Genomic DNA, 121,896 nt, shown 5'->3' on the forward strand with positions numbered 1-121,896 from the left:
AATTAAAGTATATTAATGATGATATTATTACAAAATTTCATGGGATTGGGGTTGGGGGGTGAGTGGAGAAGGGAAGTAGTCTTCTAGGTATATCAGCATACGAGTCCAGAGAGAATGTAGGGTAAAAAAATAATAAATAGCAAGTAGAGTTACTCAAAAAAGATTACTTGGAGGAAGGAGTTTAGAGCGGAGTTTGAATGATATAATGATATAATGAATTGTGAATGATATAATGAATTGTGAGAGATCTTTTGTGGGATGAATTATATGACCTATAAAAGCAATAATGAAGAATCTTGTTAAGGGACTCACAAGAAGATTAGATAGATTTGGAGTTAGAAAATGTTGGGTCCAAACTCTGTCTTCATCACTTACCAGTGATATGATTTATGTGAAATTAACTTAACTTCTCTGACCCTCAGTTTCCTCATCTATAAAATTAAGGTAATGATGCCTACAATACTTATTTTATAGGGTTATAGTGAGGTTAACACAAGATAATATATGCAAATATTTCGCAAGCCTTAAAGTCCTACATAAATATCAGGTATAATTATTGTTGATTTGAGGAAATGCTTTGAATAAGCTTGTGAGACATCACACAAGATTAGGAAAAAAGAGGCAGTTTTTCAGTTAGTCAACAAGCATTTATTAAATGACTTCTGTATTACAAGTACTGTGCTAAGTGCAAGAGATACAAAGAAAGGAAAAAATAATACCTATTCTTAAGTGGCAGTACTAGAGTCAAAAAGACAGTACAAACCCAGCTTCAGACACTTATTAGCTATATGAGCCTCTGCAAGTCACTTAACTGTTTATCTGATTTTCCTCATTTGTAAATTGAGGAAATGACAAACCACTCCAGTATCTTTTCCAAGAAATATAGATTTGGACATGGTTGAAATGATTAAGTAGCAGCAATCCTCTCAAGTGAAGAGTCTTGTGACAAAAGTTATCATAGACTGAAGGAAGAAGAGAATGCCAGGATTTACCACTTGTTACGTAGAACAGCAGAAAGAAGCAGCAAAAGCTTTTACTTAGGGTATGCAGGAAGGAAAGATGAGGAATAATATTCAGTGTCAGTTTTTGTAAAAATACATAAATTTAATGCCAGAATATTTCTTTTTTTTTTTGAGATTCTTAATTTAATTTAATTTTTTTATTCTCATTTTGTACAAATGTTTTTTACATTAATAAAATATTCTTATTTAAGGGTAAACAAAATACCCCTCCCCCCATGATTATAGACTTGCTTGGGCGATAAAGTAAAGGGGAGAGAAAAAAATTTTAAATTAAAAAAATAATAGTAATAATTGTAGGTATGGCCAGGTGGCGCAATGGACAAAGCACCAGCCCTGGAGCCATGAGCACCCGAGCCCACATCCAGCCCCATAGACCCAACAATCACCCAGCCGTGTGACATGCAAGCCACCTGATCCCCACTGCCCTGCAAAAAACCTAAAAGAAGAAAAAAAAAAAGACCCAAAATAAAATAAAATAGTAATAATAGTAGGGGTGGCTGGGTTGCAGATAGAGCATTGGCCCTTGAGCCAGGAACACTCGGGTCCAAATCCGGCCTCAGACACCCAAAGATCACCCTGCTATGTGGCCCCAGGCAGGCCACCCAGCCCCATTTGCCCTGCACCCTCCCCCAAATAATAATAACAAAAAAATGTGCTTCAGTCATTGTTCCAACACCAACAACTCTGTCATGGGTGGATCACATTCTTTATGGTAAGTCCATCGCAAAAGTTACTTCCATATTTTTCCAGCATCACCATTGCTGATTGCAACTACCTCCTTTCTTATTTCTTCACTACCATGTACTATATTTTCTCTCTCCTTTCACTCTGACTCTGCTGTAGGGTCACTGAGTGGTGCAGCAGACAAATCCCTGGTCCCGGGGCCAAGAAGCCCTGAGCCCCCATACCACCCCTTAGGCCCAGAATCCACCTGGCCCTATGGTCCTGGGCAGGCCATCCAATCCCAGCCCCTTGCAAGAAATAAAGAAAAAAATGTGTTATATCTGACCACTCTTCCCCCATGGTCCATCGTCTCCTCCTTTATTCACATCTCCACCCCTTCCCCCTGTTCACCCCTTCTTCTTATTCCAGATGCCTATACCCCATTGAGTATATATGCTGTTTCCTCTCCTAGCCACCTCTGATGAGAGCAAAGGTTCCCTCATTCCCCCTTGCCTCTCCCCCTTCCATATCATTGCAATAGCTCATTGTAATAAAAAAAAAATCTTATTGTATGAAATATCTGGGCCTATTCCCCCTCTCCTTTTTCTTTCTTCCATTACATTTCCCTTTTTTTTCTATTGACTCCATTTTTACACCATATTTTATCTTCGAATTCAGCTTTCTCCTGTGCTTCAACTACAAAAGCTCCCTCTACCTGCTCTATTAACTGAGAAGGTTCATATGAGTATTATCAGTGTCATTTTTCTATGCAGGAATACATGCAGTTCATCCTCATTAAGTCCCTCATATTTCCCCCCTCTCCTCCAATCTCCATGCTTCACCTGAGTCCTGTATCTGAAGATCAAACCTTCTGTTCAGCTCTGGCCATTCCAAAAGGAACATTTGAAATTCCCCTGGTTCATTGAAAGTCCATCTTTCTCCCTGGAAGAGGACATTCAGCCTTGCTGGGTAGTTCATTCTTGGCTGCATTCTGAGCTCTTTTGCTTTCTGGTATATTGTATTCCAAGCCCTACAAGCTTCCAATGTAGTTGCTGCTAAATCCTGTGTGATCCTGATTGCAGCTCCATGATATTTGAACTGTGTCCTTCTGGCTGCTTGTAATAATTTTCTCTTTGACTTGGGAGTTCTGGAACTTGGCTATAATATTCCTAGGAGTTGGTTTTTTGGGATCTCTTTCTTGGGGGGATCAGTGGATTCTCTCCATTTCTATTTTGCCCTCTGCTTCTAGAATATCAGGGCAATTTTCCTGTAGTAATTCTTTGAAAATGATGTGAAGGCTCTTTTCCTGATCATGACTTTCAGGCATTTCAATAATTTTTAAATTATCTTTCCTAAATCTGTTTTCCATAGCAGTTGTTTGTTCAATGAGATATTTCACATTTTCTTCTAATTTTTCATTTTTTTTTTTTGGTTTTGAAGTATTGATTCCTGATTTCTCATAAATTCATCAATCTCTCTGAATTCTATTCTTTGTCTGAAGGATTTGTTCTCCTCAGAGAGTTTTCTTATCTCTTTTTCCATCTGGCCAATTTTGCTTTTTAAGGCATTCTTCTCCTCGATAACTTTTTTAACTGTTTTATCCATTTGACCTAAACTGGTTTTTAGCATGCTATTTTCTTCAGCATTTTTTTTTGATTTCCTTGACTAAGCTGCTGACTTCATTTTCATGTTTTTCCTGCATCTCTCTCCTTTCTTTTCCCAGTTTTTCTTCCAACTCCCTCATTTGATTTTCAGAGTCTTTTTTGAGCTCTGTTATAGCCTGAACCCAATTTCTGTTTTTCTTGGAGTCTTTAGATGCAGGAGCTTGTGCTTCCTCATCTTCAGACTGAGTATTTTGATTCTTCTTGGGCTCATATGCAAAATATTTCTCAATGGTCTTCCTCTTGTTTCTCTGCTTGCTCATTTTCCCAGCCTGGGCCTGGTTTTGGGGTGCTTCCTGAGCTTTTGGGACACTTCCACAAGGGTCTCAGTGTGTGTGAAGCTCTGTCCTCCCTCCTGGTCTGTGAATGACCATAAGCACCCCCCTCTGCCATGGGGCTGAGGTGGGGGGGGGCTCTGCTGTTCTATGGGGGGGGCCTAGACTGCTATCAGGATCTGAATGTGGTCAGAGCCCCAGAGTCCTGTTCCAGGGGCAGAGGACAGAGCTCAGCAGTCTCTAACCCTCCCTCAGCTCAAAGGGCTCATGCCCTGGGGGCTCTTGCTTACCAGCTCCGTCTGCTTCTGTTTCCGGGTCTGGACTGCCCAAAAGACCAAGCTGTTTGCTGTGTGCCCTGAGGGCTGGGCTCCACATGCTTGTTCTGGCAGAGGTCCCTCGCTGTTCCCCCACTTTGTGCCTGGTTCTCCCCGGGGTGCAGCTCAGGAGACTCCCCCGCTGCTGTGAGCCGGGGCTCCCAGAGCCCTGGGTCTGTCTCCGGGAGGCTGAAGTTCTTTCGCTCTGGCAGGCCACCCCTCTGGCGGGCCACCCCTCTGACCCCGAGGAGCAGAACTTTTCTGCTCTTTTCCAGGTTACCTTGAGTAGGAGAACTGCCTCACTGGGTCCCTTTATAGGTTCTGTCTCTCAAAAGTTTAGTTAGAGTCCTTAGTTTCAAGTTTTATCAGAGAGCCCCTAAGACTCGATCCCTTCTTGTCACCATCTTCCAGAATATTTCACCAGCTGTGGCACATCGGTATTTATTTTGTGATAGCTCAGGTCTTGTAAATAAAGTTCTAGTACCTCTAGTAGAAAAGCAATATGCAGAACATTCAAATTTTTTGTGTAAGGGAAGAAGGAGAAGGACATAATTTTCGAACTCTACCCAGAGCATATGTTCTAGCAACAGTAGAAAAAAAGTCAGGACTCACTCATGGATAATGGTCACTCCACCTGTGTAACTAAGAGAAAGCAGGGTCATATAGCTTCCTGATACTGCTAATGAGATGCTAAGTTTCTTTAAGACCACCAATATATACAACTTGCTGCTGGTGTTAAGGAAGGTAGTTAGAGAAGCTCATTATTGTGTGTGTATAGTTAGTATAGTTAGTGCATGGAGTAGTTGGTAAATTGGCACAGATGGAAGGATTGAATGTGATACATTTGAGATTGAGTTAGAAGCTTGGGAATCCCATTTGCTTTTATGTGATTCTGAAGTAAGGGTAAGTGAACCTGGGTACAGAACAGAACATTGATCTGAAGGACTAGGGAATATGTGGAACGTATGGCAGGTATGGAGCCCAAATTCACCCTATCTGCACTGAACCCTGAGAAATTGCACATGTTTATAATGTAATAGCATAAGACCATAAAATATTAGATTTAGAATTGGAAGGGTCCTTAGAAGCCATCAAGTACAACACCCTCATTTTAGAAATGAAGAAACTGAGGCATAAAAATGTTATAATATAACCATAGTCATACAACTAGGGTCTAAGGTGAATTTTTGACCTAGATCTTTCTAACTCTGAGTCTGGGGCTCTATCAACCATGCCATGAACAAAGAGTAAACAACTATTTATCAGATTTCTTCTTATAACATTTCTCTAAATTGACATTTTAATTTAAATTGGCACTGCAATCTTTTTATAGGAAAATATAATGCCTAAGGGTGGAATTAATCACAAGCTGACTCAGAGGTCAGGGAATGACTACATATATAACCTGTGGCCAAGGACCAACAAAGGGCTCATTAGGACTGAATCTTATCCTGGAGTCTTATCCTTAATCAATTGATAGATTGATAAATTCCTCCTTTATGTAGGCATTGATCTAGTTGAAGCTTACATTATAATATAAGAGGTATATAACATGGTCCCAGTGTTGATATTCAATAAATACAGTGGTTAAAGTGAAAAAAACAAACACATCTAGGAAATTTGAAGCCCCAAATGGCCATTTTCTCTCATTGGAGCATTGTCTTAGTAAAGTTTCTCCAGGAAAATCTCTGAATATACTGCTGATAGAGTTCACATCTACATTTTTGTGAAAATGGGTAACAGGGCTCCCAAACTCCAACTGAGGCATTCAAGGTACTGCATAAGTATTGGTGATGGAATAATATTTATTTTACCTAATGAGAGAAAATGCAGAAGATGTATAAAAGCTGACAAAACTCAGGAACAGATGAAGAAACACATAAAGTATTCAAATAACTCATTTGACTCTTCCCCTAAACATGAATATGCTCTATAGGATTGCAGGAGCTAATACAATCTGAGTAATTCAGAGAAATAGTCAAGAGAGCTGGCAAGGCTCCAGTCTTCTTGCTTTGGGGGCCATGCTAGAGATATTCTTCCTTCTCTAATGAGTATATTTGAATTTGATATTACCCATAAAGTAATCTCTACAGCTGGTAAAGTTCACTCTCAGGGCATCCCTTTTGAAAAGTGGACAATCATATCTACTTCTGACCTTTACCTTTACTTCTGTAGGAACTCTTATTAATGCCTTGACTGTTTAACAGGAGAATGTCTATCTTCAGGAATTTTAGTCTCTGACCTAAACTTATAAAAAGAAACAAAAAGGAAGAAAGGACCAGAAATTTCAGGTCCAGAAACCTTGGGCAAGTACTTTTGGTTCACTATATACTTTTCTTGAAAGTCTCCATTAACTATTCTAGGATTTCCCTACCTTCCTTCACCCCAATCCACATAAAGGTCGCCTCTTCTGCACTCTAGAAATTCAAGGAAAATAGAGAAGTCTAGAAGTTCAAGGAAAATAGAGAAAAAACAAAAAACATGACCAACTCACTTTTATAGCCCAAGTGGAGGGCCCTTTTCCTACTTCTGGCCCCCAACTTTCAATGAACAATCTTCTTAGCAATATCCCCAACCTCTAGGAACCACTCAGAGGACTTCTATATTTCTTCTCAACAAGATGACTTTGTCAATGAGAGGACCTGTACAGGTTGTTACAAAGGCCAGTGCCCTATAATCTCATCAAGTTAATTGCAGAATTTATCAAGTAACCTGGGGAGATGGCTTCCCCAGAGTTGATCCCCTGATTAACTAACCATTCTATATACAAAAGGTCTTTGAATAGAGGCTTCATATAGTATAGGGAGAACATTTTTAACTTTTCTTCTTGATGGACATTTATTGAACAAGGATAACTATAAATAACATTGAATTTAGTTCTATAGGTTTATTTCAATTAATTTTTCATTCTCCTTTTTAAAATTTACCTATCTATATATAGGCTAATGTGAATGGGTAAGAGAGTCAAGACTAAGGAAAACAATATTTATGACTATTAGGCCTTTGAATTAACCACATTACTATATTCCCTCCAAACAGAGAATTTTAAAGTTCATGCTTAGTTCTAAAGGAACAATTCAGCACAAACCAAATGCTGTTTTTCCCCAATGAGCAGAAGTATCATGGTTCAACAACTAAAACAATACACCAGAGGTTTATGCTTTATTTCTCACTCATGTTTGTGTCTTAGAGGAGAAAAGGCCTTTCATTTTACAATGCTTCTGTGTTCCCACTTGCAAAACAGGGATGCTCAGGGATGCTTGTCCCGAAAGAGTCAGGTTAAAAGACTTGGTCTCTGCCCTTAAGTAGCATTCAATCTATCTTTCTTTTTTAAAAATAACCATGAGTAGAAATAACAATGGCATTTGGTCTGGGGTGACACTAAGGTAACTTAGTAATGAAGTTTCTGTAGCTACAACACTTACTCCCCAAAAATTATATCCTGAAAGTTACAAACACTTATGAAGTACCCACTCTTTGTCAGCACTAGGCAAAATACTGAAACTACAAAGTGTGAGAGGAAACAGTTCCTGCCCTCAAGAATCTAACATTGTATCAGAGTAGATAAGATATGCATAACAAGAATATTTAAAATGTGAATACTAAATAAATATAATGATTTTGGGAAAGGGGCATTAGTAGCCAATGGAACTATGCAGGGGTAAAGCCCTTTCTTGCTGCCACTCTGATGCATTTGAATTCACTGCTAATGCTATATTTCAGGCATTAGTACCATCCAATTTTAGAGACCTTAGAGATCATCTTGACCATAACTGCTCAAGAAAAGTTGAAAAAAAAAATCATCTTGCTGCCTGCACCCACTACAAATTTATATATTACATAATCTCAACAGGGCTCAGACAATGTAAGGCAACCCTTTTATCTCACCCCCCCTTCTATTGACTGTCTGTCCCATTCACTACAGAGGTTCTTCCAAACCTTTTCATACTTCTTCAAAACTCCCATGACTCTCCATCCCCCAGCCATCTCAGGTTTAGAATCTTGCTTCATATTCCACTGCCGGAAAAAAAATGAGCCATTTGTGGAGAGCTCCCTCTTACCTCCTACTCATCTCAAATCATTCAGATGCCTTCTGCCACTGTCCCCCTTTACACTTGTTTCATTTAATGAGGTGGTCCTTTTCTTTGTGAAAGCAAACCCCTCTCTCTCTGCCCTAAAATCCCATTTCATCTCATCTTCTCCTGCAGATTTTCCCCTCTGTCATTTCTACTCTTCTATTTATCTTCAACCTCTTCCTGCCCACTGACTACTTCACAGTAGTCTACAAATATGCTTATATATTCCAAGTTCTCAAAAAAATCTACATTTGGTCTATTCATTTCAAATAGCTATTGTTCCTTATCTTCCTTACTTTTTGGAACTAAATTTCTAGAGAAAACGATTTTCTTCAATCAATGCATCTGATTTTTTTTCTTTTTAACTACAGTGTAACTTCATACTTCATCATTCAGCCAGAATTGTTCTTTCCTGAAGTTATCAGTGATCTTAACTATAAAACCCAATGGCCTTTCTTAATCTTCATCTTCCTTGACCTTTCTTCAGACGTTAACACTGTCAATCACCATTTTTTACTTGATTCTGTCTTTTCTCCAGGTTTCTGTGATACAACTTTAATTCTGGTTATTCTCCCACCCAGCTGACCTCTCCTGAGTTTCCTTTGCTGGTCCTTCATTCAAGTCATCCCTATTCGTGTTGGTTGTCCCCAAGGAATCTATCCTGGGTTTTGTCGCTCTGTACTGGATTTCATCAGTTTTCACACATTCAAATTCTTATCTTCAAATGACAGATCAGAGCAAAACTAAATTTTTTTTAAATCCTTGGTTTAGGAGTTCTTAACCTGAAATCCATGAGTTTAGATAGATAGAGAGAGAGAGAGAGAGAGAGAGAGAGAGAGAGAGAGAGAGATAAACAAATTGTCAGTATAATTGGTTTCCTTTATGATCCTATGTAGTTTATTTTGTGAAATAAAAAAACTGAGAAGGGATTTATAGATTTCCAAAAGAGTCTATAACACACGCAAAAAAAAGGTTAATTATCTTTAAAAGTTCATCTCCCTCTGACATTACACATTCAAAAAAAAAAGGACCAGGATGGAGAACATGCAAAAGGAAGATTGAACATTTCTTGTGAAATTCTATTGAAATCATGAAGTCATCTTTTAAAACCTAGTATTACAATGAAAATGTATTCTCAATAAAAGGAAGTTAGTTTTAAGAACCTATTGACGGTTGTTTATATAGGAACCTCAAAGGCAAGAACTAAAAAATTTAAAAATGATCCAATTTAAAATCAAATAAGAATTCTAGAAATCCAGAACAGATATTTTTGAAATGGGTTATTTTTGGACTGGACACTTTTCAGAGACTAAATTTAATGATTTTTTATTTCTTTTTAAAGTATCCTTCTATTGAAACTTTAAAAAATGTTTCATTTTAAAAATGGAATACAATGCCTTCTGTTCTAAGTCACTGTAAGAACTCCTTTGAGGATTAGTGCTCTTGGCACATGAAGATACAATATATTTATTTCAAGTAGAAGGGACTGGAAGCATATTGACATCTAGATGACATCTAGTCACTCCTAGTGGCTTGAAAATTCCATGTTGAAAATGAACAATGAGGATACCAGCTTCCTATTTCACAATAATATTAAAGCAAAAATAAAGATCATGAAAATGAAGAGTATGGAAAAATTTGAGGGATAGAACTTATAAGAATAAAAAAAAGAAGCATTAGGGGGCACTTAGGTGACAGTAGATAGAGCACTGGTCCTGGAGTTAAAAGGACCCGAGTTCAAATCCAGTCTCAGATACTTAATAATTACCTAGCTGTGTGACCTTAGGCAAATCACTTAACCCCATTGCCCCGCAAAAGCCAAAAATAAATTAAAAAATAAAAGACAAGCATTTAAGTATTCGAGACAAATGTTTTAAAGTGAGGGAAAAAATATGGTGGAATTTTTCAATAACAACAACTAAGGCTAACACAAAGATAACTATAAAGATCTTAATTTATGATATAATCACAGAATAATCACATGGAAGATTATTTTTTAATATACAGAATAATCTACTGAAACCAATTATTTTATTACTGTTTGATAGGATAGAGATGTTTTGGAATTGTTCTTAATAAATGTTCTATATGTATGCTGAAGAAACAACTACTTTGCTATGTATGCTTTCTTTAAAAATTGAAATTTTTATTTTAAGCATGATTTGAGAAGGGAAGCATTAGGACAGAGTGCAATAACTCAGTTCTCTCTTTAGAGGAATTCAGCAGGGGAAAGAAGTAGATGTAAACAAAGTATTTAAGTGTCTAGAAGGATCAACCTCATCATTCATGACATTTATGAAAAGTATGAATATAAACCTGCATGAATAGGGGAATTCTCTTTATTCAGGAGTTCCCTATAACAGCTAAACCACACATCCTGTTCCTATTCCTATCTGTATTTCTTATAAGATAATTTTGATTTTGGTCCCAGAAAATTGTATAAATTTTAAACCACATATTCACTCATTATTTTAAAATGTCTAAATGCTATTTCCAGGGCACCTGGAAACAAACATATTAATAGGTTCATAAATTATTTTGGAAGAAATCAAAGCATCATGAACAAAGTTGGGAATAGTGAAAGTAATCTTTAAAAAGCAAAAACTTTTATTTTGTAAGCAAATTAAGGATTCATCAACAAGGAATAGAATCATAAGAGTTAGATCTAGAAAGTGTCTAATGTTCTAGTTATAAATGCAATAATTTATTTGGTAATATCTTTTGTAATACAAACATTCTCTTTCAACTTACCCAAAGTTTAAATCTTCAATATCCAAAAAATGGCATCTTTTTCCATCATTAGACTTCTACCAGATAGACTTCGTTTTTGAAGCTAGGCAATTCCTCAAAAAACATCTTCAACAAATATTTTCTAAAAAATTTGACTTTTTTCATGTACTGCCTTGTGAAATCCATAAACAGATATTTAAGCTAACAATGCGAAGTGAATAAATTAATAAATTATTAAACTCATGATATAGTGCTGAATTCTTCAAATCTTGAATCATCACTCAATCATGCCTAAGGGATATTATACCAGAAATTTCTCTCTGAAAGCATTTGATCAATTGTGTCTTGATACATAATTTAAAAAAAACTATCCACTCCTATACATTCTATTTCTTTCAAGTATAAATCCAGAAATATCTATTATCATTTAGACCAAGCACAAAGAAAGTATTTCACAAACATTTGTTCAATGAATGAATGATAAATTCAGTTTGAAAATAAGTGCCAAAGATTTGACTTGGAATTTTCTCCATAAATACTCACTTGGAAAATTCATATGCACAACTTTTGTTCTATAACCCCAAGATGAAAAACAATAAACATTTATTTAAGAAACTCAAGACGTGGCCGAATGTGATTACTCAATATCTCTAAGGTATAACTGATTAAGAGTTAACTTCCCTGCCCAGTGCCTTGACCTGTTTGGTATATATTTACTGGTAAAACTGTAAAATATTGTTCCCAATGCCCAAAATGATGAATCATAGCTGGGGTTTTTTTTCAACTGCAGTCAATGAACTACTATGATATTTCCATTTCTGAAAATCAGCAAACATTAAATGATGAAATATGATTTTGAAAAATCTGAAATCAGAATACTCACCAGTCAAATAAATGGATGGTTTAAAACTACAGAAATAGAACAGAATACCTCAACTCAATTTAGGGTAACAAGTGTTTATTGGGTACCTACTATGTACTTAGTACAAAGACATTTCTTTGAGATTACCATGTTTACCTTTAAAAAATATTTCACTATATACAAAAGTAGCAAGTACTCTAATAATTTTTAAGTTAAAAAATAACTTTAGCTTGAGAGTTGGCTGATCAATAGTCTGACTTTGAAAATCACTTATTTTGGGATAAAATATTTTAATATAAAAATGTGATATTCTTCTTTCTCTCCTACACTTTAGATCAGTTCAGACCTAAGATGGAAGAAAAAAAAAAACTTGAAGCAATAAAATACCACAATGACATACATTTATGTCAACTGGGGATTTCATTAAAATTCAAATTTTATAAAATTAAAATGTACCTATTGAGAGGAACACATTAAAAGAAATAGCAGAGAAAGTGAGGAAACTAGATTACAACTGCTCCAAAATTTAATTTTAGAGAGTTCTCCAGAGATGGTGAGAGGTTTTGATGATTTGCATAGCGTCACATAGACAGTACATGTCAGAGGCAGGACTTGAACCCAGGCCTTCATGACTCTGAAGCTGACTACCCACTCTGCCTTGTTGTGTCATATGCATGCTAGTTCTAGCAGAATTGCATTAATAATTGTACAAGGTATATAAGGGAATTTTGGAAGAATTGAATGTTCAACCACTTCAAAGACTGACTTTTAAGACTAACCTGAGAAAATCATTTTCTAATATAAGAATTTTCATTTCAAACACTTATTTACTTTCAATATTTGAAGCATTAATCCCTTTTCTTCTTGAGTTTTCCTTTCATTTTAGAACAAAATGTAAATTTGTAAAATGGTAGATTAAATCATCTAAAAAATATTATCTTCATGTTCATAGACACAGAGAAAGATGAAGGAAAGGAAATGAAAGGGAAGATACTGTTTACAAAGACAAAGAAGGACCTACTAGGTAGTTTTGACTTTATAATAAATAGCTATTTCTTTGCATTGCATATTCTTGATAAGTCATGTGAAATGAAGTGATATGTTTTAGAGGACAGTCATTGGACAGCCATTTTCTCTCCTTTACACAATTCCCCCAACCCAGATGTACTTGAGCACCTAGAATTCCATTAGCCTGCTAGTCATGTCCCCAGATGTGGAGTATAAAGTATCCTAATTTGTTCTCTACCAAGTAATGAAGAAGTCACACCATCAAAAAAGGAAATGGTATATACACACTCTACAATTACTCTTAAAGCCAAAGCTGTGACTCACCACAGCCGCCTGCACAAGACAATTTGGCTACTGGAAAATCCTGATTAATGACATTTTCCTTTAAGCAGAGTAACAACCTGACCTGCCCAAACTCCCCATCTTTTCATCTCACCCAATCCTGTTTACATTACCTATTACTCTTTCCAGGAGCACCTGGAGAGAAGTTAAAAGAAAAAAAAATGTTTCATAATCCTTTATTAACCTCATATCCAAGTAGTCTTCATACAAATGGAGCTCAGCTTTCTTTCTGTCTGCTGCAAGATGAGTGAGGTAGGGGGGCGAGAAATAGCTTCAGATGGAGATAGGACTCCCTCAGAGTACACTAAGGATTTCAAGTTTTTCTCTAATCTCAGTTATGATTAATCTCTGTCTACAAATAAGGTCATGCAGATCACATATCACTTCTAGAATTGTGGGAGTCACAATTAACCATGCTGTGTTCAGTACACAAAGAAGCAATAATTCCAAGAGAGCTGTTTAGTGCAAGCACAAATTCAAGGCCACCAAGATGTATTTCCTAATACATAAGGGGAAGTCAATTACTTGAGTGCCCCTGTACCAAATCAAAGAGCTCTCCTCCCCTACCATAAGTCTTGAGATGACAGGGAAAAGAAAGCTCTGGTGTGCCCCACGCTGCCCCCCCCCCCATCTTTTAGAGCTTTCAAAACCACCCACAGTACAAGCTTGCAGAGGTAATAAACACGGAAAATAAATTCACTGCCAAACGCTTTATTTTTAATCAATACAAGAGGCAGCCTCCACGGATAAGTCACAGAATCCAAATTCGAAGCCCTTCCGGGAAGTCACCACCTCACCTCAGAGAAGCCACATATATACGGGAGCTGGGCTACAAAGACCTAAGGAGTGTAGGAAAAGCCAAAAGGAACAGAAGATGATTTTTTAGTAACAAATGTTTTTTAAATCAAATTAAATTAAGTATATAAACCCGCTCTTTCATTTTTATGCTTGCAGTTTGCTTTTCTTCTTTATCTCCAAACCTTCTCTAATGCTCAATTTCCCCCCCACCCCTTCCTCTTCTCTTCAAACTCTTTAATCTCCTGGTGAATGCTCTCTCCACTCTGACTTGCCCAGCTCTCTCCCTCTGTGTGGAAGAGCTCCCATTTCCAAAGAAGCCCATCTACTTTGCTCATAGCATCCCAAACAGGTGCAGCAGCCCAGACTCTTTATCCCCATCCTCCGCACCCCCTCCCCGCCCCCTCCCAGGCTGAGTGCTGGACCACACCTGGGATGCGCTCAGCCAGGACAGTCACTTCCCCACCTCTCCCTCTCCTGGAGCACACACACACGTACATACACGCACCACCCCCTCAGTATGCCAGGACTGTAATAATTATCATCATCATTATATCGCCTGTAATCGTTGGAGAACAAATCCGGAGAACAGCAACAGCCGCCACCGGGGGAGGCTTAGTTACAAAATCTTGTACTGGGTTCTGCCTCGCATAGCAACCACCCTTTAAAAAGCCCCAGTGCTCCCCACTCACATTTGGAAAGCGGGGGACACTCACCCCTTCTGCTAACAACCTCCTTCTCCACCCCCATCCCCCCATTTGTCAAGTGTGCTTCCCACTTCGCAGAAATCCATCCCCAACCCTATAGGTAGTAAAGCCTCTTTCCTCCCAGACCCTCATCCATCCACATCTTGGGCACTCTTGCTACATTTAACAGCAGTCTTTCCAAAAAACACGTTGGCGTCTTTCTGCCACTCTTGGGCTCCTGCTGTGGGGTCCCTCAAAAGCTCGTCGGGGAAAGTATTCTCCAACCTCCGTCCCCCTACCCAAAAGAACTGCGGGTTGCCCCTTCACTTCGCTCTCAAGCTTCATGATAGCCGACACTCAACTCACCACCTCTATCCTCCAGCTGGAGAAGAACCGCAACTGGTCATGTCACATCTCGGCTTGCTGGCCCATACCCCAGGGGCTCGGGACCCCCGGAGACCCAGCATAGTTGGATAGCATCCCTCCCCAGCCCGCCTCCGCAACCAGAAACCAAACTCGGCTCTGCGATCCTCTCCGAGGCTGAACCTGCCGCGACCCTATTGCGGAAGAGAAGCTCGCCCCTACTGACCCCCAAATTCCGAAATCCACCTAAGGGGCTAGTTTGGGGTGAAGTCTTTGACATCAAGTGCTCTTCATTCAGTAACATTGAGTTCCCTACTCCCAATATTGACTTCTCCCATCTCTTCGCTGTAACACCCCCCCCCCATTACTGGGACCCCATGTAGAAGAGAAAGCAGGATATAGCGAAATCAAAGGCAGATGCTGTCAGTTTACACACAAGACATGCTGCCGGTCCATGGCTAGCCCCCTCCCCCGGCCAAACTCCATCCACCAGTGGGTCCCTGCATCTGTGAGGAGCAAGGAGCACGTCCCAATGGCAGCTGCTGCACCCCACCATCGCTCCCCTTGAGAGTGGTCGCTGTGTGTGGCTGCCCTGCCATCCCCTTCTCTCCCCCAGCTACACTCCGCTAGCAGCCAGCCTCCTCTGTCCGTGGCTTTTCTAACAGAGTCCATCGTTCCAGACTTTGCAGCACCAAAGCCACACCGGTTGCCAACTCCCAAATCGGACCCAAACCAGTCCCCTGGGTGCCAACTGGACGTTAGAGGAGCCACTACCCTCCCCCCGCACACAGACAGACAGACAGACAGACCCCTTCCTCACCGCTTCTCCCCATTGCACCCTCTGTCCAGTGCTCTGGGTGCCCCCCCCCCCCGGTTCTGTGCAATTCGGGGGAGGGGGGTGGCTTTCTTACCTTTTTCAGCGCTGACATTCTCATGCATTACTATTTCAGCAGGTTCGGAGTGACATGATGAGGTGGCCAACTCCTCCTAGGTCGGGCTCAGAGAGAAAGTGGGCAGGGAAGCGAGCTCCCCACGCCAGGCTGCGAGGCTGAGCTGGTGCTGGACATTCCGTGCGCTAAGGCTCCTGCTTCTGGCTCCAGCCGAGGCTGCTTCTGTGAACCCCCCTCCCCCTCCCTCCCTCCCTCCCTCCCTCCCTCCCTCCCCCCCTCCACACACACACACCCCCGCCCCGCGCGCGCACACACACACTCACACATACACACACACACACAGACACACACACATACACACACACAGATCACACACACATACACACACACACACACACACACACACACACACACACACACACACATACAGATACTCTCTCCAGACTCTCGAACTGGTTCTCACGGTCTGCACCTGCGCAGTCCCCAAGACTGGGAGGCACCGGCGCACTTGGGGGGCTGTCCCGCTCCAGGCTCCATCTACAGAAGGTCCGAGGTGCTTCCTTTTCTCCGTGATTTGAAAAAGAGTAGTGCCAAAGATGCCTCTTTGCAACCCAAACCAGCCTTGGCTACTGAGCATGCCCGGTCCTAGTGCGGAAAGACATTCGGCCCTGGAGAAAGCTTCAGGGCCCTGCTCTGTCCAGGAGGTAGGTGCTGAGGACCAGGGAGGCTAAAGAAGCACAGCTTCCAGTTGGAGCCAACTGTTGAATGAGAAAATGACTGCCCCCCCCCCCCCCATGCGGGGACACAGAGTGACTGGGGAAGCTCTCCAGAGAAGCTGTCTGTGAAGCTGGCCAGGGGATCTTCTTTCTGTGGCCAGTGGCTTTAAGAGCAGTTAGCAAGTTAAATCCCCCATGAAAAGGTAGAAAGTAGAGTCCGGGAGTGGAAAAAACACAGGATTTGTAGTCCTTGAGAATGGTTTAAATTCTTGTGCTAGTACTGTGTGGACCTGGTTGAACTACCAACCTCTCTCTCAGTTTCTTCATCTTAAAATGAGTGGATTTGCAATCGATCAATACTAAATTAGTGTTGTACTGTCACACAAGGGAACTCTGATGTTCTAACCCCATTATGGACAAGAAAAATGATTGTATCAGTGCAGAGAAAAAAGAAATCACAAAGTCTCTCAATGTGATTGTATCGCTGCAGAGAAAAAAGAAATCACAAAGTCTTTCAAATGTTCCTGACCCCCTAAAACCCATACTCTGCAGAAGGGCTGAAATGACCTCTTTTGGGGAAATCCCTTATTCTCCCACTGATGTGGTTTCTCCCTTCTTCTCCCAAAATTCTATGTCTTTCTTACATAGCTATCATATAAGCTATTACATTGATTGATGATGGATGATGATGATGATGTTTGTCTTTCATTCTGCACATGAAATGAATTTGAGTGAGTGGGTGCTATGCTGTCACCAATCTCATTTTCCACTCTGGAGTTATCTGGGCCCAGTGATCAGATATGGATCGGGATGAACAGAGATGGCCTTGGATACAAGACAATCACAGTTAAGACAAGCAGTAAGTGTCAAGTGTGTGAGGTCACATTTGAATTCAGATCCTCCTGACTCTGGAACTGGTTATTACAGAGCTCTATCCACATCTTAATCTATTCTATATCCTAACATATGCACATAATCTATTATATATTCTAACATGGAAGGTAGAGGCAACAACTCTGTCACAGAGGTTCAAGGTTTTCATTCCTCCCTTCTTTGTACTGCCCATTTGGTCTTTTACAAAGATCAGTACTTTAAAAGCCTTACTTACCAATATGGGAGGTAGGTTCCCTAATTCTCACATTCTTATGATTCTATTTGACACTATAGTCTAAAGTTTCTCCAAAAGATAAAAGTTTTTTAAAAGTCACCTAAAGTACAAACATGAATTGGAGTTGGAATCAAGTAGTTAAACCTATTTGGGAAAAGGAATGATAAGTATCAAAGCATCAAAGCATGCATTACAGAATAATTAAAATCAAATTTGTGGGTTCAGATTGCTATTGCCTGCCAGAGTTTATTAATTAGGTATTTCACAGTTGCCATTGCAGTAGGTATTTGTCAGATCAAACTGCCAAGTTTGGTCTTCAAGCTACCCCCTCCACTGCCAATGCTTTCCTTTTCCTAAGTATGATCTTGCTACAGATACTGTCATTCTGGTACACAATACCCTTAGCCCCCAACATTTGAGGACTTTCCAGGATCTTTCCAGTTTCACAAGGTCAATTACTGAAGAAAAAAAAAGAAGCACAAAAGGAGAGGCAAATGGAATGGGCTACAAAGCCCTTCCTATTATACATAGGATAGAAAAGGATCTTTCCCTTCTGACTAGAGTAATATCTTTTCATCTCCTTAGCTGCATCTCAAATTCCATCAACTGGAAATGGACTCTCTCTCTCTCTCTCTCTCTCTCTCTCTCTCTCTCTCTCTCTCTCTCTCTCTCTCTCTCTCTCTCTTTCTTTCTTTCTTTCTTTTTTGCAAGGCAATAGGGTTTAGTGACTTGCCCAAGCTAGGTAATTACCACAGCTAGGTAACTGTTACCTTCTAAGGACAGATTTGAACTCAAGTCCTCCTAACTTCAGGGCTGGTGTTGTCCCAAGATGACTCTTTTCTACCTTATTATAATCTGACTCAGCAATCAGTGAAGGGAGTCTCATAGATGAGTCATACATGACCAATAGGAAACATGCTGACCCAAAGTCTTTATATGGTTGGGTTGAAAGCAGTCAGAAAATATCTCTTGATGTTATGGATTGTACACTGAACAAGTTTATTATTACTGAGCATTACAGTTTGAGAGTCCTTCATATTCTCAAGGACCCACTGGAGTGAATCTTCATATAGGACTCTTATTAGATATTTTAGGAAAAATTAGCATCCTTCCAGCTTTGTTTTAAACTATAACTGGATGGTCTATTTTCCAAAATATTTCTCTAAAAGTTATCTGTTGTTTTACTTATGAGCATGAAAACTAAAATGAACAGTGAATTTTGTATACCAAATTGCAAAAATTACTTAGTTCTCCTAGAAAACACTATGATAATTTAGTTGTTGTTTTTAAGCAAATCTAGGTTTTTTTAATTATGATATGAGTGCAGACAGCTTGCCTGAGATCCTTATGAACCACAGATCCATGGGATGAGGTTTGCCTCGCTAGCCTATAAACCTTAGATAATCAACACCAAGTACTTAATCCCTTCTGAAAGCTTCATGTCTCCCAGGGACTTTTCTGTGTATATTTTCTTTTTAAGTTAGTCTTCTTATCTTTGTGAGGGATGAGTTTGATCTTCCAGTTGGAGTCTCTATTTTTAAGGATTCCTGAAGAAATTTTGGGTGACTATTTTGCAGGGACCCAGAGGAATTTCCCCATGATCAAACCCAGCTTGTGCATGTTAGTTCAGAGAAGACAGGTAAAAGATGAATGTTCAGTGTCACCTGGACCCAACACTGCTTTTTGTAGTATTTGGATCCCTTTATTGTAATATTTGGAACTGGGCCCAGAGGAAAGAGCTTAAGTGTTTACAGACTGATTTTAACAATCACTTGGGAACAGCAAGGATCAGGGTCCACTCGTGATGAAGTCATGCCCCAATTATGAACTCTAGAAAAATACCAAATCCTGGTGTTAATAGACAATTATCATTAAAGAAAAATTCATAAGATTGAAAGATTAAAGGAGAAAATTACTTCCAGCGTCAGTCATGGGATGTGCCCCTTTGTCACTTATTCTTCACATTTGTCTCATTAATTTAATAGTTTAAATCTTGGCCCAATCTCCCCAGGGACATTGAGTTTGCAAGGGAAGAGTATGCATCCAGTTTGGAGGGAACACTTTGTACCAATTGTTCCTAGAAAATCACTTTTCTATAACCTAATGGAATTTGATTGACTTTTAATATTGTAAAATATATTTTGGACCTTATGGATGGTGATATTAGAAACCATTAGAACCCTAAGAGGAGTAAATACTAGCTGATTTCTATGAACTCATTCAACTAATATGAGCATGAGTTGAGAAGTGCTTCAGCTTTATAATGTTTTTGTGTGTTTACCTCATCTCTCCGTAGTAATTATAAGTCTCTTGATGGCAAGAATACTACCTTATTTATGTTTATATCTCTCTAAGGCAACTAGAAAATAATAACTGTTTAATGAATACTGAATAAATAAAAGAATATGAATGATAGATTGGAATAGATAGGACAAAAGGGGAAAACGGGAGTAAAAACCCAAGATGAATAAAGCATTAAGAAAATATTTAGCTGCCCATATAAAGTTAAAGTCTTAAGGTCCAGAAGAACTATATCCCTAAATACATAACATTTCATATTCTACCTATATGCTCTAACACAAGTTGTCTATCATGAAGTAGAATATCTTCCTCTTAGTCTCTTAGAAAGTATAGCTTCAGGGCAGCTAGGTTGAGCAGTGGTTAGAGTATGAGCCCTGGAGTCAGGAGTACCTGAGTTCAAATCCAGCCACAGACACTTAATAGTTGCCTAACTGTGTGACCTTGGTCAAGTCATTTAATTCCGTTGTCTTAAATAAATAAATGAATGAAAGAAAACAAGAAAGTATAGCTCCCTTCAGGTTCTACTTAATTTCTATCTCCTTCTGGAGACCTCTCCTGATTCCCCCCCAAGGAGGATGGCCTCACCTTAATTTTCTCTTAATTTTGCATATACCTATAAACAGAAGCATCTACCAACAATACATAAACACTGCCTTGAGGATAAGGACTGTATCACTTTTGTATTTTTGCCTCTAACTCCAGGGTCTTACACATTTTTTTTGTTTTGTTTTGTTTTGTTTTACTTTTGCAAGGCAAATGGGGGTTAAGTGGCTTGCCCAAGGCCACAGCTAGGTAATTATTATTAAGTTTCTGAGGCTGGATTTGAACTCAGGTACTCCTGACTCCAGGGCCAATGCTCTATCCTCTGCTCCACCTAACCGCCCCCCTTGTTTCTTGATTAGTAGGAAAATTATTATTAGTGAGGTAATATCAGTTATCCTTCAAAGATTCCAGAAAATGGCAGAGATGCCGCAGGATTAAAGAAAGGTCAAGTCCCAGTTTTCAAGAAAAGAATGAATTCTACGCACTACAGGTCAGTGAGTTGACTTTGATCATTGCAATTATTCTATAGAATTCTATAATTCTATAGAATGTATTATTCAAGGGATGACTAGCAAAACAGAAGCAATGATCATTAAAAAGTCAGCATGATGTTATCAATACTATGTTCTGCACAATTAACATTCCTTTAAGAACAAAATTCCTAGAAGAACAAATTGAAGGAATACTGTGAATATAGTTTACCTAGATTTTAGGAATGCATTTGACAAAATCTTTAATGTTATTTTTGTGGAGTAGGTAGGGAATCTGTGGGATAGATAATCATACAATTTTGTTGTTTCGGATCTGCCTGAATAACTACACCCAAAGAGTAATCCATAATAACTCAAAGTCAACTTGGAATGAGGAATCTTTTATTTTTATCAAACATTAGGAGAAAAAAAAGAATAGAAGTCATGTTTATCAAATTGCATTATCTTTTATATAGCTGACACACTGGATAACAGAATCAGGATTCAAAAAATCTCAGCAGGTTAGAATATTGGGTCAAATTTAATGATATTAAGTATCCATCAGAATAAGTATAAAGACATGCTTGAATTCAAAAATCAAATATAAGAATGTGAAATAGAAAGAGAAGAGTTTGTCCCCAAAACATTGAAGTTTAGTGGACTACGAACTCAATCTGAATTAATAGTGATATCGCATCTGTAAAAACTAAATTTCACTCTGGTTAGATCAAGTACTGGGTGCATTTCTGAGAATCACATTTTTTTTTGTTTTTTTGCAAGGCAAGGTAATTATTAAGTGTCTGAGACCAGATTTGAACCCAGGTACTCCTGACTCCAGGGCCGGTGCTCTATCCACTGCACCACCTAGCCGCCCCTTGAGAATCACATTTTGAAAACAATATTGATAAGATGAACTGCATTCACATGACAGTTATCAGGATGGTGAAGACCTTAAGAATATATATATGTAGGTTATTTAGGGATATATTTAGCCTGGAGAAGGAAAGACTGAGGAAGGAAACATGATAACTGTCTACAAATACTTGAGAGGAAAAAGGAGGGATTACACATATCTTGGATTTAGAGGGAAGTTATGGAGAAGCAGTATTAAACCATAAAGAAAATAGTCCTGACATAGTCATTTAAAAGTATGTGGGGTTACTGCCATAATTGGATTCTTCATCAAAAAGGTCTGAAAGCAAAGACTGGATAACTACATACTAGGTTACGTGGTAGAAAGAATTTTTGATTAGACATGTTTTAGAATAAATTATGAAGCACTGTGATTCTGTGAATGAATTATTAAATGAATGAATGAATAAATAAACAAATAAATGATAGATTTTATATTTATTTGCAGAGGTCATACAATCATACATTGGATGCCACAAAGAACCTTAGAGACAGTCTTTTCCAATTACCTCATTTTCATAGGGGAGAATAAGACTCAGAGAGGGAAAGTGACTTACCTGCCCTAGGCTACATAGCTAGTAAGTAGCACAGCAGTAGTAGAAATTTATTGTGGTAGTTTTGCTCTGTTATATAACATTCCTTTATTAAAAGTGTAGAGCATTGAGCATCCCACTGTGTCTAAACTGCTGCTTCCTGATAAATGAAATTTTCCTATAGTATCATCCCTGGGAAGAATAAAATCCCACAGCTCTGTCCCTAGGCTACTGTTCCCACCATTCTTGTTCATAAAAGGCCTGCATTGAGAGAAAATGCATTCTGAAGGATTAAATGGAGTTGGCTCAGTGGGTTCACAGTCTAAGGCAAACTAACACAAACCAAGGAAAAAAGATGAGGAAATTCACAAGATGTGGTGATCTTGAAGATTTAGTAGGATAGAGCCTGTATTGATGACCCCTCAAGCTTCCAAGACAAATTCTGAGAGGAAGAAAGTAGGCTAATAAAAGCACATTATGTTGCCAATCAAGGCACAAGTTCTAGTTTTTTGCCACTTTATTCATATATATATATATATATATATATATATGTATATATACATATACATATATGTATATATACATATATATATGTATATATACATATGTCATTGGGGCAAACCACAAATTCTATTACAAAATGGAAAAAAAAGTGACAACTCAACTTACCTAAGAAATTGTCTTGAGGAAAAGCAGGTTAAACAAATGCAAAATCAATTAGAAAATAGAAAAAATGGATTTATTCATTCACCAAACATTTCCCTATATATAGTAGGGAAAATACAAATTTAGTTAAGAAACAGTTCCACCCTCATTGGGGCTAATAATCCAGTAAGAGGATAGCTGAAATCAAAATTATATAGCATTTCCAAACAAAGTACCCAAAAGGGAAAATCATTTCTGAGAGAGAAGATAAGGAAAATCATTTCTGAGAGAGAAGATCAGGAAGACTACATGACAGAGGTAGAATTTAAAGAGGAAGTAGAAGGTTCAATTTGCCAAGAGACAGTTTCTTATAGGACTAAGAAAAAATCTTGGGATTTAAAACTGAAAGGGATATTAGAAGTCATTAGTTCATTGCCCTCATTTTACAAGGTTGTTCAAAAAGGTAAAGCGACTTGACCAAAGTCACATAGCTATTAAATAAGAGAGTTGGGATGTGAACCCAGATCTGGTGACTCTAAATTCAGTCCTTCAAATTGCAACTCCACCATACTGTTTCTGAAGAGAAAGGAACCTTTGAATCCATTTAGTTTCCTTATGAGGTAATTGAGATTCAGAGCAGTTATTTAATCAGTCTAAAGTCACAGAGAATTTTAATTTAATTCTAGTCTTCTGATTTCAAATCCATCAGTCTTTCCATTGAACCAAACTGTTTCTTTAGCAAAAGTAATTCAAGGAGTGAGCACAGTGGATATTGGAGTAGCAGGTGAGAAACCATATCATAATCTAGTTTGGGTTGAAATTTAATATGGGAGGGAAAGAGGGAATAGCATTTAAGTTCCTTCTCTGTACTAATATTTACAGATTTTACCTTATTTGATCCTCATAATAATCCTGTGGGAAGGAACTATTGTAATCTTTATTTTCAGTTGAAGAAACTGAGGCACAAAATTATTAAGTGACTTGCCCAGATCACATAGCTAGTCACACAGCTAGTAAATGTCTGAGGCAAGATTTGAACTCGGGTCTTCTTTACTCCAGGTCCAATATTTTATCCACTGTTCCACCTAAGTAACATGAAATTCTCCAGAAAGTAAATTGGATTAGTTCTATGTCTCTAAATTCCCTTATTTTGCAGATGTGGAAAATAAGCCTCCAGGGAAAGGAAGTGATTTGTATAAGGGCTTATGAAGAATAAATGGCAGAGTCAGGTTTTGATTACAAATATTGGAAGCAAATCCTGTCTCCTTTCTATTGTATTATGACAAACATGAAAGTAATTATCCTGAATGTCAATTTGACTTCACTATACTACCCAATATCTTGAACACTTTTCCCTTCTACGGCCTTTTTCCATTCCCTCCCCAAACTTTGCTTAACTAATGCTTTCCCCTTGTTCTTCTTTGACCCTACATGCCTAGTTCTCAGGCCTCCAAACATCCTACTTTTCCCCTGGGGTTCTTAATGCTCTGTTTTCATTCTTGGAAGCTTAATATGTGGTATAGTGCCTAGTGCATAATAAGTCATCAATAAACATTCTAACTTAGGAGTTAGATGGTACAGTGGGTTGGGTTCTAGACTTAATAAGAAAGATTTAATTCATATCCTGTCCTAGATACTCACTATATTTGTGATCCTGGGCAAATCACAAAACCTCTCTCATCCTCAGTTTGTCTAGCTGTAATATGGGGTTGTTGCGAGGATCAAATGAGAAAACATATGTACAGTAATTTAAAAGTCCTAAAGACCCATATAATGTTATTGAGAATGATTACTAACATTTCTTTAGCATTAGATACCAGTCACTTTACAATTATTTCTTGATTTGATTGTCATAACCACCCTGGGAGATAAAGAACTATTGTTATCTCCATTTTACTGATGAGGAAACTGAGGCAAAATGAGGTTAAGTGACTTGCCAAGGGGTCACATAGTTAGTGAGTATCTGAGTTCACATTCGAACTCAAGACTGGAGTCTTGGCATACAACCCACTTCATTCTGTTGTTTAACTGTTTCAGTAGTTTACAACTCTTCTTGACTCCATTTGAAGTTTTATTGGCAAAGATTTTGAAGTGGTTCTGCCCTTTCCTTCTCCAGTTCGTTTTATAGATGAGGAAACTGAGGCAAATAGGATTAAAAGACTTGCCCAGGATCCCACTGCTAGTAAGTGTCCTGAGGCCACATTTCAACTCAGATGTCTCTGACTCCAGGTCAGAAACACCACCCACTAAGCCTCCTAGTTGCCTCTCCACCCCCCCCCTTCACCATTTAGCCCTTCATTATTTTCAATATAGTTATCATGTAATATTCAGGAAGCCTAGGTTCAGACTCTTCTTGGGCTCTCATTTATAAACCAATCAATAACATTTATTAAGCACTTACTATAAATTTAATTCAAAAAAAAGAGATAAAAGGAATACTAGCTTACAATCTAATCAGGAAGCCAGTGGAAGCTATTACTATCTCTATAACTTCTCTAAGCCGTCGCACATCCATCATACACGTACTGCTACCACTAGCCTGTGCTCAACCTTAAGCTTGGTGGTGGAAAACCACGCATGCTCAGTAGTCAACTTCTGGCAGTAAAGCTTTACAGTTAAGTTGCCCTTTCGCTTCGAGCTAGCCAATCAAAGTCGAGAATGACAGTGATTGGCAGCAAAATAAACGACAGCCTGGATTTGGATTGGACCAAAAGACTTCGTGGGCGGGGTTGAAGGGGCCAGCTCCCCGGAAAGGTGCGGACTCCAGGCGCGGCGGCTCCCGGGTCTGCCCCGGAGCTATGTCCGGCGGCAAGCGGCAAGGTGAGGACGCGGCGAGTCGGCCGGACGGCCTCGGGAGAGGCGCCCCGTGCCCGGGCTGAGCGAGGCCGGCACTGCCCGCGCGGCTCCCCGGGAGGCCCCGGAGCGGGCCGGCTGCCTTTCCCGGCCCCCGGGCGAGGCTAGCGCGCGTCCTGGGCGCGGGTCGGGCCGGTGCGCAGCCCTCCTCACGCCTCATCCCGGCCCTCCCCTCCTTCTCCCGCATCGCTCCCCGCCACACCGTGACGTGAGTTATAGAACCAAGCCGTGGCAGCTGGGCCCCTCGGGTGGCAGCAGCCCCGAGGAGTGCCTTAGCCAGTCACCCCGGGCCGGCAGGGGCACGGGACCTGAGCTTGGCCCCTGCCCGCCGCCGCCCGCCGTCCTCCCTCCTCCGCGCCCAAGGCTCGGGTAACAAGCCTGTCAGCTGGACTGTGCCAGAGCCAAGCGGGCCGACTTAGAGGTTCTGACCTCCCCACCCGTCCAGGTCTCTAGGTGGGGGGTAAGAACGCTTGTCAGGTATGGGACGGCTTATTCCCGCGCAGACGCCCCCCAGGACTGCCTCCAAACTTCAAGATTCCGGGCTTCGGTCAGGACTTTCCTGAAGATAGCTTAGAGTGTCTGCATTCATTTGGAAATCAGGCTTTGCTTTGTATCACTAACAAAAATGTAAGAGGTCTCTTTTTTTTTTCACCCTCCCTTGGTTAAGGTTCAAACAACATATTCTATTTTTTGGTCATATGATCACTTTTTTAATATAGACAATTTCTGCCTTTTCTCTACCTTCCTAAGTATTTTGAGGAGCAGCTGCAGGTTAGGAACCTAATAAAACTTAAACCCAAGAAAGGAGGAGTATGTTTTTATTTAAAAATTACTTTGTCTTTCTGACCATGAAAAATAATAGCTATGAAATCCTGTTTCAAAAGTAGAAAGGAATCAATGAATGTGCTCTGCTCTGTTGAAATTGAAATGAGATCTTTTTGGGGGTGGAGTCACTCCCAAAATACTATTCCCTTTTTGACCCTTTTCATTTCATTGCTTTCCAATTCTGAGGAATTTTACAACTGAGTAAAGGATACTTTACTCATGCCAATAGTGATTATTCAGAAAAAGACCTGTGCATTCAACAAACTTTATTGGCCAGTGATGTAAAAGACATAAAATGGTTTCTTTCTTTGATAAAAATTACATTCTAATGGGAGAGCAGCTATGGGGTACAGTAGATAGAACACTGGCCTTGGAGTCAGGAGGATGGGAGTTTAAAACCAGCATCAGACATTTGACACTTAATAGCTGTGTGACCATGGGCAGGTCACTTAATCCTGATTTCCTCACTTTCAACTTGATTCTTATCTGGCCACTGGATCCAGATGACTCTGGAGCAGGAACTGAGACGGGTGACTTAGCACAGCATCCCCCTCATTCAAATCCTATTCATATAGTCTTCGAAAATGAAGGACAAACAGTATATTCTGTTGGGAAAAGGGAAGATAAAGGTTATTAGGATGGTAGAAGGTTGGAAGAGATGCAACTAATAAACAAAAAAGTAAATACAAAATAACTGAATGGAAAAAATAGAAGTGAAAAAAATTTCTCAAAAAAGAAATGACACAGCCCTATGTTGATCCTTAACAAAAAATAAGAATTCTGTGAGGTAGAGGTGAATATAAGGACAATAGAGAATATTACAGGCTTAGGGGGCAACCATGTGCAAAACTATGGAGATGAGTGATAAAATATTGAATTTAGAAATTAGAAAGTAAGCCATTTCATCTAGAAGTTAGAGTGCATAAAAGGCAATTATGTGAAATAAATCCAGTAAGGTAGGTGGGAGCCAAATTACAAATTGCTTTAAATGCCAAGCACAAGGAGTTATGTTTTAATATAAAAGGAGAAACTAAAAATACAGAATTCAATTCAGAGATTGCTGTAATAATTCAGACAAAAGGTGATGAGAATCTGAACTAAGATGGTGGCCATATGAGTTGGAGAAGAAAAATGTGAGATATGTTGTGGTGGTAAAACAGAATTTGCAGCTATTTTGAACACATGAAGGAGAAGGAAAGAGTCAAGATTGATTTCAAGTTTAGGAATCTGGGTGACTGGCCCACATAAAGCACAGTACTCCATCATTATTAGCATATTTTTGTCTTTATTTAGTTCTCTCAAAAAAAAAGAAACCTTTGATGAAAACTTGCTGGCTCTTGCAATCACCAAGCATCCTTTTGATAATATATTGTAAAGTTTTGCTTCATTTCTCACTAGCTGCTGTGCTTTCTTTTGCCCTTTCAAAGATTATGCTTCTTCCCTGGATGGACTCGTCATCAGAAATATCATGGATATTGCTTCAGCTTTCAACACCCTCTCAATACATTTAGTTGGCTTTGTTCTTTGATTGGAGGGAAATGAGGAAGGGGAAGGGAACAAGCTTTTACAAAGCAGCAGTACCAGGTTTTTACAGATATTATCTCTGTTTATTTTTCTAAAGTTTATACAGGTTTTCCCAATTTTTGCTGAAAGTGAAACCATTCCCCATTAGGAGGATATCGCCTTCATTTCCAAATTTTGACTATGAAAAGTCTATACAAATATAAGTATAGTTATAGAGCCTTTTCCTCTTTCTTTGATTTATTTGTAGTGTAGACCTAGTGATGGAATAGTGGCTGAGAGGATATGTACAGTTTAGTAACTTTCTAGACATTGTTTCAAATTGCTTTCCGAAAATGATAGTACAAATTCATAGTTCCTTCAACAGTGTAAGAGTGTGACCGATTTCCCTCTATGAGCCTTTTACAAAGTAATCAGTCAGAGGGTGGCTAGGTGTTGCAGTGGATAAAGCACCAGCCCTAGAGTCAGGAATACCTGGGTTCAAATCCGGTCTCAGACACTAGCTGTGTGGCCTTGGGCAAACCACTTAACCCCATTTGCCTTGCAAAACAAAAAAAAAAACCCAAAGTAATCAGCCAAATATTTGAGAATCTGCCATTTTAGATTAGAGGGCAGTTCGGAAAAGAGCTTCAGTCCTCTCCTTCTTGCCCCTTCCCCTCTCCACTCCCAAGCTCAACCTGAACAGAGGAGGATGTTTTGAACTTTGGTGAGTGAGTTGGAAGATTTGGTCTTTCATAGGGTTCCTAGCAGAGTCCCTGGAGTGTAGAGACTGATAACAAACAAACCACCAAGGAAAGGCAGTTCTGGAATCTACAATGAGCCCAGCAGACAGCAACTCCACACCAAAGGGGAGCTTCGTGGGGGCTTCTTGAAGGGGAGACAAGGACTTGGAGGGGCATTTTACCTCCTTTGCCAACTCATGTGTGGTAAGCTTGAGCTCCCTTTCCCTTGAAAGATTGTGTGTTTTTGGAAGAGTGCTCTGGTTTAGGCAGATGTTTTCTACCTAAACTCCCTTTGTTGGATATCAGCTGATAATTGCAGAGATCTATAAGCATTAACCATGTCCCCTGGACCCTCAGGGTCCCCTAAAAAGGTGAATGATAAGTCAAGCCTATCTAAGTGAGTGGGCTTAGGAGACTGATTCCAGAGTATGTGACAGAAGGACATCCTAAGCAAATTAAAAGGGTACCTCTTAGATCTGTGGCTAGGGAAGATCCTTCTTGACCAACCAAGATAGAGAGATTCACAGGAGGTAAAAGGGAAATTTTTTTTTGTTAGGTTTTACAAGACAAATGGGGTTAAGTGGCTTTCCCAAGGCCACACAGCTAGGTAATTTTAAGTGTCTGAGACCAGATTTGAACTCAGGTACTCCTGTCTCCAGGGCCGGTGCTCTATCTACTGCTCCACCTAGCCGCCCCCCAAAAGGGACAATTTTGATGTTGTAAATTTACAAAAAAAATTTTTGTATGAGCAAAAGCAATGCAACTAAAATTGGAAGAGAATCATGAAATTGGTGCGGTGTTGGGTTGGGGAACCTTTGTTGTAAGCTTCTATGATCATGATCTCTTCTAAGATATAAAGGTAATTGAGTCAAATATAAATTAAAGGATATAATAGGCAATTTTCAGAAGATTAAGTCCAAGATATCAAGTCATATGGAAAAATGTTCTAAATCGCTAATAATTAGGGAAATATAAATGAAAACATTTCTTAAATGGTGTAGAGCTCAGAACTGTGTTTTGACGAAGTTCATATCACAAAAAGGGCTCACTGTATTTTGCTCCTTGATTTCCTCCCAGTTCAAGACTTGGGACTGAGAATTCAAAGCTTGGGCAGAGTGCGGTAGACAGAACAGAAACAAAAAAGTTTATAACCTAATCAAACATATCCTTTGCAACATGGTTTCAAATTTTGCTTCTGCTGACCTTAAGGACTCTTAATTTGGCTATGGAAAGCAAAGTCATCATTCTAACTCAATTTCTTGCTTCTCATCCTCCTGACATTTGAATGTGATTATTAAGGCAGTTAGATGGCACAGTGGATAGAGCACCAGCCCTGGAGTCAGGAGGCTCTGAGTTCAAATGTGACTTTAGACACTTATTATAAAAAAAAAAATGACTATTGCCCCAAAGGATGAGTTCTTAGTCCTCTTCTTAATCTGTCTACTCTGACAATCTCATTCACTCCTTTTTTGTATATTTATTGGTCTTTTCTGTTTCATCACTATGGTATCCTATGACCTACCTCTCCCTGAGAGCCCTCCCATATGACAAATAATAATATTTTAGAGAAGAAAAATGAAAAAAGTGAGCTCAAATGATCACTATTTTGAGAAAGTTGAGAAATAAGTTCAGAGTGTAATACTTGTGTACCTCCTATCTTCATGAAGAGGCACATTGCAGTTATCTTCTTGTACTTCTTCATTTGAGTCCCATTTTATTTTTTTTTATAGTTTTATTACATTTACTTTTAATTATTTTGGTGGAGTTTTTTCTATTTAAATTGTAGTTATGGTATATATTGTATTCTTGGTTCTGCTTTGCATCAGTTCTGTCATAGATATTTTCATGAATCATCTCTGTATCTATCACATATGTCATTTTTTTACAGCACAGTAGTATTTCATTGCATTTATATATAGCAGTTTGTTCAGCCATTCCTAAATGATAGTAGTTTACTTTGTTTCCAGGTTTTAGCTATCACAAAAACTACTGCTATATGAGAACTTTTTTCCTTATTGATGACTTCATTGGAATACAAGCCCAGTAATGGAATCTCATGGTCAAAGGATATGAACATTTTAGTCACTTCATTTATTTAATTACAAATTGCTTCCCAAAATGGTTGAACCACTTTATAGCTCCATCAATAATGTATTGATGTGCCATTCTTCCCACATTCCTTCCAACATGAACCTTTGTCATTTTTTTAATTAACTTTTAACAAATTACAGGGAGTAAAATGAAACCTTTGGGTTGTTTTGATTTGCAGATCTCATATTAATAATTTAGAACATTTTCTCATTTGAGTATTTAGTAGTTCTTTAGGCAACTGTTTATATCATTTGTTCATTTATCTATTGGGAAATTGCTATTAATCTTACATATATTTATTAATTGTTTATATATCTAGAATGCCAAAACCCTTATCAGGGAAATTTGATAAAAAGATATCTTTTCCTATTTGATCACTTCCTTTCTTATCGTAGATGAATTAATGTTGTCTGTGCAGAGGCTCTTTATTTTCAAGTCATAGGAGAGCTCTTACTTAAGTTAATTTTGTTAATTGCCTCTGCCTCTTGTTTTTGTTAAGATTACATTTCTTACCCATAATTTTGTGATCTATTTTTATTTTAATGTTTTTGATAATATGATCTTCTTTAAAGTCATGATAGCATTTAGAATGGATTGTGATATGAGGTATTTTCTTAAGTTTAATTCCTGTAACATTGCTTTCCAGTTTTCTCAGTTATTTTTATCAAATACGGAGGTTTTCCCTATGTAACATATAGTTTCCATTTTGTCAAACACTAGGTTGTTGAATTCTATTAATTAATTCTATTAATTCTATTAATTCTGAATTTCCCTTGTCCTTTTTATTCTTTAACTGATACCAGATGAATTTAATGACTGCTTACAATAGTTTGAGGTCTGGAAGTGCTATTTTTCCTTTGTCCTTACTGTCTTTCATATTTTGCTTGATATTCTACATCTTTTATTTTTCCAAATAAATTTTATTATTTTATCAAGTTCTGTAGATTATCCTCTTTGTAATTGATGGTATGGCATTGACCTAACCATGAGTAATAAATAGTCCCTCAGCTGTTTAGGTTGTGCTTTCATTTTTTAAGGAGCACTTTGTAATTGAACTAATATGTCTATTGTGTGCTTTGGAAGATTAACCTCCAGATAGTTTATGTATTTTATGGTTATTTGGAATGAAAATTTTTTACATTATTGCTTTTAGTGTTTTATTATTGTATAGAAATGCTATTGATTTTGGAGAATTGATTTTGAAGCCTGCAACTTTGCTGAAGCTATTATCTCACTATCTTTGTTGATTCCCCAAGGTTTTCCCAGTAAATTATTATATCTTCAACATACCAGGATAGTTTTGTCTCCTCTTTATCTATATTTATTCATTTAATTCCTATCTCTTATCATGTTGCTATTGTTAGCATTTCTAGCACTCTTATGAAGTAATGGTGGGAAGAGTGGGTATCCTGCTTCACTCCTGTATTTATTGGGAAAGGTTCTATATTATTCCCATGCATATGATACTTGCTTTTGGTTTTAGATAGATATTTAAATGACATTAATAAAAAGTTCCTCTTTTTCTATACTTTTTAGGGTTTTTAGCATAAAAAGTGTTAGATTTTGTCAAAGCCTCTTCTCTATCTCTTGACATGATCACATGGTTTTAGATGTTAATTATATTGATTGTTTTCCTAATTTTGAACCATTCTTGCATCCCTGATATAAATCCCATTTGATCTTAGTGAATAATTAATTTCTTAGCTAAATTGCTACAATCTGTTTGTAAGATTTTGTTTAAATTTTTGAGTCAATGTTCATCACTGATATTGCCTATAATTCTTTTTTGTGTATTTTATCTTTCCCTTATCTTAGGACCATATGTGTCTCCTAAAAGGATTCTGGTATAGTTGTTTCTGAATTTTAAAAAATAATTTGTGAACTACCAAAATTAATGTAATAGGTTACTAGCTGTTCTTTAAAAATCTGATAGAAGTCTACCTTGAATCCATCAAATCGAGGAACTTTTTTCTTTGGTCTTTCCTTTACAACTATATCTATTTCCTTTTCTGATACTGGGCTTTTTAAAGATCTTTATCTATCTTATGTTATTATAGGTTGGGTATTTTATCTCCAACTCTAATATTTCTTTTGACCTCCAGACTCTAATCTCTTTCTTGATACAGGGCATTTTGACTTTGATATATTTAACATAACTTAAACCTTCTGTCTTTCTTAGTACCTACTCCAAATATCTACATAAATTAGGCAAATAAGATTTTGTTGTAATATTTTGTGATTATGAAGCAACATTATTGTTTTTTATTTATAATAATCACCTTGTAAATGAGCTATGAAGTATTTCCAATTTTAAAATGATACACTTTTGGTGTGTGTAAAATTTTATTTATTCTTATTTATGGTTGTTTTTCTCACATAATACAATTTAAATCCCAGGGAGACTGAGGAAAGATGTGCACACACATATCTGGAGTAGCAGACTTTTATCAAACACAATTGATTTTCTCCTTGAACAGCTTTTCTTATTGACTTTGTTATTTAAATATTTTTTAATCAAAATTATTTTAAAATTCTCTACCAGAATTAAAATAAAAAAAATAGGGGCGCCTAGGTGGCACAGTGGATAAAGCACCATCCTGGAGTCAGGAGTACCTGGGTTCAAATCTGGTCTCAAACACTTAATAATTTCCTAGCTGTGTGGCCTTGGGCAAGCCACTTAACCCCATTTGCCTTGCAAAAAAAAAAAAAAAAGAAAAGAAAAAAATGGAAATTTAGGAGGTGGTCTTAAATTGGGGAATGACTAAACAAATGATAGGATCTTTTATAATTTGGTCATATTTTTCTTTTTGGAGTTCATTGTGGTATATAATATTGGATGTTGTTCAAAATTAATTTTTTTTTTAAAAATTACTTCCCCAATTTTTTGGCAATCTTATGAATTAGGAAGAACTTTGCCTGGTTCATTATGGGTTTGGGTTTTTTGAACAGTGATGATCTTCTGAGACAGTTGTTTCCAAATTTTGTTTCCCCAGTCTGTTCCACTGTTTCACTTTCATGGTTTTTTTTTCTTAACCAGTAGCACATAGCTTTAAAGATTATTAGTTTATTACATAGTTTGAGATCTCATAATTTTAATGATAATAGCTAGTATCTGTATAATACTTTGAAGGACACCAAGCACTTTGTAAATATAATTTTAATTTATCATCATCTTAACCCTATTTAATGGGTACTATTTTTATCTTCATTTTACAGATGGGAAAACTGAGGCTGAAAGAGGTTAGGGGATATCTCACCATGGTCATACAGTTAGTAAGTATCTAAGTAGATTTTGAACTCAGGTCCTGAAGTCTATGGATTGGCCCGCCTAATTGCCTCTAATGTTAGCCTCCCTTGATTTCTTTTTTTACCTTATGTCTCTTGACTCTTTGCTCCTCAAAATTAATTTATTATTGTTTCATCTAGTTTTTCTATGGAATTTTCTATGAAACTAAATCTGGAAATTAATTGAGGTAGTATCATCATTTCCCATCCAATGACCTACCCAGTTATTTTCAGTCTTCCTTTATTTCTGTAGTATTTTGTAGTTGAAATTATACAGCTACCAATTATGTCATGTTCGATTGACATCCCAAATTTTTTATGCATTTTGTAGGTATTTTGAATAGAGTTTCTCTTTGTATGTCTTCCTGCTGAATTTTCTGAAAAAAAAATTTAGCAAGATTGACTTTTCTGAATTTATTTCTTATTTTACTACTCTACTAATTATTAACTCTTTCAATTATTTTTCCATCCTTTTATTTTCTTAGCAAAATGCTAAATCCTACAAGTACAAAATACCATTCCCCTCTTTTTCCCTATGTATATTTCCTCTGTTTTTTTTAATACCTGGTATTTTTGAACACCACCAGAAACAGTGGGCAGCTTTGCTTTTCTGTGATCTTATTAGAAAAACTTTTAGGGTGTGTGTTGTGTAGAATTGTATTTATTTTTATTTATTGTTGTTTTTCCTCACATAAACTTTCTCACGAAAACTTTACATCATATTTAGGAAAGATGCTTCTACTCATTCCTGTGCTTTTACGAAGGGCTATAAAACATCACTTAGTACAATGTTTTGTCAAAGGATTTTTCTTTCTTGATATCATCATGATAAGCACTTTACTAAGTAATGGAGATAAGATAGAAAACTAAGAAAATTCTTGTTTTTAAGCAGCTCACATTCTAATTAAAGAGATGATATATATTAGAGGGTTAAATTAAAGAACAGCTATGACTATAGCAGGGTAGATGACAAGGCTTACTTATGGTAGTAGAGCAGGTCATATAGCAGTGCATAGGGGTCTGGAGGCAGAGTAGCAAGACAAATATAAATAAATTTGTGGTTAGGTTGTGCAGAACCCAGAAATTGTGCCCTTCTTTACTCTTAATTTGGGGAAAAGAAGTCCTAAGGAATTTGAATTCTTTTCTCCATGCATTATTATTGCCAGACCCAAACAAGTCTAAACCAAAACAAGAAAATAATCTACTATTTCTCTTAATGTTGCAACATTCTTGTATTCTTGTTATGAATCCTACCTGGTCATAATAGATAATTTTTAAAATATATATTACTGTGGCTTCTGGATCTCTATGACCCCCCAAACCACTTCACAACAGAAATTACTCAACAAAGATAAAAAACTTAAACTGCTCCATAGTCCAGGATACCCAAAATCCAAAAGAAGGTATTTAAAAAAAAACAAACCTCTAAACTTACACTGTCCTTGAGCTCATTCAGCACACTTCCCCTTTCTACTACACTAATAGCAGGGAAACTGCACTACCATTCTTACAACACATGCAGACTTGCATTTAAATCCCTATCCCTTTTTCTAGTGTTTTGGAGACACCAGCTCCAGGCTATGGACATTTCCTTGGGATTCAATAGCCAGTTTTGCCACAGCTCTTCAGGACCAAATAATGTTTTTTGTCCTTTTTCAAAGAAGACTATCCCATTACAGACAAGCACATTAATTTGAATTTGAGCAAGAGGGATGCTGTGCTAAGTCAGCAACCTCACTTTCTCCTCCAAAACCATCTGGATCAAGTGGCCAGATATGAATCAGGATGACTGGAGATGGCCCTGGATGCAAGGCAGTCAGGGTTGAGTGACTTGTCCAAGGTCACACAGCTAGTAAGTGCCAAGTGCCTGAGACCAGATTTGAACTCTAGTCCTCTAGCCTTTATCTACTACTGCAACCCAGAAACACAGTTCTCATCTTACAGATCTGCAGGTAGAGAACTGAGGAAGAAAGAGAGTAGGACAGGTCACTAGGACAGGAAATAAAGTGGATGCCCATCAATTAGAGAATGATTAAACAAATCATTGTAAATTAATGTAATATTCCTGTGCTATAAGAAATGATGTGTGTGATATACAGAGATGTATGGAAAGATCCATATGAGCTAATGCACTATGAAGTAAGAAGAGCCAAGAAAATAATACACATCATAACAGCAATGTTATGTACATGGAAAGAATGAAACACAATTATAAAGATCAAATGGTACTCAAATGAAGAAATATGAGAAAATAATCCCAATCTACCCCTTTGTCAAGGTGAGATGTCTATAAGTATTGCATATCGTATGTAATCTTAGATGTTTTCAATTTATCAATCAGTTGGACTGACTTTTTTTCTCTTTTTTAAAAAATTCTGTTTGTCACATAAGGTGGAAAGGAATGCAAGAATTAGTATGGTAATGTAAGAAACAGAAAATATCAATAAAATATATTTTAAAACAGTAGCAATATTATAAAAAACAATCTTGAAAGTTGCAAGGACTCTAAGTATAATTACCGTTTATAATTCCAGAGGACCACTAATGAAAAATCTGCTATTCATTACAAAAGGTGATGTATTTAGTATAGAGAATGAGACATGTATGTGTGTATGTGTACACATGTGTATGTGCAGAGAGAGAGAGAGAGATACAAATACACATGGTCAGCTAATGGCTCAGTGAATAGATTCCTCTTCTTTTGTTCAAATCTAGCCTCAGATGCTAGCTGTAGGACCCTGGGCAAATCACTTAACTTTATTTACTTCAATTTCCTCATCTGTAAAATGAACTGGAGAAGGAAAAAGCAAACCACTCCAGTATCTTTGCCAAGAAAACCTCAAATGGGTTCACAAAGATTTGACAGTTGAAATTACTGAACAACAACATACAGATAAAAATTATATGTACACACACATACATATCATATACAGCCTTTGAGGGAATTTCTTTTGATTGACCATGCCTTTTGTTCCAAAGCATATGTTTTCCTCCCCCCCCCCCCCAAAGAGGGTAAGAGGAAGAGAAAAAATGTATTTCTGTTCATTTCGAGAAAAAAAAGAGATTGAAGGGTCCTCCAGATATGGAGTATTGCATCTACTTTCAGACAGGGTAATTGTATTATTGGTTTCAAGTGTTCTTTCCTGAAGTAGAGGCAATTATAAGGGTTTTCAGTGTGAAAACAAAGCATTACAATAAAATTTAAATCCATAGAGAGAGCAGTTAATTTAATATTTTATATCAATATTCATAAATGTACATATATACTTATAAATATACATAAAGATGCATATTTTCAAATATACATAAGTTTTCTGTTCTCTTGTTTGAGTAGTAGGGTCAGATTTGCCTCATTAAGTTGAGTTTGGTAAGGTTTTTTTCCCCCTCAATAGAAGATGAACTGACCAAGTAACAGAGTGGTTAATTAAAATATTTGATACAATTCACTTATAAATTCATCTGAAACCTGAGGATTTTAACTTTGGGAATTCATTTGTGGTTGTTTAATTTCTCATTTTGACATCAGGTTGTTCAATTTCTTTATTTACTATGCTATTAACTTAGTTGATTTAAATTTTTGTAAATATTTATCAGTTTCATCTAGTTTTCTTAGGTTTGTTGCCTTATAGTCAGGTATAATTTCATTTTTTCCTGCAGTTTTATTTACTCTCTGTGATGAATTCATCTTCTCAATTAGAAAGTTATAGCTTAATTTTCTTCTCTTCCTGTCTGTTTTTCTCACTTAATTAGCTTTTAGTTGTCTATTGCTCCTTAAAAACATTTTTTTATTTGCTATCTCAGTATCATTTTTCTATTTGATTTTTGTTTACCTATGTGACAGGATATAGTAGAAAGAATCAGAATCTGGGTTTAAGTCCTGCCTTTGATACTGAGACCTGTATGACTTTGAGCTAGTCACTTACCTTCATCTGTGAATTTAGAGGATTAGATTAGATGGTCTCTGAGGTGTCATCCAATTTAAGATCAGTATTTTTCAACATCTGCCATTTTCATCTTTTGTTATCTTTACCAATCTGATGGATGTAAAGTCAAAACTAAGTTGTTTTAATAAGCCTACATTTTAAAAATCATTAAATTATCTGTTCATATGCTTTGGACACTAATTTTCTGGGGAATGACTCCTGTTTATAGCAATATTTGTAGCTATCAGACTTTTGTCAGAGAAATTGCCTGTAAAGATTTTTTGCTCTTGCTAGAAGCCTTTTAGTTTTTTTGCATTCAAAATTGTTCCTTCTCTGTTATATTATCCCTCTATCCCTTTAAAGATTCTGGTCCTAGTGATTATCAATCTTGATGAACTTGCTCACTCCATCAGTGTAATAATCGGGGACAATTTTAGTGTATTTGTGATAGAGAATACCATCTTTATCCACAGAAGGATCTGTGGAGTTTAAAGGAAGACCAAAGTTTATTATTTTCAGTTTGTAAAAGTTGTCTTCCTGTATTTGTAATTTTGCTATTTATAATGTTTTTTTTTTTCCTTTTGGATCTAATTCTTCTCTCACAACAAGTTCAATTTCAATCTTCGCTTATCATGGATGCAAATGTAAAGTCTATAATCAGATTGCTTTCTTTGGGGGCAGAGGGAAGGGAAAAAAAAGTATAAAACTCAAAACTCACAAAAATAAAGGATTGGTAAAAACTACCAAAACCTTGGCTCAGTGTTCACATTAAAAATGGCATGTTCTTTAAAAATAAAAAATTCTGCCCCTAGCTATAGTTGGAAAATATATCTACTTCCCTTTCTCTAGATAAGTTTTGTTAGTAATTAACAGAAAGACTGATGACTTTTGTGGGTTCATTTAGATTCTATTTCCTTGACTCCCAATCACTTCCAGCATCAAATGCAAATCCTGTTTGGTGTTCAAAGTCCTTAACTTGGGCCCCTCCTACCATTCCAACACTCTTATACTTTTACTCCTTAATCCATTGTTGAATCATGGTTTCCTTGTTGCTAGGACAAAACTCTTCATTTCTCCATTGTGGGCATTTTCCTCTGACTGTTCCCCATGCCTATAATGCTTTCCCTCTTCATCCCTGCCTCCTGCATTCCTCTGGCTTTCTTTAAGTTCCATTAAAAACTCAACACTGAATTCCTACAGGAAATTTTTCCTGTCTTCTTTTAATTCTAGTATTTTCTTTCTCTTAATTATTTACCATTTATCATATATATATATATATATATGCATATATATATATATATATATATATGCCACTTTTCTTAATACTTAACACAGTGAGTGGGTGCTTAATAATTGTTTACTTTTTGATTAACTTTATTAGTTATTTTTATATTAATTTTGATCAAATCTCTAGTGTCTCTTAAAGCATCATATCATGTTCAAATGGTGATGATTTTGCTTTTTCTTTGACTATTCTCATATATGTATGTCTTATTACTTTAACTTGAATTTCTAGAATTATGTCAAATAATAGGGATAACAATGAACCTCATCACTCTAATATTGGATCTTATTGGAAAAGCACCTAGTGTTTTTTCCTTACAGGTAAATCTTGAACTTAGTTATATGGTTGATAGCATAATAAGAAAAAATTGCTTATTCCTATACCTTTTTTAGATATAAATGAGTTGTCAAAAGCTTTTTTTGTAAAGGTTTGTGGTGCACTCATGAGATGTTCATTTTTTGTTATCAGTATGTCCTATTATGTTTATAATTTTGCTTATATTAAGCTGATGTGTATACGTCCAACCTAATCACCACTAATCTTTTGATCTAATTGTTTTTGGTATAACTCAAACCTAACTGTTGTTAGTCTTTTTGAATATTATGTTATAGTTTCTTTACTAATTTGATATGTTTGCATAAATATCCATTAACAATATCAGTTAATTTATCCTATAAAACTATATAATAGTAGAAGATAAAATAACATGTTCAATTTCTTTTTCTGATAATGATTTGAGTCCAATGCTAAATAAATTATTTCCAAGGTCTTTTCTTTTGCCTTTTAGTATATAAAAGGTCAAACTTTCTTTTTATTATAATTGCTGCATAATCTTGAGAAACTGATTTTGTGTTACTTGGTCTCATTCTTCCTACTGCTTATAATACTAGTTGATTTTTTTTTGTTTTTGTTTTCATAATCAACTTTTCAAAGAGGGATTTTTAAGGTACAAAGGATATAAGGAGTCAGAAAAAGGAAAAAAAGCAGTACAGAATCCCATATGGCCTTATAAATAAATTGATATCTGTCATAATAAAATAGAGCTGAATGGAAAATCCTTTGATTCTTGAGGTAAAATAAGAGCTAAAGGAGAGCAAGGAAGTGACAGTTTTTCTGTTCTCAATAAGTGGGACCTCTGAGAGAATAGAGAAAGAGCCATAGCAGGAAGGGTCTGAGATGGTGGTAAAGAGGGAAGGATGGTGTGTTTTAGTTTAGTGGGTAAAATTAAGTCTCAAAGAATTTCCATGTTATGGGGGTATGAAAAGCAAGTTTTATGCATTTAGTAAGAAACATAGATTTTTTTTTTCCTGGGGTGGGATCAAGACACAACATTTGCTTCCCAGGCAAATGTCTCCAAAGGGATGGCCAGAACCCAAAGTTACCAGTAGTATATAAATACAAAAATAAAATGCACTAGTTTTAGGAGTCTTCAATCCCTGCCTCTAGGACCTTTCCCTCCCTCTGATTGGAGAAGTTAGAAGATGCACATTGTAGAGATCCTTGACCATTTAAGAATAATACCCAAGGAATTTTACTTACCATTTCTCACTTAGTAACATTTCTGGACTTCGTGATCTCTAAAAACATATCATTTTGCAAGATGAAACAAACTTGGAAACTCCCCTGGAATCCCATCCCATCTCTAATTGGAGAAGTTGGGAAGTAGACATCTAGGAGCTGTCCATTGATATTCTAGCATTTAAGGAGGGCTCTCAGGGAATTCTCTTGTCTCTTGGACTTGGTAATCTCCAAATCTCAACATTTGGTAATATGAAATCAGCCCAAAAATTCATACCTCTTCAGATTTCCCACCCCAGCGGCATGAATTTAGCATGTTACACAATAAATCAAGTAGTCATGTATAAGCTATACCAAATTGCTTTCTCGGGGCGGGGAGAGACAAGGAGGAAGAGAATTTGGAACTCATTATGAATTGGGGAAAATATTAATATATTATTTTAAAAACTAAGTAGCCTCCCCCAGTTCATTTGCAACTTCTTTTTATGTCCTGTTTCTTCCATTATTTTGGGAACTTCTTGAGGGCAGGTATTGTTTTATGCCTTTCTTTGTATCTTCACCACTTAGCACAGTATCTGGTATGTAAAATAAGCATTTAATAAACATTTGTGGAATCTGACTGAGAAATGGTAAATGGTTGTGGTAAATGTATTGTTTGGGCTATGTAGTTAATAATTTAACTATTTTCTTCTAGGAGGAAGGTAGTGCAGAAGTTTTCAATATAAATAAAAAGAAGGAAGAATGGGACAAAATCTCTAAATGTGCTAAAACATAAAAATGTAAAAGAGGTCAAAACTAGGAGTCCAAGTTCCACCTTCAATGATCATTATAAAATAAACAAAGAAATCTATAAATGGGAGAATAATTCAGAAAAGACTAGAAGGGAATAGAAATGGGAGGCAAATTCAATCACATTGTTGTTAATAGTGTCCTTACAGTACTGGTCTGATGGGCACTGGGTCAGACTCTAGTCAAAAGGCTACAGCAGATCCTTGAACATTCTACTAATGTTTCATCAGTGGAGATCCTATTCACTGATGATTTGCCTGCATTTATTCTCCATTAGCAAGTTCTCACGTCTCTTACACTATATTCTTTATCCCTGTGATGAAGAATTTCCTTCTTTCTGCTCTCTTATCCCCCCACCCCAATCCTTCCACAATATCTTACCAAAGTTTATCTGTCTCTATTATGGACCCTCTGGCAAATTAACAGAGTTCTTTTAATTTTAGACCTTTGTTTCTCATGTTTTGTTATGGGTTTTCTGGATTTTACTGAGACAGGCATTATTCCAGTATTGATTGTACCTTCTCCATCTCATTGGTTCTAGAGGTGGAGTTCTTTGACACTTTTAAATTTTGTACCATTAGTACCCCACAATCTTTCTTTAAGATTCAATGTATTCATATTTTTCATGCAATCTAGATCCTGGTGGCTACCTACCTTTCCCTACCCCCCAAGTTATCTTTCCATCTTTTTCAATAAATGTCTGATTCTCCATCTCCCTCTTTTTGCCTTCCTACTAGAGGTGTTCAGAAGGTAAGTTGATGTTTCCCCAGATACTCCAGTCTTCTAGTTCCTCAGTCCACTTAGGTCCTATGTCTTATTCATGTGCTCCATTTCAGCTACATACATCTTAGAGGCTCTTAGCTACCACACCTTAGCTACATCTTAGCTCCTCAAGTTATTATACATACACAAAACAAAAACAAAAAAAACTTTCTTTTTTCCCCATGTACCTTCCCATGTAGGTCCAAAAGAAGTTTTCCATGATTATAACAGAATATGCTCATCATGAGATGCAACTAGGGAATAGTGGGGAAAAAATAATTTTAGAGTAAAAGGACTTGGCACAGGACCACCCAATATGGTGTGCCCTCATTAGAGAAGTACTGGGCTCTATGAGAAAAGTAGAATTGAAGTAACTCATAGGAAACATGAGATGAGCAAGCTTAGAGAACCTCCCCCCACCCCCAGGTGTTCACATGGACTATTCGTGCCCTACCTGTGGTAGAGCATTCACAACTCTATTGGTCTGATCAGCCATAGTCTGACACACTATGACTTATCTCTAACATAATGATGTCATTTTGGTCTTCTTTGATAATGAAGGACAAGAACCACTCAACTCCCCTCCACATACTATGTATTCTAGCCATACTGCTCTACTTAGTTCCCTATAAATGTCACTCTATCCTCTGTCTCCATGGATTTGTCCTGATTGGTCCTTATAATTGCAATAATCTCCTCATCTCTGTCTCTAGGAATCTCTGATTTTCAAAATGAAAACCAAACACCACTACATGAAGCCTTTCCTGATGCCATTTTCACCTTCTATTTCAGCTAGTATGCCCCCCCAATATTTTCTTGTATTCATTGTGTATATGGTTTACAAATACTTTTATGTTTACATTTTGTCTTCCTTCCAGAATATAATTTACTTGGGGGCAGAGATTGTTTCACTTTTGTCATTTTATCCCTAATACTTTGAATAGAACCCAGCACAATGTTGACAATAAATCTTTTTCATTTACTAATTGAAAAGTCACAACATAAACAATTGGAGGAAAATGCAAAGCAGTAACTACAGCTATGAGATTTCTTAACAGGCAAAGGTAAAAGTAGCTCTTTTCAGTTTCATGATGTTGAAAAGTTTTTGCCTGAACAAAATATCACTACAATGAGAACAGTTTATTGAGGAAAAGATTTTCAAAGTATTTTACAAATGTTATCTCCTTTTATCCTCACAGTAAATCTGAGAGACATATGATATAGTTATTCCCTTTTTGCAAATAAGAAAACTGAGTCTAATAGAGATTAAGTGACTTGCCCAGTAGGTATTTGAAGCAGAATTGAAACCTAAATCTTCATAACTCTCAATTCCAGCCTTCTATCCAATAAGCCTTGTTTCATAACATATTAGCTTTTGAATTTTTTAATTACAAGTCATTCATCTTCACCAAAAATGTATTGAAGGTATTTTTTTAAGTTATAGGATTTTTGTTACTGTTGTTGTTTTGGAAGCAACATCTATATAAAGATAATTTTCACTGAGTTATAAGATTTCAAATATTCTGGAATAAATATTGATATATATATATGATACTATATATTGTATAACCTCTTTAGGACAACTTTATAAATAATTTATGATCTGACATTGCTTCTCCCTATAGTTCATTTCAATATGTGATACCAAATTTAAGCCTAAACTATTAATAGATCAGGTTAAGTTATCCTTAATTTAGGCATGGACTCAATATCAGTGGAAGACATGGTGGATAGTGGATAGAGCACCTGGCATATAATCACAAAGACCTGAATTCACATCCAGCTTTTGATACTAACTGTGTGACCCTGGACAAATCACTTAATTCTGTTTGACTCAGTTTCCTCATCTGTAAAAAGACCTAGACTATTCCAATAACTGCCAGAAGAATCCCAAGTGGGATCATAAAGATCCAGACACAAATGTGCATGTGTATTGGATCTAAATTTAAATATGAACTAAAAATCCATCCAAATATCCATGGATTTGAATATCCAATAATACTTTTTTCATTACACCAATTGTTAAAAATTTTTAGGGGACAGTTGAAAGGACAGAATAAATTTTCCAGTTAGGTTTTTAAAATGTCATAGCAATGAACCAGTGGGAGGTCCTTTAAGCACCAGGAGCTATAAAACATCTAAATTCATTATAGATCATGATAGGATTTGAAGGGACATCAGAAGCCATCTAGTCTTGTACCTTCATTTTTACTAGATGAGTAAATTGATCCCCAGAGAGGTTGTAGCATTTGCATGATGTCACACAACTAAGTAAGCATCCACATCAGGATTTGAACTCAAATCCTTTGAATAAAATCATTTTTCCCCTCACTATTCCTTAGCTGCAACTCATAATGATAATGTGCTTTTATAATCATGGAAAAATTAGATTATTTTGGACTAATTTGTTTTAAATTAGGAATCTACATGAGAAATGTATATGGAGAAAAGGCAAGAGCATTTTATATATTTGTGTGTATGCATGTGTATAACTTGAAGAAAACCCCAGCTAACTTACATCTTATGTGAATTAGTTGGACTTTATAAGCATAGGTTTATCCAAGTAGCTGCAGTTTTAAACCAGAATTTTATTGTTAACTATTTTCAGAGTGAAACTTTTCTAAAATAGACTCTTAAGTTTCTGTTGCTTCTTTAAACAGATTATAATGAATATAATACAACTTTATTAGAAACTCAGGATAACTCCTTATGAATATTGTATTGTAAATTATCACATTATACTGTGAAGTATTTATCTGCATCGACTTGTATGTAGCTTATGACACTGTCAGTCACCCTTTTATTGCTGCTGCTTTCTTTTCTATAGCTTTTGTAGCAGTACTCTCCCTTGGTTCTTCTCCTACTTACCTGGCTGCTTCCCAGTCAGTATTTATTTATTTGCAGAACCTTCATCCAGGTCACACTCAGTAATCCTAAACATCTCACTTCTATCCTGGGTTCTCTTCTCTCTATACTATTTCGCTTGGGGAATCTCATCAGCTCCCCTGAATTCAATTATCATTTCTGTGCTGATGATTTCCAAGTCTACTTTTCCAACCTTAACCTGTCTTGCTGACCTCCCAGCTTAAACTGAATGTACTGTAGACATCTTAAATGCAACATGCAAAAAATTCAACTTACTTTCTTTTCTCCCCATTCCACTTCCCCAAAAACGCATCCCTTTCTAATTTCCCTCTTCCTTTTGAGAGTACCACTGTGCTTCTAGTCCCCTAGTTTCAAAACCTAAGTGGCAACTTCAGTCCTCACTATCTTCCATCCCCACCCCCATATCTTTCCTGTTGCCTGGGCCTCTCAGTTTCACCTTTGCTACATCTCCTGAACACATCCCTTTTTCTCCCTGACATTATCACCATTCTGATGTAAACTCTCTTTACCTCACATTTAGACTACTGCAATAACCTGCTGGTGAGTCTGCCTGCCCCAAATCTCTCCCTACTCCAGTCTACTCAACCACTAAAGTGATTTTTCTGAAGCTCAAGTCCAACCATATCACTCCTTGCCCACCCCAACCCCAATCAATAAATCCTAGTGACTCTCTATCACCTGCAGGATAAAATACAACATACTGACTTTCAAAATCCTTCATAGCCTACCACCCCCCACAACACTTTTCCAGTCTTAGACCTTTCACTTCCCTAGTCTCTCCCTTCTCCTTCCCCCACATTCTTCATTCCAATGACTCTGACCTTGACTGATAAAATGCCATCCCTTAGCTTTGGATATTTTTACTGGTATTTTCTCTTATATAGAATGCTCTTTCCTCATCCTACCTCTTGGCTTTTCAGGCTTCCTTTAAGTCTCAGCTAAAATCCTATCTTTTATAGGAAGCTTGTCCTGATTCCCCTTAATTATATTCCTTCCCTTTATTATTTCATGTTTATCCTACATAAAACTTGTTTGTCCATGGTTTTTTGCATGTTGGCTCACCCATTGTACTGAGTTCAAAAGCAGGTATTGTCATTTGTTTTTGTTTCCTGAATGTTTAAAGTGACTGGCACATCACCTTATAGGCTCTTAATAACTTAATTGATTTGACTTGACTATAAAAGCAGAAGCAACTTTTATATGATATAGATCTTCTTCCTTTTCCCATACACATGAGATGCTATATGCTTTCAAGGGATTCTGTGGTATATGTGACAATTTGTGCCCCCATAATTCATACCTGCCATATGAGTAGAGGTATCTGTTATAGCTATGCTTTCAGGAATTGCTGAAGTAGAGTAAGTTAGTTGTTTTCTTTCTCAGACTGCAGAGTTATTTTGTCTTCCCTTTCTGTTGTTGACTTCCTTCTTTGCTGTAGAGCATCTGTTGCTTGCCCCTTAATATTTGCTATTGCCATTGCTTCATTTATTCACTTAACAAATATTTGTTATGAATGTCCAATATACTAATAGTTTCGATTGCATAAAGATGAGTAATCACTGCTGTCCTCTTCGCACTGATTTTCATTTTATTTTTTGTCATATCTTTTCTCCTGTTGATTTTCCTCTGTTTTACATAAATAACAGGCCTTTCAAAGACATGACAGCCAGCTAAGTTAGTTACTTGTTCTATGATGTAAACAGAAGCCAAACTGGACCCCAGTTTTTACATGTGTAAAATGGAAATAATACATGTAGTACCTATGTCATAGGATTGTTTTGAAACTTAAATGAGATAATGATTATAAAAAGAGACATTGTAAAATTTAAAGAGATAGCTGTATGAAGGTCAGTTATTTCAGTTGTTCTTTCTCTCTGGTCGGTGAACTAGTAATGTAGCAATTGTAATGTTGAGGTCATTGACTTTTAGCTGTTTTTGTTGTTTATTTTCCAGGGACTGTTCCTTCCTGCCAAAAAAATTTTATGGTCTACTTCTGGTTTTGGAGCTGTTCCAGATGTTTGAGCTTCCGATAGCTATTATGAGTACTAACCGAAATTAATTTGATTTATTTCTTTTTTGGACTTGATTAAATAGGCTAATTTTGGTTCATAAAAACATGTTTCAAATTCATGTGAATAACTTAAAAATCCAGAAATCCTTACTTCCAAAACTGTTACATATATATGTATGTGTACATTTAAAATTACTTTACATGTTGGGGAAACTATAGAGAATGTGTGAAATTGTTTTGGATAAATTAAGCTACTTAAGTGTTTGCTGGGTTTGAGTGGTTATTTTCTTAATATGGGCTTTCAGAAATTTCCATAATTAACCTCTTGATTTAAAAAGAATTCACTTCCAAATGATTTCACAAATATATACATAATATAGCCATGAAATTAATATAAAAATGCATGAAGTTAAATATCTACTTTAAAACTTTCATAGTCTGGACTTTCCACATATGAAAAAACATCAGTCTCTAAATTGTAAAGACTGATTTGCAGGAAAACATTTTCTTGGATTAATTATCTAAGTCAGAATTAAGCTAATTTCTTAAAATTAAATTTGCCTTCTAATTAAAAACATTTTTAGTTTTGAATATTATTCATATACACTAGAGAGAATCTTTTTGCTTTTTATGAGAATCTTTTTGCTTTTTATGGTGTCTCCTTAATTTTTATGGTATTAGGAATTGTACAGAAAATGTCTTTTATACTCTATAATAGTATAATAGAATATAATTTAAATGTAGAGAAAGTTCCATAAGTTTAGTTTATATTGAATTCGATGATTTATATTTTAACTCTTTGGTAAGACTCCAGTAGTTCAAAAGTTATGATAAAATATCATTATTAGGCTGTTATTATACCATTAATATGATTATATTGATAAGTTATTTTTTTAAAATGTTGATATTTGTAGATCAAAAATTTAGAAAAAATTTGCTAAATAAATAGGACTTTCTGGATAAGTGATTTAATTGATGTATTCCAACATGGTTTAAAAGCAAGCAGAACTTGGGCAGCTAGGTGGTGCAGTGGATAGAGCACTGGCCTTGGAGTCAGGAAGACCTGAGTTCAAATTCAGCCTCAGGTACTTAATAATTGCCTAGCTTGTGTAACCCCCATTGCCTTAAATAAATAAAAAAAAAATTAAGTAAACAGAACTTGACTAGACTTGTGGGGAAATCTTTATATGAAAGTGTCAAATTTATAAGTCATTATGGAAAACTTTTGAATATAGCTTCATATATTTTGCAGAGCCTTTTAGTTCATGGAGCATTCAGCATATTTATTCTTAGGCTATGTTATTAATAAAATTACATCTCATTTTACATCAATAACTTTCTAAGAAAATGTCTCTTTCAGTATGTGGAACTTGTTGCATTCACAAAATGTCTCTTTTAGTATGTGGAACTTGTTTTCACAAAGTTTCTTTTTTTAATCTTAAAAAATACTTCGCTGGGTTACAAATTTTCTATGTTGAAAAGTTTATGGGTTTAAAAAATGATTGGCAACATAAAAATATTTTCAATACTGAATTTAACAGCATAAAGTGGTGTTATTTACATAAAGTACCTAACAATTATGTTGATGCACTATTATTAAAGAATAGGAAACTGGACTTGTGATTTCATTGGGATAAGGAACTCTCAAATGAGGAAATGTCCTGAAAGTTGGCACCAGGCTTCCTGAAAAAGGTTCATTGTTGATTTTACCAAAATAATTGTGTTTTACCAACTGTTCTCAAAATCCTTGACTAAAACCTAAGGAATCCCTTGACTAAAATCTTAGGATCCTTTTATCCTTTACTTGTACTTAAAGAGAGAAGAGAGGTAGAATACTTGAAGAAGATATTCAGCATTTGGGGGAAAACATAAGGAACATCATGCCTCTTCAACTTGCCTGTTTAAAAATTTCCTACCCTTTCTGTTCCTTCTGTTTCATGTTTCCTTCTTCCAAACCAAAAAGAAAAAATATTGTAAAATGCATTTTTTCTTTATCATATGTCCTCTTGACATTTAAGTATATTTATTTTTACTTTATTTGTTTGAATTTACTTTACTTGTTCATATAGTTTTATTTATTGTCCATTATTAGAGAATAGATTATTTTGGGTAATCAAGGTTTGACTAAATCCTATTTCTTTGAAAATTCAAATTTGAAAATTATAAATAAGCTGAATTTTCAAAGAAATAGGATATAATAAATTCAGGGAAACTGCCATAAACATAATAGCATACCTGTAAAGTATCCTGAAGTATAAATAGTCAAATGTTGAATTAAAGCTGTAGCTTGAGAATTGGCATTATGTACATGTATTCTTTTTTTCTTTTTAAGGTTTTTGCAAGGCAAATGGGGTTAAGTGGCTTGCCCAAGGCCACACAGCTAGGTAATTATTAAGTGTTTGAGACCGGATTTGAACCCAGGTACTGATGACTCCAAGGCTGGTTGGTGCTTTATCCACTGCACCACCTAGCCACCCCTATGTACATGTATTCTAAAAATCCAATCTGTTGTTTGGCATGGGGGGTGAGGAGCAGTACCTGATTTTGTTCTATAAAGTTGTTAGTATGAATTCTAATTTGGATTCTTATTTCTGCTTTGACAGGGAAACATCCTCATATGAGCTTTTAACATACTGTTGTTATGTTCCATTTTCAAAATTGTTCATGACTGAAAAAATTAGAGTATACAAATGTAGTGGAATTTATTTCACTATTAGAAATTATGAAAGAGACTATTTCTGATAATTCTTGGTAGTATTAACTAATGAAGTGTTGTGAAGAGAACCTAGAGAATTTACTACATTATAAAGAAAAATAACTGAAGAATTCTGATTAATCTATTGGCTATCCATGTCTGCAAAGGACCTACATACTGACAGGGATGTTGGATTCAAAGTTTCACCAAAATACTGTTTTACCAAACACTGCCATCTCCATCGTGACGTATCTGCTGAATACCTTCATTCTTGGGTAGAGACTATGGACAAATAGAGCATAGTTTTTCTTTTTTTCTTATTTCTATTGCCAACACTTAACATAGTACCTGGCACATAGTAGGTAACTAATAAATGCTTATTGAATTGCTATATTTAATAATTCATTTATTTAATAAGAAAAAAAGAGTTGCTGTTAGCACAATTGCCATGCAAACCATTTATTCTGATGTTGCCTTTTAACAGGCTTACAACGTTTCTGTAAATTTATCTGAATCAGGACTGCTCTTAATTCTTTAATGTAATCTTGCAAAAAGTCTTTTAAAACAAGTATTTAATCATTAATCACAGTTAAATTAGAATGAAAGATCTCTTCATTTTTGATAGTTTTCACCAATCTGATTGAGATTTTTAAAAAATGCTTTAGTATGCTTTCTCAATCTATTGGTTAAGAATATTTTACCTATACTAGGATTCTTTTTTTTTTTGGTAAGGCAATGGAGTTAAGTGACTTGCCCAAGGTCACACAGCTAGGTAACTATTAAGTGTCTGAGGTCAGATTTGAACTCAGGTACTCCTGATTCCAGAGCCAGTGCTCCATCCATTGTGCCACCTAGCTGCCCCCAAAGATTCTTTCTTAATTAAAGTTTTTTTAAGTTTGTTTATATTATATTAGAAGATATCTGAGGGAAACTTGGCTAGTATTGTTAGTTTTTTGTTTTTATTGGCTAAATTGTTAGGAACTGGATTGAACTGCCCTTACCATAGTGCTTTTTTTTTCCTGCCCTCTGACCAGAAGTGTGAATGCAAATTTATCTTTGAAATCATAAGAGTTAGAAAAGCACTAGCCTTTGACGTAATCTTGAAATTCTTTAATCTTTATGAGCTAGAGCTCAGATATATTACTTTCCAGAAACAGCATTTAGTTAGCACTAAATTATTATAACAAATCCATAAAATCAAAAAGTTCTAAGTTAATTGTTGACTGGGCTACATTTCTGCTGAAAGAATCATTATTAGATAGGCGCATTAAGGGAGGGAAGTTGATTAAATATTAGGAAAAAAGGACAAGAAGAAATCTACATATGGAAAATATGAAAACATTTCACCTACAATTAATTCTTTAGAATATGAATTATTTTTAAAAGAAAATATAATCTGGATAAAGTTATTCAATTTTTAAATTGATATTCCTTTTCAGTGTTCATTGATAAAGTGCTGAAGAGACTTTATCCTTCTGTTCCAAATCAACAACTTCATTCTACATCAGAACCTTCTCCTTCAAAACCAGAACTAGAACCAAGTGAAGTCCAGCCTTTAGCAGGTAAGCAGAAAGTGCTTTTATCTTCAGATATTTTTGCCTTTTGCCTCTTAATTACTAAAACACCATCTATTTGATTTTTCCTGATTTTTACTTAATTTATGCATATTTCATTAACTGAAATGATTGACTTTATAATAACTTTTTAAGTGATGAAGTATTTTAAGGTCAGAATATATAAAAATCTAAATTGTTTTTTCCAGGTATGATCAGTCACTTCAAGTTTCTTTGGGAGGTTTATCTAAAAATGACTTATTCATTATGTTGTGAATTTTTTTTAATCTTCTGACTTCCATTTAAAATCTACCATGATATTTCTTTGTTCATTTAATGCAAATGTAATAGTTTATATGGAAAATATTAATGAAAAAGGAATTCCTGTATTAAATTTCTTTAGATCTTCATTTGGATTTATTCATGATATTGTCTTGGTTATATCAAGCTATAGAATCCTATGAAGCTTTCTTAAAGGAGTTTAACAATCCATGGTGAAAAAAACAAGGTGATAAAGAATTTCTGTTCTCCAAAATGTACAGATCAACATCAGTAGGCCATCAGTACCTGTATATTCAACAAAGATATCCTGTCCCTTTCTTCTACTTTTTAATTTCCTTTTTATGTTTTCTTTTTCCCATTAGAATTTAAGTTACTAGAGGGCAGAGATTGTCTTCTCAAACTAAGTGATAGGCATCATAGTCCTTAAGAGCAGTTATAACATTATAGCAGCATAGATTTAGAGCTGGAAGAGGTGATCTAATCCAACCCACTCAGTCCCAGAGAAGTTAAATACAAAGATGAGCCAAAAGTAACTTACATTGGAATAGACTAGACAAGAGAAAATCATACACAATGGTACAATAAATTCAAAATTTGTTGAAAAAATCAGCCTGGCAGAAATTAGACTTGGATCAGAACTTTATGCCATATTGTACAATACCTTCCTTATAGAATTGTGACCTTTGTATTAAAAAACATACCAAAAAAATAGAAGAGAAGCAGATCATCTACATTTTGAAGATATAGATAAAATAATACATAACTTTTCTAAAATGAAACTGACACAAACCAATGCAATAAAGATAAGAAGGGAATTGTTGAAAAGAGAATAACTCTTTATCTCAGATTTCTGAGATAAAGATTGACTTGCAGGCATTCCCCAATAGGTTCATATGAAAGTATGGGAACAATAATGTGAAAGAATGGTCTAACTCACTAACAATAAGAGAAATAAAAAGCAAAACAATCTTGGTTTTTTACTTTACAACCAGAAAATTTCCAAAGATGGCAAAAGATTGGAAGAGTCAATATTTAAGGAACTGTAGAAAGATTGACCCACTATTATATCCTATTGTTGATAGAACTGTGAATTGGAAAATAATTTGGAATTAGACAAAGTAACTAAAACTTCCAAATCCATTGCCCCAGAGATTCCACTCAATGAATTATGTCCCAGGGATATTCCTCAAGAAGAGACTGATTGATAAGAAGAAAGTCATATCTATTACAGCAACACTTATTTGGGTGGCAAAGAATTGAAAAGAAAGTAAATACCATTATTTGAATAATGGTTAAACAAATTATGTTACATGAATTAATTAAATTATTAGTATGCCATAAGAAATAATGATTGTGATGAATACAGAGAATAATGGAAAAGATTTACTATTTTTTTCAAAAAGAACTTATTATAAAAATCAAGTTTGACCCCAATGAAGAAATCTAAGAATATACCTCCCACTCTCAAGTTACCACCTTCTCTCAAAAAGTAAGGGTCCACAGATGTGAGGCATCACATACACATGCTCAGTGATTTTTTCAATTTGTTAATTGGTATATTTATTCTATTCCTCTTTTAAAAATTTTTTATTTTAAGAGATGGTTCTTTGAGAAAGTAGAAAGAAAGATAAAGGAGGAAATGTAGACCATATAAAAGAACAAAAATTTTAGTAAAAACCTGTTTTAGAAAAAAAACAACATAATGTGAACTTAATGTTAGTTCTTTAGAAAATCAAAGTTATTATTGACAGGATCAAGTATATAGTCCTTAGCCTGGTGTCTGAATAAATAGAAATTTGTTTCATACTGTGGAAGGATCTCCCAAGTCAGTAAACATTTATTAAGCAACCAATCAATCCTTACCCTCAAGGAGCTTCAGTTCTAATGGGGAAGACAAAATGCACAAGAAAGCTGAATGGGGTGGGGGAGAAAAGAAGGAAAAGTAGGCCCTTAGGGGCCTCCTATCAGTGGGAGCATTTCCAGGAGCATAGGGTATTGATGATTATAAATTCCAAGACTTAAGTGATCTTCTAGGATGTAAAGGTTCCTAAGTCATGGGAGTATCCAGAGTAGTGTAACTAAATAGGAAATGAATAAATAAAAAAATTGTTATTGTTCAGTCATTTCAGTTGTGTTTGATTCTTTGTGACCCATTTGAGGTTTCTTGGCAAAGATACTAGACGGGTTTTCCATGTCCTTCTCTAGCTCATTTTACAGATGAGGACATTGAGGCAAACAGGATTAAATGACTTGTCCACAGTTACAACCAGTCAGTATCTGAGGTCAGATTTGAACTTGGGAAGATGAGTCTTCCTGACTCCAGGCTTGGCACTCTTTCCACTGTGCCACAGTGACTGGTTAATTCATAAAAATTTAAGAAAAATATTTTTAACAAATGATACCTGATAGACAGATATTTATAATCTCCATATTATGTAAAATGAAAATCTTTTAAAATATAAAGACCTAGTAGAAGAAATAGATGCCATGTAAGAACAAGATGAGTTCCCATTGTCTGCACATTGTCAACTTCTGGAGCTGTCTCAAAGATTCTTTCAATGACTCTACTAAAGATGAGATTATATCCAATACATTTATTTAGTTACAGAAAGAGATAATTTTATTCATTTGCAGTAGCAGATGGATAATTTCTGTGTCCTAAATTGAGAAGAATAACAAGATCATGATGATGGTAACTTATTTATATAAAACTTTAATGTTGGTAAAGTATTTTCTGTGCATTATCTCATTAGTGACACTCCTTTGTACTCAATGAGGTAGCTACTTTTTTATTCTTATTTTACATGAGAAAAATGAGATTAGAGGTTAAATAACTTGTCTGGTTCCTTAGATTATAAGTGTCTTAGTGGAAATTCACGTCCATATCTTCCAGACTCTAGTTCAGTACTTTATCCATTTTGCTAGTCTCTGTTCTTAATATTGTGATGTTCTCTTTAAAAACTTTAAAAGTTATGTATGCCCTTTTTAGCTAGGTTTTCTAAATCCCAGCCTTTTAAGGAAAGTTGTCTTTCTCAAAGACCCTAAGTATTTGTTCCTGTGAGTGATGGTACCTAAGGGACCAGTCAGTACAAATTAATTAGTAAAAGGACTAGCACTTAAATATTTGATAGGAAGTGGAGCTAAATATTTCATGAAACTTGCTAGCTAGCTGGCCATGAAAACTATTGATGTGGGAACAGAATATTACAGGGTTTTTACTCAAACCAGTGGTATTATATTCCTTTTCTGTTTTCATTCTGCTTTACTGTGAGGCAAGGGAGAAAGGAAACACAGCAGGATTTTGGAATTAATAAGAAAAGGAAAACCCCATAATAACCTTTTTAACAACCAAAGCAGAATGAATAAAACATTTACCATTTTAATAAAAAAAAAAAGATCAAAGATGGAGGAAGGGGAGAAACTACCTGTAAGGGTTTTTGATACTAAATTATTCTGAAGTTCCTATTTGTATCTGATGTCTACACTCTGGTAATAAGCTTTTGACTTAGAAGACTGAAGGTATGCTAATTCCATTCTGGTAAGGATTGTGATTAGTGATTTATAATTGTTTAAGATTAAATGAAGAAAAATTATATTTTAAAACTTAATTCCTTCTTAAACTTGTCTGATTTTGATATTGTTAATGTCAGCATAAATAATGCTTGTACTTTCATATTTTAACAAATAGTTATATTTTTACTTCCCTAAAAGTATAATTAATTGAGTGAGAAAATATTTATCTTAGGACCCATTCTAGCTAAAGGAAATTGCTTATCTACCCTTCTTATAGATATAAGACATTCCAATATATGATATACTGGATAAAAGGCCCTGAGTTAACTTTAATCTATTCATTTTACCTATAAGCCTACTTTTAAGGTTTAAACTCCTACCCAATATAATGAGAAGTTAAATAAAAAATTCAGGCCATAAACAAACTTGTTCATCTTTATTCCTTATTTAATCTTTTGACCATCTGTGTAGAGTATAATTTCCTGAATCTAGACCAGGTCAAAAAGAGCAGTAATGGGATGAGTCAGATTCTTTCCCCCCACTTTGAGCTCTCCCTCCAACTCTTAAACCAACCACAAAGGCTCAAAGATCTCAAAGTAATCTTGGAGCAGAGGTAGTGAGCCAGTCACTTAATATTTATTCATTAATTGCCTACCATGTATTAGGTCCTAAAATGTTCAAGATCCAGGAAAAAAAAAAGGATAAAAACATGGTCCTCATCTTCTGGGAATTCAGATTCCTTTTCAAGAGACAACATGCACATATCTATGAATACACAAGCTATAAAATGAGAAGATCAAGTTGATTCTATTTTGTAATTGATTCTATTGTGTACCAACTACTGACATGTTCTATAACTGCTTAAATCACATTTCATTGTTTCTGGGCTAAATTTAGAAGTTTACTTTTTCAGTTAATCACTTCACTTGGAGGAAGTGTAGTCTATTATCTCTATACCACTAACTGTCCTTGCTGGTGATTAAGTCAGCTAGAATTTACTAGTAAAAGGTTGTTCCTAGCCCCACATTTTCCATATTCAACCAATTATATTGTTATATTGTTTCTCATATCTATGATGCTTTAGACTTTATGACCAATTACATTTTTCCCCCATTTTTGATGTTGCTTTTTTTTTTTTGGATGTTCCTTCTTTTGACTATCAAAATGACCTGTCAGCTCATTCCAGATCTTACTGAGAAGGCCGAGACCTTATTTATTGGCAAATTCAAATTTTGCTAATAAATTGATTGTGCTCAGAGCTCTATGCCTCAGTATACCTTAATTTCAATTGGGACAATATAGTGTTAAAAGAAAATAATCTCTAAGGGAAAGAATTAGTGGGGAGAGGGGAAGGAGAAGAATATACAATGGGAAAAATCTGTTGTACAAAGTGAGATTTGAGCCGAGTCTTCTTGAAGGAAGTCAGGGAAACCAGGAGGAAGGAGATCACGCTAGTAATGAAAGATAGTCAGTGGAAAGAAACAGAATCAGGAGGGTATCTTTACATGTAGGCTTGTAAAATATAAGAAGACTTAAAAGGTCAAATGTCAAAGAGCATTTTATATTTGAATCTGGAGGTAGTAATAGGGAAACAGAGTCCATGGAGAAAGTGAAGTTGGGGAGAGTGATATGACATAGTTCAGTCTGGGTCTGTGCTTTAGGAAAATTTCTTTGCCAGCTAAATAGAAGATGGTTTGAAATATGGAAACACATAGATCAGGGAGACCAACCATAGGCCATTGCAATAGTTCGGTTGTAGATCAGTATGGGCCTGTATCATTGCCAGGGTGGTGGCTTTGTGAGTAGAGAGAAGAGGTTGCCTAGGAGAGATGTTGTGAGGGTAGAATTGGCAAAAGGATAACCACAGAGTTAAGATGTATTGAGGGTGAATGAGTCATATAGGATACCATGAGGGTTGTGCATCTGGGTGACTTGATAGCTATACCTTTAACAGTAACAGGATAGTTGGGAATAGGTAAGGAGTGGAGGAGGCAGGAATGATCACTTTTGACTTGGATATATTGTTCAAAGCAATAGAAGACACTTACTTCCCCACCAGTCACTATTCTAAAATCCTTTCAAAGTTTAAAATAAAAAAAGCTGATGAACACATTTCAGAGAAAACTTTTGTTGTACAAGAGGGAGAAACTGAATAACCATATGTGTTGCTATCCCCACTCTCCACAGATTTCTTTTGAGATTTCAGTTATCTTTTTAAAGAATACCCTTATATAAATCTTCTTTGGATATTTAAATGAGATGTGTGTGTGTGTGAGAGAGAGAGAGAGAAAGAGAGAGAGAGAGAGAGAGAGAAGAGAAGTACCTATAGAAAATGTTTTGATTCTGTTTTGATTTTCCCTTCTAAAAGCAGTATTAGATATGGCTGTTTTGTTGGTTTCATGGAAGCTGATGTAGGAAAAGTTTAGCTCCTCAGAACTGAGTACTACTCTTAAGTCATTGTATAAAGTAATTTTTATGTTCATTTGTGATTATCAAAAAATTTTTTAATTATTGTGTGAAGTAATACTAATATTTTAAGTCCATTTCTGGTAATTATAAAATTGCCAAATAACCCAAATTCAAGGACCATTTCTTAGGCATATGTGTAATTTGGTAATGAAAAGAGTTGTCATGCATATTCTACATAGTTTGTAAGGAATTAGAATACAGAAATATATTTCATCTAAAGTTGTGTCACTCATAATTTGAGAGTATTGAATATCAAAAACAGTCACTCAGCATGATGGTGAGGTTTCAGGTGATCAGTTTATCCTGGAAGGGGGATGATATTCTCTGGAGTGACAACCAAGCAGAGCTGCTGGGGACATGAATCTCATCACCATGCCCTTGACCTGTAGACTTTCCAGCTTAGAAATTGTCAGAGCTTATGTTCCACATAAATTGTTGTTCTTCCTTTGTTTTGAGGGGGGTTTAGTTTTTTTGTTTCTTTTTGCAAGGCAATGGACCAATGCTCTATCCACTGTACCACCTAGCTGCCCCTCTTCCTTTGTTTTTGAAAAGGACCAATGACATGATGATCTTGGGGTTGGATGATGTCTTGTTTTGTGAGTGAATTGGATTTAAGGAAAGCAGAATTATCAGCCTCACTCTGTCCTTCAGTGGCAAGACAAAAGTCAAGGTGACTGGTGATGGCTGGGGATGCGGTAGATGACTTTGTTATCTTCAGTATCTGATCAAACTCCAAGTGTTACACAGAGCCTATTTCAGCTGACTTCGTGGCTGTTTGGACAGATTGTTTCCATCCACACATTTCACCAGGGGAAAATGAGTAATTATTCCTCTAATTCACAAAAAAATTTAAGACTTATAAGTTACCCTTAACCTCCTTTAGCCCACCTTCTGAGACAGTTTTCCTGGGGTGTGACTGCTACTTCTTGGAGCCACAGGTGAGATATATATACATACATATATATATATATAAACTCGTGTCCACTGAGCTGCATGTACACAAAGTATGAAAGTAATACTTTAATGGAGAATTTAAAAAGTCTTATAAATATTGTCTCAGTGAATAGATGGCACCATGGATGTAGAGACAAAAACATATGTATAAATATATCTATGTAATGTCTATGTATTTAGATGTCATTGCTTTTTTAAAATATCGAAGTGAGTAAGCAACATTCAATGTTGAACGGCACATGAGAATGTCTTATATTGTTATAATTTTATTTATTCCCAAATAAGATACATATTTAAGTTGTTATTGATTTTTTGATTGTATAAATAAGTAACTTGATTTTATAGTAAAATGTTGGATCATGAAATTCCTTAATTATAATACTTGTTAATTATTAAATCAGTTCCTTCAGCAACTTTAATTATGAAAATAACTCTAGTACTGACATAATATATTTTTGCCCTGTAATAACTGTCAGATGAAATAAGCAGCCAATTAAATTTATAACACAAAGTAAAAATAATTATCTTTCTCTCTTATAGGTGATGAAAATAAGATCCAGAGCAGGAAAAAAATATACACAGTAAGCCTGCCTCCAGATGGATATGCTCCATGTTCTCCAGAATTCAACCATAACAGAAAATCAGAAAAATCTGGTAGCACTGATGACACAGAAGGTAAAGAGTTTTGAGTTAGTCATTGAGATCATGTACATTTTTTAAAACTTAATTATTTTTATTTTTTTACAAAATAGTTGATGTTAAGCCCTTATTTATTCCATAATCATAACTATTGCTCAGTTTTCAAGGGAATGTATTTAGAATAAGTAAATCTAGCCTATTTAGAAGAGAAAATGATTAATAAATTATGAGAGTAAATTAATACCTTATTAATATTGGTACAGTACTATTATCTTTTTAAGAGCAGCACCAGCTGTGAAAATAACAAAGAAATAACTTTATAATTTCAGCATCTAACTGTAATATTTCAAATTATGTACTTAAATATATATTTACTAATTTGTCCTAATTTATGCAAAATATATTATAGTTTATCTCATGTCAGTAAGAATTTGTTTCTTTGAGCAGTCTAGTAATGGTTCTATTTATATCTATTTGTGAATATTAGTTATATATAAAAATGATAATCTGAAATTAAATTAGTTAAATATTCCCTTGCCTAATAAATTTCATTAGATGTCTAATTTATTTTTAAAAGTTCTTTATTTATTTATTTATTTAATGGTTTTTGGAAGGGATTAAGTGACTTGCCCAAGGTCACAGAGCTAGGTAATCAATAAGTGTCTGAGATCGGATTTGAACTCAGGTCCTCCTGACTCCAGGGTGGGTACTCTATCTACTGTGCCACCTAGCTGCCCCTATAAAAATATAGATTTGTTCCTCCTCTTACTTCAGCACATAAATTTAAATGCCAGGCTTTCATATGATCTCTTGCCCATATTCCTGGCCCTTGATGTTACTTAAAAAATTCTAACCCAATCTACACCTGTTTTCCAGGCTAGTTTTGCCTATGTTCCAGGCAGTTGGTCAGCTCCTTAATGTAAATATTTATTTAATTGAAGGGAAAAAATAAATTGTCATTTCCACAACAGCAGTCTAAGTTGTACTTATATAAATTGTGTTAATTATTCAGAATATTTTAACTTCATAAAATGAACAGGTATATGAGATGGTTTGATTTTTATTCTGAGATAAAAAATGAATCTTATTCAAGTCCACAAAATAATCAGAGACTGACCATTTACACTGTTCTCAGTGAAGTGGCTCAATGAATAGAGTCTGGACCTAGAGTCAGGAAGACTAGTCATGTGACTATGAGCAAGTCACTTAGTTTTTGTCTTCCTTAGTTCCCTCATCTGAAATGAAGATAATAATACCACCTACCTCCCAGGCTTGTCATAAGGATAAGATTAAATATTTGTATAATGATCTGTAAACCTTAAAGCACTATAAAAATGGTAGTTATTCATTGTTATATATCCTATTTCACAACATATAATTGTTTTCTAGATTATAAATATATTTATTATTTGTTTTAATTGATATATTACATATATGCATATGCTTTTTTTATATTATTTTTGCTTTTATTTTATGTAGCCTATGGCTCATGGGCCTACAATTCTCTGGGATCACATAGATCATGTTAAATCCTGGGGCCTATTCTACTAGAATTGGTTTGTTTCTTTGGAGTTTTTTTTGTTCCGACATGGAATTACATACTCTAGGAACATGTCTAAATGTACTTTACATCTGACTTTTATCTATGATTATCCCAAATCTGATATCCTAGTTTCAAAACAGACAAGAAGGGTTGCAATTCAATGACAGCCTTTATTTCACCCAAAAAGAATATCTTGGACACAAAAACAATTCAAAAGAGTACACAAACATATAGAAATTCATAAACCGAATCAGCTTCACCCTGGAAGTGGACTGGACTGCATTAGTAATTAATATCGGGCCAACTCTTGACATCCCGTATGACATCTTTCCCTATGATCCTAAGATTTGTATCACACTGTCTATTGAAATTAAGTAACCTTAATAATGCTAATAAAAACATAAGGTGAATAATCAATGTGAAAATGGTTTACCTATTTGAGATTTAAATGCCTTTGATTGAACAAATGTTTAATATTTTAGATCCTCTGAGATTCTTAGTAATTATACATGATTTCTTATGCTGTATTTTGAGGTTTTAAAAATACTTGTTGGGGCAGCTAGGTGGCGCAGTGGATAGAGCAGCAGCCCTGGAGGCAGGAGAACCCAAGTTCAAATGTGGCCTCAGACGCTTAATAATAATTACCTAGCTACGTGACCTTGGGCAAGTCACTTAACCCTGATTGTCTGGCATCTAGCACCATCTCCAATCATCCTGATTCATATCTGACCACTGGACCCAGATGGCTCTGTAGGTTGCTAAGTACAGCACCCCCTCATTCAAATCCAATTCATGTACTTGTCATGGCATCACCTTCCTCATAGTCTTCTTTGAGGAAGGACAAAAACATTACCAAGTTTCTGTGTGCAATCTCACTTAGGAATTTTTCTTGATTCTTTTAAGTCCCAGTATATCTGTCAACTGATAGAAATGGTAGATAACTTAAGATAGCTTGAGACATAATCACAAAAAAGGATTTGATTAAGGACAAATAGAGATAAGATGTTGGGAATATAGAATTTATTCATTACCATTTATGTGGGTTTTTTTTTAACAAACTTTCATATGTAATCTCATTTAATCATTACCTAAATCTTGTGAGGTAGATACTATTATTATCCTTATTTTGTAGGTGAGGAAAATGAAGTATGGGAAGATTAAGGATCACAGGTAAATGTGTCTAAATCAGGATTCAAATTCAGGTCTTCTTCCTAACTCAAAGTGTAGAATTCTAGCCATGACAATATCTATGTATGCCTTAAGAGCTACAACACAAGGAAGGTCATGCAAAAGTCTTGCTTTCAATTATAATTAGTAACATAAAAAGACAAGTTGACTTTCCTGAAATCTGTCACTGTAAATCAACATTTGATAAAAGTGATCATTTGGGACTCTTCAGTATCTCTTCCACTTCCAACTAGTGGCCACCTTTATAGTAGAGGGTGAGTTTCCACCAGAGGATTCTCATCATCTAGCTTGGTTCCATCAAAGACAATTCTGGCTGCATATATCTCATAAAAGGAATCCTACAATCATAGAATGATAAAGCTAGAAAGAACTTTAAGACCATCTACTCTACTCTAATTGTATAAAGGAGTAAACTGAATTTCAGACAATGAAGTTGACTTACCCAAGATCATACTACTAGTAAGTGGCTAAGCTTATTCTTTCCCCCTCTATTTTGTAGAATGCTATCTTTCTCATACTATTTCTTAGTTATTATTTTTGCTATTAGACTGAATAAACCAGTAGACAGTATATAGCTATTGAATAAGTTTACTGATGTCCCAATAGATTCCCCTTTTAACATCCAAGGAGACCCCCACATGTGCTATAATTTTCATGAGAAACCGAGTGGGGAAAATAGACCCTTGAAAAAAAGGAGCATTTTTTTTTTCCAAGTCAACCTGTTCATCGTTTTTTTAATAGAACAGCAATATTCCAATATAATCATATGCCACATCTTGTTGATCCATTCTCCAAATTGATAGGGAATCCTTTCAATCTCCAATTCTTCACCACTATAAAAGGAGCTGCTATAAATATTTTTGTGCAAATAGACCCTTCCTACAACTTCTCCCCTCCCCCTTTGATTTGTCTTTGAGATATTACTAGGTTAACAGGTATGCACAGTTTTATAGACCTTTGGGCATAGTTCCAAATTGCTCTCCAGAATGATTGGATCAGTTCACAATTCTACCAATAGTGCATTAGTATTCCAGTTTTCCCACATTCTATTATTTTCCTTTTCTGTCATATTAACCGGTTTTATAGATGTAAGATGGTATAACAGAGTGGATTTACTTTGCCTTTCTCTGATCAATAGTGATTTAGAGCATTTTTTTCACATGATCATAGATTAGATAGCTTTGATTTGTTCATTAGAAAATTGCCTGTTTTTAATGTCTTTTGACCACTAAACAGTTGGGGAATGACTTGTATATTTAAAACTTTGACTCAATTTTCTATATTGGAGAAATAAGGCCTTTATCAGAGTCACTTGCTATAAAATAATTTGTTTCCTAACTTTCTGTTGTCCTTTCAATTTTGGTTGCATTGGTATTGTATATGCAAAACCTTTTTGATTTCATTCAATTAAAATTGTCCATTTCACATCTTGTAATTCTCTCAGTCTCTTTTTTGGTCACAAATTATTCCCTTTTCCAAAGATTTGACAGGTAAATTATTCCCTACTTTCCTAATTTTCTTATGGTGTCTACCTTTATGTTTAAAACATGTATCCATTTTGATCTTATCTTGATGTATGGTATAAGATGTTGGTTTATATCTAGCTTCTGCCGTTCTGTTTTCCTGTTTTCCTAGTAGTTTTTGTCAAATAATGAATTCTTGTCCTAAAAGTGGCATCTTTGGGTTTATCAAACACTAGATTACTATGGCCATTTACTACTGTGTGCCTAATCTATTCTATTGATCCACCACTCTAAATCTTAGCCAATACCAGATAGCTTTGATGATTATTGCAGTTTGAGATGTTATGGCACTTTTGTTTTTCTTGATTACATTGTTATTTTTTACCTTTTGTGATATTTATTATCCATGGATTCTGTTGATATTTTAACTAGCTCTACAAAATAATTTTTGGTAGTATTATTCATATTATACTGAATAAGTAAATTATAATTGTCATTTTTATTATATTTACTCAGCCTACCCATTCACAATTATACTTTTTCCAGTTGTTTAAATCTGACTTTATTTGTGAGAAAAATGTTTTGTAATTGTATTTATATAGGATCTGGCTTTGTTTTGACAAGTAGGCATTTTTTAAATTGAATTTCTCTTTTTATCTCTTTATGCTGGACTTTGTTGGTAATATATAGAAATGTAGATGATTTATGTGAGTTTATTTTATATCTGCAGCTTGCTAAAGTTATTAATTATTTCAGCTAGTTTTTTATATCATCTGCAAAGAGTGATATTTTTGTTTCCTCATTGCCTATTTGAATTCTTTTAATTTTTTTCATCTCTTATTGCTAGAACTAGCATTTCCAGTACTGAATAATAGTAGTAATAATTGGTATCTGTTTCACTGATTTTATTAGGAATGTCTTTAGCTTAGCCTCATTACATACAATGTTTGCTGATGGTTTTAGACATACTGCTTATCATGTTTAAGTTCCATTTATTCCTGTGCTTTCCTGTATTTTTAAGAAAAATGGGCATGGTATTTGATCAAAAACTTTTTCTGCTTCTATTGAGATTATCATGTGATTGCTGTTGGTTTTGTTATTAATATGGTCAATTATGTTGATAGCATTCTAATATGAAGCAGTCCTGAATTCCTGGTATAAACACCATCTGATCAAAATTGTGTGTTCCTTCTTTTATTTTTTATTTTTTTTTATTCTTTTTTCTCTTTTTCTTTGTTTTTAATTTTTTATTCTCATTTTGTATAAATGTTTTTTTACATTAATAAAATATTCTCGTTTAAGAGTAAATGAAATACCCCCCTCCCCCCCATAAATATAGACTTGCTTGAGCGATAAAGTAAAGGGGAGAGAAAAAAAATTAAAATTAAAAAATAATAGTAATAATTGTAGGTATGGCCAGGTGGCACAATGGACGAAGCACCAGCCCTGGAGCCACAAGCGCCTGAGCTCACATCCAATCCCGTAGACCCAACAATCACCCAGCCGTGTGACATGCAAGCCACCCGATCCCCACTGCCCTGCAAAAACCAAAAAGAAGAAAAAAAAAAAGACCCAAAATAAAATAAAATAGTAATAATAGTAGGGGTGGCTCGGTGGCGGACAGAGCATTGGCCCTTGAGCCAGGAGCACCCAGGTCCAAATCCAGCCTCAGACAACCAACGATCACCCTGCTATGCATCTCCAGGCAAGCCACCCAGCCCCATTTGCCCTGCACCCTCCCCCAAATAATAATAAAAAATGTGCTTCAGTCTTTGTTCCAACACCAACAACTCTGTCATGAGTGGATCACATTCTTTATGGTAAGTTCATCGCAAAAGTTACTTCCATATTTTTCCAACATCGCCATTGCTGATCACAACTCCCTCCTTTCTTATTTCTCCACTACCATGTACTATATTTTCTCTCTCTCCTTTCACTCTGACTCTGCTGTAGGGTAGCTGAGTGGTGCAGCAGACAGATCCCTGGTCCTGGGGCCAAGAGGCCCTGAGCCCCCATACCATCCCTTAGGCTTAGCATCTACCTGGCCCTATGGTCCTGGACAGGCCTTCCAATCCCAGCCCCTTGCAAGAAGTAAAAAAGAAAATGTGTTATATCTGACCACTCTCCCCCCATGGTCCATCCTCTCCTCCTTTATTCACATCCCCACCCCTTCCCCCTGCTCCCCCCTCCTTCTTACTCCAGATGCCTATACCCCATTGAATATATATGCTGTTTCCTCTCCTAGCCACCTCTGATGAGAGCAAAGATTCCCTCATTCCCCCTTGCCTCCCCCCTTCCATATCATTGCAATAGCTCATTGTAAAAAAGAAAAATCTTATTATATGAAATATCTTGGCCTATTCCCCCTCTCCTTTTTCTTTCTTCCATTACATTTCCCTTTTTTTTCTATTGACTCCATTTTTACACCATATTTTATCTTCGAATTCAGCTTTCTCCTGTGCTTCAACTATAAAAGCTCCTTCTACCTGCTCTATTAACTGAGAATGTTCATATGAGTATTATTAGTGTCATTTTTCTATGCAGGAATACACGCAATTCATCATCATTAAGTCCCTCATATTTTCCCCCTCTCCTCCAGTCTCCATGCTTCACCTGAGTCCTGTATCTGAAGATCAAACCTTCTGTTCAGTTCTGGCCATTCCAAAAGGAACATTTGAAATTCCCCTGGTTCATTGGAAGTCCATCTTTTTCCCTGGAAGAGGACATTCAGCCTTGCTAGGTAGTTGATTCTTGGCTGCATTCTAAGCTCTTTTGCCTTCGGGTATATTATATTCCAAGCCCTACAAGCTTCCAATGTAGTTGCTGCTAAGTCCTATGTGATCCTGACTGCAGCTCCACAATATTTGAACTGTGTCCTTCTGGCTGCTTGTAATATTTTCTCTTTGACTTGGGAGTTCTGGAACTTGGCTATAATATTCCTAGGGGTTGGTTTTTTGGGATCTCTTTCTCGGGGTGATCGGTGGATTCTCTCCATTTCTATTTTGCCCTCTGCTTCTAGAATATCAGGGCAATTTTCCTGTAGTAATTCTTTGAAAATGATGTGAAGGCTCTTTTCCTGAACATGACTTTCAGGTATTCCAATAATTTTTAAATTATCTTTCCTAAGTCTGTTTTCCATATCAGTTGTTTTTTCAATGAGAAATTTCACATTTTCTTCTAATTGTTCATTTTTTTGGTTTTGAAGTATTGATTCCTGATTTTTGGTAAATTCATCAATCTCCCTGAATTCTATTCTTTGTCTGAAGGATTTGTTCTCCTCAGAGAGTTTTCTTATCTCTTTTTCCATCTGGCCAATTTTGCTTTTTAAGGCATTCTTCTCCTCAATAACTTTTTGAACTGTTTTATCCATTTGACCTAAGCTGGTTTTTGGCATGCTATTTTCTTCAGCATTTTTTTAGATTTCCTTGACTAAGCTGCTGACTTCATTTTCATGTTTATTCTGCATCTCTCTCATTTCTTTTCCCAGTTTTTCTTCTAACTCCCTCATTTGATTTTCAAAGTCTTTTTTGAGCCTGAGCCCAATTTCTGTTTTTCTTGGAGTCTTTAGATGCAGGAGCTTGTGTTTCCTCATCTTCAGACTGAGTATTTTGATCCTTCTTGGGCTCATTTGCAAAATATTTGTCAGTGGTGCTCCTCTTATTTCTCTGCTTGCTCATTTTCCCAGCCTGGGGCTGGTTTTGGGGTGCTTCCTGAGCTATTGGGACACTTCCATAAGGGTCTCAGTGTGTGAGGCTCTGTCCTCCCTCCTGGTCTGTGAATGACCATGGGCACCCCCCCTCTGCCACGGGGCTCAGGTCGGGGGGATGGCCCTGCTATTCTATGTGGGGAGCCTAGACTGTGATCAGGATCTGAATGTGGTCAGAATCCCAGAGTCCTGTTCCACAGGCAGAGGATAAAGCTCTGTAGTCTCTCTTCACTCCCCCTCCCTCAGCTCAATGGGCTGTGGAAAGACCTGCTGCTAGCTGTATGCCCTGAGGGCTGGGCTTCACATGCTGGCTCTGGCAGAGGCCCCCTGCTGTTCCCCCACTTTGTGTGTGGTGCTCCCCCAGGGTGTAGCTCTGGAGCTCTGGGTGTGGCTCCCAGCACCCTGGGACTGCCTCCGGGATGCTGAAGTTCTTTGGCTCTGGTGGGCCACCCCTCTGGCGGCCGCCCCTCCAACCCTGGGGAGCAGAGCCTTTCTGCTCTTTTCCAGGTTACCTTGAGTAGGAGAACTGCCTCACTGGGTCCCTTTGTGGGTTCTGTCTCTCGAAAGTTTAGTTAGAGTCCTTAGTTTATAAGTTTTATCAGAGAGCGCCTAAGACTCGATCCTTTCTTGTCGCCATCTTGGCTCCGATGTGTTACTTCTAATATATTGCTTTAACCTTCTTGCCTAGTATTTTGTTTAAAATTTTTGCTTCAATATTCATTAAGGAAATGGATCTATAATTTTGTTTTTGAAACTCTTCCTGGTTTAGGTATAAGCATGATATTTGTGAAAAGAATTTAGTAGGACTCCATCTTTACCTTTTTTCTTGTCTTAGAAATAAGTTTTCTTTAAATGTTTGGTAGAATTCACTTGTGATTCTGACCCTGGAGATTGTTTTCTTATGGAGTTCATTGATAGCTTGTTCAATTTCTCTTTCTAAAATTGGATTATTTAAATATTTTATTTCCTCTTCTATTAATCTGGTCAATTTATATTTTTGAATTTTTATCTATTTTACTTATATTGTCATATTTATTGACATACTATTGGGCAAAATTGCTCCTAATTATTGTTTTCATTTCCTCTTCATTGGTGATGAATTTAATTTTTGTTACTAATATTTTGGTTTTCTTTTTTAAAAAATCACACAAACCAATAGTTTGTGTATTTTGTGGTTTTTTTCCCGCTAAAACCAACTTCTCATTTCATTTATTAAAACAATGATTTTCTTTCAATTTTATTAATCTCCTATGATTTTGGTGTTTAATTGGGGATATTTAATTTTTTTCTATATTTTTTGAGTTGCAAGTCCCATTATTTGACCTCTTTTATTGGTCTATTTAGAGAAATAAATTTTCCTCTAAGTATTGCTTTGGCTGCATCCCATAAATTTTGTTTCATTTTGTCATTCTCTTAAATGAAATTATTAGATTAGATTATTTAGCTTCCAATTAATTTTTAATCTATCTTTCTGTGACTTTTTATTAAATGTAATTTTATTGCATTATGATCTTAAAGAGGATGCATTTAATCTCTTTGCATTTAACTGTGAAGTTTTTATACGTTCAGTCAGCTTTTGTACAGGTTCCATATATCACTGAGAAAAAGGGTATATTTCTGTCCTTTTTCAATTTTCTTCAGAAATCCATGACATCTAATTTTTAAAAAATTCTATTCACTTCCTTATCTTTTCTGGTTAGATTTGGCTAGTTCTGAAAGAGGAAAGTTGAGGGTGCCCACTATTTTAGTTTTACTGTCTTATTTCTTCTTGTAACTCATATAACTTCTTTAGAAATTTTAATACTATACTATTTGCTATTTGCAGTGTGTGTGTGTGTGTGTGTGTGTGTGTGTGTGTATTTATATAGTATTGGTTATGATACCTTAATGAAAATGTAATTTCCTTCTTTATCTAATAATTAGATCCAATTTTGCTTTTGCTTTCTCTGAGATCATGATTGCTACCCCTGTTTATTTTACTTCAGGTAAAGCTTAATAGGTTCTGCTCCATCTTTTACTGCCTTTACTTTGTATGTATCTCTCTGCTTCAAATATGTTTCTTGTAAAAAATATTGTAGGATTCTGCCTTTTAATTCATTCTCCTATCCACTTCCTTTTTATGGGTGAGTTTATCCAATCATCTCATTCATATTCAGAATTATGATAACTTTGTATTTCCCTACATCCTTCTCTCTCTGTGTCTCATTTCTTGTCTCCCTCCCTTCTTACTTCCCTATAGGATAAGATAGATTCTACAACCAGCTGATAATGTATTTTATTTTCTCATTGAAACAAATTCAAAGATAATAAGTTTAAGTGATATACATCTCCTTCCCTTCTTTTTTTTTTTAGGGTTTTTTTTTTTTTGGCAAGGGCAAATGGGGTTAAGGGGCTTGCCCAGGGCCACACGGCTAGGTAATTATTAAGTGTCTGAGACTGGATTTGAACCCAGGTACTCCTGACTCCAGGGCCAGTGCTTTATCCACTGAGCCACCTAGCTGCCCCTCCTTTCCTTCTTTCTCTCCACTGTAATAGAGCTTTCATACCTCTTCTTGTGAGATAATTTACCCCTTTCTCTCTCTCCCTTCTCTCTTCTCTCATCCCTTATTTTTTTGGGGGGTGGGAATTTTTAAAATATAATTTAAAACTATTTTGTGTCACTACAATATATCAATTTTTACAAATGTAAAATTGTATCATCTGTTAAAGCATTTGCAAAAACTAGACATCCTATTTCAGCTTTTATTGTACAATATCTATATGAAAATATTAATTTTTAATTAGAAAACATAAATTATGCTTTCAATATAGAAGAGACGATCTGATTTAAGAAAATACTATATTAGAAAATCTACCCAGAAAATAACCAACTGTCACAGGTTGCCAAGCTCAATGGGTGTTACAGAATGCCCAGTTTCTAAAACCTTTAAAACCAGTACCAGGGAATCTTCATACAATTGTATCTCTGTACTCCATTATAAATCAAGTTGGTTTATTTAAAAAACAAAAAAGTTGAGGCATTTTTTAGTTTGTACAAGTATTCCAGGTAGCTCTTTCTGTACTAATTATCACAATTCCAAAAAGACAGCAATTCATCCAGTGAAGTCTGCAACCTATCCACACACTCATCTTGCCTCAGGTACTCTCTTCTGGTAATTTTACAGCCAGTAACTGTAGTGTTTCTACCCAATGTAAACAAAGGCTAAGATTCAGTCTTTCACAAAATCAGTTTATATATTTGCATCACAAAAAAAAGTTAGTGTCAAGAACATCATTTGGTCTTCCTTGATAATCTGTAGGTGATGTTTTTCCCTGTAGTGTAATCTGCAAACAGATGCCAGTATTGAGCTAAAATATGACAAAGTAACAGGGTTGTATAGAGAATGGAATTGCAATGGAGTGGGCTTCTGGGTATTCATCCCTTATTTTTTTTTAATAACTCCATCATAGTCAATTTATACCTTGACCCTCTGATTGTTAAGTGTTAGAAGTATCATCTTTCCATATATGGATGTAAACAGTTTGACTTTGTTGAATAACTTATTATTTTCTTTTTCCTGTTTTGATTTTCTGTGTTTCTCTTGAATCTTGTATTTGAAAATTGAATTTTCTGTTTAGCTCTGCTTTTTTTTTAATCAGGAATGTTTGAAAGTCTATTTTATTGAATATCAGTTCTTTCCCCTGAATGATTGTGCCCAGTTTTACTGGATAGATGATTCTTTGTTTTAATTCAAGCTCTTTTGCCTCCTGAAATGTCATATTCCAAGCCCTCCAATCCTTTAATATAAAAGTTTCTAAGTCCTGTGTAATCCTGACTATGGCTCCACAATATTTAAAGTTTCTTTCTGGCTACTTGCAGTATTTTCTCCTTGACCTGAAAGTTCTAGAATTTTCCTAAACTATTCCTGGGAGTTTTCATTTTGGGAATCTCTTTCAAGTGGTGATTATTGAATTCTTTCAATTGCTATTTTACCCTCTACTTTTAGGATATCAGGGAAGATTTCCTTCATAATTTTCTTTATTTTTTATTTTTCCCCCAGCTACATGCAAAAGCAATTTTAGACATTTAATTCCAAAATTTTGAGTTCCAAATTCTCACTTTTCCTCCCTGCCATTGAGAAAGAACATGGAGGTTAAAAATGTGTTGCCATGAAAAATATTACTACCAGTAGTCATGTTGTAAAAGTAAACATAACCCCCATACACACATACAAAGAGAGAAATCTCAAAAATAAAGTGAAAAAAAATAGTATGCTTCAGTCTTATTCAGACAATAGCTCTGTCTTTGGGATGGATGGCATTTTTTTTTATTTTTGTGAGGCAATGGTGCTATGTGATTTGTCCTAAGATCACACAGCTAAGCAAGAACTGAAACTGGATTTAAACTCTGGGCCATTGCTCTATCCACTGTGCCTTCTAACTGCCCCAATGGATAGCATCTTTATCATAACTCCATCAGAGAAATTGCTTCAATGTTTTTTTTCCCAAAGTTGCTATTTTTAGCTGTTATTTCCCTCCATCCTATTCCCCCCACCCCCATTTATTTTATTCTCTTCTTTCACTGTTGCCTTCCAAAGTGTATTGTATTTGACTACCCTTACCTTCTTTCACAATCTTCCCTCTCCTCTATCACCTACACTCCCCTCCCTCCCCCCCATTCCCCTTCTCCCATCCCTTTCCTCTACTTTTTCCTCTAGGGTAAGATAGATTTCTATACCCTATAGTGTGTGTGTGTGTGTGTGTGTGTGTGTGTGTGTGTGTGTGTGTGTTATTTTCTCTCTGGCCCACTTCTGATGAGAATGCTCACTCATTCCCCCCTCACCTTCCCCCATTCCATACCATTGAAAAATATTTTTTCCTTTTTATGTAAAATAACTTAACCCCATTCTACCTCTCCTTTCCTTTTCTCTTAGTACATTCATTTCTTGATCATTGACTCCATCTTTATATCTTCATATTCAGCTCCTCCTGTACCTTGTCCACATATGCTCCTTCTAACTGCTCTTTAAATGAGAAGATTCATATGAGTTATCAGTATCTTCTTCCCATGCAGTAATACATGGAAGTTCAGCATCATTAAGTCCCTCATCATTTGCCCTTCCCCTTCCACCCTCTGTATGCTTCGCCTGAGTCCTGTATTTAGAGATCAAACTTTCTGTTCATCTCTGGTTGTTTCAATAGGAAAGTTTGAAGGTCCCATTTTATCCATTTTTCCCCCCTGGAGAGGTTGTTCAGTTTTGTTGGGTGGTTGATTCTTGGTTGCATTCCAAGCTCTTTTGCCTTCCAGAATATTATATTCCAAGCCCTAATCTCATATTATCTTCACTGTAGCTACATGATATTTGAATTTTTTTTTCTATTTGTAATATTCTCTACTTAACTTGAAAGTTCTGGACTTTGACTATAATATTCCTGGCAGTTTTTATTTTGGGATCTTTTTCAGGGGATGATCAATGGATTATTACAATTTCTTTTTTTTTTTTTAGGGTTTTTTTTTTTTGCAAGGCAAATGGGGTTAAGTGGCTTGCCCAAGGCCACACAGCTAGGTAATTATTAAGTGTCTGAGACGGGATTTGAACCCAGGTACTCCTGACTCCAGGGCCGATGCTTTATCCACTGCGTCACCTAGCCACCCCAATTTCAATTTCTACTTATCCTTTGTTTCTAGGATCTCAGGGCAGTTTTCCTGAAGAAATTCTTGGAAAATGTCATCTATTCTTCTTTCCTGGTCATGATTTTCAGGTAGCTCAATAATTGTTAAATTATCTCCTGGATCTGTTTTTCAGGTCATTTGTTTTTCCAGTGAGATATTTCACATTTTCTTCTAGTTTTTCATTCTTTTGGTTTTATTGTTTCTTGATTTCTCAAAGTCAGTAGCTTCCCTTAGCTCCATTCTACATTTGAAGGAGTTGTTTTCTTCAGAGAGAGTATTCTTATCTCCTTTTCCATCTGGTCAGTTCTAGTTTTAAGGCATTCTTCTGCTCATTGGCCTTTTGAACTGCTTTTTCTGTTAAACCTAAACTGGTTTTTAAGATTTTTCTTCAGTATTTTTTGGTATCTCCATCAAACTGCTGACATGTTTTCATGATTTTCCTACATAGCTTTCATTTTCTTCCCAATTTCTTCTACCTCCCTTACTCAATTTTCAAAATATTTTTTGAGTTCTTCCATAACCTAAGACCAATTCCTGTTTTTCTTGGAAGCTTTGGATTCCAAAGCCTTGACTTAGTTATGGTTTGTGTGTGTGTGTGTGTGTGTGTGTGTGTGTGTGTGTGTGTGCATATGTATTTTGATCCTCCATAGGACCATAATAATTGTCTATGGTCAGATTTCTTTTTTTCTTCTCTTTGCTCTTTTCCACACCCATGACTTGGTTTTAAGTCTTTATTAAAGTGCATTGTCCCAAGCTTTTGAGGGTTTTTGGAGCCGATTTTTTTTTAATTTACTTATTTTTCATCCATATGCACATGTATTTTTTAAGTTATAAAATTACCTTCCCCTCTTCCTTTCAGCAATGGTCAGGTTAGCATTGTACATATATATATTTTTGATAAACATGTTGAGGAATTCCTCAATATGAGGAATTAGAATTAGAGATACATAAGGGATAGTTTTTATAAATTGTTCAGATTCTGAAGGGTTCTGTGTCTGTGTGTGTGTGTGTGTGTGTGTGTGTGTGTGTGTGTTTTCTTCTTCCTCTAGATGGGCATAATATAGTTCATAGCCAGTCCAATACAGTTGTCCTCTGGACTGCTGAGAAAAGCTGCTTCAAACAAGGTTGATCATCTCACAATATTGTTGATGTGTACATTGTTCCCTTGGTTTGCTCCCTTCACTCCACATCAGATCCCATAAGTCATTCCATGCTTCTCTAGAGTCTGACCATTTATGGATTCTTACAGAACAATATTCCATGTAGCTATTTTAAGGGACACCCCCAGAGGCCTCAGTTTCTCCAGGATTTTATCAGAGGCTCTGACTGCTCTCCTGGCCTGTGCTCTGCTCTGCTCTGTGGATACACCCTCTGCCCTGGAGCTGTGAGGAAGGTCCCTGCTCTGTATCGGGCCCCAGACTGACACCTGGATCTAAGTATGGGCAAAGTAATAAATAGAGTGCTGCCTCAGGGATAGTGGAGAGACCTCTGTAGTCTCCCCCAGCCCCCTTCCTGTCCCTGGGCTGAGCGCTCAAAGCAGGTGCTGGGTGGCTGGCCAGGTCTGCGCTGTACATGTGCTGAACTGGGCTCCCCTCTCACGCTGATGTGTCAGGATCTTTCTATTGATCTTCCCAATTGTACTGGGTAATCCCTGGGCTGAGAGGTGCCAGGCTTCCCTGTGGCCCTTCCTAACCCCAGTGCAACAGTCTATTCCCATGAATCTTTCAAGTTTGTCTTGAGCTGGAAAGTTGTTTAGTCTTTCTCTAGAACTTGGATAGTCTCATTATTTAAAGTTATTTGGAATGGTTTAGGGGAGAACTTGAAGGAGTCCATGCCTTGACTCTGCCATCTCGCCTCTGCCCCCTCAAAATTTCTTGAAAGATGCTACCCTGGATCTTTTTTTGACCATGTCTTTCAGATGGTCTAATTATTATTCTAGATCTATTTTTTAAGTCAGTTATTTTTCTTATGAAATATTTTGCATTTTCTTCTATATTTTCACTTTTTCATATATATTTTCACTTTTTGATTTTATTTGATGGATTCTTGATGTCTCATGGAGTTATTAGCTTCTACTTGCCCAATTCCAATTTTTAAGGAATTATTTTATTGAGTTAATTTTTTCACCTCCTTTCCCTATGACTTAATACACTTTTTAAAAAGATGTTTTCCTGTATGAATTTTTATACAACTTGTTCCATTTTTTATGCTTCCTTTATCAGGCTGTTGATTCTTTTTTAATCATTCTTTTGCTTTAACTCTCACTTCTTTTCCCATTTTTTTCTTTTACATCTTCAATTTGATTTTTAAAATAATTTTCGAGCTCTTCCAGGAGTTCTTTTTGACCCCAAGGTCTATTCATATTTCTTTTTGAGACTTCAGATGTAGATGGTCATGCATTATTGTCCTCCCCTGAGTTTGTGTTTTGATCTTCCCTGTCATCATAGTAGCTTTCTCTGATCAGGGTTTTGCTTTGGTTTTTGCTTGTTTTCCAATTTTTTTTAAGGTTTTGTTTTTTTTTTGCAAGGCAATGGGGTTAAGTGGCTTGCCCAAGGCCACACAGCTAGGTAATTATTAAGTGTCTGAGACCGGATTTGAACCCAGGTACTCCTGACTCCAGGGCCAGTGCTTTATCCACTGAGCCACCTAGCCACCCTTTGTTTTCCAATTTTTAAAAGTGACCTTTGTTCCTGGGGCAGAGGAAGCACTGTCCCAAGCATCTTACTCTGGGAGTCAGGGGTCTGACAGTGGGCCTGATGGCTTGCCTGCTGCACTAGGTCCTGAAGACCTCTCATCTGGCCCACTGTGCTGCACTGATACCACCTTGAAGATATTCAGTACTGGGATTAGGGGCCTCCCACTGACTTACCCAGACATCACCTGCAATGGGTACCTGAGTAAGACAGACCTTTCCTAGAGTCCTAAGATATTTGGAACTGGAAAACTGCCTCACTCTATTCTTTTTTGGGTTCTGCCTCTCCAGAATTTGTTGTAAAGCTCAATTTAAAGTTCTTTATAGGGAAATTTGGACCTTTTCTCTGTCATATTGACTTGTCTCCAAGAAGCATCTTTTCAGTGACATAAAGAAAACAGAGAGAATAGTCAATAGATATAAAATGGATCAGATATGCCCAATTTAAAATGAAAATATAAAAGCAGTGTTTTGATTTGGGGAACATTTATAAGGGTTTTTAAAAAATTCGTACAGAATTGTAGAACCTCCTTATTTCATAGCATCAAGATGATGCACAATCCAGTACTGCAATTTTTTATTTGAGAAGAAGAGGACAAATGTACCTTTCTCTAGCTTTGGTTCATATTCCTTCCATATTTGCTTTGAATGTTACTGAACCTATGTTACATTGGTTTGGGGGGGGCGGGGGAGAAAGTCTAGAGACTATACCATACTTAGTTTTTTGTCTTGAAACAGGAGGGGAAATGGGATCCTAGATCTAATTTCAACAAAGGACTATCTGAAGAACATGAGTCAAAAACTGCTACCTAGGGTAGCTAGATGGTACAGGGATAGAGCACCTGGAGTCAGGAGGACCTAAGTTCAGATCTGGCCTCACTCTTTTTTTTTTTTTTTTTTTTTGCAAGGCAAATGGGGTTAAGTGGCTTGCCCAAGGCCACACAGCAAGGTAATTATTAAGTTTGTGAGACCGGATTTGAATCCAGGTACTCCTGACTCCAAGGCAGGTGGGGGGGGGGATGATTAAGGAAAAACAATTGTCAATGAGATCTGGAAGGGGGGAAGACTGTTAAAATGGGACTCGGGGAGCTCAAAAAGTAAAATCAAAGACTCAGAAGAATGACTTCTGGAATCATGTCAAAATGGCTCACAGCCAGGTAAAAACAGAGAAACATTCTTATGTTCAGGTGTTATTTTTACCCATTAACATCCCCTGAAGTCCAGGATCCTGCAATATCAATGTAGATAAATTATACTGATTTATAAACAATACAAGGTTTTTAGTCTCTCAATTTAATCTATAAATTTGTAGGAAATATTATGCATTTTTACATTTTTAAAAGAGGAAAATCATTGGATAATGCTGATGTTAGTAGTATGCATTTTTCAAAAACAATTTTAAATTGTATATATATATGTATATATATATATATACATATATATATATTGCATTATAAATCTTCAAAATGTTATACATTGGGGGCAGCTAGGTGGCGTAGTAGATAAAGCACTGGCCCTGGAGTCAGGAGTACCTGGGTTCAAATCCGGTCTCAAACACTTAATAATTACCTGGCTGTGTGGCCTTGGGCAAGCCACTTAACCCTGTTTGCCTTGCAAAAACTTAAAAAAAAAGTTATACATACAAAAAAGTTTGAGTTTTCTTCAAAGAAATACTCTCTAAACACCAAACTAATATAATGTATGTAAAAAGATAGATAGTTTGGGTGGTAGAAACCTGTCATAATTAAATGTTCTTGAAAGAATTTGTTGTATGTTGAAGTAAGCAACAGCTTGAATTGCCCAGCTAAAAGAAAAGTAATAAATGTGGTGGAGAGTCAAAGAGCAAGTGTTTTAAAAAGTGCTTCAGGTAATGAAATATTCTTAAAATTAATTAGTTCCATCAAAAATCTATTCTCAGGAGCAGCCTACTGCAATATTATAATTAAGCAGTCTGGCATCTGATAGCAAGATGGTAATTCAGATTCATCCTAATTATGCCTAATTATTAATCAAGGAGGCTAAAAGAGTGACAAATCTAGTTACATTTTAATAAATGTATGGTTCATACAATGAATAGTATCAAATTTTGGGGGGTCACCAGAAGTGTTGGCAGTGGAAGGGCTCAAAATATTTTCAGAGTTACAGAAATTCCTTTAAAGCCCTAGGCTTCAATCTGTAAGTATTGAACAAATGACAAGCCTGTTATTACATAACTAGGTTCATCATCAGTTTTTTTAACATGAGTTCTACAGGATCAAGACTGGTCATCATAATTAATCAGTTCTATTGTTTATAATGCTTTCATTTACATTATTTAAGTCATTATGTATCTTGTTCTTTGGGTTCTACTTTCCTTGCTCTACTTTAGTACTTTTTAAAAAAATATGATGATTGGGAGCGGCTAGGTGGCACAGTGCATAGAGCACAGGCCTTGGGGTCAGGAGTACTTAGGTTCAAATCCAACCTCAGACACTTAATAATTACCTAGCTGTGTGGCCTTGGGCAACCCACTTAACCTCATTGCCTTGCAAAATCTAAAAAAAAAAGAAAAAAAGATGATTTTTATTTCAATTTTATCTATTAATAGGTCTTTGTAATACTTATTCTGAACAAATTATCTTATTTGATACTCTATCCTGAACAAATTAAAAACATAAAATAAAGTTCTCTGTACTATATATGTGTGTGTGTGTGTGTGATTAATATATATATTCTGTATTTTAAAATTCTTAACTTCTCTGTCAAGAGGTGAGTGGTATATTTCATCTTCAACCTTTGGCTTAATCATTGTGGTGATTAGAGATTTAAAGTCTTACATATATATGAAATATTGTCATTGTAAAAATTGTTCTAGTTATGCTTACTTCACTTTGCAGAGTGAGAGTTTTTCCCTAGATAACTTATGTTTCCTACTTTGTCAAACACTGATTTATTGAGGTCTCTTATTTCTGCAACACCCCTAGCTTAGTGTGTTCCATCAAAGTAACTTAACCAATCAAGATTCCAGATGATTTTTAGGTCCAATGCTTTATAATATAGGCCTTGGAAGTTCAAGTCTCTCTTCATCTTTACTGTTTTAATCATTTCCCTTGAAATTCTAGATGTTTTGTTTTTTCCAAATGAATTATTATTATTTTATCAAGTTCTGTAAAGTATTCTCTTGGTAATTTGATTGGTATGGTATTAAAAGTATAAATTAATTTTGATAACAATATCATTTTTATTATATTGGCATGACTTTGACATGAGCAAAAATAATAACTATTCTTCTAGTTAATTAGATTGCTCTTTAACTCTTTAAGGAGCACTTTTATTGTTGAATCTTCATAAATCTTTTGTGTGTTTAGAGATGTTGATCCCAAAATATTTCATCCATTTTGTAATTATTTGAAATGGTATTTCCCCTTATATATTGTAACTTGTGTTTTGTTATTATTTTACAGAAATGCTGTTGATTTTTGAGGATTTATTTTGTAGCCTGCAATTTTGCTGAAGCTGTTGTCTCTGTATCTTTGTTGATTCCCTGGGATTTTCCAAGTACACAATCATATAAGCAAGCAGATAGTTCTTCTTCTTGCCTATCTTTATTTCTTTAATTCCTTGTTCTTTTTTGCTATTGCTAGCATTTCTAGAACTATATTAAATAATAGTGGAGAGAGCAGGTCATAGTCATTTAAAAGGATATTACACTCCTCCTTCATTTAACAACCCTTCTCAGTGATCACTTCCAAGGACTTTTCCTCATCTTTCTACGTTTTCTTAAATCCAGAGCACCCTACCAAATGATAAATTAGAAACACAAGTTAGCATTTAGAGGATCTTTAACCCACTAAGACCATCTTTTAAATCCTTTGTTATAGAAGTGGAAATGTGATGTTAGTAAGTAACTATTTCTTTGTATCCTTCCTACCATCTGAGGTGATTAAGTATTTAATGAATAGTAAGTATGAGTGACAGGTCATTTTTAAGCAGAAATTTCATTACCAACTTACAAATCAAAATTGAAAATAGCAATATATGATAAACCCAATTTTATTCATTATTTTATTAAATTATCTTTATTTAGCTTTACTCATTTGGTTAAAATACTTCAATTCCATTCAAATTCATTCACTTGCTCACTTTTTGTACAAAGCAGGTACTTTGATCATTGTCTTTATAGAAGTAAAATATATTTGTTTGACCTATAATAAAAATGTAAATAACTTGTAAATGATAACTGCATTGCCATGTAATAGATTAGCCTCTGTTTTTATGTGTAAACTGTGAGCATTTTTGTGAAAAAATCTTGTTAAATGTTATGTAGCTTGTGATTTGGCATATATGCATATTATAATTACTAAAAGGATTGTATTAAAAACAAAATGTTTATAACCAAAACTATGACAATTGTCAAATATAAATATATGATAAATCTGTAAACTCCTCTTTTCCTTAAATATAGCAAAGATTTCTACATAGATTTTTCTTTATTTTTTAGTTTTAAAGAAATAGTAAGTTTTTTAGCTAAATAGGCATAATACTAATTATATATAACTAGCTAAAAATTTTCTTATTAAATTATTTTTCAGAGATAAGTAATGGAAAAATATAGTCATAAAGATGAAATACAAACAACCCATATTCTATTTATTTTATCAAAACCCTAACCATCCTTTTAGGTCCGATAAGAAGTCATGTCTAAACTTCTACGTCATTTATTATCTATAATATAAAAGTGAAATTTATTTATTTAGCTTACTTTAAGTTCTTTTTCATCCTCATATTGCCTTCAAAGCTCAGGTCTAGTGCCTCTTCTAGCCCTAGAGCCTTTCTGATCCTTCAGCTACACATCCCCTCCTCCAAAAAAGTTTTACTTGCATATACATATTTTTATGTACTTTTGGATATACCTATAACAACCTTTTGATAGAATCCAAGTTCTTTGAAGGGAAGAATATTTTTGGTTTTGACTTTATAATTTCCATACCTGAAATATAGTAAAGCTTCATAATTGTTTTCTGGCAAAGAATTGATTTTCAACTGGATGAACAGTCTAGAAGTTAGGGTTGCAGATAGGGTTCATTGTATGCCCTTAAAGCACACTAATATAATTTTCATGGTAAATGTGTAGTAAATGTTTATTAACTGGTTGATGATCTCTCCTTCAGTTTTGATCACTTCACTTCTCTGAACCTCATTTCATTCACCTATTAAGATGGCAATAATATTATCAATACTGCCTATCTCAAAGGTTGATTTTGAGGAAGGTACTTTGTCAACTGATAAAGTAGGATATAAAAGTGAGTCTTTATTTCCAGTTGTGGAAATGAAGGACCTAGTATTTGAAATGAACTTCTAAGAATTGATTGGATACCATCAGGTGAAGAGAATATGAAAGAGAGAAGAGGAAAGATGAGGAAACTAAGGTTCAGAGAGGAGTGATTAAGACTGGAAAAGTAGTTTAGATGTATTTATGGAGAGCCTTGAATGTCAGAGTAAGGAGCAGAAAGTTAATTTGATATAGAATGGGGAATTTAGGAATTATTGAAGACATTTGAGCAGAATAACATCATCAGACCTTTCATTAGAAGGATTAATCTGGCAGCGGTAGAAGAAAGAGTGTAGGGAATAGTAAGTAGTAAGTAGAGCAGTTGGCAGACAGTTACTCAGGTGAGACATAATGATAGCCTCATGTGTTAATAACTAGAAGTAGGAATGGAAAGAGTAGGATTAAACCTTAAAGATAGCATAAAGTTAAAATTTATGGGATTTAATGCATGTGAGGACCCAGGCAGAGAGTAAAGGCAAAGATAGTACATCATATATGGTACCTGGGGTTGTGGTACAGTAACAGAAACAAGGTATTGAGGAACAAATGCTCTTTGGAGGAAGGGGGATATCAAAATGAAAGCATTTTGATAATCTGAGTTTAAGATGTATGTAACTTTGTACCTGCTCCCAAGAGAAAAAGAAATTAAACTTGGCCTCAGCAAGAACTTGGAATGAATAGTAGAGGAAATATGAAGGATTCATATTTGGACTTGATGTAAAGGAAAAAAATTCCTTTTGAACAATGAGAGTTATTTCAAAAGCAAATTTAGCTATATTCTTACTAGCTGCAGGGGATTATACTAAAATACAAAACATCAAGAAGACTTGGTCACTCTCCTTGGCTGCAAACTGAGCATTTGTTAATAATAGGTATTAGAATGGAAAAAAATTGACAGTATTTACATTTTTAAATTCCTTTAAAAAAAAAGTACAGGGACAACTAAGTGGCACAGTGGATAGAGTACTGGCCATGGAATCAGGAGGACATGAGTTCAAATACTGCCTCAGACACTTAATAATTGCCTAGTTGGATGACCTTGGGTAAGTCACTTAAATCCATTCCCTTAAATAAATAAAAAAAGTACAGCAGCATATGATTCATTTTACAAGGACTGTGATAAAATAATTAATTGAAATTATTGAAAAATTAAAATTTTCTCTTACATTCAAAGATGTAAACAATTCATTTTTTAAATAATCCCATTTATGATCATGAATATGTTTTCATTTACTGACTCACTAAAGTTAGGGTTCTGTGGTCTTGGAACAGCACAAAACTGTTTGACCCTTTCAGGAATTGAACTCCTAATTTTAATTTTGTTACATTATCTAAGAATAAGTTACTTTTTACAGATTGTGCTTTGAATTTTTTTGTTGTTGTTTATCTTGTTTTTGCTTTTCAGTAGCAAAAAACAGTTTGTGTTGAGCTGTCTGCACTTTCTGGCCTGGTTCTTAATGTGTCGTTTGGCATACGTTTGTGAAATAGTGAACTTGTGTATAGAATTGTGGCACCGTGGACAGAGTAGCAGTCCTGGAGTCAGGAAGATTTGCCTCCCTGAGTTCAAATAGGACCTTAAATGCTTATTAGCTTTGGGACCTTGGGCAAGTAACTTAACCCTATTTGCCTCAGTTTCCTCTTCTGTAAACTGAACTAGAGAAGAGAATGGCAAGCCACTCCAAAATCTTTGTCTAGAAAATTTTAAATGGGATCATGAAGAATCAGACATGGGGCCGTTGGAGCACAATTATTATTGTTATTTTATCTGTAAGGATCCACAATTAAAACTAGCAAAACCCATAATGGTTTAGGCAAATCAGATAAAGATTAAAGTACTTTGAAGAACTAAAGTTATAAAATAAGTAATTCACTGATGTCAAAATCTAAAAGAGAAGGAAAGGCTAAGAGTATTCTTTCATCTCAGGTTCAAGCACATTGCTAGCAATTTTAGGTTTGACGATATCACTGATTTTCGCAGTCTATAAGGACATTTTCCTTTCCTTTAAAGCATGATAGTCTATGACACAAAAAGTTACTCAGATTTGGCAAACTAACACAGCACAACTTTCTATTTTCTTATTTTAAACAAATTCTTGCTTCTGATTATCTGGGATTCTTTGGATAACCAAAGAGAAGCAGCAACAATTCTAGCAGTGAACATCAAAAAGGGCTATCCTGATCCCTAGAACCAGATAGATTCACAAGTGAGTTTACTGAAGATTTAATGAATAAATAATTCCAATACTATATAAACTATTTGGGAAAATAGGCAAAGGAGTTCTTTTTATAACACAAATATGGTTACTGATATCTAAACCAAGAAAAGCAAAAAAAAAAGAAAACTATAGACTAATTTCCCTAATGATTATTGATGCATACATTTTTAAATCCTAGCAAGGATATTACAGCATTATATCACAAAGATTATATACTATGACTAGGTGGTATTTTTACCAGGAATAGAGAGCTGGTTCAATATTAGGAAGACCATCAGCATAATTGACGATATCTTTAATTTTAAAAAGCAAACATATGATTAATCTGAATAGATGTAGCTTTTGAAAAAATAAAACATTTATTCCTATTTTTAAAAAAACACTAGAAAGCATAGGAATAAAATGGAACTTTCCTTAAAATAAGTTCCTCAAAATTCATCAGAAAACATTATCTGTAATGAGGATAGCGAGGATGCCTATTATCCCTACTAATAGTTAATATTATAATAGAAATACTATCTAGAGAATAAGAGAAGAAAAAGATATTAAAATTTTTACAATAAGTAAAGAGCCATCCCTTATTGGAGATGATATGATGGTATACTTAGAGAATCCGCTAAAAAAAACTTGTTGAAACAATTAACAACTTGAGCAACTCCTTCAAAGTTTCAGGATGTTCAGGGGCAACTAGATGCTACAGTGGATAAAGCATTTGCCCTGGAGTAAGGAGAATCTGAGTTCAAATCCTGCCTTAGAAAATAACTATTTAACCTAACCTGATTGCCTTGCAAAGACCAAAAAAAAAAGTTACATTATATAAAATAAATACATATAAATCATCATTCCTATTTAATACCAACAGGAAGAGATAGAAAGAGAATTTCATTTAAAATAACTGCAAATAAGATGAAATACTTGGGATTCTTCCTACTAAGGGAATTCAAGACTCACATAAACACAATTACAAAATGCTTTTTCACACAAATAAAGTCAGATCTAAATAAATCTAGAAATAGTAATTGATCCTGGGTAGCATAAAGCAATATAATAAAAATGACAATTCTACCTAAATTAATTTACTTATTCAGTCATAATACCAAAAATGTATCTTTAGAGTTAAAAAATTACTATCCGAATTCATCTAGAAGAACAAAAGATCAAGAATTTCAAGGGAATCAGTGTCAAATAATGTGAAGAAAATTGATCTGTCAGAACCAAATCTCAAACTGTATTGTAAATTGATAATCATGAAACAATCTGGAACTGGTTAAGAAATAGAATGATGAATCAGTAAAATAGATTGGTTCACAGTAAACAGTAGTAAATGATTATAGCAATCCAGTGTTTGACAAACCAAAAACTGCAAGATTTGGGGATAGTAACTCAATCTCTGACAAAAATTACTGGGAAAACTGGAAAGCACTTTGATATTAAATAGGTATAGACCAAATCTCACCTTGTATACTGAAATATGGTCAAAATAAGTTCATGATTTATACATAAAGGGTGATATCCTAAGCAAATTAGGGGGAACAAGGAAAAATTTTACCTGTCAGATCTATGATTAGGGAAGAGTTTATGCCCAAACAAGAAAGAAAGCATTATAGGATAGCAAATAATTTAATTATAGATTAAAGATTTTTGTACAAAAGCCAAAGCAGCCAAGATTAGAAGGAATGTAGGAAACTGGTGGGGGGTTTATAGTAAATTTCTCTGATAAAGGCCTCATTTCTCAACACATACACACACACACACACACACATACATTATATATATATATATATATATATATATATATGAACTGGGTCAAATTTATAAGAATATGAGTCATTCCCCAGTTGATAAATGGTGAAAGGATATGAATAGTTTTCAGATGAACAAATCAAAATTATCTATAGTCTTATGAAAAAAATGTTCTAAATCACTTTCAGTTACAGAAATCTAAATTAAAACAACTCTGAGGTACTACCGCCCACCTATCAGATTGACTAATATGACAAAGAAGGTAAATGACAAGTAATAGAGGTGATGTGGAAAACAGGGACAGTAGTGCACTGTTGGTGGAATTTGAATGGATCCAACCATTCTGGAGAGCAATTTGAAGCTGTGCCCAAAGTACTAAAAAAAATATGTGTATCTTTCACCCAACAATACCACTAATAGGTCTGTATCCAGAGATATCAAAGAAAAGGAAAAAGGATCCATTTTTATAAAAATATTTGTAGCAACTCTTTTTTTGTGGTGGCAAAGAATTGAAAATTAAAGAGGTGCCCATCAGTTGGGGATTAGCTGAATAATTTGTGGTATATGATTGTGATGTAATATCATTGTACTATAAGAAATGTTGAACAAGCTGCTGTCAGAAATTCCTAGACTTACACAGACTTATTCAAAGTGAAGTGAGTAGAACTAGGAGAATATTACACACAGAGAGAGTAATATTGTAGGAGGATCAATTGTGAATGGCTTAGCCATTCTCAGGCAATACAGTGATCCAAGACTTATATTTCCAAGGACTTCTGATGAAAAATGCTATCCATTTCCAGTGACAGAAGTGATAGGAGTCTGAATGCAAAATGAAACATAGTTTTTAAACTTACAATTTTCTTTTTTTCTCTGTATTTTCCTTTTCAACATAGCAAATATGGAAATATTTTGCATGACTACATGTGTTTTCTCTGTATTCAATTGCTTGCCTTAAGAAATTGTGAAGGGAGAAAGAGAATTTTAAAGGATATTTTAAAATTTTATATGTCATTGAGAAAAAATAAAATTTTAAAAAGAACAGGAAAAAATAAATATCAGCTTTAAATAAATAAATAAATCTCCCTAAGTCATAGATTTGTGGTCTTTTTAGGATTCTGTAACCAAGTGAATTATAAAAAAGTCTTTTTTTTCAGATTTGTTGAGAGGGACAACATGCATCTAATTTTTATTTCATGGACAGATAGTAAATGTGATCAGTGAGAAGGGAACAGAATTGAATAATTTGTAAAAATTGTGAAAATTTGTTTATGGAAAAAAAGTTTGTAAAAATAATTTGTAGAAAATGTTAAGTTCATTTAAAGCCCCTAGATTTTCCCTGAAACAAAAGGGAAATCTTTAATGCTAGAATTCTTTGGGTGGGATTAGATGACTGCTATTCATGAAATGGTACAATCCTCAAAGAACTGTAACTGATTACTATCCACAGAGCAATGGAGAAATGAATGGTAGATTTGACAAACTGCATCATATTACAGACTAGGGATTTCAAAGGAGAAGCAGAATAATAAAAGATATCCTTAGTAAAATGTTTAAGACAAAAAGATGGGTGTGTCCCAGGGTGATTCAAAGATAATTAGTTAATTGTTTATATCTACAGTTAGTATCTTTATGATACCAAGAGAAATCAGGGAGGCATCTCATCATGTTGAATGGATTGTCTGTAGAAAACTTTAGAGAAACGTGTAAAAAAGTTTCTCATGAACTGGGCAAGTATAGATAAGTTGCATGCAACATTGGAATTCCCATAGTATTGAGATATTTTTGAGCATTACATTCTTATTTAGCATCAAAATGCTAGATTAATGACCTTACTTTAAATATTTGCCAGTGAGATAGTTGTCTAAGAATGATATTTTTGATTAAGTTATTAAGTTAAATCTAGTTAATTTTTCATGCTAGGGAGGAAAAAGGATAGACATAATCTTTATAATATTAAAACTTTAAGAGATTAGTCTATGAACCAGCTCAAAATATCCTTGTAGGCCACCAGTAAGCTAGAGTTTGAGAATTCCTGTGTTACAACATTTGAGGATAAGATTTAAAAATATCTCCTAACCAAATACATGAACACTTAATTTGACTCAAATTATGTACTACAAGCTAATTTTATGAAATGACCTGTTAGGGAATAGTTTGGTTAAGATGATTGATGCAAATCTAGAGAAAGTGAAAACTTTCATTTAACACAGTAGTGATAAAATGCCTTTTTTTCCTCCAATATTTTTGGTTTCTTTGTTATTTATTATCTACATTTTGCTATTTTATTGGTGGTTGTTCTTGTTCAGACCTGTAACTTCATTGATGTAGGGAACTCCAAGTGAGGAAATTCCTTAATTAGTATTTGTTTTACAACTTGAGAATCCTACAGAGTGTCTGGGACACTAATTCACCCAGAATTAGTCAGTCAATAAACATTAATTAATCCCCAACTATGTACCAGAGTCTATACTAAGTACTGGGAATTATAAAAGGGTTGTAAAAGACAGCCCCTTCAGTCAAAGGATTCACAGTCTAAAGCAAAAAAAAAAAAAAAAAAAAAAAACATATTAAACACTTCACAAATAAGATAAACAGGAAGTAATTAAAAGAGGGAAGGCACTAGAATTAAGAGTCACACAGTTAATTTGGATCAGAAGTGAGATTTGAATACAGATTTCTTGGTTTTTAGGCCGACTATCCATTATCCATTATGCTATACTGCCTCTAGTTATTGGATATGAAATTAAATTAGATCATTTAATTTTTGCAAGGCAGTGGAGTTGAGTGACTTACCCAAAGTCACACAGTTAGGTAATTATTAAGTGTTGGAGGCTGGATTTGAACTCAGGTCCTCCTGATTCCAGAGCTGGTGCTTGATCCACTGCACCACCTAGTGGCCCCTAAATTAGATCATTTAAATTAACGTAGACCAAAATGTTTGTTACAATCGTGTTTTACTGATTATTGTTTCATTTTAATGCTTTTACAGAAGAAAATCCTCAAGATCTACCAAAAAGAAGAAGAAGAAGAAGACGAAAACTAAAGACCATTTTGCAAAATCCCCATAATGTCCATGTAGGACAAACAGAATTTGAAAAGAATGAGAGCCATTTACAAGAAAAATCACAGCCACAGCATACAGATGGTCCACAAATAAGCAAAAATAAAAAAAGGAAACTGAAAAAAAAACAGCAAAAGGAAAGGAAGAGAGCAGCTGGCCTACTAACAAAAGCCACTGGCATCAGTTTTACATACCAGCCTGAGAGCAACAGTGAAGGAGAAGATTTTAAAGATACCAATGAAAAGGCAGATGGCATTCTAGACTTCTTGCAGGCAACACAAGAAATTTATTTCTCTGACAGTATGTTCTTCCCTCTTTCATCTTTAGAATAATGGTACCAGTTTGGAATTTATTATTCAAATGTTGCGCCATAGAATATTCAAAATAAATAAATAGTACAGAGACAAATTTAGGATATTTTACTTCTTCCAGAAAAATATATCAGTACCTTAACTGCTGGCTCAAGATATATCTATTGGAGCAAATTGCAGTTGAATTCAGTGAAGTTCTTAAGAAGGGATGTTTACCAAACAAATTAATAGCTCCATTTTAAGATAGGTGGTCATCATTAACTATGTTTCAATGTAAAGTAAATATAGATAAGAGAATATGGAAAATTCTGCAGTTTTATGTTCTAAAGTACCTTGGAAGTAAAATATTAATAGTTTATTTCTTTTTCTTCTCTACTTAATATTTTTAGCATGCCTTTATTGAGCACTTGCAGTATGCTTAGAAGGCTCTAATATATGACAGAGAAATTATAATGCCTTGTATTTGTATAGATTTTTAAATCCCTGCCCCTGGTGATTTAAAAAAGCAAAAAAAGATGATCTTTGGGAACCAATGTGGGTTTAATAGAGAGAAAGATATGCCAAATTAATTATATTTATTCTTTTGATGTTATAAGACTGAGGACATGTTAATATTAGTTTGATATGAATTGACAGGGATCCAGCTTGTCAGTGTCTCATGCTATCACTGTGGAGATTCAGAGCCCAAATGATAATCATTAAATGGATTTAGCTATTTAAACAACCATATTCAGTATTTTATCAAATAATTGTCATTCTGGAGAGAGTCCCCTATGATTTGTCTTAATTTAGTATTTTTATCAGTGTCTTAAATAAAAACATAGAAGACATGTTAATTAAGTTTCTATATCCCACAAAACTGAGACTAATGCCTAAGGTTGATTAACAAATTCCATGTATTTGAGCTTTTCACATAAACATGCTTTAGGAGCCTCATGAACTAAATTTTTTGTCTTTGGCACTAGTTTGTCTTGGCATATTTTACCCAACAATTCACTTGGGTCCTTCATTGAAAACAGGAGTCTAAATTTATTAATTAACCAAAATTAAAATGTAAATGATCACATCTGGGAAATAAACTGAGAGTCAAATATGCAAATCATTATTCATTAAAAGTGAGAATTAATTCAATCAGATAACTATTTTTTCAAAAAGTACTTTAAGAATTTTTTATTGTTAAATCAACTTCTGAAGCCATAGCTAAGCAAAGAATGCACTTAAATAAGGGAAGTATAGAGAGATAGTTAAACAAAAATTTTAATGCTTCAACTTTAGCATATTTCTGGAAAAACAAAACAGTAAAGACAATTTCCTAGGATATAATTGTGTGGTGTGTGGTATGTTGAAACTATTGGTTAGCCAGAGAGGTAGTAATAGACCTTACCTTTTTTTTTATCATTATTTGATCCTGGGTAGACCATGTATTTACTTATTCCATAGCATGTTTTTTGCATATGGTCTTAGTTGGTTTGTTTTTAGATCTGTATATTCTTTTAACAAGTCTTCAGAAGGATAACTCTTATTCAGAAATAACAAAGATAAGTGGGTGAGGAAGAAGTATTGGTGATACTATATAATAAAAAGACATACATGAAGAACACTTGGTGAAGATCCACAGAAGCAAAAATGGAAAGGGTATGTTACACTACTAGATTACAGAAAGAAGAAGGTATACTAGATGAAGTGATATAGGCATTTACTAAAATATGTGCACTCCAAAAGTAGAAGTATTGAATCGAGATTTGAGTAGTCATCTATCAGAAATGTTTCCTAGATTGAGAGCAAGATTGAGTTTCGTGACCTGAAAGTTACTGTCATAATCTAAATATTCTGTCAACTCAAAGACAAACTACATAGTAAAATACTCAGGTGATAATTAGAAATTTTTCTGAATTTCCTTTTAGTATTCTCTTCATTTAAAAATTAATTTAGCTTTCCCACCCTTTATGCTACCAAAACATGTTGTTACTATGTAGAAGCTTATTATAGACATTACATGATGAGGAAACTTGAGGTCAAGAAAAGTCAAGTGTTATGCCCAAGCTAACCCAGATAGCACAGAACTGGCATTCAAACCTAAGGCCTATATTCCAAAGTCAACAGTCTTTCACTGTAAATGAAGATAATTGCTTCACTATTAACCCTCCTTCCAGTTCTACCCAGAACTCTTATAAGAATTGATAAGAGAATACTTGTTAGATTGAGCCATAAAAAGACATCTTAAAATAAGCTTTGAAGTTAAATGTCCTTGCCTTATCACTCTACCCTCCTCCACATTTCTTGAGGCAGCACACTTTCTCCTCATTTCCTAGTGAGATGCAGTTGTCTGTAATAGTTACATTCTCTTGGCAAACTACCAAAAAGAAGAAACTCTCAGCATGGGATATGGCTTGTCCATGGTGGTCCAGATGTGTGCTTAAAAAACTCACTTTCTGCCACTCTCCAATTCTAAAAGGCCCATGAGCCTGAAATTCTGCATCTTTTTTCTCAACTGATGCCTGGAATCACATTCCTTGGAATAGCCAAGCTCCTTTCTGAGGCAGCAGCCTGGAACAGAGGGAACTTCATCTATTCTTAGGTGAGTCATTCTGGCTCTGCTGAGAAATGATAACATACACATTTCTCAGATTCTTTAGTAACTGGTGATAGTTCAGTTTCCAGAGGCATAGCAGTCTCCTCCTTTACAGCAGCAGAATTTCATACATACACTTTTGTTATGGCTGTTTTCTACCTCAACAAGCTATAGTATACAGGCTATGTCAATTATTGTTTTTAAATTTAACTTACTCTTAAGAACTCTAATTATAGGAAAATAACAAATTCAATATAGGGTAACTTGTCACATTGACAAAAAATTCTTTAGTTCTCAAAGAATTCAGCAAAAACAACTTTTAAATAAGGTAATACCATTAAATACTTTAGTACAGTTAATTTAAGTGTTACTCTGACAATCACAAATTGCCTGGGAGAAACCATTTTTGGACATCTTAATTATTAGAAAACTCATCTTATACCATGGTAAAAATTTGTCTCCCTTTAACTTCTATCTTCTGAAAAATACAGGATAAACTTATCCCTTCTACCATAAACTTAACTGAATTGGAAGGGACTTTTTGTGAAATACTGTCTACCTTTTGATTGGAGATGAAGAATTAATGACCAGAAGGTAGAATAAGTGCTCAACTCAACCATTAGTGAAAGGATATTCAGTGACTACCTGAAATTCAAGAAATTCCAAAAATGAGGGAGCTAACAGGAGTAAAGGCTAATTGATCAAAGTGAACATTGAATGAAGATGCCCAGAGAACTAGATTGAGATAGATAGGACAGGAAAGGAAGAACTAAGATAGACATTAAAAAAATTATGAACCAGAACACAAGATTATATAGAACTCAGTCACTATGGGGAAAACGTCTTGTAATGTGATTTAAAAAAACCAACTTGGTGATGCCAGATACTGTCCTTTGCATCTCAAAGGAGGTCTATTTTTAGGATCCAGGAAACAGACCCAATTCTCCCTCCTAGAATGTCTCCCTAGAGACAGACTTTGATTTAGTGGTGTGCCAACTATGAAATATTCTCACCAGCATATGACCATGATTTCTCATGTATTCCCACACTCACTATTCCAGCCCACACCCTCCCTTAGATATCTTAGGCAGCTTTAGTCAAAAAACCTTTATTATGCTTCTACTTAATTGTGCTAAACTCTGGGGATACAAAGAAGGTGTGACTGTTCCAGCCCTCAAAGAGCTTATAATCTAACAGGAAGACAAAAAATGAAACCAGAAAGCATGGTAGGGGAAAGGTGCCCCCTGATCCCAGAGTAGTGCTGCCAAGTCAGAAATAAGATGTTCTGAGCTTAGTCACCTACTTAAATAGAAGTTTTGGAATTTATGTCTCCATAAACAGAGTAATGATTAAGATGAGTTACAGAGATGATGGAATCTTACAGGATGTTGATATGTATTACGGATTCATTCATGTTAGTAATTAAAGACAACTCTGATAATAGACTTGTCTTATCAATCAGATCAGGGTTGGGGAATGCCAAAAAAGCTAAAGGATAGATCTCAGGATCATGCAGTGACCAATAATAGATGGGGGTTATTGTGGATTTATAGGACAAAACAAGAATTGAATGTCCCAGGGATCAGTATCTGAATTACCACTGGAGCATGCTATACCTAGTGATCTGCCTGTGACTACCTGGGAGTGCAGTGTATAGATGTTCAAGATACAGAATGTTATTTGCATAAAAAGTATATTCTAATTGTCTAAAGATAGCTATTGTTATAACTGTGTATAACCTCCATCTCTTTTCTTTACTCTGACAGCAAACATTTTCAGGTCTCTTTAGCATTGAATTTAGCAAATAACTCTTCTTTACTAAACCCTAAAGCCTTTTATCAGTACTTCCCCTCCATCATCTTTCTGTAGCATTTGCAACCATCAACTGCCCATTCCCTCTTAATAGACTCTTTCCTCAATTTCTATGGCACTCATGTTTCTCCTATCTAAGGCACTGCTTGAATTCCTCCATTAATTCATCTTCTTGTTGTTCCCTGCCCCCCCAGTCTCATTCAATATTATTTCAATTATCACTTCTATGTAGTGGGCTCTGAAATTCCTGCATAGTCAGTCCTGAACTCTCAAGTCACTCCCCACTTGAGCATCAGAATTGCCTGACCTCCCTTCCTGCATTCTCTACTATCTTTACTCTCTTCTTTATAAAGGTCATAGGTCTAGAGCAGAAATCTAGACCAATCCATGTAGATTCACGAGGAACAATTCATGTAAAATTCACCTAATTTCCTTTCTAATTAGGAAAAGAAACTAGCAAATCAGAATTCTATTGACAGGACATCTTGATTTCATCCAAGTATTTTATATGAAAAGTCATAAAAGTCTAGTAGACAAGATGGAAAAATATGGGCTAGATGAGACTATAGCTTGTTTGACTTTACCTAGAAGAGTCTAGTTCCTAGTTTCTAGGATGCTACATTTTTAAGACCAGCACAAAAATCTGAGGGATTACTAAAATTTTATTTGTGAACCAACCTTTATTTTACATAAAGTGAGGTTGAACTATACTTTTTTTCTTTTGAGACCTGATTTTTTTGCAAATAATTGATTGTGATGGAACCACTTTTAAATAAGTTATAATTAAAGGCATACAAAAAATTTTACTGTCTGTGGTTGCTGCATTATTTTTAAATCTACTAACTTGTATTTTTGACACATTTTACAAACATGGAAATACCTTTTATATTTGATAGATTTGAAATTATATGTGATCAAATTCCTATAATATCTGATATCATATTTATGATTGATATTTTATTTGATATTTGATTCTCTCTAGCATGTTTTTCAAATACAATACATTGCAGTTGGAAAGACTTGTACATGCCCATTAATAATTCTATTCTATGTAATAAACATGTAGTGTTTATTATATAGTGAAAGTCAATTTAGAGTTTTGCTCTTATTCACTTCCTTATCTATTGTGTGTGTGTGTGCACGCATGTACTCTTGTGCCCTGCCTTCAAATCATTTATCATAGTACTATACTTCAGAGAAGCAATACTGTATGGTTTATAGATTTGGGGTTAAGCCCTGGCTTCTAGGTGCTGACTTTGTCCATCTTAGAGAATTATTATAAATATCAAATGAAATGATGTATATAAAAGTACTATTGTAAAGTTATACATAAATATCAGACAGTATTCTAATCATTTCTTTTGTGACATTGAGCGATGTAAAATTATAGATTTTAAAACAGCATAAACATTGAAATATCATTGCATAAATGCTAAGTTATCTCATCTTGTTTTCTTTAGGTAATTCTAAGTCTTCTGGTCCAACTGCCCATTTGGAAACTATCCAGGAGATTTTTAGACATTTTGAATTTCATCACATAGCTTCCTCAGATATAATTCTTTTACACCAGATGAAAACTTTGGTACTTTTGCAAGATACTGAAAGATTGAAGAGTGCCTTGGAACAGTTCCAAGAACAATGCATGATGCCTCCTGGTATGTACTGTAATTTATTAATCATATGTTTATGTTTTTCTCAATGTTTGTCTCAAAAAAACCTTAAGAACATAATAATGAATCAGGATATGCAATGATATACATATGATTTGCTTGAATAACATAGTCCCAAAGAAAGATACTTTCATTGCTTCTTTGATATGTTTATGGAACAATATACATCCACTCCAGTTTTCTATTGTATATTAGAGAATGGTTATAAACCCCAAAGGTAAGTCTTTTATAATTTTATCTGGAATAGGAAAACTCATTTCTTCCTCTTCTCATCCTTTAGCTTCCTGCTAGAATAATTAGTAGTTTTCTTGCACCCTTTAATTTTAGAAGCCAAAAAGGGAAAAATTAAAATAATCAGAATTTTAGCTTTTATTTGAGATATTTTCATTCAGGGTTTTTACTATATTAGCAATATTATAAGCCCGAGGGAAGATATAAGGAAGTACGCACCATAGATTCTGCCCTCAAGAAGTATAAAATCTAGTTGAAGAGAACTAAATACTAAAGCTAGCTATTTTTGTGGTGGCATATAATTGGAAATTGAGATGATTCCCTTTAATTAGGTAATAGCTGAACAAATTATGGTATATGAATGTGATGGAATACTACCGTGCTGTAAGAAATGAAGAAGGGGAATAGGTGCAGAAAAATTTGGGAAGACATATAAACTGATGCAAAGTGGGGTGAGCAGAACCAGGAGAAAAAAGCTACATAATAACAGCAATGTTATAAAAATTATAAACTGAAAATCTTTGTAACTTTGAGCAATACAGCAATCCATCACTACTCCAAAGGATTCGCCATATAAAATGTCCTCTACCACCAGTTAGAGAACTGATGGTCTGAGGGAGTACAGATAGAAACATATTTTTATTTCTTTTCTTGATTTTCCTTGTTTTTTTTTATTTTTTGGAACATGGTTAATGTGGAAATATGTTTCACATAACTTCATATATACATATATGTGTGTGTGTGTATACATATATATGAATGAATATAAATAAAATGACTATCATTTCTTTCTAGCCTGAATGGATAGGGGGAGTGGTGAAGGGAAGGTGAGAACTTGGACCTGAAAGTAAAAATAAACTATTTTTAAAACTACAATGCTAGACAATATAATAATAATACAAGAGACATCATAAGCTTTTAATTTAATATAAGTGGGGGCAGCTAGGTGATGCAGTGGATAGAGCACTGGCCCTGGAGTCAGGAGGACCTGAGTTCAAATCCGGCCTCAGACACTTAATAATTACCTAGCTGTGTGACCTTGGGCAAGTCACTTAACCCCACTGCCTTGCAAAAAAAATAACAATTTAGTATAAAATGAATGGAACAAGTAATATATATTATGAGTTTATGAAATTGAGAAATTATTGGTTTGGACTGATCAGGGATGACTGAATGGAGACAATGGTAACTGAGCCAGAGTTTGACAAATGTCAAATTGTCAAATTTATAAGAAAGGATTTTTTTTTTTAAAGAAGAAGCTATAGCAGATTTAACCCTCCTGGCGACTACTTTTGAAACTGATAGGATTTAAATAATATAATTTTAAAATTAATTTTTATATGCATTTTTAATTTAGAAAATTTAATTTAGAAAAAAGAAGTCTATCTATTGAATTTAAGCAGTGCACATTTACTTTAGTATCATAATATCCATAATATTCAAATGGAAATATTATTGATTCTGTAGTCACTGGACCTAGATTCAGTAGATACTTAACTAATCAACGAACCTTGGGCAAGCCAGTTAACCTCTTAAGGCTTTGATTTTATCATCCATAAAATATGGAGACTGATTTCTGAACTATATTTTGGCTTCAGATGCTCTCTTATTTTTTTCTTTGATTATTCTATTTTAAATATACAGCAAAAGGAGAATAGGTAGTAAAGGTTAATCTTAAGCATCATATGAAAAGTTAGTTGATATATACACATATGTATTTCAAAGTATAAATTAAAATAGCTATGGATATAGATAGAAGTAATATTATAGATTTTTGAAATGATTTAAAAGAATCATTTTTAGGCATATTATCACATATCTATATCAGTAGATATATATATATATATATATATATATATATATATATATATATATATGTACATAAACCTAGTCTTTTTATGTTGAATTTTATTCTCTAGAAATTTTTTGTTTTGTTTTGTTTTACTTGTGCTTTATTTGGCATGGAATAAAAAAGTGCCTTACCTGACTTTCCATATATATTTCTCAATACAATCAAATGATTAACAACAAAGACAGTTGAGAAAGGGAAAACTTTAGTTCATGTGACTGGATCCATGCTGATTTAAGCCCAGTAAAAATCTCTGGCAGCTTCTTTTCCCATTCCTTTTTCCCTTCCTTCACTGTTTTTTCTGTTAACTTGGGAACTTTTTAGTAACTTATGAAATTTTTGTATTAACCCATGAATTAAAATGTAAGCCTTTTCTTACCCTTGTGAGTCAGAGATTCTAGGAATTTCTTTACCCCAAATACACCTACATGGATCCTTAAGCCCCCTTCTCCTCAAGTTCATTCATCAGTAATCAGTAGGATGAGAATAATTGTAATAATGAGAAGTCATTGTGAGGATCTAATGAATATTTTCAAAACAATTCACAAAGTGCTTAATACATAGTAGTAGGTGCCATATAAATACATAGGGGAAGGAGTATTGTCTTTGTCTTCCAGATGGTCCACCTTAAATTATGGACCCAAAATTGAAGCTAAAACCCAAGAGTGAGATAATAGCTTCTAGAGGGTAACAAATGGGGAAAGTAGAAAGGAAAGGGATATTTTTTTTGAAAGGGGTACTCCAAATGAAATGTTATTCAAATTAGAGAGGGGAAGTCTTCTGTACCATACCCTTTTTAATAGTTTCATAAAAAGAGTAGCAAAGAGTGAGAGAATAATAAAAACTCAGGGAATAAGATCAGGGATATGGAAGAGAATATTAAGGAGAATGTTGGAGGAGATGGATCAAAGTAAAAAAAAATAAACAGGGACTAAGTGAAAATTTAAATTAGGAGGAAAAATAATAAAAATAAATTGGAACAAAACATCAACTTAATAATAACTCTAACTATGAATGGATTAAACTCATCAGTAAAATGAAAGAGAATAGAAGACTAAATAATAAAACCAGAACAACAGTTGGCTTTATCCAAAATGCTTAAAAGCAAATTATAAGGAATATTAAAAATCTTCCTGCAAAATACTTAATGCAAATATTAAAACATATTGAAATATTCATAGCATATTTTGTGATTGCAAAAAATGGAAACAAAGAATATACTCATAACTTCAGGAATGGCTTTAAAAACCTATGCTATCTATATCATTATAATGGAATATCAATATATAGGAAAAAATTACAAATGTATGAAATTCAAAAAAAGCTTTTTTTATTAAAGAACTGTTATAGATTGAAATTGAAATTACTAGACTCAACCATATATGCAATAATTAAACCCATGTAAATGAAAAGATCACTGAAGGTGAACTCTTAAGTCATTTTTAAATTAATGAAGGTACAATAATGAAACATCTTCCTTTTGAGATACAGGGGCTTATTGAAGAAGTATGGTGCTTGCCTTATCAGATAGTCACTGTATCAGATATTTTTACCTGATTGATTTTCTTTGATATAAGGGAAGATTCAATCTGGAGTGAAGATAGGTTTTCCCTCAACAAATGATTACTATAAGGATAAAAATCATCAATGAAATATAGTTTACAAGTTAATAAAAGAAAAGAAATAGATACTTTTTTTGACAAAAGTGGGGTTAGGGGAAGGAAGGGGGTGGCCAGGCACATGATTTCATAAGTGAGCTCCTAGTAATGAAACACCATCTACTGCTTCAAATCTACGACTGATGATAGTTTCATAGAGTCCCCTGTGGAATTAAAAAGTTAAATGACTTGCCCGAAGTCACTCAAGGCGTGTATGTCAGAGGTAGGATTTGAATGAAAGATGTCCTGACTTTAAGACCAGCCTTTACAGATTGAAAATTAGGATCTGGAATAAAATATTATGTTTTAGTTCATTCCCCCAAAAGGTAGGTATTGCAATCATGATTTTAGTTAAGGCAAAGATAAGATTGATCATTTCATAAGAGGAATTAACAGGTAAACTTAATATATTATGAATCAAAGCACCAAAGAAGTAAAATGATATTATGAGATATAGATAGACCTATATATGTGTGTTTGTGCATGTGTATACACACATATACTATATAAATATGTGTGTATATATATATATGTATGTGTGTGTGTGTGTGTGTATGATTTATGTGTGTGTGTGTTGAGTCCCTTTCCAGACTCATGAGAGACAAGTTCTCCCTGAAAACCAAGATCCCCATTTATTTACCAAAATACAAATGCTTAAATATACTTCCCAGTCCCTGGTCCACTCCCACTCCCATGGTACTGTACAATCAACCAGTAAACAACGCTCTAGTGTTAGAGGACACCAGGTGATGAAAACTTACAGTATTCCTACATACTCACAACAGTCCCTAACATATCCCCCAATTTGTCTTTTTTTTTTTAAGTGAAATTCCTCAATTCAATTACATATCAGGTATAAGTGGATAGGCTCAGATCCCAACTTCATTAATAACTTAAATTAACCTTTAAGCAACTAAATTCAAAATTCAAATTAAAAGGAGCAACATTTAACTTTACCTATTTCCAAGTTTATACACTAACAACAGAAAAAAACACTCTTGACACATATTTACCAAGCTGAGACTGATACCCTGGCCAGTACCAGATCTCAGAATATAGAAACATTTTTCCCACCTTTCCAGGCCAGTGGAATGTCCTATAGATGTTTAAATACACATATACACACATAACACACCAATTAAGATCGGTCAACAGAAATATAAGCCATAGGCCTAGGCTTCATTCGAAAGACAAAATCTAAATTTCCCAATCCCAGAAAAAAAATCTTCTTCCCCTTTTTTCTTTACTAATAGGCTACAAAGCTTCCCAATCAGTAACCTAAGAAAAACAGTTATTGCCCAACCCTCCCCTTCCTTCCCAAATCAGGAAGAAGGAGTAGGGGTCCCTTGATTTCTAAAATAAGGTTTTTGAAACATGGGTTTGAGTTTTGAAGTTCCAAAAAGGAAGATTTCCCTTCTCCCCCTTCCCTCCCTCTTCAGAAGGTGGGGGCAGCAGAGAATGAGAAACAACATTTGAAATTACTTGAGTTGTTGACAACAGTATGATTTGGAGTTGTTGCATCTTCTAAACAGTAGTCAACACTAGTACAAACTGTCCAATAGCATGTGAAATTTTTGTTCTCAAGACAGGAAGCGCAGTTAGTGCGTGCTTCACAGCTTTCTGGTGCCAGAGCAAAGGCTGAGGCACCTGGCTGGAAAATGAAACTTGTTGGGGCTTCTGGAGTGAAATTCGTAATAGGTGTCAGGGTCACTGTCAGGATATGAGTCAAGGTCTGCTGCAGCACAGATTTAGGGGTTTAGTCACACTTAGCAAAGCCAGCCAGACAGCAGTAGCTAAAAGGAACAGCAAGCAGGTCCTCCACATTCCATTCATGGCACTGGCTCCTGTGGTGAACTGCTGCTGAGGAAGAAGCTCCATCCCCCTGTGGCACTGCCTCGAAGATTCCACTTCCTGCTGGCTCCTCAATGCTGAATACTTAATTATTCTCCCTTTCACTGGTTTCTTAATGCTAAATACTTATTTGTTTCTTACTTCCACTTTACACTTCCTTGTTCCAATTTAAAATCAGCCCCCTGGTAACAAGTCAACCTGTTACTTTTTCCAGAGTCCTCTGCTCCAGGATGTCACCTGGATTCTCTTGCTTGTATCTGCTGGTCCTTATCCGGGACTCCACTCCCTGTTTGGGCACCATTATGTGGAGTCCCTTTCTGGACTCGCTTATCCTTTCCCCAGGCAAACACTGAAGGGGCTGGGAGACAAGGAAGATGAGAGAGAAAAGTTTTCCCTGTACACCAAGATCTCCCATTTATTTAAAAAAATACAAGTGCTTAAATATCCTCCCCAGTCCCTGGTCCACTCCCACTCCTGTGGCACTCTTCAATGAACCAGTAAATAAGGCTCTAGTGTTAGAGGACACTAGGTGATGAAAATTTGCAGTACTCCCACACACAACAGTCCCTAACGTGTGTTTTTAAATAACAGAACATCTAATTTCCTAAAGGGAACACTACACAAATTATAAAAAGTAACAAGATAGCAATTATATGATGTTTTATTACCTTCTATCAGCTTTGGTAATTTCTCAATTATAATATTATAGAATATACTTATTTATGAGTATCTTAGAGATCATTCCCAAAAAGTCAATAAGTACCAAAGGACAAAGACATTATAAATGAATATGAAAAGACAGAAGAAGTAAACATATCCATTGCAAAGCATACATCAATAAAGTCAATAGAAGCAAAAGAAGCAAACTTAAATAGAAGCTAAATAAGAATATCCTAAATAATGAGTAGGTCAAAAAAATAACATAAAAGTAGTAATTTTCTTTAAAAGTATTTTAATATGGAATAATGGAGCCAAGAACCAAACTGTTAACATCATTGATATAAGGAACTCCCAAATGAAGAAAAACCCCTTTTTCTGATGCAGGTCAACACCATCTCTGCAACTTTTAGTCAGAAAAATTTTTAGAATATTGAAAAGTTAAGTGACTTACCCAGCATTATATGTCTCTGTCATAGAGGAGTTATTTGAATTTAGATCTTTCTGCTACCAAGGCCAGCTCTTTAGCTATATTAACAAAACAGAGAGCATTAATGAACAAAGTAGATATTTTAAATAAGTAAATAATGCCCCAGATCACAAAGTATTAGAGAAATGCAAATAAAAACAACCTGGAGATTTCACCTCCTGCCCTGCAAATTAGAAAAAAAAATGGCAAAAAGTGGCAACAGTTCATGATGGAGGTAAATGCATAAAATGGTATGACCATTTGAAAAGCAATTTAGAATTATGCAATCAAGTAGAGATTCCATTACTGGGCTTATATCCCAAGTAAGCTCAAGGAAGCCATCAATAAGAAATTCTCCATATGATCCATAATATTTGTAGCAGCACAATTTTGTGATGTTTAAGAACTGGAAACAAAATAAATGTTCGTCAGTTTTCAGTTGTGTCTAACTTTTCATGACCCCATTTGGGGTTTACTTGACAAAGATACTGACATGGTTTGCTTTCCTTTTCCAACTCATTTTACAATGTTTCTTCTTACTTTTGTTTCATACCTCCTTGTTCCAATTTAAAATCAGCCCCTGGGCAACAAGTCAACCTGACCTGTTAAGTGCCTTTCATAGAATCATACAACTATTGACTAGGTTTGAATTCACAATTCCAGGCCCCGTACTGCATTACTTAGCTGCCCATCAATTGGGAAATGGCTAAATAAATATGGTACATTAATATAATGGAATATTACTGTTGTTTAAGAAATATATGAATATATATATATATATATAATAAATACAAAAAAGAATGGAAAGATTTCTATTATCTAGTGTAAACAGAGACAAGAAAAAAATATACCCCATAAAATTAGAAAGATCAAATAGAATTCAAAGGAAGAGCTGTGAGAAGACACCTCAACTCATCCTTTCATGAAGGCATTGCATATGTTCAGACTTTTCTAATAGTTATCCCTCCCACATTGTTGATGTTAGCAGTGCAGTGTTCGCCAATCTGGAAACTCACATAAAAGTTTTGGGCCTTTTCTTTGTACTAGAGAAGTCTGAATTTTTTCTTTTGAGGAGTGTTTACACTATTTTATTGCAAAATTTGGGTTAAGTATTTGGTCATAGGCACTGTGTCATCTGCTAGCCTTTGTGTGTTGTTTGCAGCTTCTGCAAAATTCCCCCCAAATTCTCATTTAATTTTTTATGCATCCATGATATATCAAAACCATGATGGTGGACATTGCAGTGTGGAAGTGATAACTGTATCAACCACCTCTACTGATTTTTTTCCTCACTAAAAAATAGTATTTTTCATATGGGATAAATTTCTGGAAAGGACAGAAGGATAGATACTTAGGATAACTATGGTGATGTAAAAAATCAACAAAAACATTTTTTAAAAGGAAAGCTCCTTGAGGGCAGGAACTTGGCACACTTGCTGCCTGCCCATTTTTAAAAAAAGGCTATTGTCAAGTAAGACTGATTTCCAGAGAGTTCCATTATGTTTAAAAAGCCATGATATTTAACCAGCTCTATCCCAGGGTCTTTCATTTTGAAGCCCATTCTAGCAGAAATCAGAAAAGCTCAACACAGAAGAGTTGACCATCCAGTGGTGACTTTTGAGGTCATAATGGACATCATAGGGATAAATGAAATATTATTTGGCTTCCTAGTTGAGAAAGAGAGGGGGGGGGTGACACTAGAACACTCTAAATCTACAAGGGTGAGAGGTAAAGTAACATATACATTGTTAGAATTTTCTAGTCTCTCACATTTGTTACATATTTATGTGTAAGTTAAATGAGATGCTCCTACAAGTTTCTTGCTGTTCCTAAATGTCAGATTTTCAATCTGGTACATTCTTCACAATTTACTTTGGTTTTCAGGAGTTCATGTACAACAAAACACCAGAAATATAATTTATAATGCATAGTTGTTTTTTTCTTTTCAGACCATGCAAGAGAAATTGCAACTCTTTTTCATTACTGGATTACAGATATCCTTCCTATAAGAAACAGGAACATAAGATCTGGATGCCCATCTGCAGAGAGTTAAATTTTAATAATAGGAAAAGCCTGAAAGAAGAAGTATGAAATGCCTGGGAGCTCTTAAATACTAAAGTTGCCAAAACTGATTTTAATTGAAAAATGTTCTCTGTTTTTACATTGTGAATTATATGTATCTGTTAATTTGCTTGTACAAAATAAACACTTAAGTTTCACTTAAGAGTTTAAAAGTCAAAATCAGGATATTTGAGTTAGAACGTTATTCATACTTGTTTTAGTGTATATTATTTTAAATTGACATTGAGATTCTATTCTTTTTGTCACAAAGGAAACATAAAAATGTATTTTCTTTGGAATCAAACCATCTACTGTTTGAAGTTATGATAAAATTTTTAAATGTGAAAATCACACTGAATTTTAAGATATTTTTATTAGAATTTTCATTATTCCTCATTTTTGATAACTGTTTTGATGTAAGGTTTTTTTGGGGGGGTTGAGTGAGTGGGACTGTGGATTTTAAAAGAATTTGCTGTGGTATAGTGGGAAAAGTCAGAAGATCTGGTCTAAAATCTTTTTCCCTGTTCCTTATTACCTGTGTTTATACTTTTGTGATTTTTTTTAAAAACTAGAAATTTCCTTTATACATAAGGAGGTTGGACTAAATGACTTCGTTTTTTTTAATTTTTTAAATAAATATTTATTTTACCAACTCCATACTTAGGATAGTTACCAATCATTTTTTTTGGGAAGGCTTTGAGTTTTGTAATTTTTCTCCTTCCCTCCCTTCCCTCTCCCCTACCCCCAACAGAAAGCAATCTGATGTAGATTTTACATTTGTAGCCATGCTAAGCATAGCTCAAAATTGAATGTGTTGTAAGAGAAGAATCAGGTCCAAACGGAAAAAAGAAAACATTAGAGATAACAAAATTACATAATATATAAGACATAAGACAACTTTTGAAAACTGAAGATAATAAGGTTTTTTTATCATTTAAACTCCACAATATATCTCTGGATACAGATGGGTATTTTTCATCCCAGAACTAGATGGCTTCTAAGCATGCCTTTTAGCTCTGACAGTCTGTGATTCTAACCATTTCACACCTAGAGGTCAAGTTATCCACAATTACAGAATTTTAGATGTCTGAGGAAAATTTAATAGGAATCTAGTACAACTTTTCCCCATAGTCCAGATGAGGAAAATGAAGGGATTTCCCCAAGGTTGTAACACTAAAGTCACCAGATCTCCTGACTCTTAAGGAAAGAGCTGGTAGTGTTTCACTACAAGGTCTGTCTGCAAGTAATGATACAAAAACCATCAGAGAATAGAAATATATGAGTAGACCTACATTGCAGTAATTAGTCCCACTCTCAAACCCCATTTCTGTTAATTTTATTCTTTGTCTTCTTTTACTTTTTACATAATAGAATATCCTTTTACTTTTCAGGATGAAGCGTTATAGTGCTATTCATATCAGGAACTCTACTAGAGTTTTTATTTGTTTTTTAATTTTAAAAAAGTACAAAGCAACTGATTTCCTTGGTCAAATTCCAGCCAGTTGGCAGCCCTGTTCTCTACCCACTCCCGTCTTTGACCCTTTCCTTTTCATTTATCTCACATCTTCCCTGAACTTTCAATTAACTTGGTATTACTTAACTGGCCATGATAAAGCTCCATTACCAGACAGCAGTAGGTTGATCAATCAGGATGTTAGAGCCAGAATGGGCTTTGGGGATTGTTGAATTTAAGGACCGTGGCTGACCAAAAGTAAAAATTGAGAAAAGAGCACTTTTATTAAAGATAATAGCAATAGGGTAGAAAAAGGTCATAGAAATAGCTTCCTTTTGATGATCAGCACCACCACCAACTGAAGGCTCTCAAAGGACAACACACCCCCTGCTGTAGCCTGCATCTTTCTGTCTGAAATCCATTTGTTTCCCCTGCTGGCACTGGATTGCCACTGCACTAGCAGCCCTAAGACTCAAGCATGGTCAGTTTTAGTGTCTTTGATCTTTGTGGCGTGTTCAGTTCCCTATGACACCTGCTATATTTTGTGACTGACTGACCAGCAGTGTGACCCAGGCTAAGTTCTCAGGATCACCTCCCAACAGCTTGGGTCTATGCCTCTACTGTATCTGAGGAAAGACAACCAAGAAGGATCTATAGTCAACAGCAACACTCTCTGTGCACTGCTCTTCTCTCCATCACATTGGTGCTGCCTAATCTACCAGCAAAGTAAGTCCATGTCAAAGTGAAAGGAAATCTAATTTGAGAAGCACTATAGCAGGAGGAACAGGTTCTAGATCTGGAGTCAGAGGATAAGAGTTCAAATTCTGCCTCACTATACTGTGATATTGGAACAAATCACTTAAATTCTTGGGACTCCAGGTCCCTTTCTCTGTAAAACTTGACTCAATTTCAAAGTTGAATTGAAATGCAACCCTAATTCCTGTTAAATTTATGCTAAAAATAAAATAACAAAAGGTTAGGTTAACAAAGTGTTAATCTTTCGGATTTTAACCAAATCACCTATAGGTAGAAGACAACATTAAAACTATCAACCTTGAAACAAAGTTCTTGAAGCATATTTATACAAAAAGGACAAAGATCCATAAAACTGAGACAATGAGATTTCATATAGATGACATGTTTCTACATTATATCCTCTCACAATTTATAATATTTACTTCAAATTTCTATTGATAAGAATCCCATTTAAGCTGGAGAGGAAAAGTTTGAAAAATAAAAAAGTTTCTTTTTCCTCATCCAAGGTGTCTCTTATCTGTTGATTTGTTGATCCAGATAAAGGAATTTATTGGTGCTATTACAAAGCTGGTAAGATAGTATTGACAAAGGCTAAGTCAATAAGTTATGGAGAAGAGCAGGCCTTCATATAGTAAACTGATATTTTACCATAGATTTATAACTCTTAATTCAAAGCTTTTCTTTTTATCATAACTATAAAGGCTTTAATAAAGACTTATTAAACTTTGACAGTCCCTAACAATATTATTCATCTTGCTGCACATAGCAAGTCATTTCTAGTTTCTAAGAATAATTCAACTTCAATAACGTTTACAAAATACTTTCCTCAGACTGAAGTTGCTCCTCAGTAGTGTGGACTGCTTTAGAGCTTGGTCAGACATTGAAGATACCAAGGTCACCCATTGTGTTGTGGCGATTGCCATTGCCAGTTGTCTTAACTTTTTTCTCGCCTGTGGACTTCATTGATTCTGGAGGAGAAAGTGAGACTGAAAACTTTCAGTAACCCTGTCTCCCTTAAATGCACTTCACTCAAAAGTCAAGGACATTGATCTTCTAGAATGAAGGATTAACAACAAAAGATTGGACATGAGGTCCCCACCCAGAGAGAAGTCCTTTCTAGAGCAGATGTTGTGAATTAAGCCTGTCAGATATTCCTTACTTGTGTACCTCACTATTGTGGTCTCAGTTAAAATTTCTCTCATGGATTATTGAATGTATTGGTGGAAAAGAAGGAACCAGATTTTAGGAGAATATTTAATATTAATTGTCTTTACCATGCTTTCTGAGCATAGTAGTAGTAGCTGCCCCTTGGTTGGGGACCCCACCTGCCAATGAGCAGAAGTTGAAGAATGCTGCTTTTCTCTTTTTCTTCCTCCTCCTTTTCTAACTCCCTTGCCAAATGAAGTTCACCTGCTTATATGTGAGATTCTGTCCATTTATTATTTGAAATATAACTAAAAAAATAGATTTTAAAAAAGCCCATTCCTTGGGACAGCTAGGTGGTGCAGTGGATAGAGCACTGGCCTGGAGTCAGGAGAACCTGAGTTTACATCGCCTCAGACACTTAATAATTACCTATCTGTGTGACCTTGGACAAGTCACAACTCCATTGCCTTGCAAAAACAAACAAAAAGCCTATTCCATTGTCTTTCAAATAGACCTATATGACTATCCTTTAATCACAAATCACTCTGGTTTTCATAGAAAGACTAATAAAAAACAGCAGACCATGGCTGGCCAGGCTGCCCTGGTGCCCATCTTCCAGGCGGGAGAGGACTGCTGGCCCTCCTGGGCCAAGGTGCCCGCTGGCTACTACGAGCCCGACATGCACCTGCAGATCCTGGGCAAGCCGGTGATGGAGCGCTGGGAGACCCCCTACATGCACTCACTGGCCGCCACCGCCTCCGCCCAAGGGGGGAGGGTCCTGGAGGTCGGCTTTGGAATGGCCATTTTGGCCAGCAAAGTGCAGGAAGCCAAAATCCAGGAGCATTGGATCATTGGGTGCAATGATGGCATCTTCCAGTGGCTCCAGGAGTGGGCCCAGCATCGGCCCCATAAGGTTGTCCCCTTGAAAGGCTTGTGGGAAGAGGTGGTACCCAATCTGCCTGATGGACAGTTTGATGGAATTCTATGTGACACCTATCCCCTCTCTGAGGAGACCTGGCATACCCATCAATTCAACTTCATCAAGGTTCATGCTTTCTGCCTGCTGAAGTCTGGGGGTGTCCTCACTTATTGCAATCTCACGTCCTGGGGAGAACTGCTGAAGACCAAGTAAATGGATATCAAAAAGATGTTTGAAGAGACCCAGATTGCAGCCCTGGTGGAGGCAGGTTGCAAGAAAGAGAATATCAGCACTACTGTGATGGACCTAGTGCCCCCTGAGGAATGCTGCTACTACTCCTTTCCCCAAGATGATCACCCCAACAGTCATCAAACACTGAAGATGCCAGTTTTCTCTTCCCACTAAGCTGACCCTGGAATGGGGGCACCAGGGAATCTAGCCTGCTAGGTTTGCTCAGTAGATCCCAGACAACATATTAACAGTACTTGACAGGGGAACTTGACACAAGAAGAGAGGCAGAGAGTAAGCAGGGGATTGAGGGACCCTTTAGGCCTGTCTCCTGACTCAAGGCCCCAAGGGTAGTAAAGAGGCTTCAGTTTTAATCCAACAAAAGCATATTAAGCTCTGGGCTGAGCCCAATGCTAGATGTTAAGGTTTAAGATTTTTTCTGTCTTTTGATTTGTCTACCATCTTAGTCCTTGAAAGCCACTCAGGGTCTTAATTTGTTTCATTTGTAGAAAAGGTACGTGTACCTGCTTGACAGGAAAGTTAATAATTAGGCTATCTATATGGAATGTTCTTCACCAAAAGCCTCTCCAAGGAATTGTTTTGAGGAAATAGGCTTCCCCTTTTATGTAGGGCTTATCAAATGCTCAAAATGGTGCTGGAGAAGTCCAGAGAAGTCTAGAGCTTGGCCGCCTAACTTTGAGGGGTTTATAACCCATTTTAGACAGAGTATTGCTAATCCAATAGTGAGCCTAGGGGTCAAATGTTCCTATTATAAGGTTTCCCCTCATTGGAGGACTTTAAAGAGTCAACATCTACTTGTTGGGGATGGGATTCTTGTTCAGATGATAGCTGAATTAGATTGGGTGGCTTCTGATATCTCCATAGCACCCCTTGGGATCAGGGAAAATGTTTTTATCTTTCTTTGTAGCCTCAGGGTGTAGCACAGTGCCTGATACCTAATGCTTAATACTTTCTTGTTTGGCCATTAACCCCTTTCCTTTGAGATGGGTGGAGCAAAGAGTAGCCCCATGTTATAGATGATAGAGAGGCATTGGATCTACTAGAGTAGCCAGAGTTGGAGAAGACCCAGGTTCTTGTCTCACTTCTGGTGCATACTGGTGTGACTCTGGGCAAGTCACAGAGCCTAGTTCCTCTAGAGTCTTCTTCAGATTAAGTTGCAGATCTGCATCGGTAGAGGAAATTTCTTCATTGGAGTGTCCCCTTTCATCGCTAAAGTCGGAAGTTCAGTCCCTTTCCCTTTATAAGTGAAAAAACTGGGAAGTGATTTGTTCTTAGACACTAAAGTTGGAGTTGGGATCTGAACTCAGGTCTTGAGTCCCAGAGGCTAGGGGACTCTAGTCTCCAGCAAGTTCCACCATCCCATTTGTTCTCCTTCAGTCTGTTTCCCTATGGAAATCCATTTGAAAGCCTTAATTTTTACTAATACGCTGTGAGGCCCCCCCTCCATCTTTTATTCAGATTTTGGTGCTCTTCAAACCAGATGCTCTACTGGGGTGGCAGAGGTCCTGTGAGGGAAGGGAAGGCCTCGTATTTTCTCAGTTGTAGCAGAAAACCTGCTACTAAAATAATAAAGCAATTCTGACCTCAAAAAAAAAAAAGACTAGTAAAAGTCCACAGCCCAAGCCATTGTGGCAAATTGTTTCAGGTTTGATGGCTTAAAATGTAAATAGCAATTATTTTCTTTTCTGGCCAGAATCTCTTAAGGGTCTTTCCTTTAAATAAACCTGAAATTTATAATTTAATATAATTTAGAAAAACCAAAGTCACCCATTGTAGCCTGGGCCATTGGCAATTTTAACTTGTCTTGGCCCTGGACTTGGATGACTCTATATGAGAAATGTCTCATGACTTTTTGCAGCTCTGTCTCACTTTAATTCAATTTTATGATACATTGAACTCTTGTGAGTAAAAGTGAGATGCAAAATGTGATCATTCCTTTGGGTGACCAAGGTGCAGTGAAGGAATAATAAATCATCATCATCATCATCATTATAACAAAAACCATTTGTAGCACTTTGAGATTTTATCTCATGTTTGATGTTCACAACTTCTCTCCTAGTTAGGATTTTGATAGAATTTAAGAAAACTGAGGAATTAGGAGCTTAGGGGAAATTGCAGCAGAGATGTGGGAATCCCTTAATGTAAAGGTATGATTTGAAGAGTAGCAAAAGATGGTAAGTCAGGTAGTAATTCTTTGAAAAAAGACAGTGGATGAACATTATGCAACAGCCACTATAATCTGGATTGGGTAGAAAATGTTTATACTATGAAATAGAAATGAGGATAGACTGTTGAGTGCTGGTGATAAAGGGGTAATCTTCTAGTAAAAGTAAGGAATAAGGAGAATTCTAATTTCCCCAGGACCAGTGGGGGGAGGGAAAGAAAGGGAAAAAGTAAGGGTAAGGTGTGAAGATATAGTGAGTGGGAGGGAAAGAGAGACAGATGCAGTTATATTGTGTTGTAGAGAGGAATGAGTGGAGATCCAGGTCTCAATGAGGAGTAGTTGATGAAAATATAAAAAAAAAGTGTCCTAATAAAGAATTTGTAATGGAAGGGATAAATTGGAGTGGGGAATATAGGGATGACAGAACAGGCAGTAGGGGTGGAGAATAGTTTTCTCCTTTGTAGACTAGAAATGTTTACTAAAGAGATAGAGAAACAGTAGGAAATTGTTAGTCTTAAGGGTAATATTGGGTGAGAAATGAAAAAATAAAATGGCTATTCTCCAAGAACTGTTGGTGTTGGTCAAGGGCTAATGTCTAGGACCTTAGACACTTTCCTCTACTTCTTAATGGGGGCAAAAGAGCCTGCATTAGGTCTCTCCCAGCTTGCAAAGGTCTCTGTGTCAGGTCCCTTCTGAGTAGCTGGGAAAAGAGTGGATGTGTTGATGCTGGTTCCTCTGGGATCACTGGAAAGAAGGCCACACTGGGCAGGGTTTGAGTCTTGGAATGACCCCAGCCAGGTGGCATTGCTGCTTTTCTGAGGATAAATATAAAAGTCTTACATTTAGGTTGAAAAAGAGTGATACAAGAGGAAGCCTTCTAGTCAGCCAAGTTTCCCTTCACAAACCTACTCCCAACAGATCTAGAAAATGTACCAGACTAAATTCTGGTAAGAAAATCCAGTAAAAGGCATAGCCAAGCTCAGCAGAGGGAGGTAGGCAGAAAGATCTGTGAACACTAGTGCTCACAAAGAATCTGTATACAAGTGTAGCAGGGGAACCCTGGACACAGAGCTGAACTAAGTGGAGTTCAAACTCCATTACTTTTTGGACATGCCCTTTAGGACAGGGGAAGGCCCATTACTTGCACAGATGCAGTGAGTGCTGCCTTAGCCATTGCTTGGAGATCACCCTTGTGACATGCATGGAGAACACCTGGAGCCAGGTGCTAAACACTCCTCAAACACTCCCCTTGTCCTTCTCATCACGGAAATGCATTTTAGCACAAATCTGCCATGGAGGAGCTCTCTCCTCCCCCTGGATTCCCAGGCTCCGTGGCTGCTCTCTTCTCTTCTCTAGGTGAGATCCACAAGGCCTGGTCCATGCTACTGTAACAATATGGCCCCAGCCACATGGAGCTGGATCTCTGTTAGTCTAAGCTTCTTTTCTGTCCTATTTTCTTTTAAAGTATTTTAGCCTTTTAAAACTCAACTTCTAATCTCATGCCCTTTAAAAAACTATTTTGCTGCTTCTCCAAAGAACTTAACCTGTTAACATCAGTGAACTTTATATAGTAAAGCAATCTATGAATTAAAATGTAAGCCTTTTCTTACCTTTCTGAATTTGAGATTGGTGAACTCTTCACCCCCAAACGAGCCCCCGTAGATCAATCTTTAAGCCCCCTTTCCTGAAGCCCATTTCCTCCTGTCTTCATAATGGCAAGCACCCAGATGAGACAGATCAATGTCCTTGGACTCTGAAAGGTTAGAAATGCCCTCCTCTTTTTTTTTCCCTCTAAACTTGCCCCCTCCAATTTGACCTATAGCTTTTTTAAAAAAAATTACTATTTGACTTCTTGGGATTTGTGGGAAAGGAGGTGCAGAGTGTTAATTTTTTTTTGGGAGGGGGTAATCAACCATAGCAAGTAGGAGGCCATTTTGAGCAGATCACCCAAAATTCCCACCAATGATGATACTCTTGCAGGGAAGAGGGGGGCAGGGCAAAAGCAGATTTTTTGTGTGGTGTGTGCCACCCAATGGGATCTGTCTCTCTACTAGAACTAGAGACCTGCCTTGGATTATTCTTTGTGTGAAGATTTGGTAGAGATAGGAACATTTTTTGAATCAGCCCCACATGGGAAAGATAACTAGTAAATAGAGGTTAAAGATGGAATTTTTACAAAATTTACTCTACTCTCTTTACTCTCTGTTTCTGCTGGGCTTGGTTTGTTTTTGTTCTCCCCCCACCTTCATTGGGTGTGGTAGTCTATTGTATTTTCTCTGTCCTGATTTGGCCAAATCTGTTCTGCTTTTCATTTTCCTTCCCCTATCAGAGAAGACAAGAGGAGACCCCAGCCTCACCTGGGCACCACCAGACACTGCACCAGGACCCTTCTATACCTGGACACTTCCAAAGAGACAGGTGTGAAATGACTCCTTTGTTGCCCATAACCCAAATCCAGGCAATAGCTTGTGTGGTACAGAGCACAGTCTCAGTTCCAGCCTTCAGAGGAATAAGCAGGGCACAATATTAGACCAAAGGAAAACCTATACTTCTACCACTTTGATCTACTAGAACTTTCAGGTGGCTGATATGGACAGAGCAATAGGGATTAGCAATCAGCCTTGGATAAGATGACTTGGGATCCCAGAAAGCCTTTCCCTGAGATTCTGGAACAATACAACAGTCAATATTCTCAGAAAACAGCAATGAGACTAGCCTAGACCTTCTCTCCTAAATTGATAGATCTCAGACCGAAGATCAAATCTGATATCAGGAAGTAAACTGAAAGAATAAGCAAACGAACAAAAAAATTCCATAATAAATAACTATTATGGTGTCAGGAAAGTTCAAGTTCAACCTCAAAAAAAGAGAATGACTCTAAAACACCTGCAATCAAAACCTATGAGTAAAACAGTTTTTGGAAAAAAATCAAATAGAATCCCTAGAAGAGATAAAGCAAAAGATTTTTTAAAGAATATATATATATATATAAATTGAGTAAGAGTGCTTGAGGGGGGAAAATGGAAATGAAAAGAGAGCTATGGAAGAAAGAATTGGAAAGGGAAAAAACAAACTTGGTTTAGCATATGAGAAATAGAACTTTCTCAAGTAACAAACTTCCTGGAAATTAGAATAGACCAAATAGAAGCCAATGACTGACTCCCTGAAGCAACAAGAAATATTAAAATAAAGTCCAAAGATTGAAAATGTAGAAGAAAATATGAGGCATCTAACATTAAAAACAATTATTTGGAAAACAGATTGAGTAGAAATATTTTAAGAATTATATCTGAATACCATTGCAACCAAAGACCAGACATCCTACTTCAAGAAATCACCAGAGGGGCGGCTAGGTGGCATAGTGGATAAAGCACCGACCTTTGAGTCAGGAGTACCTGGGTTCAAATCCGGTCTCAGACACTTAATAATTACCTAGCTGTGTGGCCTTGGGCAAGCCACTTAACCCCATTTGCCTTGCAAAAACCTAAAAAAAAAATCACCAAAGAAAACTTCTTAGGTTCTTGAAACCAGTCATCTCCTAAGAGAAACCCCAAAATGATAATTCACAGGTAGCTAAATTGCAGAGCATCCAGGTCAAATAAAACTTTACTTTTATTGGATCAAAAAAATAATACAATACACACACACACACACACACACACACACACACACTGAATTAAATCCAGAAATTTAGTTTAATCAATAAGGAAATAGGAGGGAAGGGGGAGAAAAAGAGAAAAAAAAAGAAAGAAGATTTAGAAGGAAGATAGATTATTTCAGTTATGTCTGACTCTTTTCAACCTCATGGCCACCAGGCCCTTCTATCCTCCACTATTTCTCTAAGACTGACCTAGCTCATGTTTGTTGTTTCCATGACACTATCATCTCATCTTCTGCCATCCTCTTCCCCTTTTGCTTTCAAATTGTCCCCAAATCAGGGTCTTTTCCAATGAGTCCCATCTTCTCACTATGTGACCAAAGTATTTAAGCTTCAGCTTTTGTATCTGGCTTTATGTGGAATAGCCTGAATCAATTAAATATTGACTGATTTGATCTCCTTGCTGTCTAAGGGACTCTCAAAAGACTGCTCCAGGGTCATAATTTAAAAATGTCCATTTTGTAGCGCTCAACTTTCCTCAAAGTACAACTTTCACAATCATATAATTGCTACTGGAAAAACCATAGCTTTGACTCTAGGGACCCTTGTTAGCAAGGTGATGTCTCTGCTTTTCAGTATGCTGTCCAGATTTGCCAAAGCTTTACTTCCTTCTTGGGATTTGCTTAGTTCAATGGCTTGCTTAGTTCAATGACACTATAAGCTATACCAGGTAGTTTGTAGAGGAGAGTTCTGATAAAAAGTCAGAGAAGGACTTCTGCACTGGAGAAGGAAATGGAAAACCATTCCAGTATCTTTGCCAAAAAAGTCCCAGGAACAGTACTAAAATGACAAAAGAGATGATATCAGAAGATGAGTACCTCAAGTCAGAAGATGCTTAATACACCACTGTGGATGAGTAGAGGACAACTACAGGTAATTCCAGGACTAATGAACCAGCTGGATCAAAGATGAAAGGAAATTCAGCTGTGGATGTGTTTGGTGACAAAAGGAAAGTCCAATAGTATAAAGATCAATATTGCATAGGAATCTGGAATGTAAGAGCTATGACCCAACGTAAGCTGGATGTAGTCAAACAGGATTTGGAAAGGTCAAGCATCAACATCTTGGTTATAAGTGAACTTACATGGGTGGGTATGGGTGAATTTAATTCAAGTGATCCTTACAGATACTGTATGCAAGAATCCTTTAAAAGAAATGGAGTAGCCCTCATAGTTTTTTTTTTTTTAAGTGAGAAAAACTGGGGTATAATCTCAAAAATGACAGAATGATAACTGTTTGAATCTAAGACAAACTGTTCAACATCACAGTAATACAAGTTCAGTCACTGTTGCCAAAGAGGTCAAAGTTGATCAATTTTATGAAGACCCAAAACATCTTCTAGAAGTTACATACCCCCAAAAATGTCATATTCATCATAGGGGTTTGGAATGCTAAAGTGGGAAATCAAAAGATAATTGGAATAATAGGCAAGTTTGGCCTTGAAGAACAAAATGAAGCAAGGCAAAGAATAATAGAATTGTGTCAAAATAACTCCCTGGTCAAAGTAAACAACCCAACAACCCAAAAGGTAACTTTGCACTTGGACATAACATGATGGTCAATATAAAAATCAGATTGATTATTTATACTTTGCACCAAAGATGGCAAAGCACAATTCTGTCAATTAAAACAAGACCTGGAGCTGACCTGTGACCTAGATTATGAGATAGTTATTGCAAAATTCAAGATAGGTTAAGGGAAGAATTAATCCTAAGCAAAACAAACTCTAAGGATAGAAAAAAGATGCTTGTAGTTTATTTTTCAATGTGGCAAATAATGAAAATCTGAAGGGATATACATAAATTGGGTAATGGATGAACAAATTATGGCATTTAAATGAGATGAAATACTATTGTTCTGGAAAAAGTTATGGGAGGGGTGTGAATTGAGATAAGGGGAAAAGGGATGGGGGAGATTCTTGGAGGGGTAGGTGAAGTGAGGGATTGGGAGGGTAAGAAGATAAGGTAACAGGGATAGGGTAAAAAGGGGCTGAGAAAAAAGAGGGAGCAAAAAGAAGATGGAGGGAAATTTACAAATAGTAATTATAACATTGAATGTGAAGGAGATTTTTTTAGAAGCTCTCTTTGTGGTGGCAAATAAATAGAAATCATAAGAATCCCCATCAATTGGGAAATGACTGAATAATTGTTGTGTATGGTTGTGATGGAAAACTACTGTGCTATAAGAAATTAACTCAATGATATTAGAACAGGAAAAGACTTGCATGACAATGAAGAGTGAAGTGAACAGAACCAAAGAATATTGTATACAGTAGTAACTATTGTTTTAAAAAATTACTTTGAGAGACTGTTATTTTGACTACAATAAATGCACAAATTAAAAATAAAGGACATATTTTAAAATTCTATCTATATTCAGAGAAAGAAGTGATCAATAGAAGCATATACAAAATAATTTTACATAGCCATCTTATCTATATAATTTTACATATGTATGCCTATTTGTGTCTAATGATAGTCATCTCTAGGGCAATGGGGGTGGAGGAATAGGAATAAAAAATGGGAAAAAATTTACACAATAACTATTGTGTTATTGTGCTGTTAGGGAATAGGCATTTGTACTTGGCAGATTTGTAGTTCATATGCAATCAACATTTTTATTATACTATGTTATGGAAATAATGTTTTGTTCCATGAATTGACAATAAATTTGTAATATCCTCCCAAAAAAAAAGAAGCCATGAAGGAAAGAGTTTCAAGCCTAGGAAGACTTGAATGAATTGATGAAGAATGAAACAAACAAAACAAGAACAACTTCAAAAGAAATAGATCCTCTCATCACCATAATAGCCAATTATGATTCCAAAGGTATCTTCTCTGATAGAGAGATGAAGAAATCAAGGTACAGGATTAGACAAATTTGTTTTAAACATGGCAAGTATAAAAATTTGTTTTGACTAAGTACACCTCTCTGTAATGTGTTTTATTTTTCTTTTGTTTTCAGTGGAGTGGTTAGAGTAAGAGAGTAAGAAGGTATATTCTTTTCCTAATTAAAACAAAACATGTTTTTAAATCTACTTTTCAAGCATAAGATGAAAGAAGCATTCAAGAACAATCAGCAGGGGCAGCTAGGTGGTGCAGTGGATAGAGCACCAATCCTGGAGTCAGGAGTACCTGAGTTCAAATCCAGCCTGAGACACTTAATTATCTAGCTGTGTGGCCTTGGGCAAGCCACTTAACCCCATTGCCTTGCAAAAAAAAAAAAAAAGAACAAACAGCAGTTCTTCTAAAAAAAGTTCTCATTTGTTTAGTGAACTGCAAGGACAAGTCTAATATTGTAACCAAAAAAGAAAAAAAAGTCCAACAAAACCTAATAGTCTTAGGCCGCATTAAGAAGAGACATTGCATCTAGGAGAGTCAAAATGATAGTCATGCTACATTTGGTCCCAATCAGACCACATCTAGAATATTGTGTTCTGTACTTGGTGCCACATTTTAGAAGAAAAAATAAGTTGGAGAGCATCCAAAGGAGGGTGGCCAAGATATGAAAGACCTCAAGACTATGCCAAATGAGGAAAGATCTGTTAAAAAGTCGAAGAAGGTTTGGCCTGCAGAATAGAAATAATGGATGTTTAAGAATTTTAAAGGCTGTTAAGTGAAACATGTGGAACCTGTTTTGTTAGTTTCAGAAGACAAAAATCAGAACTAGTGTGTGGAGAGGAACTAGGAACCAGGAAGAAATTTCTAAGAGTAGAGAAAGTATTCATGACCAAATGAGATTGAGAAGACCACAGAAGAATAAAATGGTAAAAAGTTTTTACATGAATTCAATGCAGTTAAGAACAAAAAAGCAAATAGTTAAATGGAGGAAAAATTCTTTACAGAAAGTTTCTCTGCTATAGATCTCATTTTCAAGATTTTTAAGGAACTGGTTCACATTTTAAGAATGAGAGTCATTCCCCATTTGAGAAATGATCAAAAGATATGAATAGTCACTTTTCAGAGGAAGAAATCCAGGCTATCTTTAGTCATATGAAAAATAATTTTCTTTCTCACTATATATATATATATATATATATATATATACACACACATATATAATGTGTTTATACATATATATGTATGTATATGTGTGTGTGTATAAGTATGTATGAAAATTCAAGCATCTCTAAGGTTTACATCCATCATTGGCAAAGTTGGACAAAAAAAGACATTGGAGAAGCTGAAATTGTGAATTAATACAATCATTCAGTAAAAGGATTTGGGACATATATTTGAGTATATATCTTTGATCCAATTAACCTATATTTTTTTTTGCAATGAACCAGGGATTTTATTTATTTAATTATTCTTATTTTGTACAAATGATGTTTTTATACTAAAATATTCTTGTTTAAGAGTAAACATAATATCCCTTCACCCCCCAAAAATATAGATGCAGATGAGCAATAAAGCAAATGAAAGAGAAAAAAATTAAAATTAAAATTAATAATAATAATAGGTACAGCCAAGTGGTGCAGTAGATGGAGCACTGGCCCTGGAGCCAGGAGCATCTGGGTCCAAATCTGGCTTCAGACACCCAACAATCACCCAACTGTGCAGCCCCAGGCAAGCCACCCAGCCCCATTTGCCCTGCAACCACCCACAAAATAATAATGATGATGATGATGATGATAATAATAATAATAATAATAATAATAAAATGTGCTTCAGTCTGTGTTCCAACACCTCCAGCTCTATCACAGGTGTATCACATTCTTAATGATAAGTCCATCACAAAAGTTAGTTCCACATTTTTCCACTGTTGCCATTGCTGATTGCAACTCCTTCCATTCATACTTCCCCAGTACCATATATTATATTTTTCTCTCCTTCCACTCTGTCCCTCTTCTTAAATGTGCTGTAGGGTAGCTGAGTGATGCAGCAGACAGATCCCCGGCCCTGGGGCCAAGAGTCCCTGAACCCACATGCCATACCTGAGGCCCAGCGTCCACCTGGCCCTATGGTCCCGGACAGGTCAACCAATCCCAGCCCCTTGCAAGAAGTAAAAAAGAAAATGTGTTGTATCTGACCATTCTCCCCCCCATGGTCCATCCTCTCCTCCATCATTCACACTCCCACCCCTTCCCCCTGTCCCCCTTCTCTCCTTCTTACTCTAGATGTCTGATGTCTATATCTCATTGAGTATGTATGCTGTTTCCTCTCCTAGCCACCTCTGATAAGAGCAAAGTTTCTCTCATTCCCCCTTTTCTTCTGCCCTTCCATATCATTGCAATAGCTCATTGCAATAAAAAAAATCTTATTAAATGAAATATCTTAGCCTATTCCAGCTCTCCTTTTTCTTTCTCCCATTACATTTCCCTTTTAGTCATTGACTCAATTTTTACACTATATTATATCTTCAAATTCAGCTCTCTCCCGTGCTTCATCTATAAAAGCTACTTCTACCTGCTCTATTAAATGAGAAGATTCATATGAGTATTATCAGCATAATTTTTCTATGTAGGAGTCCATGTAGTTCATCATTATTAAGTCCCTCATATTTTTCCCCTTCTCCTCCACTCTCTATACTTCACCTGAATCCTGTATTTGAAGGTCAAACTTTCTGTTTAGCTCTGGCCATTCCAACAGGAGCATTTGAAATTCCCTTGGTTCATTGAAATTCCATCTTTTTCCCCTGGAAGAGGATGTTCAGTTTTGCTGGGTAGTTGATTCTCAGTTGCATTCCAAGACCTTTTGCCTTCCAGAATGTTATATTCCAAGCCCTACAAGCTTCTAATGTATTTGCTGCTAAGTCCTGTGTGATCCTGACTGCAGCTCCACGATATTTGAATTGTGTCCTTCTGGCTGCTTGTAATATTTTCTCTTTGACTTGGGAGCTCTGGAACTTGGCTATAATATTCCTGGGGGTTGGTTTTTGTGGATCTCTTTCTCGGGGAGATCAGTGGATTCTCTCCATTTCTATTTTGCCTGCTACTTCTAGGATATCAAGGCAATTTTTCCTGTAGTAATTCTTTGAAATTGATGTCAAGGCTCTTTTCCTGATCATGATTTTCAGGTATTCCAATAATTTTTAAATTATCTTTCCTGAATCTGTTTTCCATATCAGTCATTTTTTTCAATGAGATGTTTCACGTTTTTTCTAATTTTTCATTCTTTTGGTTTTGAAGTATTGTGTACTTGATTTCTTGTAAAATCAGCAGCCTCCCTCAGTTCCATTCCACATCTGAAGGATTTGTTTTCCTCAGAGAGCTTTCTTATCTCTTTTTCCCATCTGACCAATTCTGCTTTTTAAAGCATTTTTCTCCTCAATAACTTTTTGAACTGTTTATCCATTTGACCTATGCTGGTTTTTAACATGTTGTTTTCTTCAGCATTTTTTTGAATCTCCTTGACTAAGCTGCTGGCTTCCTTTTTGTTTTTCCTTCATCTCTCTCATTTCTTTTCCCAATTTTTTTTCTATCTCCCTCACTTGATTTTCAAAGTCTTTTTTGAACTCTGTCTTAGCTGGAGCCCAATTTCTGTTTTTCTTGAAGTCTTTAGATGCAGGAGCTTGTACTTCTTCATCTTCAGATTGAGTATTTTGATCCTTCTTGGGATCATAGACAAAGTATTTCTCAATGGTGTTCCTCTTTTTTCTCTGCTTACTCATTTCTCCAGCCTGTGCCTGGTTTGGGGGTGCTTCCTGAGCTTTTGAGTATTATTGGAACACCCTCCCACAAGGATCTCAGTGTGTGAGGCTCTGTCTTCCCTCCACATCTGTGAGTGACCACAAGTGCACCCCTCTGCCAAAAGGGCTGAGGTGGGGGGGGCCCTGCTGTTCTATGGGGGGCCTAGACTGGGATCAGGATCTGAATGTGATCAAAGCCCCAGAGTCCTGTTCCAGGGACTGAGGACAGATCTAGGCAACCTCTCTCCACTCCCCTACCTAGGCTCAGCACTCAGACCAGGGGGGCTCCTGCTTACTGGCTCACCCTGCTTCCAGTTCCTGGATCTGGGCTACCATGGCCACAATGCTCATTGAGTGCCCTGAGGGCTGGGTTTCACTTGCTCACTCTGGCAGAGGTCCCCTGCTGGTCCCCCAAGTTGTGTCCGGTGCTCCCCAGGGTATAGGTCAGGAAACTGCCCCCGCTGCTGTGAGCCTCGGCTCTCAGCACCCTGGGGCTGCCTCAGGGAGGCTGAATTCCTTCACTATGGTGGGCCACACCTCTAACCCCGTGGAGGGGAAACTTTCTGCTATTTTTCTGGGTTACCTTGGCTAGAGAATTGCCTCACTGGATCCCTCTGTGGATTCTGTCTCTAGGAAATTCAGTTAGAGTCCTTATTTTATAAGTTTGGAAATATCAGAGACAGAGCACCTAAGAGAGGATCCTCTCCTGTCGACATCTTGGCTCCGTTCCCCCCTCCCCCAATTAACCTATCTCATAAAACTGTAACTTATAAAAATACTATTTGATCCAATAAAACTGGACCTATACTTAAGGAAGTTCTAATCAGAGAAAAGGTCCTAAATGCACACAAACATTTATAGCAGCTCTTTTTTTTGTGGTGCAAAGAAGTAGAGATTCTGAAGACACATCTATTGAGGATGGGATGAGCAAATTATAGTATATGCACATAATTGCATTTTTGTATTGTATCGTAATTTTACTAACAAAGAAATGTTCAGAGAATCCTGGGAAGACCATTATAGATTGATGCAAAATTAATTAAGAAGAACCAGGAGTATAATTTATATATTAACATCAACACTGTGAAAAGAAACAATTTGAAAGGTTTAAGAATTCTGATCAACACAATGATCATGATTCCAGAAGACTGTTAATGAAAAATTCTAATTATATACTGACAGAAAGGAAATGAACTAATATTCCAAAAGAAATATAAAATTTTGGTCATGAACAATCTGTTTTGTTTTGGATTTTGTTTTGTTTTGTTTTTTGCTTAACTATATTTTTTATAAAGCTTTTGTTTTTTTCTTCCCTCCCCCATGACTCTGCCCTTGGAGGAGTGAGAGGGAGAGAAACAAATAGATATTTGATAATTGCAAAAAAATAAAATGAAAATTTTAAAACTAAAATAAATAAAGGTGTTTTTTTTAAGAAAAGCAAAAATCAGTATACTGTAAAAAAAAGAAGTTTCAACGAGACATTTAAATTTCAAATAGAAAATCTTCCTAATAATGAAAAATACCTAGAAGTAAAAGGGAGTTTCCCCTTTGGAAGTTTATATGCAAAGTCTAGATGTCCACTTTTGAGATATATTGTGAAAAGAATTTTTTTCAGGTGTGGGTTGAACTCAATGGCCACAGGGATCTCTTTCAGCTCAACAATTCTGTAATTCTGTAATTCCTCCTGACTAAAGCTTTTATCCCCCTCTC

General features: G+C 35.7%; 1 protein-coding gene and 1 pseudogene across 7 annotated transcripts; both read left to right on the plus strand.

The window, feature by feature from the left end:
* Positions 1-25,645: 25,645 nt before the first annotated feature.
* ERICH1 (glutamate rich 1) lies at positions 25,646-103,531 on the plus strand. 7 transcript variants are annotated; one of them, XM_074209548.1, is made up of 8 exons: positions 25,648-25,735; positions 34,144-34,200; positions 47,329-47,417; positions 51,521-51,643; positions 59,393-59,527; positions 87,999-88,370; positions 94,226-94,420; positions 103,100-103,531. In XM_074209548.1, exons 3-8 carry the CDS (start codon positions 47,390-47,392, stop codon positions 103,201-103,203), a joined length of 957 nt encoding a protein of 318 aa, XP_074065649.1. In that variant the 5' UTR covers positions 25,648-25,735; positions 34,144-34,200; positions 47,329-47,389; the 3' UTR covers positions 103,204-103,531. The 7 variants fall into 7 exon arrangements, with proteins under 7 accessions (XP_074065652.1, XP_074065649.1, XP_074065653.1 ...); XM_074209550.1 differs by lacking the exon at positions 25,648-25,735 and adding an exon at positions 25,789-26,395; XM_074209549.1 differs by lacking the exon at positions 25,648-25,735 and adding an exon at positions 28,853-29,040.
* A 3,618-nt stretch (positions 103,532-107,149) lies between these two features.
* LOC141504503 (guanidinoacetate N-methyltransferase pseudogene) lies at positions 107,150-108,066 on the plus strand (annotated as a pseudogene).
* Positions 108,067-121,896: the final 13,830 nt, after the last annotated feature.

This window comes from Macrotis lagotis, chromosome 1 (genome assembly GCF_037893015.1).
Source record: "Macrotis lagotis isolate mMagLag1 chromosome 1, bilby.v1.9.chrom.fasta, whole genome shotgun sequence".
In the NCBI taxonomy this organism is placed as follows: Eukaryota; Metazoa; Chordata; class Mammalia; order Peramelemorphia; family Peramelidae; genus Macrotis; species Macrotis lagotis.

What these genes read in the sequence shown, in the direction of transcription:
- ERICH1 (XM_074209548.1), top strand. Translation starts at nt 47,390, where the DNA reads ATGTTTGAGCTTCCGATAGCTATTATGA. An exon ending in AGAAATTTATTTCTCTGACA is followed by an intron (nt 88,371 to 94,225) that starts GTATGTTCTTCC and finishes TGTTTTCTTTAG; the next exon opens with GTAATTCTAAGTCTTCTGGT. An exon ending in ACAATGCATGATGCCTCCTG is followed by an intron (nt 94,421 to 103,099) that starts GTATGTACTGTA and finishes TTTTCTTTTCAG; the next exon opens with ACCATGCAAGAGAAATTGCA.